The sequence below is a fragment of the Haematobia irritans genome, chromosome 5, assembly GCF_050003625.1.
Source record: "Haematobia irritans isolate KBUSLIRL chromosome 5, ASM5000362v1, whole genome shotgun sequence".
Taxonomy (NCBI): domain Eukaryota; kingdom Metazoa; phylum Arthropoda; class Insecta; order Diptera; family Muscidae; genus Haematobia; species Haematobia irritans.
In genome coordinates, this window is record NC_134401.1 from 102,211,720 (window position 1) to 102,342,581 (window position 130,862).

The 130,862-nt window shown below is 30.3% G+C and overlaps 1 protein-coding gene and 1 long non-coding RNA gene across 2 annotated transcripts; one reads left to right on the plus strand and one right to left on the minus strand.

Annotated features, from left to right (window-relative positions):
- The first annotated feature begins 12,578 nt into the window (after positions 1-12,578).
- Positions 12,579-120,722, plus strand: RYa (RYamide). Its single transcript, XM_075311686.1, has 7 exons — positions 12,579-12,685; positions 12,792-13,047; positions 13,189-13,245; positions 13,324-13,467; positions 103,464-103,605; positions 114,373-114,802; positions 119,717-120,722. Exons 1-7 carry the CDS (start codon positions 12,579-12,581, stop codon positions 119,970-119,972), a joined length of 1,392 nt encoding a protein of 463 aa, XP_075167801.1. The 3' UTR covers positions 119,973-120,722.
- On the minus strand, positions 44,478-45,299 carry LOC142241375 (uncharacterized). The gene is made up of 2 exons (XR_012723604.1): positions 44,815-45,299; positions 44,478-44,751 (listed from the first exon to the last, which is right to left on the minus strand). It is a non-coding gene; the product is annotated as an uncharacterized LOC142241375 (long non-coding RNA).
- Positions 120,723-130,862: the final 10,140 nt, after the last annotated feature.

The window sequence follows — 130,862 nt, forward strand, 5'->3', positions numbered from 1 at the left end:
TAAATAAATAAATAAAAACAAGTATATACGGCCGTAAGTTCGGCCAAGCCGAATCTTATGTACCCTCCACCATGGATTGCGTAGAAACGAAAGACTGTCATCGACAATCGAATTACTTGGGTTGTGGTATCTTAAATCTTCTTAACATCGTTTTCTAAATTGTGAGTTAGTCCATGCGTGGTATGTATTAGACAATACGTAGAGAGCCAGAATTGAAATATGGGGGTCGCTTATTTGGGGGCTATATACAATTATGAACCAATTTTTGTGTGATTGGGGATCGATTTATCTGATGGCTATATATAACTATAGACCGATATAGAACTAGTTAGGCATGGTTGTTAACGGCCATATACTAGCACAATGTACAAAATTTCAACTGACTCGTATGAAATTTGCTCCTCCAAGAGGCTCCAAAACCAAATCTCGGGATCGGTTTATATGGGGGCTATATATGATTATGGACTGATATGGACCACTTTTGGCATAGTTGTTAAATATCACACTCTTAGAAAAATATGTTTTTCATATGTTCCGATATAAACAAAGTGTGTTTCGGGCACAATTTTAAAACACAATATATTTAAGTGCAAACATGTAATGTTCCTAAACTAACACTAAATGTTTGGGACATCTATTTTAATATGTTAGAATATATTATGTTTGGGGCATAAATGTTTCATAAAAATTATATGTGTGAATGCAAACATATAAATTTACAAATTTCGACTAAGCATACATATGTTGTGATATTTTATCCAAAGCGACAGAGAGTATAGAGAAAGAAATAGATATGGAAACCGGGAGAGTTGACGAAAGATATCAACATAACACAGCGAAAGAATCCAAAGAGAGAAATTTTTGTGAAACTGCTTGTATGTTGTTTCGGAAAACTGTTTTATGATAAGGCCAAAAATGTGATATGCTTATGTCTAAATATTATTTAATTTGAATAAAGAGAATGGACATTCGGAATTAAGAGAATAGACATTTGAAAAAAAGCATGTGTTTTCGCCTTGAGAGCAGCATTTTATGTATGTGTGGACATGTGTTTTGTTTATCATTTTGGCATTATGGGAACAATTTTTTTCTTGGTGCGTTAAAAGAAATCAGGGGTCTTCATAAAAATAACGAAAGGGCACTATACTCTTTTTAGAGTTGGGACAGTAAAATGAAATAAGGAGGAAATAGTGAAAAATTACACAGTAAAATGTATAAACACAAAGTTTAGTTCCTCTTTATTAATAAGTAGTCCCAGAGGAGTTGACGGACACCTTCAAATATAAAAGCGGGCATTAAGTTCGAGTTTTGCAGCTAAAACAATTTAAAAAGTTTATTTTCTTTAAAATGAATTATTAAAGAAAAATAAAAGGCATTTTAGACCGATGGTGTTAAGTGCTAGTACAAAACTGTTCACGCCTAAATAAGTTTATGTTTATATTATAAAATTATTTATGTATGTTACTACTCGACTCCATGTTCTTCTTTTGTTAGAGTTTTTGAATTCCTTCCAAATATTAAAGTTTTGTACCAAAAACAGTTTTTTGTTACAAAATTGTTATTTTTGCAATAAAAAATAATATTTTATCCAAAAATCAGTCAATTTCGTTTATATCAAGCACTGTTAATGACTATACATCTTTAATAACCCACATTTCGAAGTTTCATTATAAAAATTTTATATAGTATAAGTATAAATGTGTAAATTAAAAAAAAAAAAAAAAAAAAAAACAGTGTTCGGTCGGAGCAGGGATTGAACCCACGACCCTTTGCATTCAAGGCAGACATGCTAACCACTGCTCCACGTGGCAAACAAATGTATGTTTCTGTTCAATAATGTTATGTTTGCATGGGCTCGTGGGCGCTGCAAACTATGCTATATAAATGTAACTTATAACGATAATTATCTGCTGGTGACCATAACAGCTACGTAGCCCAGTGGATAGTGTGTTGGCTTACAAACTGTATGGTCCTCGGTTCGATTCTCCGTGCAGGCGAAAGGTAAAATTTAAAAAATTTATAAAAGTGAATAATTTCTTCAACATTATTTGTATTACAGAAAAAGGTGCCAAGAATTAAAATATTTCGTGGAAGTGAAAATAACGAGTATGTTAGGGAATGAGCACAATCGTCTTTGGGAAAAATTCTTCCAAGCATATAATTTTTTTGGGCTCAAAATGCTTCCAAACATATAATATGTTCACATAAAACAAACATATTAATGTTTCGGCAGTATCCAATAATATATGTGCTTCCTGCAAAATATGTTTGGAACATATGTTAAAGAAGCGATTTTTTTGAGGGTGCATATACTACCACCACGTACCAAATTTCAACCAGATCGGATGAATTTTGCTTCTCCAAAAGGCATCGGAGGTCAAATCTGGGGATCGGTTTATATGGGCGCTATATATAATTATGGACGGATATGAACCAACTCCTGCGTTGTTGTTGGATACCATATACTAACTTCAGGTACCAAATTTCAACCGAATCGGATGAATTTTTCTCTTCCAAGAAGCTCCGGAGGTCAAATCTGGGGATTTGTATAGGGCCTATATATAATTATGGGGGGCGGTTTATATAGGGCCTATATATATATAATTATGGACCGATTTCGACCAATTTTTGCATGGGTGTTTGAGGCCATATATTAACACCACGTACCAAATTTCAACCGAATCGGATGAATTTTTCTCTTCCAAGAAGCTCCGGAGGTCAAATCTGGGGATTTGTATAGGGCCTATATATAATTATGGGGGGGCGGTTTATATAGGGCCTATATATAATTATGGACCGATGTGGACCAATTTTTGCATGGTCATTAGAGACCATATACTAACACCATGTACCAAATTTCAGTCGGATCGGATGAAATTTGCTTCTCTTAGAGGCTCCTCAAGCCAAATCGGGGGATCGGTTTATATGGGGGCTATATATAATTATGGACCGATGTGGACCAATTTTTGCATGGTTTTTAGAGACCATATACTAACACCATGTACCAAATTTAAGCCGGATCGGATGAAATTTGCTTCTGTTAGAGGATTCGCAAGCCAAATCTGGTGATCGGTTTATATGGGGGCTATATATAATTGTGGACTGATGTCGACCAATTTTTGCATGGTTGTTAGATACCACATACTAACATCATGTACCAAATTTCAGCTGGATCGGATGAAATTTGCTTCTCTTAGAGCAATCGCAAGCCGAATCTGGGGGTCCGTTTATATGGGGGCTATACGTAAAAGTGGACCGATATGGTCCATTTGCAATACCATCCGACCTACATCAATAACAACTACTTGGCCAAGTTTCAAGTCGATAGCTTGTTTCGTTCGGAAGACAGTGTGATTTCAACAGACGGACGGACGGACGGACGGACATACTTAGATCGACTCAGAATTTCACCACGACCCAGAATATATATACATTATAGGGTCTTAGCAATATTTCGATGTGTTACAAATGGAATGACAAAGTTAATATACCCCCCCATCCTATGGTGGAGGGTATAAAAGTTAATATACCCCCATCCTATGGTGGAGGGTATAAAAATGCAATCATTGACTTAGTGGACTTAACGAAATCATCCGAGTAATTTTTTTAAAAAGCAAAATGAATTTTGTAGAATCTGTGTTGTTATAATGTTATTGAAAATTTATACTCGCGTTCATCCCTGACGTTTTTGCTATCCGAGGAGTCCTGCTTGTTTACTCTGGGATGATTATGATTTCCTTAATTGTCGTATTTACTAATTTGTACTTATTTTCATTTCAAATAATGATGCCATTACACTTTAGGCCATATGTTTAGGAGTTTGTGGACAATCAAATAGAAGATACCAAAGGCTAAATGCATCACAAACGAATGCAACTAAGTCTAAGTTCAATACAAAAAAGATATTAAAATCATCAACGAAGAAGAAATGTATGTTTGTTTTATCTTACTTTCATATCCTTATTTGAACGTCATTGCATTATTATTATTATTTTTTTGTTTTAACAGGAAATAATTAAAAACTCATAAAAAATCGTATCGAATAACCATAATAGAGTCAACAATGCAATTGTTACGACTGAAGAATTCTCAAGGAAGATACACGCAAAACACCCACACATACATATACTCGTATACTACTCACTTTGTGATGTAATGGAATAAGATGTTCTGATTGGTTCTAGTTGTTTTCTCTGATGTCAGTGAGTGGTGCTAAGTAGGCACCGGGACAAAAGTTTGTCTTTTTTGTTTCTCTTCTCATCTATGTGGCAGAGTGTGAGGGTTATATGGTTAGGTTTGTTGTGATAATTATGTGGGCTTTCATCATTGTCCTTATTTATATTTTGCAAATATTCTCACACAAACCCATACACACATACACTAAATAGGTGTATTCTTATGTACACACACGCACACACAATTATATGATATGTATGAGAGTATGAGGGTAATGTGAATTTAATTAGATGAACAAAATGAAATGTTTGAAAACAATTATTATTACTTGGCCTGTCCTTAATATAAGAGGGGAAAAGAGTAAAACTTTTATATAAAATTAGCATTTACAAGATAGTAGAGAGAAATAGATACAACATTCTATAAAATTCCTCATATATGATAGTTGTTATAACATTTATGAATGAATTTCAAGATCCATGTACATAGAAAAAAATATCGACCTACACTGAAACCAGTGAACCCACCAGGAAAGAAAATTTCAGGTTATTTAAAAAATAAAATAGATTAATTTTAGAAAATCTTAACTAAACTGTTGTAGAAACGCAGATGTCACGCCGATTTCACAAAAATAAGTAAATAATTTTCGACAAATTTAAGTTAATGTATTAAACAAAATTATTATTTTTCACTTATTAGAGAAAATTTCATAGTTTGAAGCAGGGCATTTTTCATCAGTCTCGACTCCGACTCCGGGTAATATAACTAAATCTCATTTTAATAGCACTAATTTGTAGTTATGTTATATTGTGGGGGGGTACCGTAAATGGAACGATATAAATGATCGTATTTATTTCATTTATTCATTTAATAATCGATGAGCCATACAAGCCAAATTGATTACATTGTTTTACTAATGACACTATATAATTTAATTATATAATTAAAACTAAAGTGTATTACATCATGGATATGGAAGCCCCCCCCCTTTTCCAGGATGTAAAAACAATTTCATAAAGACTAACTCAAAAAAAAATTTTTTCTGGCTAATTGCATTTTCCCTCACATCTTTCTCACTTCCACGAAGATTTTTAGTTCTTAGCACCTTTTTCTGTAATACAAACAATGTAGAAGAAATTATACGATTTTATAAATTTTTAAAATTTTTTTACCTTTCGCCTGGACGGAGAATCGAACCGCGGACCATGCACTTTGTAAGCCAACACACTAACCACTGAGCTATGTACCTGTTATGGTCATCAAGAGATAAATATCCATATAAGTTATATTTATATAGCATAGCTTGCGGCGCCCACGAACCGAATAAACAAAGTTTATTTAACAGACACAAACATTTAGTTTGGCACCGTGGAGCAGTGGTTGCTACGTCTGACTCTCATGCCAAGGGTCGTGGGTTCGATCCCTGCTTCGACCAAAGTTTTTTTTTTTTTTTTTTACATACATTCTACATATGTTCGGAAGATTCCGAAAAAAATGTTCAACATTACATTGTACTATATTAAATTTTGAACTGTAAAATGTGTTTTATTAAAGACCAAAAGTCAGAAAAGAAGAGTGTTTGATATAAACGAAATGGACTCTGTTGTTGTTTCAAAAATAACTTTTTTTATTGAAAAAATAAAAACTTTGTAACAAACGAATTTTTTTTGGTGATAAAAGTTTAAAATTTTCGAAGCAATTCAAAAAACTCTAACAAAAGAAAAACGTTTTCGGTACACGTTTTCCAAACGTTTTTTTTTTTTTCGTGTATATAGTTACGTGATCATGAGTAACCATACACATATAAATAAATAAACCATACACATATCGTACAATCCTGTTAAAAGAACGTTCCAATCTCATTATATTTGTGGCACTTGTACCAGAATATACCTCCAAACCGTAAGAAATTTGAGGCAAGAGAAAAGCACTAGCTAAGATTTTACGCACTTTAAGTGGTAAAAATACATTAATACCGTAGAGTTTCCGAAGTCCAAAAATAATTCCTCTCGACACATGGTTGATATGAACATCGAAACTCAGTTTATTATCTAAATAAAAACCAAGGGTCTTAATGCAGTCAACATATTCTATGATTCCACCTCCAATCGCTATATTCGGGATATTCACACCAATACCATTAAATATCATTGCTTTCGATTTCGAAATATTCAGAGTAATAAAGTTACTATAGCACCATTCTTCAATACGAAATAATGTACTATTGATATTCTGTACAAGTCTAAGGGAGTCGTGTTTTTCAGACATAACAAGTAACTGCAGATCATCAGCATACAAGTGACAGGTCATCCCAGTTAGAATATCGAAAATGTCATTAACATAAAGACTAAATAAAACCGGACCCAACACCGAACCCTGAGGTACCCCTCTGACAACAGTTCTAGTTGTTGAAAACGAATTACCAACCTGCACAAATTGTCTTCTACAGGAAAGGAACGAAAAAATTAAATTGCAGGCTAATCTTGAAAATGAGAACTTTATGTGTGCAAAAAAGATCTTAATTTCACATTTGATGCCAATTGATCTATATATTTCAAATGTAAGTCAATGTCGGTCCTATGTTTAATAATTAAAATAATGATATAAATATCCATCACAATATGAGCAGATACTAACAGTCTTCAGTATATGTATTTATAGACAAATAAAGAAAGTTCAAAGTCGGACGGGGCTCATTGTAGTATACCATTCAACACATTGTGAACCAAAATTATTGATGCCATCCCAAATTCTTTAAATTTGTTGCGAGCTATATAAAGGTTTATATCCCCATATGCGTCCAACCGACCATCTTGCAGTCTATAGGGCTTTGCCCAAATAAATTTGACAAACATTCTTTTCCTCTATTGGTTAAGCTACACTTGTAGTTTAGTCAATGCATGGTTTTAAGCTGAAATGAAAACAAACAAAACAAAACGAAAGAAATAACATTTTGACAAAATTTTCTATAGAAATAAAATTTTAACAAAATTTTCTATAGAAATAACATTTTGACAAAATTTTCTATAGAAATAAATTTTTGAAAAAAATTGTCTGCCAATATTCGAAATGTGTATATACTCAGCAAAAAAATTTGGAAGTTCTTCTAAAGGCACTTTTAAAGGCACACTTCCAAAAATGTTTTCTCCAATACACGCAGAGAAGAAACATGATTGTCACAATCATATTCGAAGAGCAAAATAATATGATAGGAGCTATTTTTGCGGCAACCATGTAACATTTTCACCTGCAACCATGTTGGCTCAGTGAACATGGTTCCAAGAAAAATAAAATTGTCCTCATCTAAAATGTTATTATATTGATAAAAAGAATTTTGTTTCCATTAAAGGACAATGGTCACAATCTAAAATATTATGGTATTCGTCAAACATGTTTTTCTTTCAGTTAAGAGAACATGGTCACAACCTAAAATGTTTTGATCTTTATGAAAAAAAACTTTTTCATCGTCGAAAAAAGGACGCCACTTGAGAAAAGAAAACACAAAATTAACCTTATTTATTTGTTTTTATAAGTAATCATTCCAAATTTACTTCGTGCCCATCAAATGTACCAATGCAGACATCATGTACACAGAAAAAAATAACACCAAAATATTTCCAATTAAAAAGTTAATTGAAGTTGAAATTTTTTTCAATTAATAAATTAATTGGTACAATTAACTTTTTAATAAAGATAGAAACATTAAGTTAATTAATTCAATGATTGAAAATTTTAAAATTTTTAATTAAAAAGTTAATTGATACAATAAACTTTTGATCAAATTCGGAAGTCAGTTTATGATGATGATGAACATTTTTTTTTAAATTTTTAATTACAATTTTTTTCAAACAATCAATTGTTAATCCAAATAAAAATTCTAAGCCAATTCAGAATGTAATTGAAAATAGTTACCTTTTTTTAATTAATAAATTAATTGAGTTTTGCAATCAACATCAATTAAATTTTTAATTGAATCAATAAAAAAATTAATTGAAATTGGGCAATGAAATCAATTAATTTTTTAATCAAGAATTTTTTCTATGCCCAATTAAAACTGTGATTGATACTATCATTTTCGTGATTGAAGACATTTCAATTAAAAAATTAATTGGATCAATTAATTTCGTGATTGAATCAAAAAATTTTTTTTTGTGTGTAACTGCAAATAAAAATAAATTATACCATATATAAAAAGGCAGAACAAAAAACAGCTACATTTTTTCAATTACACTTGTCTTTTTTGTGTTCACATAAAACCACGTGCCACTTCTGAATAAATAGAAACAATCAACACACGACTGATGCGCAAATTGAAAATCGCGTGTACCTGCTCAATGTTTTTATAAAATTATTTTCGCTGCAAAAAAAAAATTAAAAAATTAAATGGTTACGAAAACAATGTTCATGGTCTTTATGGCCATGTAATGGCAAAAAAGTAAAAAAATTGAATGGACAGGTACATGATTTTCCCGATCATATAATGGTATCAAATTCTATCATTTAAATAATAGAACATGTTTGCGGTATTTGAGAACCATTCAAATGCTTATACATTTTTCTCCGCTCGAAAACTATTTTTAAAAAAGACAAAATACATGGTTTTCGCGGCAATTACATGCTCTAGATAAGCATTAAATGAATGCGACAACCATGTCCAAACATGGTTTTTGTGTGCGTGGAGGAAACTCCCATTGAAAATGGGTGTAAAATATGAAACATTCTACCTTATTTCCCCTACTCTGGCGTACATATATATGGGAACTATATCTAAATATGAACCGATTTTTACCAAATTTGACATACATAGTTAGAATAATAATCCTGCTATCTCAGCAAAAAACGTAAATGGGAGAATAATTTTGGCCTCCGGGATCATATAGGTGTAAATCGGGCGAAAGATATATATATGGGAGCTATATCTAAATCTGAATCGATTTCAACCAAATTTGGCACACTTAACGATAACATTAAATGTACTCCTTATGCAAAATTTGAAGCAACTCAGGGTAAAACTCTGGCTTTTGCAGCCATATAAGTGCAAATCGGACAAAAGATATATATGGGAGCTATATCTAAATCTGAACCGATTTCAACCAAATTCAGCACAATTAACAATACTATTAAACGTACTCCTTGAAGCAAATCAGGATAAAACTCTGGCTTTTTTTGCCATATAGGTAAAAATCAGACAAAAAATATATATGGGAGCTATATCTAAATCTGAACCGATTTCAACGAAATTTGGTAAACTTAATGACGCTATTAAACGTACTCCTTGTTCAAAATTTGAAGCAAATCAGGGCAAAACTCTGGCTTTTGAGGCCATATAAGTTCAAATCGGACGAAAGATATATGTTATATGGGAGCTATATCTAAATCTGAACCGATTTGGCTGATATTTTGCATATCTTACGAAAGCCCCAAAATATTTGGCTGCCCGAAATACGTTTATAAATACGTAAATTATGACCAGATCGGTGATAAATATATATGGCAGCTATATCTAAATCTGAACCGATTTTTTTCAAAATCAATAGCGATTGTCTTTAAGCCAATGTAAACCTCTGAGCCAAATTTGAGGACGATCAGATTTAAACTGCGAGCTGTACTTTGCACACAAAGTTACATATACAGACAGACGGACGGACAGACGAACATCGCTAAATCGACTCAGAATTTAATTCTAAAACGATCGGTATACTAAACGATGGGTCTCAGACTTTTCCTTCTTGGCGTTACATACAAACTTATTATACCCTGTACCACAGTAGTGGTGAAGGGTATAAAAATATGTATAAAAACAATATTAATATCTAATTTAGTATCATATTATATGTAATCCCTATTCATTATTATTGTTATTATCTTTATTAAATTATCTTTCTACTTATTATATTTTGTTATAACATAACTGCTTCTAATACTCATAATAAGATATATGTCTTTTGTATTAGGAAACCAAAATAAATAAATGAAATGATCAGTGTATCTTCTGTACCCTAGGTTAGGTTAGGTGGCAGCCCGATGTATCAGGCTCACTTAGACTATTCAATCCATTGTGATACCACATTGGTGAACTTCTCTCTTATCACTGAGTGCTGCCCGATTCCATGTTAAGCTCAATGTCAAGGGACCTCCTTTTTATAGCCGAGTCCGAACGGCGATCCACATTGCAGTGAAACCACTTAGAGAAGCTGTGAAACCCTCAGAAATGTCACCAGCATTACTGAGGTGGGATAATCCATCGCTGAAAAACTTTTTGGTGTTCGGTCGAAGCAGGAATCGAACCCACGACCTTGTATATGCAAGGCGGGCATGCTAACCATTGCACCACGGTGGCTCCCTTCTGTACCCTAAAGAAGTGAAATCGGTCTATATGGAGGCCTTACCAAATAGATCGATAAAATCTAAACCCTATACATGTTTTTGTGGGTCTAAAATATCAGTATATTTACAATTTCGGTCAAAATGTAATTGTAGTTCTAGGATCTAGACCTCAAATCGGAGGGCCGATTTATAAAGGGGGTATATCAAACACTGTACCGACACACAATATATTTGCCACACCTATTTGTGGTCCTAAAATACCTCTAGATTTCCAATTTCAGGCAAATTTGATAAAAAACTACGGATCCTAGTAGCTCAACAAGTAAAATTGGGAAATCGGTCCATATGGGGGCTTTATCACAACATGGACCGATACTCACCATTTTCGCCAAACATCTTTATGGTCCTAAAATACTTCTAGATTTCCAATTTCAAGAAAATTGGATAAAAACTACGGTTTCTATAACGCCAAGACCCCAAATCGGGAGGTCGGTTTATATGGGGGCTTTATCAAAACGTGCACCGATACTCACCACTTTCAGCACACCTCTTTATGGTCCTAAAATCCCTCTAGATTTCCAATTTCAGACAAATTGGATAAAAACTACGGTTTCTATGAGGCCAAGTCCCCAAATCGGGAGGTCGGTTTATATGGGAACTATATCAAAACCTGGACGGATATAGCCCATCTTCGACCTTGACCTGCCTGCAGACAAAAGACAATATTTTATGTGCAATATTTTAGCACGATTGATTCATTATTGAAGACTGTAACGTGACTACAATAGACAGACAGACGGACATGGTTATATCGTCTTAAAATGTCTCCGTGATCAGTAATATATATACTTTATATAGTCGGAAATCGATATTTCGATGGGTTACAAATGGAATGACAAACTTATTATATGGTGGTGGGTATAATAAAATAGTTCATATTTTCCTAAAATGGGAGAATGAGTAAATTTTACTAAAATTGTACCTGTCTTGAACTTCGTGTGGCGCTAAATACATTTCAACAATTTTTAAATCCAATTTTTTCCTTCAACATATGAAATTTGTTTAAACAATTGAAAAAAAAAATATTTTCTTCAATATGACAAAAAGTATAAACTTATTTGTAACATGTTCCAGCTAGAAAACTATTTTGCTTAAAATTAAAATAAACCTAAATTTTCTTTCATGGTGGGTTCACTTTTTTTCGGTGTAAGATTTGTTTTGAGGTTTTTGCCTCGTTGTTTAATTTTTTTTTAATTAAGAGATCGTTTTTTTTTTTCTTTGAAGTATTTGTTATAATTTGGTTAATCCTGTATACAGCGGTTATTTTCATCCTTAAAGCTGGAACTTTCTCTATCTCGCCTTAACATGGTATCTGTTCAATGAGCTTATCCTAATTGTCATTATTTCCGATTCTAGAGTGGTCTATAGATAAATATTATGGAACTCTTTCTTATACAAGGCAACTCTCGGCAGAATATCCCTACTCAATGGTCAAGTGGACTGAGACTGTATTGCTTATTTAAAGCTTACAATTGTTGCTTTTGTATACACCGAAAGAGCATCAACTATGTAATGTAAATCCAATTCCAATAATACAGTAGTGGTCAAATTCAAATATTGATAATGGGACACAGAGACAAATAGACATGATAATATTTAAAGGTATGTAACCAGTGTCACTGGCCAAGTAGGGAAAAGAACCATTTTTAAATCATGTATAGGAGGGATTGTAAAGTTACTACAAAGTGGATTTTTCAACCATTTCTAAAATTTGAAGAGTTGAATTTTTGATTTTTTAAACAGTTTAAAAAGTTGACTTTCGACTATTTTACCTTTGTACGCTTTTGACTTGCCGATATTTTCAAAAATTAGTCGACTTCGAAGTTTTGAAAAGTCGGCATTCTATTTTTGGAATAATTAAAAAGTCGACTTTTTACGTCACGATTATCCACTCCAATTCTAATTATTGCAATTTTAATTATGTTTTTATATGAAGAAAAATTTTGTGATATTCTTTGTGAGATACATCATCATTGTTATACCTTGTTCTCATAGTGGTGTAGGGTCTAAAAATTATGATCAACATTCATTCTGTGACATCGAAGCGTATGAGCAACATGTACGTTTGCATTATTATACCACATACTCCTCCACAGCATTGCACACAAAAGGTAAAGAAAACGTAATACGACCACACACACACAAACCACCATAAACTTGTGGTAACTAAATACCATGAAACTATTAACAAGAAACGGAAATCACAAATCAAACTAAAAATATAATAGAGAAGAAGAGGACAGAAGCGCAAACAAGACTAAACTGTTCATCATAGCACTAGCAACATGTTGCTGCAGCAATAATCATTGGAAAGAAAACATTTGTAGCAATACAAATTTCACATACGCACAATTTATGATGTTTCACTTTACAAGCACACACATGCTTACATTGAGATTAAGTTTCTCAACAAACCTGTTGTGGATATTTGGTTTCAGATGTTTTATTGAGTATATTCAAGTGCGAGATGGCGAGTGTGTGTGTGTATGTGTCATTCGTTCAACACTCAACATTTGTAACAGTCAACACACAATCATTGCTGTTGCATTTTTTTTATATACGGCTATTTGTGTGTGTGCGTGTTAAGAACCAACAGCAACACCTTTCAATTTGACGATATAAAAGGCAAGACCACAAACAGGATGTTCTTCATTCAAGTCTGTTCATTTGAAACGTGCGAAAGTGAGTGAGTAGTAGTGCTATCAGTCTATCTTGTCCTCGTCAGTTAGTCAGTTTCAAATCCTTATATTTCCGTTATAGAAAAATACCACATATATTCGCACTCACCCGGAAAAACAGACATTCGAATACAAGACAAGTGGATCCATTTGCAATACTGTCAAAAGCTACAGGTGTAACGAAATAATTATTGTGGTGATTGCTTCATATTACTGTGCTCTCAAAGTGAGTGTTGTTATTTATTATTTTTTTTTTTTAATTTTGAATAAGAGGAAAAAACTGAAATATAAGGTACAAACAACAAGGACACAAATTATAGAGCAATTTTTGGTTTGGATGGTGTGTAATTATGGTGTCAAATATTTGAGTGGACTTTGAAGTTTAAAAAGAAACCAGAAAAAAATTCTCGACCAGAACAATTTGAGAGAAGTGAAAGAAATAAAAATGAATGGTCTTAAAATTACACACCGCTTCAAAAGATTTAAAGTGAAAGTACATTATAAAAAAAACTTTAGATGATAACGGGGTTTTCCAAAAAGCAAAATTTTGTGAACTGTGTCTAATTTTTTTTTAACGAAAGACAGAAATGTATATTTGTTTTGGTGTTCAAAGGTATAGAAATGTGAAATCTATTGTTTTGCTCACCCGTTTAAAATTACAAAGTTCCAATTTGCTATTTTAGATTTGAGCATATCCAAAATTGGTAAGATCTGCACTTAAAAGAAATATTGTTACGAGGTCAACGATTTTGTGACCTTAAAATACGAATGTGAATAGCATAGAAGTCGCATTTCTCTGGTTTTTTCTTTGTTCAAAAGCATAGAAGACGCATTTCCTGATTTTTTTCTTTGTTCAAAAGTCGATCGTTTTTTCTTTGTTCAAAAGTCGATAAACCGTAAGTGATTCCACTTGAAAATGGGTATCTTAACATGAAAGAAATTTTTGTTTTACTAAGGTCAACGTGGCTTTAATAAATCTGAAAATTTCTTTAAAATTAATGAAATAGTCTTTAAATTTTTTGAAGGGTTCAAAAATAGGAGATGTTTTTCAATACGTTAAATACGGGTTTTACTTGAAATATTGCATAATTTCTACTCGAAGGCGAGACATGAAGAAAAAAATCATAAAAAAACGAATAAATTAAAATTTTTTTCCTAGTATAAATTACGCAAAACTCAAATATAAAGGAGAATTGTGTCTTAAATGTATGTTTACTTCAATTCTCCGCTTTTTTGGCTCGGAATTAATACCAAAATCATTAGTTTAAAGACTAAATATTTGGAACCGGTAAGCGTTTTTTCAGTGTGAGAACATCTAATTACTGTGGAATTATATCTGGTCATATCACGCTATTGGCATAGATCTAATGTCGCAGATATCATTATATATACGCGTGTAAAAATTGGAGAAACTTATTAGATATCAAATTTAGATCTGAACCGATATACAGAGATATGATGTGATATAATTACACACTGAAAAACATTTTGTCGTGAGGTCAAAGATTTCATGTCTTTAAAATACGAATGCAAATTTTGCTTAGCATAGAAGACGCATTTCTCTAAAATAAAGTTATTTTCCTTGTCCAAAAGTCGATAAACTTTTCAATGAAGTCATATTGTCCTTATAATTAAGTGATTTGACTTAAAAATGGGTATCTTAACATGAAAGAAAAAATTTATAGGCTAAGGTCAAGTTGACTTTAATAATTCAGAAAAATTATTTAAATTTAATGAAATTGTCTTTAAATTTGTTGTCTTTTTGCATCTTGACTACAAAGCAAAAAATCGTTCAAATATAGGACATGTTTTTCAACACTTTATTTTAAAGGCATTTTTTACTTAAAACATAGCGTAATTTCTACTGGAAGTCGAGTCTTAATTTGGAAAATAAAGTTGTCGTTAACTCGTTTTTAAAGGACTTTGATAGCGTATGAAGAAAAAAAGCTGAAAAAGTGAAAAATTAAAATTTGCTTCCTAGAAGCAAGTACACAAAACCCAAATTTAAAAGTGAATTGTGTCTTAAAAGTATCCTTACTTGTATTCTCCGCTTCTTTGGCTCGGAATCAATACCAAAATGTTTAAAGTAAAGACAATCTTTGGAACCGGGCATGGTTTTTTTCAGTGCATATACACAGAAAAGAATTTCACGAAAATTTTTCCAATTAAGATTTTAGTTGAGTTTTAAAAAATATTCAATTAAAAATTTAATTGATTCAACAAATTTTTTAATTGAAACAAAAATCAATCACAACAATTAATAGTATCAATTAATTTTTTAATTGGATCAATTAATTTTTTAAGTGACCTTCAATTAATTTTTTAATTGATACTATCATTTCTGTGATTGAAGACATTTCAATTAAAAAATTAATTGGATCAATTAATTTCGTGATTGAATCAGAAAAAAAAAATTTTGTGTGTAATCAAAATTATCTATGTGCCACACTCGAAAAATATTTTCGTACAAAGTGCGATTACGAGATTTGATACATAGATTTGAAACATATTCAGGAATATGACCTATCACATGATTGCTGCTAGAGTCATAAATAATCTACCAACATTTGGAGAAAATGTTACCAAAAAAACTACCAAACAAAAAAGTATTATTTGCAAAATGTTTGTTTCCATAGAAAATTTGGTCAAAATTGTATTCCTATCGAAAATCTTATGTCTAAAACCATGAGTTGATAAACTACAAAAGTAGTTTAACCAACAGAGGAAACGTACACTCAAAACAAAAGTGAACCCTATATTTCACTAAAGCTGATTTAATTTAATTTAAGTTCATGGGAATTTTACGTTTTACGAAAGTTTCCATGACGTTAATAATTTTTTGCGTACGTTAGTTAAAATAACTAAAATAAAGGAAAAAGTTTTACACAAATGAAGCATAAACATTAACTAAATTCGGGTCTTCACAAAATAGTTCAGAATTTCTTAAAATTTGTACATTTTACCAGTAATGAGCCCATCATGAACTTCGTATGGTACTAAAGACATTTTTGCAATTTTTAACTCCAATTTTTTTCCTTCAAACTTCGAAATGTTCTTTAACAAGTGACAAAAATTAATTATGTCTAATAAATTTTCTTGAATTTATCGAAAATTATTTACTTAGTTTTGTGAAATCGGCGTGACATCTGCGTTTCTAATACAGTTTAGTTAAAATTTTCTAAAATTAATATATTTTTTCTAAAACTAACTAAAATTTTCTTTCCTGGTGGGTTCACTGTTTTTTCAGTGTAGGAAAAATGTTTGTCAAAATTTTATTTCTATAGAAATTATTGTCAAAATTTTATTTCTATAGAAATTATTGTCAAAATTTTATTTCTATAGAAATTGTTGTCAAAATTTTATTTTTATAGAAAATATTGTAAACATTTTTGTTTACATAGAAAATAGCGTAACCCGGCCCGCTTCGCTGCGCCTTCCGAAGCGTATTTGGAGGAACATTTTGCGTTAACTTAGTCAACTATATCCTTCGTGCTGAAAACAAATTCGAAAAGATTTGAATTCTTTTAAACAAATCGGACTACTTGATTTTTCGTTTATAGGTACAATACGGCGGGAGAGGGTGTACCCTTTCCTCCAAATTTTTTTAATAATGTTCTGTATTCAAGTAGTTGGACAATCTTCTATATTTCTTGTGAATTTTAAGTGTGGTTTGTCAAGGAAAGGTATCCTTTTCCTCAACAAATCTGAAAATTAAGCACTATATTATCCAATAAATCGGAAAAAGCAAACGTAGTAAAAAATTGTACCACATTAACATTTGCTAAAACGTTGGCTACCAATTTCATGTAAATTTAAGTTCTTTACTAAACAGAAGTCTGACAGAAGCCTGTGCAAAAATCATAAAATTATGTACCGAGTTCCCATTTATGGACAACCCTCTACTTTCAATTTAAGAAAAAAAAAAAAAAAAAAACCGACAAAAGGGCACCCCACCTTCGCACCACTCCGACCTGATATCACGTACCCTATATTAATTTCGCAACTACTCAATGGTCCCTATAAATTCTATCGAAGTAAATCGACAAAGTTTATTTCAATTTTCCCCTTCCCCAACCAGATATCGAAAAATCATATACCAATTTAAAAATCATGTATAAATTTAATCACCTCCTCCCACGTTCCCTGTAAATTTCAAGTAGATAGTCGATGTTTAAATTTTGCTCTATTTTTTTAAAGGGACGTCACTTTCCCCGATACAATATCGACAAACACCGTACACTGAAAAAACAATGAACCCACCAGGAAGAAAACTTTCGGTTAATTTTAGACAATTTTGAATATTTGTAGAAAATTTTAACTAAACAGTATTACAAACGTTGGCATCACGCCGATGTCATAAAAATAAGTAAATATTTTTCGACAAATTCAAGAAAATTTATTAGACTTAACTAAGTTTTTTCACTTGGTAAAGAAAATTTTGTAGTTTGAAGCAAAAACTTGGAGTTCAAAATTGCAAGAATGTCTTTAGTGACATACGAAGTTCATGATGGACGCATTTTTGGTAAAATTTGCAAATTTACAGAAATTCTGAACTATTTTGTGGAAGACACGAATTTAGTTAATCTTTATGCTTCATTTGAGTATATTTTTTTCCTCGGGTTTAGCTAATTTAACTAACGCTCACAAAAAATTATTAGAGTAAAGAAAACTTTCTCCAAACATAATAATTCTATGAACTAAAATAAAGTTAAACTGGCTTTAGTGAAATAGAGAGTTCACTTTTTTTGAGTGTAGTGAATAGCACACCTAACCTTCCCTGAAAATTCTTGAAACTTTCCTTCAAGGGTGGGGCAAGGAAGGTTGCCTCTTCGTTCATAAGCTTCCCCCACAGCCTTTGTAAATTTCAAGAAAACTTAATTTTTTTTTTGCAGTTTTAGAGGAGGACCTCCTCCCCGACCAAATATCGAAAAGTGATGTAGCGTATCTTTTGTAAACGTCCCAGAAAATGTCAAACAAATTATAAGCCTAAAGGGGCGGCCACTCTTTCGTCCAAATATCACAAAATCAGGTATCAACTATTAATATCGTAACCTCTCCCCAGTCCTCAAGTAACTCGGTAAAGTTTAATTGTTTCTCTGTACGTACTTAAGAGAAGCGGATGTCTCCCTATGCCCTTTTATTTTTATTAAAAAGTCAGGAACCTGATATAAAATTCATAACCCGTTTTTTCCGTAAAATTTCAGTCGGGGGAGTTTAGTTTTGTTTGTACTTTCAAAACAAACAAAAAAAATCGGCAAAGGGGAGGTCCCCCTCCCCGACCAAATACCGAAAAATAATGTAACGGATTTTTGTCTAGATGCCAACCCCAACATTCAATGAAAAGTTCAAGCAAATCGCATAATTTTGTTCCAAATTTCAAAAAGAAGGGCAAGGGGGAGGTCCCCCTCCCCAACCACATATGAAATCATCAGGTACTCCATATTAATTCCATAACCTCACCACATGTTTTCTGTAAATCTCAGATAATTTAGAGAATTTTAGTTTTTTCACTGTACTTTAAAAAAGTCGAACAAAGGGGAGGCCCCCCTCTGCCGCCAAATGTCGAAATAAAAAGTAGCGGATCTTTGTCTAGATGCCAACCCCAATCTTCAATGAAAATTTCAAGCAAATCGGTCAACTTTGGTCTAATTTTCAAAAAGTCGGACAAAGGGGAGGTTCCTCTCCGCGACCATATGTCAAAAAATGAGGTACCCTATTTTCAGCACATGAGTGCCCCCCACGATCTCTGAAAGTTTCAAGTACATCGGTTCAGCCGTTTTCGCGGCCAAACAGTAAAAATCTAAAATTTTTGGTAAAATTCAACCAACTTGAGAAATTTTCATTTGGGTTTGTAAAGGAACTTAGACCAACAGCACTTACAGTGGCGAGGAATAGATGTGGGCGATCCCGGCTCTCTAAAGTGATCGGTCTTTTCAGATCCGTTCCTAAAAAGGAACTAGTTACATCGTTTAGTTCCAAAGCTCCTTTTGGATTGGAATAAGAAAAGTTTTTATAGAATCCCATATTTCGAAATTTTCTTTCAGCTCCTCAAGAAAATAAAAAAAAATACCTTTGAAGTCCCAAAAAACCGTTGCCATAACCTTACCAGCCGATTGAATTGTTTTTGCCTTCTTTGGGGCACTTCCTCCAACTTCAGTCCATTGTTTGGATTGTTCTTTAGTCTCTGGAGTATAGTGGTGGATCCATGTCTCATCAAAATCCATTTTATTTATCTTAAAACGATCCAAACAAGCTTGAGAAATTTTCATTCTTATGTTATGCGTTTTTGATTGACTGTTAACAAATGCGGCACCCATCTTGCAGAAAGCTTTTTCATCTGTAGTTCTTCATGCAAAATTAAATGGACTCGATCATTTGAGATGCCCATGATATTAGCAATTTCGCGCACTTTTATTCGTCGATCATTTAATACCATATCATGCACTTTGGCTACAATTTCTGTTGTTGCTGCTGTTTTTGGACGTCCACTACGTGGGTCATCTTCAATGCTTGTACGACCACGTTTAAATTCAGCAACCCAATTTTTTACTGCTGCATATGAAGGAGCACTTTCACCTAACACATTCACCATATCATTATGAATTTCTTGTCCCGATAAACCTTTTTTATGTAAATATTTAATGACAGCACGCATTTCTAATTTTTCCATTGTAAAAAAAGATTGCGGATGCGTCTTTTTTGAACACCTGAAGGAGTTGCCAGATCGAAACAAAATTTAACATGTGTTCATAATAGAGATGGAAGTTTCCAAAATACTTAACTTTTTTCTGTTTATATCGCGCTTTTTGCGCTAGGCTAAGAAGTTTCCGAACTGCCCTCGTATCACAAAAAGAGATCCAAAACTCGATAAATGAGGTCTGTATCGTAATTTTAATTTTATTTATCCTAGATTTAAAGCTACATAGGTCCCTAAAAATTTCTTTATTTTGGTATTGATTCTTTGGTTCAGCATCAATACCAGAATACTTACGGGAAGCTCAAAATCTTTGGATCCAAGCAAACTTTTTTTGAGTGTACAATCTAAACAGAGAAATTTTAATAAAAAGATATTTCATAATTTTTGTTTCAAAAAATTTTCCCATTCAATTTAAGACACCAATCATTGAAATTTGTTACCCTCCGTTTAAGAATAAAACATTTTTGCTTAAAAGAAATAATATTTAAAATAAGTGAAATATTAAATCTTTGGATTGAAGATAAAAAACTTCAAATATGTGCCAAGAGTTGTTTTCTTGAAATTAAGAAAACATTTTGTTCCTTCGGGGAAAAGAAAAAAATCCATAAATTCTAGATTTAAATCTACGTTTATGTTAAAGAAATACCATTTTTGACTCGGAATCAATACCAAAATCCTTTATGAAAAATCAAAATCTTTGGATCCAAGAAAACTTTTTTAGAGTGTAATATTTGCCAAAATTGGGAGCTATAAAGATATCTGGTCCGAAATCTGTGACAAAAAAACTTCTCAGGGTTGGTTGGAATTAGATAATTTTTTAATAATGTGAGGTATAAGACTAATATTTATATTAAGGATTTTGGTATTGATTCCGAGCCAAAATGCGGGTTCTTTAAAATAAGGAAATTTGCGACCTATCTTTAATTCTAGGATTCTTATTAAATCTAGGATCTATAAAAATAAAATTAGGATACAGATCTCATTTATCAAATATCCATTCTATTTTTCCGGTATATTAATAAAGCTTTTCACGTACAAACAAATGCCAGTTTAAACATCCAAATTATGACAGATACTTCGAAGTTAAAAATATTTTCTAAATTCCAAAAAAACTTTAAACCAAAGATACTAAATCGTCAAAATAAGTCTTAGCCTATATTTGATACGTTTTATCTTAAATCTAAAGATTCAATATTTCAGTTAATTTAGGGACGATTTCTTTAAATCAAAAATATGTTTCTTTACTTAAGGGAAATTTGTTTAAAGACATGCAACTTTAACGAAGGGAGGCAAATTTTAAAAATGTGTGTCCTAAATTTAATGAAAAACAAGTAAGGAAAGTCTAAAGTCAGGCGGGCCGACTATATTATACCCTGCACCACTTTGTAGATCTAAATTTTCGATACCATATCACATCCGTCAAATGTGTTGGATGCTATATATAAAGGTTTGTCCCAAATACATACATTTAAATATCACTCCATTTGGACGGAATTTGATAGAATTCTACAAAATATATATGGCTCGACATATATGTATTAGAAGTTTAGTAAAATTAGAGTCATTTTACAACTTTTCGACTAAGCAGTGGCGATTTAACAAGGAAAATGTTGGCATTTTTGTTTGAGTTTTAGAGGAATCATTAATATTTCTTGTAAGTGTGCAAGAAAATGATTAAATAATAATCTAGAATCTGTAGATTTCCCCCCCCCCTTTATTTAAATGATTACGAGAGGTTAAATCTGGACATTTTACATTCAGTTTCAAGCAATTTTCAAGAAGTGAAATCGGTCTATATGTAGGCCTTACCAAATGGACCGGTAAAAACTAAATCCGATACACGTTTTTGTGAGTCCAAAATTCCAGTATATTTACAATTTCAGGCCAATCGGATAAAAACTATGGGTTCTATGTCTTTATGGGGGCAATGACCGATACTCATCATTTTCGGCGCACCTCTTTATGTTCCTAAAATACCTCTAGATTTCCAATTTCAGGCAAATTGGATAAAAACTATGAATTCTATAAGCTCAAGAAGTAAAATCAGGAGATCGGTCTATATGGGGGATATACCAAACCATGGACCGATACTCACCATTTTCGGCACATCTCTTTGTGGTCCTAAAATACCTCTAGATTTCCAATTTCAGGAAAATTGGATAAAAACTACGGTTTCTATCAGGGCTGTGGAGTCGAGCCAATTTTGCTCGACTCCGACTGCAGCATTTTTCATCAGCTCGACTCCGGGTAATATAACTAAATCTCATTTTAATACCACTAATTTGTAGTTCTATTGTGGGGGTACTGTAAGTGGATCGATATAAAGTATCGTATTTATTTATGTGTGCAAAAAAGGTCTTAATTTCACATTAGATGCCAATTGAACTCTATATTTCAAATTTATTTAGGGCAATGTTTAATAACCCAGCAAAAAAAGAGCTCCCAAAAAAGTAGTTTGGATCCCCAATCAGTGATCCGGAAGTAGTGCAAACTTGGATCATCTCCAATGAATTTTACATGGGCTTGTCATAGGACGGAAGTACTCCCTTTTTGGATCCTTTGCATTGCTGTAGAAGTTGTGCCCTGCAAGTTAATTTGAATGAAGAAATTTAAAATGCGAAAAAAAAAATTTTACCAATTTCACTCTTTTTTTCATCCATATGTTTTATTACACTATTATTTTTCTATTATCTAATTTTTACAATTTGAAAAACTTTTTCGCTGCGACCAGGGATTGAACCTGGGTTTGCTGGCACCATAACAGAACGCCTTAGCACACTCAGCCACAAACGCCATTGAACGTTAAGCGTCAAAAGGTCAATTCAAATGTTTGTGATATGATTGTAATACGACACCAAGGAATAACATTGTAATTGCTTCTCGAGATGTTCTTTATTAGTATGAACGAAAAAATAAGAAACGCAGGTTCAAATCTTACCAGCGGCAATTTTTTTTATCAAATATTTTTCTAAAAAATATTTTTTATGTTATGCATCGCTTTTATTTTTTATTTTCGGCATATATTTTCGTATAAATATATTTTTTCCATTAAAAATCAACAAAAAATTACAAATTCTCGTAATTTGCAAAACCTTCTCAAAAGAACTTCCATGGAAGCGAAAAAGTCAAATGGCACAGGTTCAAATCCCAGCGGCGATGAAATTTATTTTTTTTTTTAATTATTATTTTTTTACTTTTTTATTAATTTTCTGTTTTTTTTTTATTAGTTTTCTATTTTTTTGTAAACTTTAATTGTCCAAAATTTGCACTTAAAATAGCTTGATTGCGTTTTTTCTAACACTTGTCCACAAGGACTGCATTGGAAGTAGAAAAAAATCATTGGGGGATCCCAAGATGCGCTTTAGAAAAAATGTTTGTGCACTTGTCCAAAAGGACTGCATCAGAAGTGGAAAAAAATTATTGGGGCATCCCACGATGCGCTTTAGAAGAAATGTTTGTGGACTTGTCCAAAAGGACTGCATCGGAAGTTGAAAAAACTCGATGGGGGATGGGCTTTAAAAGAAATGTTTGTGGAACAACTTCCAATTTTTTTTGCTGGGAAATAAAATAATGATATAAATACCCATCATAATATGAGAAGATACCAACAGTATATGTATTTGTGGACCAAAATTACTGATACTATCTCAAATCCTTTAAATTTGTTGCGAGCTATATAAAGGTTTATATTCCCATATGCATGAATTTGAATCTGAATCGATTTAGACAAAATTGTATATACTTCTACAAAATCTATGTACTTAAAATTTAAATCTAACGTTATGGGACGTAACACAATTTTAACAAAAAATAAAAATGCAAGGAAAGTCTAAAGTCGGGCGGGCCGATTATAATATACTCTGCACAACTTTGTATTTAGATCAACATTTTGATAAAATCTCAAATCAGACTTCTACAAAATCTCGGGCAATATTTAGGAAATATTTATAATTGTTTAGATAATTTCGCAAAAATGCATTTATGATTCATTCATTGAAAATTTTGAAAATTTGAGTCATTTCTACAAGTTTTCGACTTATCAGTGAGTATCAGTGAGCATACAATTTTGGAAAAATTTTGTTCTAGTAAATACATCAAGTAGTTTCTACAGAAACAAAATTTTGACTAAATTTTCTATAGAAATAAAATTTTGACCAAATATATAGAAATAAAATTTGAATAAAATTTTTATAGAAATAAAATTTGGCAAAATTTTTTATAGAAATAAAAGTTTAAAAAAAATATCAATAGAAATACAATTACAAAAAAAATGTGTAGCAAACAAAATTTTGCAAAATTTTCTATAGAAATAAAATTTTGCAAAATATTCTATAGAAACAAAATTTTGACTAAATTTTCTATAGAAATAAAATTTTGACTAAATTTTATATAGAAAAATATTTCTATAATAAATTTTGAGAAAATTTGCTATAGAAATAAAATTTGACAATTTTTTCTTATAGAAATAAAATTTTGAAAAAATTATCAATAAAAATACAATTTTAGAAGAATTTTTGTGTAGTAAATAAAATTCTGCAAAATATTCTACAGAAAAATTCTGACAAAATTTTCTATAGATATAAAATTTTGACAAAATTTTCTATAGAAATAAAATTTTGACCAAATTTTCTAATAAAAAAATCTATTACTATAAAATTTTGGCAAAATTTTCTATAGAAATAAAATTTTGACTTAAATTTTATAGAAATAAAATTATCAATAGAAATAAAATTTTGTGTAACAAACAATCTATTACTATAAAATTTTGGCAAAATTTTCTATAGAAATAAAATTTTGACTTAAATTTTATAGAAATAAAATTTTGACTTAAATTTTATAGAAATAAAATTATCAATAGAAATAAAATTTTGTGTAACAAACAAAATTTTGCAAAATTTTCTATAGAAATAAAATTTTGCAAACTATTCTATAGAAATAAAATTTTGACAAAATTTTCTATAGAAAAAAATATTTCTATAGTAATTTTGAGTAAATTTTTTATAGAAATAAAATTTTGACAAAATTTGCTATATATTTCACATATGTACACTGTTAAAAAAATATGTTTTTCATATGTTCCGATATAAAGAAAATGTGTTTCGGGCACAATTTTAAAACACAATATATTTAAGTGCAAACATGTAATGTTCCTAAACTAACACTAAATGTTTGGGACACATATTTTAATATGTTAAAATATATTATGTTTGCGGCATGAATGTTTCATAAAAATAATGTGTGTATGTAAACATATATAAATGTACAAATTTAGAGTAAACATATATCTGTGAAACGGTTGTATGTTGTTTCGGAAAACTGCTTTATGATAAGGCCATAAATTTGATATGCTTAAGTCTAAATATTATTTAATTTGAATATTAGAATGAGTATTCGGAGTAAAGAGAATAGACATTCGGAACCAAGAGCATAGAGATTTGAGCATGTGTTTTCGCCTTGAGAGGAGAATTTTATGTATGTGTGGACAAGGGTTTTGTTTATCATTTTGGCATTATGGACACATATTTTTTAACGGCCTTAAAGATAAAAATGTAATTAAGTACAAAACACGATAAGTTTTAAAGGCATTTAAAATGGTATTAAATGCTAGTAAAAAACGGTTCATGCCTAAATAAATTTATGTGTACATTATAAAATTATTTATGTATGTTTATACACTTCTTTTGTAAGAGTTTTTGATTTTCTTCCAAAATTTCAAACTTTTATACCAAGAACAGTTTTTTGTTATAAAATTGTTATTTTTGCAAAAAAATAATAATGTTTTATTCAAAAGCCATTTCGTTTATATCAAGCACTGTTTCTGACTGTACATCTTTAATAACCCACATTTTGAAGTTTCATTATAAAAATTTAATATAGTATAAATGTCTAAATTACAAAAAAAAATGGGTTCGGTCGGAGCAGGAATTGAACCCACGACCCTTTGAATGCAAGGCAGACATGCTGACCACTGCTCCACGTGGCAAACAAATGCATGTTTCTTTTAAATAATGTTATGTTTGCATGGGCTCGTGGGCGCTGCAAACTATGCTATATAAATGTAACTTATAACGATAATTATCTACTGGTGACTATAACTGCAACGTAGCCCAGTGGATAGTGTGTTGGCTTACAAACTGTATGGTCCTCGGTTCGATTCTCCGTCCAGGCGAAAGATAAAATTAAAAAAATTATAAAATTGAATAATTTCTTCAACATTATTTGTATTACAGAAAAAGGTACCAAGAACTAAAAATTTCGTGGAAGTGAAAATTATGTTAGGGAATGAGCACAATCTTCTTTGGGGAAATTCTTCCAAGCATATAATATTTTTGGGCTCAAAATGCTTCCAAACATATAATATGTTCACATAAAACAAACATATTAATGTTTCGGCAGTATCCAATAATATATGCGCTTCCTGCAAAATATGTTTGGAACATATGTTAGAGAAGCGATTTTTTTTGAGGGTGTATATGGCCTTAAAATAAAATTAAAAAAAAAATAATTTCGATTGTTCGATATATTTTAAATAAATTGATATGGCCATTAAAATGGATCGATCCAGCCCATCTGCTAGTCTAACATTCTAGGAAACATAAAAAGATAGTCGTAATTGGAAGTTGATTTCATTTATAATCATGCTGTACATTGATCGAATGAATAACGCAATGAAAACTAACTTGCGTAAAAACTTGCTTAGTTACAAAACTGTGAAGTGTTTTAAACAATTTGGTTTAGTCGGAGTCGGAGTCGAGCAAAATTTTTACGACTCCGACTCCAGCAAAATCTTCAGACTCCGACTCCGGCTCCACAGCCCTGGTTTCTATAAGCCCAAGACCTCAAATCGGGAGGTCGGTTTATATGGGGACTATATCAAAACCTAGACCGATATAGCCCATCTTCGAACTTGACCTGCCTGCAGACAAAAGAAGATTCTGTTCCAAATTTCAGGACGATTGCTTCATTATTGAAGACTGTAGCGTGATTACAACAGGCAGCCAGAAAGACATACAGCCAGACAGAATTTCTCCCTGATCAAGAATATATATACTTTATATAGTCGGAAATCGATATTTCGATGTGTTACAAACGGAATGACAAACTTATTATACCCCCGTCACCGTTCTATGGTGCACAGAAAAAAAATTGACGAAAATTTTTCCAATTAAAGTCTTAATTGAGTTTTAAAAAATATTCAATTAAAAATTTAATTGATTCAATTGATTCAACAAATCAAAAATCAATCACAAAAATTTATAGTGTCAATCAATGTTTTAATTGGATCAATTAATTTTTTCATTGGATCAATTAATTTTTTAAATTGACTTTCTATTAATTTTTTATTTGATACTATAATTTTTGTGATTGAAGACATTTCAATTAAAAAAATAATTGGATCAATCAATTTCGCGATTGAATCAGAAAAAATTTTTTGTGTGTAGTGAGTATAAAAAAATCAAATGAGATTTCGCGTTCTCAATAAAAATCCTTACCCTCAACAATAGAATTCAATATGCAACGACTTTTCAATATATTAGTAACAACTTGTGAAATTGTAATTATTTACTATATTTCAAACTGATTACAGAATGTGTTGACAGCAAGTAATTTGTAAGCCTAAGTGTTGCATTTGATATGCGCAACTTTACCAATAAATACAAGGATGAGAGCTTTCCATATGCAACACCATATTCATTTGATGATGATTAACCCCATCGCCCATCAACATGAATTCAACTGGTCTTGTATTTTGTTTGCTTTCAAGAAATTCTCCAATATGTTTAAATTGTCTTTCAATCTGAGAAGTTGTTGCTAACGTGTTGAATTTTACTGTTGAGGATAATTTCTGCGTTTTGTTGAGAACGCGATTTTCTCAACAATTTCTCAAATTGAAGCAATTCTTTGAAAAACGAGAGCGTTTTGAATATAAGAATTTCTCAAATGTATGTGTTTATTTGGTTAATTTAAAATCAAATCAAATCTACGGATGTTTTATGGGGTTTGTTAGATTTACATTTATTTTCGTGGTAGAAGTTAATGGGTAACAGTAATCCATGAAATTGAATAAGGTATATATCCATTTTTAAAGGTTTTTTTTTGTAGACGTTCTGTATCAAAAGCATTTAAGCTCTCCCTACCCTAAGGGAAATCTTCTTAAATAAAACCTACCTACATGTGCATCAATGAGGTATTTACATCAATTCGCAATTAATGGTGTCCATGTCTCATAAATAATCAATTTGTAGACAAAGGTAATCACCGTTACCCTTTTGTCATGTACTGACTCGCACACACGCAGATATATTACATATATATACATATGCAAATTAAGATTTTCCCAGTTTTGTTTGTATTTTTTTGCCTCGAAGAAGAAAAATTGATTTATTGTTGTATTCTGTATTCGTATGCTATTTAATATTAAAAAGGAAATTATAAAAATCTTGTTGAGAAAGGATTTCCGATATATGTATGTTAACCATACGAACGGATAACGTTTTCAACAATCAGTAAGCCTTTACCACTATTATGAACGACTATTTATTTTGTTGTTGTTGGTGTTGTTGAGTATTAAAATTTACTAAAAAAAATATGAGTCATATAATTGTTGGTAGAAATAGCATTACAAGGAACTAAATATGCTACTCCAATATAGCTACAAAGTATGTAGCGTTGTGAGATTACCACATCAATGAAGGGCCTTTGGAAAATCAAAACATTTGTAGTTTTTACAATCACCATCATAGAATGGTGATGGGGGTATATTAGGTTTGTCATTCCGTTTGTAACACATCGAAATATCGATTTCCGAACATATATAAAATAAAGTAAGTGCAGCAAATATGGTACAGGCTGGTAATGTGGTATAGCAGCTAACAACATACACTCAAAAAAAAGTGAACTCTCTATTTCACTAAAGCCAATTTAACTTTGTTTTAGTTCATGGAATTATTATATATGGAGAAAGTTTCGTTTACACTAATAATTTTTTGCGTACGTTAGCTAAATGAACTAAAAAACGGGGAAAAATATACACAAATGAAGTAAAAAGTTTTTCTAAATTCTAACTTCTCACCAAATAGTTCATTATTTCTTTAAATTTGTAAATTTTACTACAAATTCGTCCATCATGAACTTCGTATGTCACTAAAGACATTCTTGCAATTTTGAACTCCAATTTTTTCTTTCAAACTACAAAATTTTCTTTAACAAGTGGAAAAAAATAATTATGTCTAATAAATTTTCTTGAATTTGTCGAAAATTATTTACTTATTTTTGTGGTAATCGGCGTGATGTCAGCGTAATACTGTTTAGTTAAAATTTTCTAAAAATATTAAAAATTTTCTAAAATTAACTAAATGTTTTCTTCCTGGTGGGTTCACTGTTTTTTCAGTGTACATTCGAATAACTAAACAAAGCTGAATATATTGTGGCTGTCAGTGTTGCCAGTATTTTTCTGGGTCTTGTCCCCAAATTATAATGTTTTCGTCCCCAAAAATCCCCAATTTAAAGTTAAATTTTTTTACAAAAATCCCCAATACATTTTTGATATATTTTTTTTTTTGAAAAAAAACAACAAAAATTTTCTTTATTTTTGGCTCTACTGTTGAAAATCAGTAATAATTTAAAAATTAACATTTTGTCAAATCTTGCAAGCTGCAATAACATCAAGATTTCGAAAAACAACACCAAGAGTCTGGAGATCGTCTTCCAAATGCTGAATGCTGAATATATGAAAATGGGAGTTCGGTCACCTTGTATTTAAGAAAGTTTACTTCTATATATTAATGTAGTAAAATTGGGTGGTAGACACGTTGCTAAAGTTGATAGAATTCTACCAGAAAGTGTAGATTTTTTACTGTTTTGTAGATTGGAATGTTTGATGTTTTGGTAGATTTTGCAAAGAGGTACACCATAAATTTTCTATAGAAATAAACATCCGACAAAATTTTCTATATAGAAATAACATTTTGAATAAAAATTAAATTAAATTAAATTTTGACAAAATTTTCTATAGAAATAAAACTTTGACAATTTTTTAATTTAGAAATAAAATTTTTACAAAATTGTCTATATAAAAATAACATTTTGACAAAATTTTCTACATAGAAATAAAATTTTGACAAAATTTTCTATACTAAAATAAAAGTTTGACAAAAATTTCTATACGAATAAAATTTTGACAAAATTTTCTATAGAAAAAAAATGTTGACAAAATTTTGTATAGATATAAAATTGTGGCAAAATTTCCTATAGAAATAGAATTTTGTCAAAATTTCCTATGGAAATAAAATTTTGACAAAATTTTCTATAGAAATAAAATTTTGACAAACTTTTTCATAGAAATAAAATTTTCACAAAATTGTCTATAGGAATCCCCAAATTTATGGAAATTCTCCACCAAATCCCCAAGTCCCCAACTCAGAGAATGAAACAACAAAAGATCATCAGATTTTTGCAACTCTTATTTTGTGTCAGCTGAAAAAGTCACATTTGCCTGTGCTCGAATGGTTTTTTTTTGGTTTGATTCTTAATCATATCGTTTTGTGTGAAGGTATATTTTCAATTTATTAATTTGCGGATGTAAATAACTGACGAGTACTAAATAAGCATAAAATGTATGCAATTGCGATGTATACATTTCACATTTTATGAATTTTATGCACATTTTATGAATTCGTCCTTAATGATTTTGTTTAATAAATTCGCAAATATATCTGAAATTATGGGTTTCCTATTTTTCGCTCATAGTTGCGTGGATGGCTAAAACTAGTAAAATTAATGTGGTACAATCTTTGCCTCGTCGGACAAAAACAAAAAATTGTGCTATCGAAAAACAAATGGGTATACCACATTTGCTGCACTTACCCTATATATTTCTTAAAATTTTTCTCAATTAAAGTCTTAATTGAGTTATACAAATATTCAATTAAAAATTTAATTGATTCAACAAATTTTTTAATGAAACAAACATCAATCCGAAAAATTAATAGTATCAATTATTTTTTAATTGATACTATCATTTCTGTGATTGAAGACATTTCAATTAAAAATTATTGGGACCATGTCCGTCTGTCTTTCTGCCTGTTGTAATCACGCCACAGTCTTCAATAATGAAGCAATCTTGATGAAATTTTGCACAAACTTTTGTCTGCAGATGGGCTATATCGGTCCATGTTTTGATATAGTCCCCATATAAACCGACCTCCCGATTTGGAGCCTTGGCCTTATAGAAACCGTAGTTTTTATCCAATTTGCCCTGAAATGTGAAATCGGTCTATATAGAGGCCTTACCAAATGAACCGATAAAAACTAAATCCGATACACGTTTTTGTGGCTCTAAGACGTGTATCAGATTTAGTTTTTATACCCTCCACCATAGGATAGGGGGTATATTAACTTTGTCATTCCGTTTGTAACATATCGAGATATTGCTCTAACACCCCATAAAGTATATATATTCTGCGTCGTGGTGAAATTCTGAGTCGATCTGAGCATGTCCGTCCGTCCGTCCATCCGTCTGTTGAAATCACGCTAACTTCCGAACGAAACAAGCTATCGACTTGAAACTTGGCACAAATAGTTGTTATTGATGTAGGTCGGATGGTATTGCAAATGGGCCATATCGGTCCACTTTTACGTATAGCCCCCATATAAACGGACCCCCAAATTTGGCTTGCAGACCCTCTAAGAGAAGCAAATTTCATCCGATCCGGCTGAAATTTGGTACATGGTGTTAGTATATGGCCTCTAATAACCATGCAAAAATTGGTCCACATCGGTTCATAATTATATATAGCCCCCATATAAACCGATCCCCCGATTTGGCTTGCAGACCCTCTAAGAGAAGCAAACTTCATCCGATCCGGTTGAATTTTGGTACATGGTGTTAGTATATGGTCTCTAACATTCGCAAAAATTGGTCCACATCGGTCAATAATTATATATAGCCCCCATATAAACCGATCCCCCGATTTGGCTTGCGGAGCCTCTAAGAGAAGCAAATTTCATCCGATCCGGCTGATATTTGGTATATGGTGTTAGTATATGGACTCTAATGACCATGCAAAAATTAGTCCACATCGCTCCATAATTATATATAGCCCCCATATAAACCGATCACCAGATTTGATCTCCGGAGCCTCTTGGAAGACCAAAATTCATCTGATTCAGTTGATATTTGGTACGTGGTGTTAATATATGGCCACAAACACCCGTGAAAAAATTTGTCAAAATCGGTCAATAATTATATAGGTCCCATATAAACCGATCCCCAGATTTGACCTTCGGAGCCCCTTGGAGGAGCAAATTTAAATCCGATACGGTTGACATTTGGTATGCGGTGTTAGTCTATGGTCTCTAACATTCATACTAAAATTGGTCTGTATAGGTCCATAATTATATATAGCCCCCATGTAAACCGATCCCCAGATTTGACTTCCGGAGTCCCATGAAGGAGCAAAATTCATCCGATGCGGTTGAAATTGGGTACGTGGTGTTAGTATATGGTCTCTTACAACCATATCGGTTTATAATAGGCCCCATAATAGGCCCCGATCTCCAAAATTGTCCTCGGGAAGCTCTTGGAGATTAAATTACTTGGAGGCGCAAAATTTCATCAGATTCGGCTGAAATTTGGTTAGTATATGGTCATGTCAACAACCATGCCAAAAGTGGTTCATGTGGGACCATAGTTATATAAAACCCACAGATAAACCGATCTCCAGATTTTACTTCTTCCTGAATAAGCAATTTTTACACAAAAATTGGACCAGATAGGTTCATAATTGTATATAGTCCCGTATAAACCGACCCACATATTGCACTTCTGCCTCTTTTTTACCGCCCAAAATTATATACCGGTCAAGGACTGAATTATATAGCATTTTAATCTGTTTTTTTTTTTTTTGGCCAAATATATACCCCTTATGGACTAAATTCCAATTTAGAAGACGATGTTAAGGAGTTTTAACATTCCTTGCCATCGGCAACTATTACAGTCTTTCGTAGAAGTTTCTAGGCAATCCATGGTGGAGGGTACATAAGATTCGGCTTGGCCGAACTTAGGTCGTATACACTTGTTTTTTTTTTAATAAATTCGCAAATATATCTGAAATTATTTTATATTTTTCGCTCATAGTTGCGTGGATGGCTAAAACTAGTAAAATGAATGTGGTAAAATATTAGCCTCGTCAGACAAATAAAAATTTTGGCTATCGAAAAACAAATGGGATACCACATTTGCTACACTTACCCTATATATATTTTTGATCAGGGAGAAATTCTAAGACGATTAAAAAAAATATTTCATAAAAATTTTCCCAATTAAAGTCTTAATTGAGTTATAACAAGTATATACAACAGTAAATTCGGCCGGGCCGAATTTTAAATACCCACCACCATGAATCAAATATGATAGTTTTCTTTGAAAACTCTTCGTCGTAGTGGGTACCATTTGCTACTCACGTATTTGTTATCTTAAAATACCTCCAGAATTTCCAACAAATCGGCTAGAAAACATAGTCTCTAGACGCCCAAGAAGTAAAAATCGAGAGATCAGTTTATATGAGGGTTATACCAAAAAATGGACCGATATACCTAAATTTCGGCACACTTATTTGTGGTCTAAAAATACCTCTAGATTTCGAATTTCAGGCAAATCGGGTAATAAATACAGTTTATAGAAGCTCAAGAAATTCAGGCAAAGCGGATGGTAAATATAGTTTCTAGAAGCCCGAGAAGCAAAATCGGGAGATCGGTCTATATGGGGGCTATACCAAAAAATTGTCCAATGGGCACCATTTTCGGCACACCTTTTTATGGTCCCAAAAGAACTGTAGATTTTCAATTTCAGGAAAATAGGATAGAAAATATAGTTTCTAGAAGCCCAAGAAGCAAAATCGGGAGATCAGTCTCTATGGGGGCTATATCAAAACATGGACCGATGAGCACCATTTTCGGCACACCTTTTTATGGTCCTCAAATACCTCTAGATTTCCAATTTCAGGCAAATCGGATGGTAAATATAGTTTCTAGAAGCCCTAGAAGCAAAATCGGGATATCGGTCTATATGGGGGCTATACCAAAACATGGACCGATGGGCACCATTTTCGGCACACCTTTTTATGGTCCTCAAATACCTCTATATTTCCAATTTCAGGCAAATTGGATAAAAACTACGGTTTTTATAGGCCCAAGACTCCAAATCGGAAGGTTGGTTTATATGGGGGTTATATCAAAACATGGACCGATACGGACCATTTTCGACTCACCTCTTTATGGTCCCAAAATACCTCTAGATTTTCAATTTCATACAAATCGGATAGAAAATACTGTTTCTAGACGCGCAAGAAGCAAAATCGGGAGATCGGTCTATATGGGGGCTATACCAAAACATGGACCGATACGGACCATCTTCAACACACCTCCTTATGGTCCTAAAATACCTCTAGATTTTCAATTTCAGACAAATCGGCTAGAAAATACTGTTTCTAGACCCCTAAGAAGCAAAATCGGGAGATCGGTCTATATTGGGGCTATACCAAAACATGGACCGATACGGACCATTTTCGACACACCTCTTCATGGTCCCAAAATACCTCTAGATTTCCAATTTGAGGTAAATGGGATGGTAAATATAGTTTCTAGACGCCCAAGAAGCAAAATCGGGAGATCGGTCTATATGGGGGCTATATCAAAACATGGACCGATACGGACCATTTTCGACACACCTTCTTATGGTCCTAAAATACCTCTAGATTTTCAATTTCAGACAAATCGGATAGAAAATACTGTTTCTAAACGCCTAAGAAGCAAAATCGGGAGATCGGTCTATATGGGGGCTATACCAAAACATGGACCGATACGGACCATTTTCGACACACCTCTTCATGGTCCAAAAATACCTCTGGATTTCCAATTTCAGGCAAATCTGATAAAAACTACGGTTTTTATAGGCCCAAGACCCCAAATCGGGTGGTCGTTTTATATTGGGACTATATCAAAACTTGGACCGATATAGCCCATCTTCGAACTTGACCTGCCTGCAAACAAAAAACTAATCTGTGCCAAATTTGGGGACGATAGCGCCATTATTGAAGGCTGTAGCGTGATTACAACAGACAGACAGACAGACAGACAGACAGACAGACGGACATGCTTATATCGTCTTAGAATTTCTCCCTGATCAAGAATATATATACTTTATATAGTCGGAAATCGATATTTCGATGTGTTACAAACGGAATGACAAACTTATTATACCCCCGTCACCATTTTATGGTGGTGGGTATAAAAATATTCAATTAAAAATTTAATTGATTCAACAAAATTTTTAATTGAAACAAAAATCAATCACAAAAATGAATAGTATCAACTATTTTTTAATTGGGTCAATTAATTTTTTAATTGAAATTCAAACCATTTTTTAATTGATACTATCATTTCTGTGATTGAAGCCATTTCAATTACAAATTAATTGGATCAAATAATATAGTGATTAAAGACAAAAATATTTTTTTTTGTATGGGTATAACCATGTCCGTCTGTCTCTCTGCCTGTTGTAATCACGCCACAGTCTTCAATAATGAAGCAATCTTGCTGAAATTTTGCACAAACTTTTGTCTGCAGGCAGATCAAGTTCGAAGATGGGCTATATCGGTCCGACCTCCCGATTTGGGATTTTGGCCTTATAGAAACCGTAGTTTTTATCCAATTTGCCCTGAAGATGTGAAATCGGTCTATATAGAGGCCTTACCAAATGAATCGATAAAAACTAAATCCCATACACGTTTTTGTGGGCCTAAGACGTGTATCGGATTTAGTTTTTATCGATTCATTTGGTAAGGCCTCTATATAGACCGATCGGCGCATTTGTAGTAAAATTTACAATTAAAAAAAAAAATAATGAACCATTTTCTGAGAAGTGCGAATTTAGTAGATCTTTATGCTTCATTTGTGTATAATTTTTTCCCCCTTTTTTAGTTCATTTAACTAATACTCAAAAAATTATTAAAGTAAAGGAAACTTTCTGCAAACTTAAGAATTATTTTGCCAAATAAATAATTTTTATAATTTTTTTTAATGATTTTTTAAGCATTCTAACGTTTGACCTAAAATATTTTCAAAAAATCGCAATTTAACTAGATTGGATTTAGTATTTTTTTCGACAACATTTTTAAACCATTTCAAACTAAACAAGTTAGAATTGACCATTAAAAATATGAAAACAGTGAGTTATGAAAAATTCAACTACACGCAGAGAAGGAATATGATCACCTCAAACATGTTTCAAGAACAAAATGTTATTTTTGTATGGTGACCATGTAACATGTTTGTCACTAAAATGTTATTTTCTTGCCGAAATGTTATGCTTGCCGAAATCAGATACATGATTTCCGAGAAAATAACATGGTTGCGAAAACCATGTTACATGGTCACCACCCAAAAATAACATTTTGCTCTTAAAACATGTTTGAGGTGATCATATTCCTTCTCTGGGTGTAAAATAAGTTTCTGTGTAGTAACATTTTCGGAAGTGCTTTTAAAATTGTCCCTTTGGAGCATCTTCCAAATTTTTTGCTGGGAAGCTATGCAACTACTTTTCTAATCTTTTTTATTTGCTATAAAATATTTTTGTTTTTATTTTTCTTTTTCTGTAGTCAAAAAATAAGGTCAATTAAAAAAAATTATAGAAAATATTTATGATTTTAATTAAAATATTAATAGTCCCAATTAGTATTTTAATGAGATAATAAATTTGTCCGATTAAAAATATAATTGAAAAGTTTATTCGGAAATAATTAGTTTCTCATAAAAATAATTACATTTTTAATTTGAATTAATTATAAAAAATTAATTGAAAGTACCGAAGAAGTCAGTTAAATTTTGTATCTCTAATTAATTCTGTGATTGATACCATAATTTTCGTGATTGAAGTAATTTCAATTTACAAATTCATCTGAATAATTATTTCGTGTTTGAATCGAAACATTTATTTCGGTGTTAGGTTAGGGCGAAAAAAAGTGACGAATCTGGTTCGCCTCACTTCGACACATACACGCTTATCATGACCGCATTTGGTTTGTTGAGAAATCTCATAGTATACTGAAAAAAGGCTTTACCAGTATCAATGATTTTTTCTTTGTCCTACTACACTGGAAAAAATATTTACGTGATATTAAAGATTACGCAACCTCAATTTTAGGATGCGCAATTTACACATTATTAAGGACAAATTTCTTTAAAATAATAAAATTTTAATTAAAAGAAAGTTTATAATCTTTGCTCCAAAAATTTTTTTCATGAAATTTAGGACACACATTTTGAAAATTTGCGTCCCTTCGTTAAAGTTGCATGACTTTAAACTAAGGCAATTTTTTTTTATAGTAAAGAAACGCATTTTTGATTTAAAGAAATCGTCCTTAAATTAACTGAAATATTGAATCTTCGGATTTAAGATAAATACGCTTCAAATATAGGCTAAGACTTATTTTGAGGATTTAAGAAAATATTTTTTACTTCGAAGTATCCGTCATAATTTGGATTTTTAAACTGGCATTTGTTTGTACGTGAAAAGCTTTATTAATATACCTCAATTTTAGGATGCGCAATTTACACATTATTAAGGACAAATTTCTTTAAAATAATAAAATTTTAATTAAAAGAAAGTTTATAATCTTTGCTCCAAAAATTTTTTTCATGAAATTTAGGACACACATTTTGAAAATTTGCGTCCCTTCGTTAAAGTTGCATGACGTTAAACTAAGGCAAATTTTTTTTATAGTAAAGAAACACATTTTTGATTTAAAGAAATCGTCCTTTAATTAACTGAAATATTGAATCTTCGGATTTAAGATAAATACGCTTCAAATATAGGCTAAGACTTATTTTGAGGATTTAAGAAAATATTTTTTACTTCGAAGTATCCGTCATAATTTGGATTTTTAAACTGGCATTTGTTTGTACGTGAAAAGCTTTATTAATATACCTCAATTTTAGGATGCGCAATTTACACACTATTAAGGACAAATTTCTTTAAAATAATAAAATTTTAATTACAAGAAAGTTTATAATCTTTGCTTCAAAAATTTTTTTCATGAAATTTAGGACATACATTTTGAAAATTTGCGTCCCTTCGTTAAAGTTGCATGACTTTAAACTAAGGCAAATTTTTTTTATAGTAAAGAAACACATTTTTGATTTAAAGAAATCGTCCTTAAATTAACTGAAATATTGAATCTTCGGATTTAAGATAAATACGCTTCAAATATAGGCTAAGACTTATTTTGAGGATTTAAGAAAATATTTTTTACTTCGAAGTATCCGTCATAATTTGGATTTTTAAACTGGCATTTGTTTGTACGTGAAAAGCTTTATTAATATACCGGAAAAATAGAATGAAAATTCGATAAATGAGATCAGTATCCTAATTTTAATTTTATAGATCCTAGATTTAAAGCCAGATAGGTCGCAAAAAAATTTCCTTATTTTAAAGAACGCACATCTTTGGCTCGGAATCAATACCAAAATCCTTAAAGGAAGGTCAAAATCTTTGAATCCAAGTAAACTTTTTTTTGAGTGTAAGAAAATTTCAAATGCATCATTATTACAATTCCACGGAATCAGTACCAAAATTATTGCCGCATTTTTTTTTTTTTGAACCGAACACTCCTTTTTGTCGATGCAGTCAAATTACCATACAGTTTTAGCTCATATTGAATATATAACATCATGGATGGGGACTTTTTCGGAAATGGTGTCAAGTTATTTTGAAAATGTTCTTGGAAAAAATTTGAACCTCATTTTGGCCAAAAAATTTCTCCAGTATAACCAAACCCTTAGTCTTATCCTTTACAAAGGCCTGCTCTAAAGGTTGTGTATCTTTGTTGTCCCTCTTACACGCATTATTTGTACACATAAACATTCAATTCACTTACATACATTTTTAATGCATTTTCTGAGCCTTTGATAAGATTCCAAGTTATGGGTTTTTGCAAGAAGATTTTTGAGAGTAAATGATTTTTAAAGGCTTACATAGAAATTCTGCAAAATGTTAGGCTAAATGTAAATAGAGCATATAATGATGAAAGATGTGAAGCAAAGGCAGCTTCTTGTAAACGATGCTAATGATGGTTAAAAAAGGCAAAAAGGCTATGGTAAAATTTATGCTACTTAGAAATATAATAACGGAGTTTTAAACTGATACTAAAATTAAATTATTTTTCTTGCAAAGAAATAAATAATTTGTTTTAGTTTAGTTTTAAACGTTTTTAAGATTTTTTTCCCAGCTCAAGTGTGTCTTAAACATTTTTATAAACTAAATTCAAATTTCAATGACCGTACAAATAAATTCAATGTAAAATTCCTCCAATATGAAACATTTTCCTACACTTTAATAATTGTTTGTGAACATTTGTTAAAAGAACTAAAAACGGTGGAAAAATTATACACAAATGAATTATAAAGATATTTTAGCATTTTTGAACACACATTTTTTCTTTCAAACTATGAAATTCTCTCTATGAAATATTAAAAAAAAAATAATTAAAAACTTTTCTTGAATTTGTCAAATTTCAATGACCGTACAAATAAATTCAATGTAAAATTCCTCCAATATGAAACATTTTCCTACACTTTAATAATTGTTTGTGAACATTTGTTAAAAGAACTAAAAAAGGTGGAAAAATTATACACAAATGAATTATAAAGATATTTTAGCATTTTTGAACACACATTTTTTCTTTCAAACTATGAAATTCCCTCTAATTTTTGTGATAATTTTTGTAATAATACATATAAGTTAAAATTTTCCATAATTGAGTGTAAATTTGCCCTTTCAAATTTTACGAATTTCGAATATACGTAAAATTACTTTATTGCCAATTTTGCTGTATTAGGTGCATATATCGTTGCTACAAAATTTGTTTATTTGCTTTTAGATTGTTTAAATGTGCTTGTGTGTGTTTTACGCATTGGTCTAAAAATAGACATGCTTGAATGTATGCGTTACGTATGTGCTAATGACTATAGGGATATTTGTGTGTTGATGAGTACAAAGAAAAAAATTCAAATTTCATTGATCTCATTAATTATACCCTTCACTACTACTGTGGTACAGGGTATAATAAGTTTGTGCATTTGTATGTAACGCCAAGAAGGAGTAATCATAGACCAACCTTTTAGTATACGGATCGGCTTAGAATTAAATTCTGAGTCGATTTAGCGATGTCCGTCTGTCTGTCTGTCTGTCTGTCTGTCTGTCTGTCCGTCCGTCCGTCTGTCTGTCTGTTGATGTATTTTTGTGTGCAAAGTACAGCTCGCAGTTTTAGTCCGATTGTCCTAAAATTTGGTATAGGGTCCTGTTTCGGCTCAAAGACGATCCCTATTGATTTTGGAAAAAATCGGTTCAGATTTAGATATAGCTGCCATATATATTTTTCACCGATCTGGTCATAATTGGCGTGTATATCAACCGATCTTCCTAAAATTCCGTACATCCAAATATTTTATGAGTCTCGCAAAACTTGAAAAATATCAGCCAAATCGGTTCAGATTTAGATATAGCTCCCATATATAGCTTTCGCCCGATTTACACTCATATGACCACAGAGGCCAATTTTTAACTCCGATTTAGTTGAAATTTTGCACAGCGAGTAGAATTAGCATTGTAACTATGCGTGCCAAATTTGGTTGAAATCGGTTCAGATTGGGATATATCTCCCATATATAGCTTTCGCCCGATTTACACTCATATGACCACAGAGGCCAATGTTTAACTCCGATTTAGTTGAAATTTTGCACAGAGAGTAGAATTAGCATTTTTGCTATGCGTGCCAAATTTGGTTGAAATCGGTTCAGATTTAGATATAGCTCCCATTATATGTTTTTCTGATTTCGACAAAAATGGTCAAAATACCAACATTTTCCTTGTAAAATCGCCACAGCTTAGTCCAAAAGTTGTAAAAATTACTCTAATTTTCCTAAACTCCTAATGCATATATGTCGAGCGATAAATCATAAATAAACTTTTGCGAAGTTTCCTTAAAATTGCTTCAGATTTAAATGTTTCACATATTTTTTTACTAATATTGTGTTCCACCCTAGTGCATTAGCCGACTTAAATTTTGAGTCTATAGATTTGTAGAAGTCTATCAAATTCTGTCCAGATCGAGTGATATTTAAATGCATGTATTTGGGACAAACCTTTATATATAGCCCCCAACACATTTGACGCATGTGATATGGTATCGAAAATTTAGATCTACAAAGTGGTGCAGGGTATAATATAGTCGGCCCCGCCCGACTTTAGACTTTCCTTACTTGTTTTTTAATTAAAATATCCTTAATCACTACACACAATTAATTGATTTCATTAGCAATTTTCATTTAATATTTTGGATTGATTCAATTGAACATTTAATTGATGTTAATTGCAATACTTAATTAATTTTTATACCCTCTACCAAAGGATGGGGGTATATTAACTTTGTCATTCCGTTTGTAACACATCAAATTCTGGATCGTCATGAAATTCTGAGTCGATCGAGCGATGTCTATCCGTTCGTCCGAACGAAACAAGCTATCGAGCTGAAATTTAGCACAAGTAGTTGTTATTGATGTAGGTCGGATGGTATTGCAAATTGGCCGTATCGTTCCATAATTATATATATATAGCCGCCATATATACCGATCCCCAGATTGGGCATGCGGATCCTCTAAGAGGAGCAAATTTTGAAATTGAAATTTGGTACGTGATGTTAGTATATGGCCTGTAACAACCATGCAAAAATTGGGCTTGCGGATCCTCTGGGAGGAACAAATTTCATCCGATTCGGTTGAAATTTGGTACGTGGAGTTAATATATGGCCTCTAACAACCATGTAAATACAAAGTGGCCCATATTGGTTCATCTATCAATATATATATATAATATTATCTGTTTGTTTGATTGTTTGTATGTTCCGAGTTGGCTCCGAAACGGCTAAACCGGTTTACTTGAAACTTTCAGAGATCGTAGGGGGCGTTCATGTGGTAAAAAAATAGGGTACCTCATTTTTTGACACCTGGTCGCGGAGGGGGACCTCTCCTTTGTCGGACTTTTTGAAAATTAGACCAAAGTTGACCGATTTGATTGAAATTTTCATTGAAGGTTGGGGTTAGCATCTAGACAAAGATCCGCTACTTTATATTTCGATATTTGTCGGCGGAGGGGGACCTCCCCTTTGTTCGACTTTTTTTTTAAAGTACAGTGAAAAAACTAAAATTCTCTAAATTATCTGAGATTTACAGAGAACATGCGGTGAGGTTATGGAATTAATATCAGGTACCGGATGATTTTATATGTGGACGTGGAGGGGGACCTCCCCCTTGCCCTACTTTTTGAAACTTGGAACAAAATTATGCGATTTGCTTGAAATTTTCATTGAATGTTGGGGTTGGCATCTAGACAAAAATCCGCTACATTATTTTTCGATATTTGGTCGGGGAGGGGGACCACCCCTTTGCCCGACTTTTTTTAAAGTACAGTGAAAACAAAACTAAAATCCCCCGACTGAAATTTTACGGAAAAAATGGGTGAGGTTATGAAATTTATATCAGGTTCCTGATTTTTTAATAAAAATAAAAGGGCATAGGGAGACATCCGCTTCTCTTATGTACATACAGAGAAACAATTAAACTTTACCGAGTTACTTGAAATTTACAGAGGACTACGGAGAGGTTACGATATTAATAGCTGATATCTGATTTTGTGATACTTGGACGGAAGAGAGGCCGCCCCTTTAGGCTTATAATTTGCATGACATTTTCTGGGACGTTTACAAAAGATACACTACATCACTTTTCAATATTTGGTCGGGGAGGAGGTCCTCCTCTAAAACTGCAAAAAAAAATCTTAAGGTTTCTTGAATTTTACAAAGGCAGTTGGGGGAAGGTTATGAACGAAGAGGCAACCTTCCTTGCCCCATCCTAGAAGGAAAGTTTCAAGAATTTTCAGGGAAGATTAGGGGTGCTATTCACTACACCCAGAAAAAAGGGGCTCTAATGCCAACTGAACTTTATTTTAGTTCATGATGATTACTTGATTTTAGTTAAATTTTGATTTTAGTTAAATATGAGTAAATGTTACTCATATTTAATGACGTGAACTAAAAATAACAAAAAAAAAGTTGTATACAAATATAGTGCACAATTTTCCTAAAATGGCAGAAGTTTGCTTAAACTGAGTTCAGATTTAATTTCCCCAGATTTAATTTCAGCAGCTTCCTGGAGGTGCAATTTTAATCTGATACGGTTGTAATTTGGCCCATGCAAACATTGATCCAAATCGGTGCATAGTTATATATAGCCCCTATATAAACCGATCCCCAGATTTGATTTCATGCAGTTGAAAACTTCATTAAACTCTAAAATCATGGAAAAATTGGTTCATATCGGTCCATAATTGTATATAGGCCCCATATAAACCAATTTGACCTCAGATTTGATTTCCCGAGCTTCCTGCAGGTGCAAGTTTCATTCGATCCCGTTGAAATTTGGCTCTCTAATTACCGTGCAAAAATTTGGACAATTGGGAGTATATTCTAAAATGGACAATTGGGAGTATATTCTAAAGATCTGGAACTTCGAATAGCGAAAAGATTACCTAATCACTGCAGTGTTTTTCAGTCTGAAATATTAGCAATAAGAGAGGTGGCGAACTGGCTGAGAAGTAATGTTCCAAAAAATGTGGGCATTAATATATACTCAGACAGTCAACCTGCAATAAAGTCCTTGGACTCTGTGTTCCTCAACTCGAAAACGGCCAACGACTGCTGCAAATCTCTCAATGAGATGGCTGAGCAGTACAATATTCACCTAATATGGGTGCCTGGCCATAGGAACATACCGGGGAACTGCGAAGCGGATGAGTTGGCAAGGCTAGGGACTACCTTACATATTCCAGGGGAACTAGAATCTGTTGGTATACCTGGAAGCTCACACACAGAAAACAAATTTGTTGTGCCAACCAATTCTTTTGCCAACCAAATTATTCGGTCCCATCTACTACCAGAATATAACTGACAAAATTTGTCAAAGCAACCAACTGTTGTCTTGCACAACAGTATATCAAATTGGTTGGATAACTAAAATTTGGGCACATTATAAGTCTAATTGGTAATCCCAACCAATAAGATTTTATTCGTTTGTTGAAACAACTATTTATTATTTTCGGACAACCAATACTTGAGAAATTAAAGAAACCATTTGGTGAATTAATTTTAGTCTGTATTTAATTTTAATACATATTAATATTTTTATTGACTATTGACCTAATAAAACATCGTCATCTTTAGAACCTTTTATGAACTGCCAAAGAAACTTCATGAAATAGCAAGAGTTGCGAAATCTACACAATTTTCAGGTCCAAGGAGGTCAAAACATATTTTTTTAAATTTCTGGAAGAAAAGCAGACATAATATAAAAAAAAAATGCGTTAACGTTAAAAAAGTACCTTTGATCGTGTTCTGTTGGCAAAGTTTGTCTAATAGTACACGCCTTACATGGTTATATATGTCATTCGATTTGAGTGGCAGTACCCCAATGTACCCAAAACCCCAACAGAGATTAAAAACTGAATGGAAATGATGCAGATGCTGCTGATGCTCCACTCACAATTACTCGATCGTGACTCACGCATGGACCTTGAAATGTTCTTATGTCTTTGCACCAGAATCTTTCTTCAGTTCTGATCGATTTTAAGTTCGATGGCGAGGTAGCCAATCTATATATTTACCATTCACATCCTCGGAAATCGTCACATTTGTTAAAATATCTCTAGTAGGGAAGAACGTAAGTGAGTGAGTGGTATTAATGTTATTTGATGATTATGTTACTCACCACTTAAGAATGCAGCTACCGAATTAAAAAGAATATATACCTAATTCACAGCAAGTCTTTATGGCCAGAATTTTCTCTAATATTGGGTACTCGACATGAAAAATTTGAATTGTATTGAAATTTTGAGAATTTAGAGTTTATAATTAATGAAATCAAACAACAACTTATTTGTTGTCATACTTATGTAGTCCATAGCAACAAATTCCTTTATAACTATAAAATTTGTTAACACAACCAACTTATTGGCTAGGCGGACTTTCAGTTGGGTTTAGTGACACATTGGTAAAACAAATCAGTTATCACAACAGGGTGGAATAAATTGAAATAGTTAGTTACTTCAATGTATAAATAACGACCAATGTTTGGTCGTGTGTACCAACTTTTGGTCACACCACCGTTATATTGATTATATAAACTATCAAACAAGAGAAATAAGTAACAATTATTCCACACAATTAAAAATTGTGGGTCTCCACTATCAAACTGTTGTCCTAATCGAATTCCAACCAATCATTTCTCTGGGTGCATGCTGCGTGAGAAGGCTGTTATGATGGCAAATGTTCGATGGGAGAATTGCAAGGGCTGTACCGACACCAAGCAAATATGGCCCCATTTAAACTTAAACCGCACACTAGATATGCTAGGGTTCTCGAGACGTCAGATATCACTCCTGATATCTGCTATAACGGGTCGCTGCCTGATAGGCGATTTTGCAAAAACTATAGGCGCGAAGTATAATGACTATTGTATGAGCTGTCATGATGCGGATGAAAAGGAATCAATCAAACACCTCTTGTGTGAGTGTCTTGCATTTTGTGTAAAGCGCAAGCAACTTTTAGGAGCATATACCTTCAGATTACTGGCGGATCTGGAAAACGTTAACTTAAGCAGTCTGCTAATGATTTTGGAACAATCTGGTTGTTGGTTCAACAAAGAAAAATAATAAAGAAGGTTCAGCGGTTAAAGAAGTGCCCATATGTAATAGGTACTTTTAGTTAATGTGGTATCACAATGGACTGAATAGTCTAAGTGAGCCTGAATCTCAATCGAGCTGCCATTTTAACCTAACCTAACCTAACCTAGTCTAAAATTTCGTTTGGGAGGAATGAAATAATTTTTGTTTTGCTCGTAGCTAAAACAAATACCAGGTCATTAAATTTTCCTTGCTTTGACAACACTGAAAAATATATCATCAATATTTTTCCAAGTACAATTTTTATAGAATTAAAAAAAGATAACAATTAAAAACTTAATTTTTCAATAATAAAAGAAAAAAAAAACAATCACAAAAATTAAAATTGGATCAATCAATTTTTTGATTAAAATTGGAAATTGGTACAATTATTGCTAAGATTGAACAAATTTCAATGAAAACTTAGTGGGATCAATTAATTTGGTGATTGAAGACAATTGTTTTCTTTGAACATATTGTGGAAATAAAATATGGAAATATTAAATTTTTTCTCATGAAACAGTCCACTGTTTTTTTTTTCCTGTGTAAGCATTGCGTGTATATGGATGGAACTGATGTTACAACAAACCGTTAACATGATTATGAACTTTTTAATATGATTAAATGTTCAAACATCATTGTTTGTTAATGTATTCTCATGTGGTTTTTGCTTGCAATTATAGAGTATGCTGCACTTTAAGAACTCAATGATTGACTGACTACACTGGTAATAAAATTATGACAACAATACCCAAGAGAAGTTCAGGTAAACTAGTGCAAGGGTTGTACTAGGACAGTGGGTTCAAATTAAAATGTATAGCTCGAAAGATCAAAGTTTCGTAGAATTTTGAAAATTCGATGAGAATTGTCGTAACACATCGAAATATAATGTATAGTCTGGGTCGTGGTGAAATTCTAAGTCGTTTTAGCAATGTCCATTCACCCGCCCGTCTGTTGAAATCATGTTAACTTCCGGAAAAGTTACCGACTAACAATTTGGCTTAAATGGTTGATTTAGGTCGGTATTGCAAATGGGGCATATCGGATCACTTTTAGTTATAATTCTCCACATAAATCGATCTCAAGATTTGTCTTCCGGAGACTAGTGGAAGAGAGAATTTCATCCGATACGATTAAAATTTGATTCGTAATCACGGTTGCTACTTGTGCCAAAAATAATCTACCACAATTTGAATAAAATATTAACACAAATATAACAAATTTAAAATAAAAATCTTTTTTTTTAAGTTTGTGTTTGTGTATGTATATATTATTAGGGAGAATTTTGTGGGTGTATAAATATCCCCTGAATTGTAAATGTGTCGAATTTTAAACGTTTTAACGATTTAGCTTGCGTCATTTTCTTTCTATAACAATTTCTTTCTTCTTTCTATAACAAGTTTTGTCAAAATTTTATTTTTACAGAATAATTTGGCAATAGTTTATTTCTAAAGAACAAAAAATAAGAAAATTTAGTCAAAATTTTATTTCTATTGAAAATTTTGGCAAAATAGTATTTCTATTGAAAATTTTGGCAAAATTGTATTTCTATAGAAAATTTAGTAAAAATTTTATTTCTATAAAAGATTTTGGCAACATTTTATTGCTATAGAAAATTTTGTAAAAATTTTAATTTTATAGAAAATTTTGGCAAAATTTTATTTCTATAGAAGATTTTGGCAAAATTTTATTGCTATGGAAAATTTTTGCAAAATTTTATTTCTATAGAAATTTATTGCAAAATTTTAGTCTATAGACAATTGTTGCAAAATTTTGATTTCTATACAAAATTTTGTAAAAATTTTATTCTGTAGAAAATTTTGTCAAATTTTTATTCCTGTAGAAATTTTTTTCTATAGAAAATTCTGCCAGAATTTTATTTCTATGTCAAATTTTATCAAAATTTTATTTCTATGGAAAATTTTGTCAACATTTTGATTTTTGTAGAAAATTTTGTCAACATTTTATTTTATAGAAAATTTTGTCAAAATTTTATTTCTATAGAAAATTTTAGCAAAATTTTATTTCTATAGAAAATTTTGTCAAAATTTTATTTATATAGAAAATTTTGTCAAAATTTTATTTCTATAGAAAATTTGTCAAAATTTTATTTCTATAAAAAACTTTGTCAAAATTTTACTTCTATAGAAAATTCTGTCTAAATTTTTGTTTCTATTGTCTATAGAAAATTTGTTAAAATTTTGATTTCTGTAGAAAATTTTGTCAAAATTTTGATATCTACAGAAAAATTTGTCAACATTTTATTCTGTAGAAAATGTTGTCAAATTTTTATTCCTATAGAAAAGTCTGCCCAAGATTTATTTCTATGGAAATTTTTATCAAATTTTTTTTTCTATAGAAAATTTTGTCAAAATTTTATTACTATAGAAAATTTTGTCAAAATTTTATTTCTATAGAAAATTTTGTCAAAATTTTAGTTGTACAGAAAATTTTGTTAAAATTTATTTTTAACATTTTAATTCTATAGAAAATTCTGCCAACATTTTATTTCTATGGAAAATTTTTTTCAAAAATGTATTTCTATAGAAAAATTGTTGCCAAAATTTTATTTCTATAGACAATTTTGTCAAAATTTTATTTCTACAGAAAAATTTGTCAAAATTTATTTCTATAGAAAATTTTTGCAAAATTTTATTTCTATAGAAAATGTTGTCAACATTTTATTTCTATAGAAAATTTTGTCAAAATTTTTATTTCTATAGAAAAAATTGTCAAAATTTTATTTCTATAGAAAATTTTAGCAAAATTTAATTTCTATAGAAAATTTTGTTAAAATTGTATTTCTATAGAAAATTTTAGCAAAATTTATTTCTATAGAAAATTTTGTCAAAATTTTATTTCTATAGAAAATTTTAGAAAAAATTTTTTCTATAGAAAATTCTGCCAAAATTTTATTTCTATAGAAAATTTTTCAAAATTTTATTTCTATAGAAAATTTTTGCAAAATTTTATTTCTATAGAAAATGTTGTCAACATTTTATTTCTATAGAAAATTTTGTGAAAATTTTATTTCTATAGAAAATTTTAGCAAAATTTTATTTCTATAGAAAATTTTGTCAAAATTTTATTTCTACAAAAAAATTTGTCAAAATTTATTTCTATAGAAAATTTTTGCAAAATTTTATTTCTATAGAAAATGTTGTCAACATTTTATTTCTATAGAAAATTTTGTCAAAATTTTTATTTCTATAGAAAAATTTGTCAAAATTTTATTTCTATAGAAAATTTTAGCAAAATTTAATTTTTATAGAAAATTTTGTTAAAATTTTATTTCTATAGAAAATTTTAGCAAAATTTATTTCTATAGAAAATTTTGTCAAAATTTTATTTCTATAGAAAATTTTAGAAAAAATTTTTCTATAGAAAATTCTGCCAAAATTTTATTTCTATAGAAAATTTTTCAAAATTTTATTTCTATAGAAAATTTTTGCAAAATTTTATTTCTATAGAAAATGTTGTCAACATTTTATTTCTATAGAAAATTTTGTGAAAATTTTATTTCTATAGAAAATTTTAGCAAAATTTTATTTCTATAGAAAATTTTGTCAAAATTTTATTTCTACAGAAAAATTTGTCAAAATTTATTTCTATAGAAAATTTTTGCAAAATTTTATTTCTATAGAAAATGTTGTCAACATTTTATTTCTATAGAAAATTTTGTCAAAATTTTTATTTCTATAGAAAAATTTGTCAAAATTTTATTTCTATAGAAAATTTTAGCAAAATTTAATTTCTATAGAAAATTTTGTTAAAATTTTATTTCTATAGAAAATTTTAGCAAAATTTAATTTCTATAGAAAATTTTGTCAAAAATTTATTTCTATAGAAAATTTTAGAAAAATTTTTTTCTATAGAAAATTTTTCAAAATTTTATTTCTACAGAAAATTTTGTCAAAATTTATTTCTATAGAAAATTTTTGCAAAATTTTATTTCTATATAAAATGTTGTCAACATTTTATTTCTATAGAAAATTTTGTGAAAATTTTATTTCTATAGAAAATTTTAGCAAAATTTTATTTCTATAGAAAATTTTGTCAAAATTTTATTTCTATAGAAAATTTTGTCAAAATTTTATTTCTATAGAAAAGTTTGTCAAAATTTTATTTCTATAGAAAATTTTGTCAAAATTTTATTTCTATAGACAATTTTAGCAAATTTTTTTTTTCTATAGAAAATTTTGTCAAAATTTTATTTCTACAGAAAAGTTTGTCAAAATTTTATTTCTATAGACAATTTTAGCAAAATTTTATTTCTATAGACAATTTTAGCAAAATTTTATTTCTATAGACAATTTTGTCAAAACTTTATTTCTATAGAAAATTTTGTCAAAATTTTGATTTCTATAGAAAATTTTGTCAAAATTTTATTTCTATAGAAAATTTTAGCAAAATTTTATTTCTATAGAAAATTCTGTCAAAATTTTATTTCTATAGAAAATTTTGTCAAAATTTTGATTTCTATAGAAAATTTTGTCAACATTTTATTCTGTAGAAACTGTTGTAAAATTTTTATTCCTAAAGAAAAGTCTGTCAAAATTTTATTTCTCTAGAAAATTCTGTCCAAATTTTATTTCTATGGAAAATTTTGTCAAAAACTTATTTCTATGGAAAATGTTGCCAACATTTTATTTCTATAGACAATTTTGCCAAAATTTTTTTTCATATTTCATGTTAGCCTGATACCGAAAATAGGCAATTGACGTCCAAATGCATTATATCGAATCATACAATTATTTTTCGAGCTTTATGGACAGATATAGATTAAGGAACATGGTTAATAGAGCCATTTTTTTCTATAGAAAATTTTGTCAAAATTTTATTTCTACAGAAAATTTTGTTAAAATTTATTTCTAAAATTTAATTTCTAAAAAAAATCTGCCAAAATTTTATTTCTATGGATAATTTAATCAAAATTGTATTTCTTTAGAAAATTTTATTAAAAACTTATTTCGATAGAAAATGTTTCCAAATTTTATTTCTATAGAAAATTTTGTCAAAATTTTATTTCTATAGAAAATTTAGGTAAAGTTTATTTCTAAAATTTTATTTCTATAGAAAATTTAATCAAAATTTTATTTCTATGGAAAATTTTGTCAAAAATTTATTTCTATAGAAAATGTTGCCAACATTTTATTTCTATATACAATTTCGTCAAAATTTTATTTCTACAGAAAATTTTGTCAAAATTTTATTTCTATAGAAAATTTTGTCAAAGTTTTATTTCTATAGAAAATTTTGTCAAAATTTTAATTTTAAAAATATTGTTGATATATATTATCATAATTGCATAAGTAATTTTGTCTTATATTTGACAATTATTGTTCTGGGTTACATTCTTTCAATACAAAGAGTCCAAGTATGTGCTTTTTGTCTAGCCGGACTCTTTCTAATTCAGCTCATTCCTACTCCCAAAAAAAGTAAACTCACCATGAAAGAAAATTTAGTTTTAACTTAGAAAATGTTAACTAAAATATTGTAGTAATAGCAGTATAATACAAATAAATAGTTAGAAGAAAATTTATTACAAATAATATTTTTTTCTGTTGTTTAATAAAATTCCATATGTCGGAAGAAAAAATCGGAATTAAAAATTGTTAAAATGTCTGTAGCGCTATACGAAGTTCCAGAAAGACACAATTAAATAAAAAGTATTAATTTGAGAAACTTATAAACTCATTTCCAACAAACTTCACCCATTTTAGGAAAATATGAACAATTTTCATATTTAGTAAAATTTTGTATTTCATTTCATTTGTATCATTTCTAGTTCACGTCATTAAAGTAAGAATAAAATAATTAAAATAAGAAAAATTTCCAACATTTGGCAAAATTTAACTAAAATAAACTAATTTCATGAACAAAAAGAGTTTTATTTTAGTTCATGTCGTTCTCTTTTTGCTGGAGGTAAAATACTGCTTTCTTTATACTTCAATTAACATTGAGAGTTTGGGTTCTTAATTTTCTACCGGTTGCTTTTTTTCTGAGTCACTTTGTTTCACTATGACTTTTGAAATGGAAATTCAATATCTTTGATTCAATTTGCCGGTACAAAAAGAAGCGTATCTGTTCCATTTGATGAAAACTATATTTCAATTGAATAGTTCATCCAACCACTCGATTCGAGAGGAACATTTGAATGACATCTGATTTTTTGGCTAAAAATTGAATTAATTTCATTTTCCTAAATAGTTTTCCACAGCTATATTTTCATATAAAGACATCTAATTGAAATATGTGTTTCAGAGGGGTTTTAATACTCCGCACGTCATCGCAATTAATTGGCCTATGGGTTTATCAAATTTTTGATCCCAGTTTTTTTTTATGAAAACCAATTTCTGTGGTGTGAAGCAAATATTGACTATTCGCTAACGCTTTTACCAAGTTTTGCCAATAATTCTAGTGTTGCAGTTTTTGAATCCGTTGATGGGGTTAACACGAGGTTAAGTAACTAGTATAGAATGGTTTATTAGTACAGAATGGTTTACTAAGTTCATACTGGTACACCCTCAAAAAAAAAAATATTTCTGTAATATATACTCGCAAACACATTCTGCTTCAAGCATATATATTTTCAGGATTGGTCCAACAAAATAATGTTACAAAAATATAACACAATAATGTTATAAATAAACAAACTTAATAAAATATGTGTGTATTGTTTATGAACATTATGCTTGCACTTAAAATAAAATTTTGTCAAAATTTCTACAGACATAAAATTTTGAGAAAATTTTCTATAGACAATTTTGATAAAATTTCCTATAGACATAAAATTTTGAGAAAATTTTCTATAGACATAAAATTTTGATAAAATTTTCTATAGAAATAAAATGTTGACAACATTTTTTATTTATTTGAGAATTGAGGATTTTTTTTTCTATATGAAGAAGTTGCCAGATCGAAACAAAATTTAACATGTGTTCATAACAGAGATGGAAGTTTCCAAAACACTTAACTTTTTTCTGTTTATACCGCGCTTTTTGTGCTAGGCTAAGAAGTTTCGGAACTGCCATCGTAGGGTAGCTCACAGAATGGTTTACTAAGTTCATAAAAAATTACTTCTGTAATGTATACTCACAAACACATTCTGCTTCAAACATATATATTTTCGGGATTGGTCCAACAAAATAAAATTTTGACAAAATTTTCTATAGAAGTAAAATTTTAACAAAATTTTCTATAGAAATAAAATTTTGAGAAAATTTTCTATAGAAATAAAATTTTGGAGAAAATTTTCTATAGACAAAAAAGTGTGGTTTATTGTTGGGTTTAATGAACTGTCTGAATTTATTCTGATAATTGGTTGATAGTTTTGCTGCAAGTAGAGGATGCTGATGAGGAATGTGGTAATTCCGAATGTGCGTCCATCCAACCATCTTGCAGTCTATAGGGCTTTGCCCAAATAAATTTGACAAACATTCTTTTCCTCTGTTGGTTAAGCTACACTTGTAGTTTAGTCAATGTATGGTTTTAAGCTGAAATCAAAAAAACAACAACAATGATTAAAGAACAAAAACCAACAATAACAAAACAAAACGAATGAAAGAAATAAAATTTTGACAAAATTTTTTTAGTTTTTTGAGAAAATTTTCTATAGATATAAAATTTTGAAAAAATTCTATAGAAATAAAATTTTCAATAGAAATAAAAATTTGAGAAAATTTTTTAAAGAAATAATATTTTGAGAAAAATTTCTATAGACTAAAAATTTTAATAAAATTTCCTATAGACATAAAATTTTAATAAAATTTCCTATAGACATAAAATTTTGAAAAAAATTCTATAGAAATAAAATTTTGACAAAATTTTCTATAGAAATAAAATTTTGACAAAATTTTCTATAGAAATAAAATTTTGACAAAATTTTCTATAGAAATAAAATTTTGACAAAATTTTCTATAGAAATAAAATTTTAACAAAATTTTCTATAGAAATAAAATTTTGGAGAAAATTTTCTATAGACAAAAATTTTTGAGTAAGTTTCCTATAGACATAAAATTTTAATAAAATTTCCTATAGACATAAAATTTTGAAAAAAAATCTATAGAAATAAAATTTTTACAAAATTTTCTATAGAAATAAAATTTTAAAAATTTCTATAGAAAATAATTTTGGCAACATTTTTCATAGAAATAAGTTTTTGACAAAATTTTCCATAGAAATAAAATTTGGACAGAATTTTCTATAGAAATAAAATTTTGGCAGACTTTTCTTTAGGAATAAAAATTTGACAACATTTTCTGCAGAATAAAATGTTGACAAAATTTTCTATGGAAATCAAAAATTTGACAAAATTTTCTATAGAAAGAAAATTTTGACAAATTTTTCTATTGAAATAAAATTATGGAGAAAATTTTCTATAGACAAAAAATTTTGAGAAAATTTCCTATAGGCATAAAATTTTAATAAAATTTCCTATAGACATACAATTTTGAAAAAAAAAAAAAATCCATAGAAATAAAATTTTGACAAAATTTTCAATAGAAATAAAAATGTGACAAACTTTTCTATAGAAATAACTTTTTGACAAAATCTTTTATAGAAATAGGATTTTGACAAAATTGTGTATAGAAATAAAATTGTGACATCATTTTCTATAGAAATACAAATTTGACAAAATTTTCGATAGAAATAAAATTTTAAGAAAATTTTCTATAGAAATAAAACTTTTAAAAAAATTTCTATAGAAAAAAAAATTGTAAGAAATTTTTCTATAGCAATAAAAAAATGTAAAAAGAGATAAAAGTTTGAGAAAATTGTTTATAGAAATAAAATTTTGACAAAATTTTCTATAGAAATAAAATTTTGGAGAAAATTTTCTATAGACAAAAATTTTTGAGTAAGTATCCTATAGACATAAAATTTTAATAAAATTTCCTATAGACATAAAATTTTGAAAAAAAATCTATGGAAATAAAATTTTTACAAAATTTTCTATAGAAATAAAATTTTAAAAATTTCTATAGAAAATAATTTTGGCAACATATTTCATAGAAATAAGTTTTTGACAAAATTTTCCATAGAAATAAAATTTGGACAGAATTTTCTATAGAAATAAAATTTTGGCAGATTTTCTTTAGGAATAAAAATTTGACAACATTTTCTGCAGAATAAAATGTTGACAAAATTTTCTTTGGAAATCAAAAATTTGACAAAATTTTCTATAGAAAGAAAATTTTGACAAATTTTTCTATTGAAATAAAATTTTGGAGAAAATTTTCTATAGACAAAAAATTTTGAGAAAATTTCCTATAGAAAAAAAATTTTGACAAAAATTCTATAGACATAAAATTTTGAGAAATTTGTCTATAGAAATAAAATTTTGACAAATTTTTCTATAGAAATAAAATTTTGACAAATTTTTTTATAGAAATAAAATTTTGAGAAAATTTTCTATAGAAATAAAATTTTGCCAAAATTTTCTATAGAAATAATTTCTATAGGCATAAAATTTTGAGAAAATTTTCTATAGACATAAAAGTTTTGAAACATTTTCTATAGACCTAAAAATTTTGAAACATTTTTCTGTAGAAATAAAATTTGGACAGATTTTTTATAGATAAGTAATTTTGACAAATTTTTCTATAGAAATAACATTTTGACAAATTTAGAAATAAAATTTTGAGAACAGTTTCAATAGAAATAAAATTTTGACAAAGTTTTCTATAGAAATAAAATAGTGACAAACTTTTTTATAGAAATAAAATTTTGAGAAAATTTTCTATAGAAATAAAATTTTGAAAAAAACTTTCCATAGAAATAAAATTATGAAAAAAAAATTCTATAGAAATAACGTTTTGACAAAATTTTCTATAGAAATAAAATTATGAAAAAAAATTTCTATAGAAATAAAGTTTTGACAAAATTTTCTTTAGAAATAAGTTGATGAAATTTTCTATGGATATAGGAATTTTGAGTTTTGTTGGTGTAGTCCCGTTGTTGATGGAAGCTATAAATACATTTAAAAATCGACACATTCACAATACAGTATTTATAAACCCAAATCAAAAACATATTTTTTTTTTTTTCAATTTGGTAGATTTGTTGTAAAATTTTCTTCAAATTTTGATAGATTATTTCTGACACCAGTGGAAACCGTAGATCCAACGCTAGCAATTTTTTTTGACTGTCAAATATTTATGATGTCTCAATCTCACGATAGGTCACATCAGGTTGAAATTTGTAAGACAATTTTCACAATTTAATTTCATGTTTTGGGCGAGATGAATATTTAAAAAAAAAAAAAAAACATAAATAACGCTCCTCAAAAAGTTCTGAGTACGTATAACCTAAATATATAAGAGAACCCTCGTAGTAGTAGAGCGTTTCGAAACCATGGTATTCTCCTGATTCATGCCCATGTTCCCTAATCCAATTCCGGGTGAATGTGATTTTCGTGTCCTACAATCTACTTTCACCGGAATTTTAGTGAAATCAATTCACTTGCAAAATTCTTAGTGAAAGATGAATTATGTCCAAGATGGGAATATTTCCGGTTAAAAAAAAAGTACTCGCGTAAAAAATTTGAAATATTTTATATTTTATACATGAGTTTTATTAAAACTGCGTCATTTTTAATTAAAAAATAATAAATTATAATAAGTCTATTGATTCCACTTATTTTGATTTCCGCCTTGGTGAATTTTTGGATGATTTGTGCAACCCAGCTGGTTACAGAAAAGTTCAAAAAAGAACGTGGAATTAATAACACCAAATTTTCACGTTCGTGGATTTGATGTGAATAGTGGAAGTGGAATTGAAGTGGATATCGGAACATGGGTGTTAATTCCGTTTTACTTCAGGATACTCTCAAAACTTAAGAGACCATTGCGGGAACACGTTTCGATTCGATTGAAGCTATGTTGGAAAGGCATGTTTCTACTATTGGAGAAATCGTTGGAATTAGTGTATTTTATAGGGAGGTAATTACTTTAAGGGGGATAAAATAAATTACTAACTTTCCATTCCATTAGAAAAAAATCGGCTTCTTACTTTATGTCCACAGAAGTACTACTTCACTTGATCGAAAATAAAAGTCAACCATTCATTCTTCAAAAAATGCCCAACACAATTTGAAAATATCCGGTTATGGTCGTTTATCCGCTATCATAGGAACTCCAACACAAATGCAAATAGTGCATTTTAGTTATGGCTAGGATGCAAATCGGCCATCGAACGTTAAAGAAGAAACTTCGATTGGTTGATAATGGAAAACCTTTTGAATAACCTGTGGCTTTAAACAAATCTCCATTTTGAGCAAAAGTTGAATGACAACAATGACAAAAAAAAATCAACAGGAAAAACAACACCACCACCAATAACAACAAACTGTAGAATATGTAGATATAAAATCCCTTACCAGCTAAAAGTATAACAAAAGAAAAGGAAAAAAAACCGCTAAACCTAAAACGAGAAGAGTTTCAATAGAAATTCAGTCCTTTGGGCGGTAGGCGAAAAGCTATGGCAAAAGGTAAAGTTGAGCCAGGACAAGTCTTTGTAATTCGAAGCATATTTTATTACTAGATACTGGATTTTATTTATATCTGACAATATTATATGCAGTTATCGGCTTAAGATAGAATTTGTATAAACATACATTTTTTTGTCGTATTGAATAATTTAAATTGTGCATTTGTGAGATTTGATTATGTTGCAGTTGATAAGGATAATTTTAAGATTATAGCTTGACATTGATATTGAATCCATTATGCACATAAAATTTAAACGATGAAGTGAAAAGGCTCCTTAGTTGATGTTGTCAGGAGAAAATGAAACAAGTCAATGGAATTATTTTATATCCAAAACCACTAAGTGTTCAGGGTATGATAATTTTGAACCTAGATTAAATATAATATTCTAATCGAAATCATCCAGAACAACCCAGCAAAAAAAGCATCCCCAAAAATGGAGTGAAAATGTTCTTTTTGGATCCGGAAGTGGTGAAAAATTGGCGCAGAAGCGATGAATTTAACATAGGCTTGTCATAGGACGGATGTCCACCATTTCAACAGCCGTTAGGTTAGGTGGCAGCCCGATATGTCAGGCTCATTTAGATACCACATTGGTGTGGCCGTTGCACTGAATTTGCATCACTTTTTAAGATGTGGTCCGAATTCAATGTTTTGGATGTGAATTATAAAATTGTGTGATATGTTGCCAAATAAATAATTTTTTTATGATTTTTAATGCATTATAACGCTTGTCTAAAACGTTTGACCTCAAATATTTTCAAAAATGTCCAATTTTTTTAGAATGGATTAGATTTTTTTCGATAAAATTTAAATAATTTGTACCATTTTATTAATTTTTACTCTCTTTTTAACCTATTTGAAACAAAATAATTTAAAATTTCTTATTAACAAGTAAGGAAAGTCTAAAGTCGGAGGGGGCCGACTATATTATAACCTGCACCACTTTGTAGATCTAAATTTTCGATACCATATCACATCCGTCAAATGTGTTGGTGTTGGTGTTGTATATAAAGGTTTGTCCCAAATACATACATTTAAATATCACTCGATTTGGACAGAATTTGATAGACTTTTACAAAATCTATAGACACGAAATTTACGTCGGCTAATGCACTAGGGTGGAACACAATGTTAGTAAACAAATATGGGAAACATTTAAATCTGAAGCAATTTTATGGAAACTTCGCAAAAGTTTATTTATGATTTATCGCTCGATATATATGTATTAGAAGTTTAGGAAAATTAGAGTCATTTTTACAATTTTTTGACTAAGCAGTGGCGATTTTACAAGGAAAATGTTGATATTTTGGCCATTTTTGTCGAAATAAGAAAAACATATATATGGGAGCTATATCTAAATCTGAACCGATTTCAACCAAATTTGGCACGCATAGCTACAATGCTAATTCTACTCCCTGTGCAAAATTTCAACTAAATCGGAGTTAAAAATTGGCCTCTGTGGTCATATGAGTGTAAATCGGGCAAAAGCTATATATGGGAGATATATCTAAATCTGAACCGATTTCAACCAAATTTGGCACACATAGCTACAATGCTAATTCTACTCCCTGTGCAAAATTTCAACTAAATTAGATCAAAAAATTAGGCTCTGTGGTCATATGAGTGTAAATCGGGCGAAAGCTATATATGGGAGATATATCTAAATCTGAACCGATTTCAATAAAATTTGGAACACTTGACTACACTACTAATTGTACTCCTAGTGCAAATTTTATTTATATAGAAATTTTTGTCAACATTTTATTTCTATAGAAAATTTTGTCAAAAGTTTATTTCTATGGAAAATTTTGTCAAAAGTTTATTTCTATAGAAAATTTTGTCAAAATTTTATTTCTATAGAACATTTTGTCAAAATTTTTTTCTATAAACAATTTTGTAAAATTTTATTTCTATAGAAAATTTTGTCAATATTTTATTTCTTTAGAAAATTTTGTTAAAATGTTACTTCCATAGAAAATTTTGTCAAAATTTTATTTCTATGGTAAATTTTTTCAAAATTTTATTTCTATAGAAAATTTTGTCAAAATTTTATTTCTATATAAAATTTTGTAAAAATTTTATTTCTATAGAAAATTTTGTCAAAATTTTATTTCTATAGAACATTTTGTAAAAAATTTTATTTCTATAGAAAATTTTGTTAAAATTTAATTGGTATAGAAAATTTTGTCAAAACTTTATTTCTATAGAACAACAAAAGTTTTTATTCTATAGAAAATTTTGTCAACTTTTTATCTATAGAAAATTTTGTCAACATTTTATTTATATAGAAAATTTTGTCAAAATTTTATTTTTATGAAAAATTTTGTCAAATATTTATTTCTATAGAAAATTTAGTCAAAATTTTATTTCTATAGAAAATTTTCTCAAAATTTTATTCCTATAGAAGATTTTGTCAAAATTTTATTTCTATAGACAATTTTGTCAAAATTTAATTTCTATAGAAAATTTTGTTAAAATTTAATTTGTATAGAAAATTTTGGCAAACTATTATTTCTATAGACAATTTTTTCAAAATTTTATTTCTATAGAATATTTTGTCGAAATTTTATTTCTATAGAAAATTAAAGTACTTCTTAGTTGTAAAGGAAAGTTTTGGAAAGACCATGGAATAACCATGGTCTATGGCCGAAATGTCCCATTCATGACAAATCTCCGTCTTGAGATGATCGACATTTTGTTTTTATTGTAGTACCAACCTTGCTCTCCAAATGACCCAGACGCAAAAGTCCAACGTATTAAAATCCGAAGACTTTGGTGTTTATTTTTGTGCACTTTTAGGGAATAAATAATCGAAAGGAACAGATCTTTTGCTCTTGATGTATTTAATGAAAAATATTTTCACACAAAAATATTTGGTAGTACTTCATGGCATCTATCCTTATTATATCAAATAAATTTGTGTTAAAACATAAACATACAAATATTAACAGAGTGCATTTATTTCAAATTTATTCTAAAAAGATTTAGAATTTTAAGCTTTCGTACCTTGTAAATGGGAATTTCAAGGTTTCTTTTTTCCCTTACATCTGAAAACACTAGCATCTAATCTCAATCTTTTGCAATTTTTTTTTCCTGATAAGCAGGTGCTATTTTACTTTTCCCCATTTACAACTCATAAAGAAACAGATATTCTACGTGACTGCAAAACTTTTCATGTAAGGCAAATTAAGCTCTTCGTTCGATAATAAATTTATTTCCGAAAACATTTTTGCATAAAAACCACTAGCAAGAGTTAAGAAATTGCTCCATTTCCACCCCACCCTTGATCTAATACTCAGAGAACTACGTGTTATCCAAAACATAACAATTCTGAAAATGTTAGTTATTACCAAAGAAGTGGTACTTAACGTAACATATATACAGGGAAATGGTTGAGAGTGCGGGTGTGTGTATATATCAAATAAGGATATAACAATTACATATACAACATAGCAACTGAAACAATGAACAATCTTCAATATTGAATTCCATTTTATTATTATATGTGTGAGGGGACAAAGTTTCTTGGATATTATTTTTTTTGCATTGGTCAGGTGAAAGTTATCTTTGAAAACATCATGAAAATACACTTTATGACTTTTATTGTTATGAAGATAATTAGAGACAAATGAAGATTTCACTTCAAAGGTAAGGAGAAAATGAGCGAATCTAATTCAATTTTGATTTACTTGTTGATTTATTAATTAATTTGAGGTGTACTATTGTTACAAAGAATTAATTTTGGTGTTTTTAAAAGGTACGAGGGTTGCCTTTTACATTTCAGAATCGCTTTATTGTTTTCCAAAAATATTTACCATTAAGATCTATACGCATTTGCATGCGTTTGAATCAAGTGTCGAAGCACTTTTGTCACTCTGATTGAGGTATTTAAAAAAAAACATAGATTCTTATCCCTGGATTTTCGGGACTGAATTAATCCCGAATGCGGGGATTTTTATTTTATTTTATTTTTCTTTAACAAGTGAAAGAGAAATTAATTATGTCGCATAAATTTTATTTAATTTGTCGAAAAATGTTTCCTTATTTTTGTGACATCGGCGTGATGTCAGAGTTTGAAATACTGTTTAGTTAAAATTTTCTAAAAATAATCTAAATTTTCTAAAATTAAACAAAATTTTTCTTCTTGATGTGTTCATTGTTTTTCAGTGTATAGCCTTATCTTCGTGACTATCTGAGTATAAATTTAAATACGTCTTCTAGTCATCATTTATATTTATTTCATATTTGTACTTATTAGTAACAAATATAAAAAAGATAAAGCTATGACATTGCAAGTTTTAACTCTCCCATCCCACATATTAATAAGTAGCATCGTTTAATTATTTTTATGCTATCCATTCAATGTAGAATGCCATAAATTTATCACTGCTGTTAATAAATTTCGATTAACTACCGATAAGATGTGACTTCATAAAATACTGATTAGCTATTACATTGTGACCGATTAGGCGAACAAAGTGCGTAAAAGTAATAATTCATTAAATTATCCAAAAGTGATAATTTCACGTATGCTCCGACACACAACTACATCCACATAATCATCGCACGCACATTTGGTGTCACTAAGGTATTTGAGGAAAACCCATGGAGGTGGCCTAATAGAAAAACGTGACTTTATTTATCACGACTGACATACCTACAACTTCTATGATTGCAAAAACAAAAAAAAAAACAAACAATATTAGACAAAAATCGCCATCTATTATTTATTGTATATTATATTTTGTTACGGTAAGCATAAATAAAAAAAAAACAAAAGTGGAAATCGTAAACATATATTGCCTTTATATTTGTAGTTAACTTGATTTTGATTCGAAAGCAAGCATAAAATGTTTACGGACAGTAGCAATAAGAGTATCCATTTAGAAAATACAAACATACACTCTTATGAGAGTGAGTGTGGGCAAGAGAGCATTTATAAATGACCTAATATGTAAAGGATTGTCAACACATTATTGGTTCTCCCTGGCTTTGAATGTCAAACATGTAGCTACCCCACACATTTCCACGTGTATTTATACATGAGAATGTCTCAAATGACCATTTTAACTGAAATATTTGTCAATATGACATTTTACTTGATCTCTTCTAATGTTTACGTGTTGTGTCAACATGTCATGTTATGTCAACACCTTTTGTATACCAACAAATCGTTTTTGACAAATATTCTACAGAGAGTATGTGGGACTGATTTCATGTAAATTCGAAGTTATGAATCTTTGTGTGTGAGTGTGTGTGTCTGAAATAGATCCATACACCCTCAGTCATATACTCGTAGGTTCTACCAAAGCGTACAAATTACAGTACAAACAGTTAGCAGTTTAAATTTCGAATAACAGGCGTAGTGCTGATGTGAGTGCTTCACAGTCTTGTTTGATATTAGATTGCAGACTTTTTCCTAAATACGGATTTGTTTTTGTGGTTGTTTTAAATACCTGTATATTCAGCAAAGTAATGCGAATTTTAACATAAAACTTAAATCGAATTATCATAAGAAACAATAGGTCATAAGGTAAAATGGACTAATTGCAATAGTTGGGTCTATAATAGTACACAAGGTGGCTGATATGTAATACAACAAAGTAAAGTGCTATATACATTCGAAACTCTGTTTAACGAATACCCCTTTTAGCGAAAAATCCAATTTAACGATATTCTAAATAACAAAATTTACGCTTGATTTAACGAAAAATCGTAATCGTAAGAAAATAAACAACAAAAAATAAATATTTGGCGATTGTAAGAATTGTTTAAGGCTTTCGAAAACGTCTATAAAGTACTGCATTCCTCAAATACTTAGATTCCATGAAATGTTTGGAAACACCCTACGGGTAATGGATATACCCCAACATCGGTACAGGACTAGTTTCTGGTGTGAATCGAACGGACCAGTGCTGCCGCTAGTGAAAAATTGAGTGAAGTAGATTTTGGAAAAAAGTGGAGTAGATTGAATAAAATTGAAGTAGCATACATTTTTGAAAACAAAACAATAGCGTCGGTGAGCGTATTCCTTTGCTAAAGATATTAAAGAATTTATAATTACTAATATAATAATTAATATAATTATAATATAATTAAATAATAATATAATATAATTAATATAATTATAATATAGTCGGCCCCGCCCGACCTTAGGCTTTCCTTACTTGTTTTTCATCATTTAATACTAGCGACGCCATCTATGTGTCAGACCGGGGACTTATCAGTCAACCTGTTAAAATATTGCATGACTATAAGTGATGTAATACCTATAGCCAAGGCAAAAGAAAATTTGAGATATTTTTCATTTCAAAAGAGCTCCATTTACAACCAAAAGAATAAGAATGACAACCAATTTAAAATAACAAGTGAAATGTTAAAGAAAGATTTCCGCTTTAGCTCGTATCTAAAATAGAAAATCAAAAGGTAATGTTTGAATATCCCACAATAGTCCAAAAAAAAAAACCTTACAAAAAACTGTTTACCTACACAAATTTTAGAGGGGTTGTTATCCTTGGGTGTTTGTGGCAATTTAATTTAAATCGTCACAATTTGTTACTTATTTGGCCTAAATAATCTCAACAATTTGTTAAAAAGTGTTAACAAGACTTACAAAATCTTTTACATGGAATCATCATAGAAAAACAAACAACAAAAAATGTCAAAAGTCCTTTACAAATACAGAGGGTAGTAATTGAACTTTAGATTTGTCTCCAAGCTTGATTTACTTAATCAGACTTTCAGATGGCCATATTTGTAGTCTTTATTCTTGGGACATCAACTTCACTAGAATGCCTTGTGCCACTCCTACTCCTACATACAACAGCAGTTAATTACTATGTTAATATCCTTTTTGCTTGAAAAGTTTTTAAACATTTTTAATTGTTTTTTGTTTCCCTCTTTTTGCCCAAACATTCCAAAACAATTGATTTAGATATTGACATTTTCTTTAGGGACAAAGTAGCGGATGTTCGAAGCCTTTGTTCTTTGTTCTTTTTTTGTTTTATATGAATTGATTAAAAAATTCATTATTTGTATAGCACTTGTCATTTTTGGTTGCTTTTTTAATTTTTCTTAAGGTTGATTGGTCCAATGTCAATTGTCAATCATAATCGATGGGCTTTAAAATTGACATTATGTCAGAGTTTTTTGTTTATTGGAGTTAAAGGAAAATTCCAATTTTTATAACCTAAACCACTATGTAGTAGAGGTATACACGTGAGTAATATTTTGCTCACGCTCATGCACACTCACGACGGAGAAATCTTATTCACGCACACTCACGCACGATGTTTTTTGGTAGGACTCAGGCTCACGCACGCTCACGAAAAGAATATTTGTACTCACGCACACTCATGCACGAAAATCTCTTCAATGTCGTGACTCACGAAAAATCTCGTGACTCACGAATAATTTTATGGGTAATTTACCTATAGAAAATGACTGGAAACATGAGTATGCAAATCGAGAGCGTTATAAAACTCTTAACACCTAGGATGTCACTAAAATTATATGTTAAATGAATTCAACTCCTAAGCATTTTATGTTCGTAAGCGGGATTATTTTCGTGAGCGTGTTTTTCCGAAATTCGTTACTCACGCACGCTCACCAAGATATTATTTTCGTGAATCACGGTCACGCACGACATTGGGTTGGTTAATCACGCTCACGCGCACTAACGCCGTTGTCCTGAGCGTAACTCACGCGTGAGTCACGAAAATTTTCGTGTGTCACGACAATTTCGTGGCACGTGCACACCTCTACTACGTAGTCAAAGTATAGGAATGGGAAAATAATCCTAGAGGAAATATGGGTCCTTGATTGCGCTTAGCTTTGGTTACCCATCCATCAGTTTCTCCACCCATTTCTTAGAAATATTAACCACTCAATTCTTATGGCAAATATTATAAAGGGACCATTTTGTCTTCAAAGATGAAAGCAATTAAAAATGTCTTCATTTTAAAAAAGCCTCGTTTTTACCTCGTAATCAATACCAAAATCCTTAAGGGAAGATCAAAATCTTTGTATCCAAGTAAACTTATTTTTTGAGTGTATAAGTTTACAATACATTTTTTGTAAACTTATTTTACAAAAAATGTATAAGAAGTGGTCTTGAGCATATCTGCCGAACACATATTTAGCTATCTCGTCTTCTTCTGATTATTGCAAACATAAGACCTAACACTGAAAAATATATTGTCGTGTGGCCAAAGATAATATAATTATATAAAGTATTTTTGATCAGTGAGAGATTTTCTATAGAAATAAAATTTTGACAAATTTTTCTATAAAAATAAAAAGTTGACAAAATTTTCTATACAAAAAAAAAAATTGACAAAATATTCTATTGAAATAAAATTTTGACAAAACTTTCTATAGAAATAATATTTTGACAAAATTTTCTAGAGAAATAAAATTTTGACAAAATTTCCTATAGAAATAACATTTTGACAACATTTTCTATAGAAATAAAATTTTGACAAATTTTTTTCTAGAAAAAAATTGACAAAATTTTCTATAGAAATAAATATTTGAAAAAATATCTATTGAAATATCATATTGACAAAATTTTCTATAGAAATAAAATTTTTAGAAAATATTCTATAGAAATAAAATTTTGACAAATTCTTTATAGAAATAAATTTTGAAGAAAAAAAATTCTACAGAAATACAATTATGACAACATTTTCTATAGAAATTAAATTTTGACTAAATTTTCTATAGAAATTAAACTTTGACAAAATTTTTTATAGAAATAAAATTTTGAAAAAAATTTTTCTATAAAAATAAAAAGTTGACAAAATTTTCTATACAAAAAAAGAAATTGACAAAATATTCTATTGAAATAAAATTTTGACAAAATTTTCTATAGAAATAAAATTTTGACAAAATTTTCTAGAGAAATAACATTTTGACAACATTTTCTATAGAAATAAAAGTTTGACAAATATTTTTTCTAGAAAAAAATTGACAAAATTTTCTATAGAAATAAATATTTGAAAAAATATCTATTGAAATATCATGTTGACAAAATTTTCTATAGAAATAAAATTTTTACAAAATATTCTATAGAAATAAAATTGTGACAAATCTTTTATAGAAATAAATTTAAAAATAAAAAAAAAATTCTATAGAAATTAAATGTTGACTAAATTTTCTATAGAAATACAATTTTGGCAAAATATTCTCTAGAAAAAAAAAATGAACAAAATTTTCTATAGAAATAAAATTTTCCCAATCCTACACTGAAAAAAAAATTGCCGTGTGTCCAAAGATTTTATGTCCTTAAAATACGAATACGAATTTTGCTTGCCATCAAAGACGCATTTCTCTGAAATAAAGTTTTTTTGATCGTCCAAAAGTCCATAAACTTTCCGATGAATTCGTTTTGGAGCCCATATACTTGGATAGGGTGGCTGATACATAATGCAACAAAGTAAAGCGCTATAACATCCAATTTTAGTATCGATTTGCCACGAATTATGGCCTTCAAATGGCCGACAAAGCCATCACACGCTGCTCGAAAGTGGCTCTGCGTATTGTGTACTGAAAAAAATATTGTCGTGTGGCCAAAGATTTTATGTCCTTAAAATACGAATGCGAATGTTGCTTTGCACAGAAGACGCATTGCTTTGAAATAAAGATTGTTGTCTTGTCCAAAAGTCGATCAACTTTTCAATGAAGTCCTTTTGTCCTTATAGTAAAGTAGTTCGACTTAAAATTAGGTATCTTTGGATGAAAGAAAATTGTGTGTGACTAAGGTCGACTTGACTTTAATAAGTAATAAGTAATAATTAATAAAATCTTAAATCCTTAAAATGGTAGACTTTTTGGGGTTTTAAAATTATAAATTTTTATTTTAAAGATGTTTTTACTTGAGACGTATGTTAGTATAATTTCTATTTGAGCTGGAGAGTTGCTCACCACTGTGGTATCACAATGGACTGAATAGTCTAAATGAGTCTGATGTGACGGGCTAGAGCTAGCTCGAAATATCGAGTTCCGATTATATAAAGCATTCTTGCTCAGTGAGAGATTGTAAGACGTATCCGTTTGCCTGTCTGTCTGTGGTAATCAAGTTGCTGCCTTCACTAATGACGTTATAGTCCTGAAATTTGGCAGAGATTCTTTTTTTGTTTGTTCATAGGTCAAGTCGGAAGATGGTCCAGGTTTTGATATAGCCCTTATATAAACGGATATATTAAGTCCACAAATAGAAGTTCTGAATATGATGTGTATAAGTCCAGGTTTTGTTAAAGCCCCCATAAGACCTATCTAACACACCGCAATTTTTATCCCATTTGCTTGAAATTGGAAACATAGAGGTATTTTAAGGCCAAATATGGCACACCTATCCCGCTTGTATTCCATACTATCCCGCTTGTATTCCATTCACGGTTGCCTCAGTTAGAATTCTACCAAAAATGGTAGATTTTTGCAAATTAAGAGGTAATTTGCTATAGAAATACAATTTTCAAAATATTTTCTATAGAAATAAAGTTTTTACAAAATTTTTTATAAAAATAAAATGTTGACAAAATTTTCTATAGAAATAAAATTTATAACAAAATTTTCTATAGAAATAAAAATTTGACAACATTTTCCATAGAAATAAATATTAGAAAAAATTTTCTATAGAAATAAAATGTTGACAAAACTTTTTATAGAAATAAAATTTGGCAAAATTTTCTGTAGAAATAAAATTTTGATAAGATTTTCTCTAGAAAAAATTGACAAAGTTGTCTATAGAAATAAATATTTAAGAAAAAAATCTATAGAAATAAAATTTTGATAAAATTCCCCATAGAAATAAAATTTTGACAAAACTTTTTATAGAAATAAATATTAAAAATTTTTTTCTATAGAAATTAAAATTGTTGACAACATTTTTTATAGAAATAAAATTTTGACAAAATTTTTTATAGAAATAAAATGTAGACAAAATTTTCTATAGAAATAAAATTTTGACTAAATTTTCTATAGAAATAAAATTTTGACTAAATTTTCTATAGAAATAAAATTTTGACACATTTTTTTATAGAAATAAAATTTTGACTAAATTTTCTATAGAAATAACATTTTTTTCTTTTGCAAAATTTTCTATAGACATAAAGTTTTGACAAAATTTTCTATAGAAATAAAATTTTGACAAAATTTCCTCTAGAAAAAAATTGACAAAGTTTTCTATTTCTATATTATATATATTTGAGAAAAAATCTATAGAAATAAAATGTTCACAAAATTTTCTATAGAAATAAAATTTTAACAAAATTTTCTATAGAAATAAATTTTTGACAAAATTTTCTCTAGAAACAAATTGACAAAATTTTCTATAGGAATACAATTTTGACAAAATTTTCTATAGTAATAAAATGTTGCAAACTTTTTTATAGAAATAAAATGTTCCCAGCAAAAACTGGGTAAGCACTAGTGATTCTTCCAGTAATACCCGTAATCAAAAACTTACTACTTTTATTATTACCTGGGATTTAAAAATAATAACTTACCTGTGTAGACCAAAAGTGATTCCTGTTACTAATACCAGTAATTAAAGTCATATCTTGAGGTCTGGGATCGAATCCTGCTGATACTCTATTTTTAATTTTTTTGGGTTTTTAAATATTAATTAATAAAATTTTTGTTGAAATTTTGCCTTTTTCTTGACATTTTTTAAAATAGAATAACCTCTACATAGATTGTGGGCACCGTTAATAGTAGCGAAAATTACATTCCACAAAAAAATTGCAACATATTAATTTATAATCCCAATAAAATATACCCTTGTTTTTTAAGTTGTATAGTACATCATTTTTATTGCAAAATTACATTATTGAATAAATCCATGCCATGGGGTAGGGTATAGTGTGTTGTATTACAAAACAACAGGTCTGATTTCGATTCCTCCTGGCGTCATAGAGAGTTTCAAAGTACAAATTGTAGGATAAATATAAACACAGGGAGAGAAAGGAGTAGAAAAAGACAGAGAATAAGAGAGAATAAAATCTATAAATAGATATGAGAGCGGCAACTCACTCACACTTTTTGATTCTATTTTTAGTAAATCTATTATTTTTGGAGATCTGGTATGCTTGTGATGAAGTAAAAAAAAATACTGCTGATATATGTACGAAGAAGTTGTTACCTATTTGGCGCAGGCATTCTTGTATTCATACCTGGTAATAAGAGTTTTTGCTGGGTTGACAACATTTTTTATAAAAATAAAATATTGAAACATTTTTTTATAGAAATAAAATTTTGACATAATTTTCTATAGAAATAAATTTTTGATCAAATTTTCTCTAGAAAAAATTGACAAAATTTTCTATAAAAATACATATTTGAGAAAAAATCTATAGAAATAAAATATTGACAAAATTTTCTATTACAAAATTGTCTCTAGAAAAAAAAAATTGACAAAGCTTTCTATAGAAATAAAATTTTGACAAAATATTCTATAGAAATAAAATTGTGACAAAATTTTCTATAGAAAAAATTGACAAAATTTTCTATAGAAATAAATATTTGGGAAAAAATCTATAGTAATAAAATTTTGACAAAATTTTCTATAGAAATAAAATTTTGACAAAATTTTCTATAGAAATAAAATTTTGACAAAATTTTATATAGAAATAAAATTTTGACAAAATTTTCTATAGAAAAAAATGACAAAATTGTCTCTAGAGAAAAAAATTGACAAAGCTTTTTATAGAAATAAAATTTTGACAAAATTTTCTCTAGAAAAAAAATTGAGGAAATTTTCTATAGAAATAAATATTTGAAAAAAATTTTATAGAAATAAAATGTTGACAAAATTTTCTGTAGAAATAAAATTTTGACAACATTTTCTTTAGAAATAAAATGTTGACAAAATCTTCTATAAAATAAAATTTTGAAAAAAAAAATCGATAGAAATAAAAATTTGACAACATTTTCTATAGAAACTAAATTTTGACAAAATCGTCTAAAGAAATAAAATTTTGTCAAAATTTTCTCCAGAAAAAAAAATTGACAAATTTTTCTATAGAAATAAAATTTTGACAAAATTTTATATACAAATAAAATTTTGACAAAATTTTCTATAGAAAAAAATGACAAAATTGTCTCTAGAGAAAAAAATTGACAAAGCTTTTTATAGAAATAAAATTTTGACAAAATTTTCTCTAGAAAAAAATTGAGGAAATTTTCAATAGAAATAAATATTTAAAAAAAATTTATAGAAATAAAATGTTGACAAAATTTCCTGTAGAAATAAAATTTTGACAACATTTTCTTTAGAAATAAAATGTTGACAAAATCTTCTATAAAATAAAATTTTGAAAAAAAAAATCGATATAAATAAAAATTTGACAACAATTTCTATAGAAACTAAATTTTGACAAAATCGTCTAAAGAAATAAAAAAAAAATTGACAAAATTTTCTCCAGAAAAAAAATTGACAAAATTTTCTATAGAAATAAAAATTTTTTATAGAAATAAACTGTTGACAAAATTTTTCGTGGAAATAAAATATTGATAAAATTTTCTATAGAAATAAAATTTTGATAAAATTTTCTCTAGAAAAAATTGACAAAATTTTCTATAGAAATAAATATTTGAGAAAAAAATCTATAGAAATCTATAGAAAATTTGACAAAATTTTCTCTAGAAAAGAATTGACAAAATTTTCTATAGAAATAAATATTTGAAAAAAAAATTCTATAGAAATAAAATGTTGACAAAATGTACTGTAGAAATAAAATTTTGACAAAATTTTCTATAGATATAAAATGCTGGCAAAATTTTCTTTAAAAATAAAATCTTGAAAAAAAAAATCTATAAAAAACAAAATATAGAAATAAGATTTTGACAAAATAAGATCTTTTTGTTTGGTAGGTTTTCGGTAAAATTTTTTCGAAATTTTGGGTAGATTATTTTTGGCTTGAGTGGTAATCGTGATTCCATTACGAATACATTTATTTCTAAATGGAATAGAGTAGAATGCTTTTATAAGCTTATATACAATAAAATGAATCGTCTCTGGAGTAGATCTTTCTCCTGTCGGATGAACTGTTTAGTAATGAAACACATATCAACCAAAATATTAGTCGTCCCATTTGAAAATGTAAGGAATTTTTAAAATTTAGAAAAGTCGTTCACTTTAATCCATGTCAACCTAGTCAAAAATTCACTTTTACTAAAATTCAAATTTTCAAAATGTCTCTCATTCGATTTCAAGAGGTCGATAAATAGACCTTGGCAAAAGCTATAGAATTTAAAATCAATTTTTAAAACTTTTAAAAAGTTGAATGATAGAACAGTCGTATTTTTCTAATATTTACAAAATAGAAAAATCCTCTGCGGGATGCTCTCACTAATAAAAGTAGATATTTCGCAATACTACACCACGGCAATAATTAACCAAATTAATCACTCAATAAAATCGACAAACCTAAAGTCAACCTTATTTTATTGGCAATGACCATGATTTTAATTTCCTTTCAATAGCAGACAATCAAATAAAGCCAAACCATTAAAATTGGTTTCCAAAAGAACAATACATGGACATTAACACCTTGGGCTAATTGAAATTTATCTTTTACAACTAAGAGTAGATAAGATCTAGAGTAAACCCTAAAACACCTTCAAACCACAAACTAAAATACACATCTGGAAAACCAACGACTTTGTTTAATTTTGATGGTCCGGATGATGACGATACAGGCATAAATTTAAATTTATTTCGTAATTAAGATTAGCCGAAAAAAATAAACTAACCTACCTACACGCTTTTGGATCATGACCAAAGTTGTATGAAATAGGCCAACGAAAATCCTTAATTGGTTTCATTTTTTCCGCTAGGCCATTTAGCCTGTGTAGGACTTTAATCTGTTTTTCTGTTTTTTCATTTCATGCCAAAACATTTAACCGATTGTTAAGCTTCACTTCTAAGGGACACACCTTCACACAATGGGATATGAGCAACATGTATAAATGTCTATATGATTGCAATTAACTGGAACTATTATTCGTTAAAGGTGAAGGAACAAGCTGTTCCCCCATTGTTTTCAAAATATTCCCACGACAAATATTTTATCACAAGAACCAGTGAAAAAATTGTGTGAAACAGTGGTCGAAACAATAACAGCATTAGGATAATGTGGCCAATTAATTTTGGAATAAATGTAAGGAAGAATAGAACGTAATTTATAACAGAAAGCACATAAGATATCATCCATGTGATTCTTCTGATGATGAAGTCTCTACCAGAGAAAGTAAACATTTCAAGCTAACCTATTTTTGTATCATGCAGAAGGATCTAATTTATCTTCTACTAACACTATATAAAAATAACACGTGTTTTCCTTCCTGACGCAATAACTCCAGAACGCAAGAACCGATATCCACGGTTTTGCATTCGCAGTTGTTTTTGTGATAAAATAATTTAATTTTTTCACATGAAAAATGTTCGGAGAACGTAGAGGGTAATCATGTGGTGAAAATAGAGTACCTCATTTTTTGATATCTGGTGGGGGAGGGTGACATCCCCCTTGCCCGACTTTTTCAAAATTGGTGATTTGGGTGAAATTTCCAAGGAAGGTTATGGGTAATGTCTAGACAAAGACCCGCTACTTTATTTTTTCGATATTCGGTCGCGGAGGTGAACCACCCCTTTATACGGGCTTTGTTTAAAGTACAGTAAAAAAACAAAAATTCTCTGATTTGCTTGAGATTTACAGAGAACACGCCGTGAGGTTATAAATTTGCTATGGGGAACCTGATTTTTTAATATTTGAACGGGAAGGGAGACCTCCCCCCTTGACCGACTTTTTGAAAATTTGAACAAAATTATCCGATTTGTTGAAATTTTCAGGGAAGGTTGAAGGGGGCGTCTATGCAAAGAACAGCTACTTTATTTTTCGACATTTGGTCGAAACCCTTTGTCCGATTTGTTTAAAGTACAGTGAAACAAGTAAGGAAAGTCTAAAGTCGGCCGGTGCCGACTATATTATACCCTGCACCACTTTGTAGATCTAAATGTTCGATTCCATATCACATCCGTCAAATGTGTTGGGGGCTATATATAAAGGTTTGTCCCAAATACATACATTTAAATATCACTCGATCTGGACAGAATTTGATAGACTTCTACAAAATCTATAGACTCAAAATTTAAGTCGGCTAATACACTAGGGTGGAACACAATGTTAATAAAAAATATGGGAAACATTTAAATCTGAAGCAATTTTAAGGAAACTTCGCAAAAGTTTATTGATGATTTATCGCTCGATATATATGTATTAGAAGTTTAGGAAAATTAGAGTCATTTTTACAAGTTTTAGACTAAGCAGTGGCGATTTTACAAGGAAAATGTTGGTATTTTGACCATTTTTGTGGAAATCAGAAAAACATATACAGTTTGTCAAGAAAGTGTTTTGACAATGGGATAAAAATTATGTTTTGTTCCAAAATTAAATATAATGAAATTTTAAAAAAATATTTTATTATGTATTTTGCAAAGTATACATACGTACACAGAATTAAAAATTTAATAAAATATTTAATATTTCAATTATTTCTAGAATTTGAAATATTTGGCAATGTCAAAAGACTTTCTTGACATACTGTATATGGGAGCTATATCTAAATCTGAACCGATTTCAACCAAATTTGGCACGCATAGCTACAATGCTAATTCTCCCTGTGCAAAATTTCAACTAAATCTGAGTTAAAAATTGGCCTCTGTGGTCATATGAGTGTAAATCGGGCGAAAGCTATATATGGGAGATATATCTAAATCTGAACCGATTTCAACCAAATTTGGCACGCATAGCTACAATGCTAATTCTACTCCCTGTGCAAAATTTCAATTAAATCGGAGTTAAAAATTGGCCTCTGTGGTCATATGAGTGTAAATCGGGCGAAAGCTATATATGGGAGATATATCTAAATCTGAACCGATTTCAACCAAATTGGGCACGCATAGCTACAATGCTAATTCTACTCCCTGTGCAAAATTTCAATTAAATCGGAGTAAAAGATTGGCCACTGTGGTCGTATGAGTGTAAATCGGGCGAACGATATATATGCGAGCTATATCTAAAACTGAACCGATTTCAACCAAATTTGCCACGCATAGCTACAATGCTTATTTTACTCCCTGTGCAAAATTTCAATTAAATCGGAGTAAAAGATTGGCCACTGTGGTCATATGAGTGTAAATCGGGCGAACGATATATATGCGAGCTATATATAAATCTGAACCGATTTCAATAAAATTTGGCACACTTGACTACAGTACTAATTGTTCTTCTTGTGCAAAATGTTAAGCAAATTAGGGTAAAACTCTGGCTTCTGGGGCCATATAAGTCCATATCGGGCGAAATCTGAACCGATTTCTTCCAAAATCAATAGGGTTCTATTCTGAGCCACAACACATACTTGTGCCAAATTTGAAGTCCATTGGACTAAAACTACGGCCTAGACATGGCTATATCGACTCAGGAGCGCACCCTGAACAAAGACACCATGTGGAAATCAGAAAAACATATATATGGGAGCTATATCTAAATCTGAACCGATTTTAACCAAATTTGCCACGCATAGCTACAATGCTTATTTTACTCCCTGTGCAAAATTTCAATTAAATCGGAGTAAAAGATTGGCCACTGTGGTCATATGAGTGTAAATCGGGCGAACGATATATATGCGAGCTATATCTAAATCTGAACCGATTTCAATAAAATTTGGCACACTTGACTACACTACTAATTGTACTCCTAGTGCAAAATTTCAACCAAATTGGTGTAAAACTCTGGCTTCAGGGACCGTATTAGTCCATATCGGGCGAAAGATATATATGGGAGCTATATCTAAATCTAAACCGATTTTAATAAAATTGGGCACACTTGACTACAGTACTAATTGTTCTTCTTGTGCAAAATTTTAAGCAAATTAGGGTAAAACTCTGGCTTCTGGGACCATATAAGTCCATATCGGGCGAAATATATATGGAAGCTATATCTAAATATGAACCGATTTCTTCCAAAATCAATAGAGTTCTATTCTGAGCCAAAACATATACTTTGATTAAAAAATGTGTTCACGGACAGACGGACATGGCTATATCGACACAGGAGCGCACCCTGAACATTTTTGCCAAAGACACCATGTGTCTATCTCGTCTCCTTCTGGGTGTTGCAAACATATGCACTAACTTATAATACCATGTTCCACAGTGTGGCGCGGGGTATAAAAACTAAAATTTCGACTTACTGAAATTTTACGGAGAACTTGGGAGAGATTATGAAATTTATATGAGGTATATGATTTTTTTTAATATTTGCTCTGGAAAAAATAAAAGGACACAGGGAGACCTAATTTCTCCTCAAATACATATCGTGAAACAATTAAACTTTTCCAATTTACTTGAAATTTACAGAGGATGTGGTTTAGGTTATATTATTATAATGGATATCTGCGTTTGTGATACTCGGAAGGGAAGAGGGCCTCCCCTCGACTTGCTGTTTAAAATTTGGGCTTATAGTTAGCTTCAGATTTTCTGGGACGTCTATACAAAATACGCTATATCATTTTTCGATATTGGGACGGATAGGAAGACCTCCTCTGAAACTGAAAAAACCCTAAAATTCTCAAGTTTACTTGAACTTTACAAAGGCCGTAGGGGAAGGTTATGAAATCAATATGTACTTGATTTTTGGATATTTGGAGGGGAACCTTCTCCTTGGCCCACACTATGAAACTTGAAGGAAAGTTTACAGATTTTCTTGGAATTTGCAGGGAAAGTGACGTCCGTTTACAAAAAAATAGAGCAAAATCTAACGTTCTCCGATTTACTTGAAATTGAGATAAGATGAATAAATTTATACAGGGAACATGATTTTTCGATGTCTGGTTGGGCAAGGAGAATAGCGATGTTGGGTAGTTTGTGAAATGAATATAGGATACGTGAATTTACGATATCTGGTCGAGAAGGAGCGAAGGACGGGGGTTCCCTTTGGCCCGATTTTTTGAAAATAGAATATAGAGGATTTTCTATAAATGGGAACTCGGTACATACACTGAAAAAACAGTGAACCCACCAGGAAAGATAACTTTCGATTAATTTTAGAAAATTTGGAACTTTGTTAGAAAATTTTAACTAAACGGTATTACAAGCGCTGGCATCACTCCGATATGGCAAAAATAAGTAAATATTTTTCGACAAATTCAAGAAAATTTATTAGACATAACTAAATTTTTTCAGTAGTTAAAGAAAATTTTGTAGTTTTAAGACAAATCTTGGAGTTCAAAATTGCAAGAATGTCTTTAGTGACATACGAAGTTCATGATGGACACATTTTTGGTAAAATTTACAAATTTAAAGAAATAATGAACTATTTTGTAAGAAATACGAAATTAGGAAATCTTTATGCTTTATTTGTGTATAACTTTTTCCCGTTTTTTAGTTCATTTAACTAACATACGCAAAAAATTATTTGACTAAAATAAATTTTTTCCAAACATAATGATTCTATGAACTAATATAAAGTTAATATGGCTTTAGTGAAATAGAGAGTTCACTTTTTTTTGAGTGTATTTTATGATTTTTCCACAGGCTTCTGACAGACTTTTTTACTTAAAAATTTTAAATTTACATGAATTTGACAGGTAACGTAGAGGATGCTTCATTTTCCGGTATATGTTTGGAAAACACATTTTCTCCGTGTCCAACACTTTAACAAATGTTAATATGATAAATTTTTTAGTACTTTTACTTTTTCCTATTTATTGGACGGTATGTTGAGGAGAACTATACCTCCTCTTTACAAATCACGCTTGAAATTCACAGGAAATGTAGAAGATTGTCCAACGATTTGAATACGAATAATTAAAAAACAAAAAAAAACTGGATGACAGGGAACACCCCCACCCGATGTTTTTTAGGACGGTCCGTTTTACATCTGCATAACCGCCTTATTTCTGTATATAAACGAAAAACCAAGTAGTCCGATTTTTTTGAAATGTACGGGACAGATGTGTGGACACCATGGAGTGATTAATCAGTATTTCAGTTTTTGTGCCAGACTTTCCCTGACCCTACTCTTTAAAAGAGTTCAAATCTTTTCGAATTTTCTTTCAGATCGAAGGATATTGTTGACTAAGTTAACGCAAATATGCTTTGGGAGGCGCAGCGAAGCGAGCCGGGTTACGCTAGTTCCTGATATAAAATTTCGAAAAAAAATCGAAAATTTTGCCAAAATCTTACTTTTATAAAAAATTTTCCCAAAATTTTATTTCTATAAAAAATTTTCATAATTTTATTTCTATCGAACAATTTGTCAAAATTTTATTTCCATCGAAAATTTTGTAAAAATTTTATTTCTATAGAAAATTTTGTAAAAATTTTATTTCTATAGAAAATTTTGTCAAATTTTTATTTCAATAGAATATTTTTTCAAATCTTTTCTATAGAAAATTTTGTCAAAACTTTTCTATAGAAAATTTTGTCAAAATATTATTTCTATAGAATATTTTGTCAAAATTTTATTTCTAAAGAATTTGTCAAAATTTTATTTCTATAGAAAATTTTGTCAAAATTTTTCTATAGAAAATTTTGTCAAAATATTATTTCTATAGAATATTTTTTCAAAATTTTATTTCTAAAGATAATTTTGTCCAAATTTTATTTCTATAGAAAATTTTGTCCAAATTTAATTTGTTTAGAACATTTTTTATTTCTATAGAAAAATGTTGTCAAAAATAGAAAATTTTGTCAAAATTTTATTTCTATAGAAAATTTTGTCAAAATTTTATTTCTATAAATTTTTATTTCTATAGAATATTTTGTCAAAAATTTTCTATAGAAAATTTTGTCAATATTTTATTTCTATAGAATATTTAGTCAAAATTTTATTTCTAAAGGTAATTTTGTCCAAATTTTATTTCAATAGAAAATTTTGTCGTAATTTAATTTGTTTACAAATTTTTTTAAAATTTTATTTCTATAGAAAAATTTTGTCGACATTTTATTTCTATAAAAAATTTTGTCAAAATTTTATTTCTATGGAAAGTTGTGTAAAAAATTTATTTCTATAGAAAATTTTGTCAACATTTTATTTCTATAGAAAAAATTTGTCAAAATTTTATTTCTATAAAAAATTTTGTTAAAATTTTATTTCTATAGAAAGTTGTGTACAAAATGTATTTCTATAGAAAATTTTGTTAAAATTTTATTTCTATAGAACATTTTGTCAAAACTTTATTTCCATAAAAAATTTTGTCAAAATTTTATCTCTATAGAAAGTTGTGTAAAAAATGTATTTCTATATAAAATGTTGTCAAAATTTTATTTCTATAGAACATTTTATTCCTACACTCTTAGAAAAATATGTTTTTCATATGTTCCGATATAAACAAAATGTGTTTCGGGCACAGTTTTAAAACACAATATATTTAAGTGCAAACATGTAATGTTCCTAAACTAACACTAAATGTTTGGGACATCTATGTTAATATGTTAGAATATATTATGTTTGGGGCATGAATGTTTCATAAAAATCATATGTGTGAATGCAAACATGTATAAATTTACAAATTTCGACTAAACATACATATGTTGTGATATTTTATTCAAAGCAACAGAGAGAGTATAGAGAAAGAAATAGAGATGGAAACCGGGAGAGTTGATATCAACATAACACAGCGAAAGAATCGAAAGAGAACAATTTCTGTGAAATCGCTTGTATGTTGTTTCGGAAAACTGTTTTATGATAAGGCCAAAAATTTGATATGATTAAGTCTAAATATTATTTAATTTGAATAAAGAGAATGGACATTCGGAACCAAGAGAATAGACATTTGAAAAACCAACAGCATATGTTTTCGCCTTGAGAGCAGCATTTTATGTTATGTATGTGTGGACATGTGTTCTGTTTATTATTTTGGCATTATGGGCACAATTTTTTTCTTGGTTCGTTAAAAGAAATCAGGGGACTTCATCAAAATAACGAAAGGGCACTATACTCTTTTTAGAGTTGGGACAGTAAAATGAAATAAGGAGGAAATAGTGAAAAATTACACAGTAAAATGTATAAAAACAAAGTTTAGTTCCTCTTTATTAATAAGTAGTCCACGAGGAGTTGACGGACACCTTCAAATATAAAAGCGGGTTCGAGTTTTGCAGCTAAAACAATTTAAAAAGATTATTTTCTTTAAAATGAATTATTAAAGAAAAATAAAAGGCATTTTAGAGCGATGGTGTTAAATGCTAGTAAAAAACTGTTCACGCCTAAATAAATTTATGTTTATATTATAATTTTTTTTTTTTTTGATGTTGATTCTTTATTTTTCCATATCAGTACAGCAAGTTTAACCTTATAGTAAGTACTGTATAAAAAGTTATTACATAAAGAAATGTGTCAAATATTAATTAATATAGTGATTTTATACTTAAACTTAAAAATGTAGTTATTGTATTGTAAAATTCTCTATATATAAAATTATTACAAAAATGTATTAAAAAAAATTTGAATTGAATTTTAAATTGTAATTATTACATCAAAGTAAAGTGCTTTTTCAGTCTATTCTTAAATTGTTGATGATTAGTGATATTTCTCAAATGAGTAGGTAGATTATTCCATAGTCGAGTTGCGTACACAAAGAACTGTCTATCAGATATCATATACCGTGTCCTTGGGGGAACAATAGTTTTTGATCGAGATGATCGAGAAAAATTTAGTCTTTGAAATAGATAGTTAGGTTCGGCAGAATTGATTACTGTATGTAGCAAAAGGATAGATCGATAACCAAGCAGATTTTTAAAGGTCATACCAAATAATTGAGAAGAAACATTAGATATACTATCATAACGTCCCACACCATAAACAAATCTGGATATATCATTAAATAAAATTTGCAATTTTCTCCTATGTACATAGTCACAATTTGCATAGTGCTCACAATAATACATTATTCTAGAAACTAAATATGACTTGGCAATCACCTCACGGATATCAGTCGGTATGAAGTGCTGGACAGACCATAGAGCCCGAAGCATACTATAAACAGTTCCTATTGTAATCTCTATATGTCTGTTCCAAGATAAATTGTTGTCAAAGATAACACCTAAATTTTTAGCATATATGGCATATTCCACGTCGTATCCATTTATAGTGACAGGTTGCAATGTAGTAAAATCGACTGTATTTCGTGATATTACCAAACATTTTGTCTTTGTTGGGTTAAGCATTAGACCATTATTCACTGCCCAATCATTGATTTCGATAAGTTTTGCATTTATACCGTTTACACAGTCCATAATATCCGCAGTTTCACAAGAAAAGCATAACTGTACGTCATCAGCGTAAATATGAACATCGCAACCGTCACAGACCTCCACTATATCATTAATATAGAGCGAGAAGAGCAAGGGGCCTAGAACAGAACCCTGCGGCACTCCTCTACTTAGACTCATGGGTTGCGAGTATTTTTCATTAGCCAGAACTACTTGACATCTTTCTGTTAGATAGGAAGATAAAAGTGCACAGGCTGAAAAATCAAACCCGAAAGATCGCCTCAGTTTTGCTATTAATATATGGTGACACACAGTATCGAATGCTTTGGAATGATCCAGAAGCAACAAAAAACACAATTTATTACGGTCAATGATCGTCCTTATACCTTCAACCATATCGGCCAGTACCGTAGTACAACTACGACCAGTGCGAAATCCCGATTGCCTATCAGTTAACAGATTATTGCGCAAGATAAAATCATTCATCTGTCTGAACATAATATTCTCCAAAGCCTTAGACAAGAATGGCAAAAGGGATATGGGTCTATATTCACCCCTGCTTTTCAGAATAGGAATTATCTTCGCAATCTTCCATCTTTTGGGGAATGTAGAAGTCGTTAAGACATGATTAAATGTGTGCGTAATATACGGTAAAATCAATGGAAGAATGATTTTCACAAACCGGGGATCCATGTTATCCAAACCCTTAGCGTCTGATTTTATGCTAAGTATTGATTGTAGTGTGTCATTATCAGAGACACAGTAAAAGGAAAAATTATTTTCAAAAGTAGTGAATTCATTACTATCCTGTAAGTCTGATCGCACACAAGGAATATTAATATCCAGAAATCTCATATTCAGTTCATCGGGGTCCTCAACGCATTTCTCGGCTTTTACTCTTCCAATACCTATATCTCTTATTTGACGCCATTTCTGTTGACTGGTTATAGCGCATCTAAACCTCTCGCCAAAGTAACGACACTTCGCATCCTTTACAAGTCTTACGACATCTCTTCTAAGTTTCTTAAATACCTCATGTAATCTAACCGTTTTAAAACGTCTCCATCTCCTGTAAGCCTCTTCTCTTTTGTCGATGGCACTTCGTATTGTATTATCAAACCAAGGTTGTTGACTTGGGCGTAAGATCCTAGTTTTAAGTGGCACATTTTCTTCATACAACATATTCAAATGACGCTCCAAGAAATCAGTCTTGTCATCTATACCTTGTAAATAGAAAATGTCACGCCATGGTATCTCGTCAACACGTCTTAGGAGTTCGTAATAATCCATGCCTTTAATATCTCTATATGTGACTGTCTCACTCATTTGCTCCACAAAGTAATCGTATGCCAGAAAAATAATGTCATGTCTGGAAAAAAGCGATGATGATAACTGGTCATAACAAATGCAGTTATCTGGATGGGTCAAAAGAAATAAATCTAGTAAAGTATTGGTGGTATTTCCATAGTGAGTAGGTACTGTCTCGTTTATTGAGAACAGACCTAAAGTATTGAATTCCTCAATCAGATTTCTCTCCACTAAAAGGTTGGAGTTAAAGTCACCCGTAATGATTATTTCCTGGAAGCGTAAGGAGATTGGTCTAAGAATATCTAATAGTGGGATAACATCAACTCGTTTGTTGGGGCGATAAACAGTGCCGAGCAAAATTTGTCGATTGTTGTTAGTAAGACTCAAGAATAAATATTCCATTGTACTATCAGGTGGTGACGAACAAATAAACTTTACATGTATGCCTTTCCGAACAAATATTGCTACACCACCAGCATGTCTCAACCTATCCGCGCGATACAAGTTATATCCATTAAGTTCGACAAAACTATTTGGTATATCCGTTCGAAACCACGTTTCGGATATGCATATGATATCAACATTTGATTTAACAAACATAAATCTGAATTCATCCATTTTCCTCAAAAGACTTTGGGCATTCAGAAGGACTAACTTCATTCCTCGGTGTGAATTAGACAAAATCTTTAGAACTGCAGTTGCACTCAACATGGAACTACTACATCCTTCATTTGGGTCAACCATTTATGCGGAAATATATATAATACAGAGCAACTTTACTTTGAATACTAAAACATATTATAAATTTTTGATATTTAAAAAAAGACATTAAATGATTCATTAATAAACAAGGGCAAAGTATAAAAATTAAATAACGAAAAAATATAAAAAATAATTTTGTATTTAGCCAGGTGATTATAACAATTTTATCGAAAAAGACTATTCAGTTTATCTATAGTTTCAATAGCAATCAGGTCATCACAACCAAGTTTTTTTATTTGAACAATTCCTCTCAAACAAAAGGCCGTTTGAATTTTATTGTCTTTTTTCAATTTTAAGGCGGAGATCAAAATTCTGTGGTTGTACGGAGTTAAATTTTCATTAATGTATTGTTGCTGTCATAACCAATTTGATTCAGCAAGAGTTGTGATCTATTCGTACGTTTTTAATTTATAATATCGAGCGAAGTATAAAACTCTTCTCGTTATGTATGTTTTTACTCGACTCCACGTTCTTCTTTTGTTTGAGTTTTTGAATTCCTTCCAAATTTTAAAGTTTTGTACCAAAAACTGTTTTTTGTTACAAAATTGTTATTTTTGCAATAAAAAAATAATATTTTATCAAAAAATCAGTCAATTTCGTTTACTGACTTTAATAACCCACATTTCGAAGTTTCATTATAAAAATTTAATATAGTATAAATATAAATGTGTAAATTAAAAAAAAAAGTGTTCGGTCGGAGCGGGGATTGAACCCACGACCCTTTGCATGCAAGGCAGACATGCTAACCACTGCTCCACGTGGCAAACAAATGTATGTTTCTGTTAAATAATGTTATGTTTGCATGGGCTCGTGGGCGCTGCAAACTATGCTGTATAAATGTATCGTATAAAGATAATTATCTGCTGGTGACTATAACTGCTACGTAGCCCAGTGGATAGTGTGTTGGCTTACAAACTGTATGGTCCTCGGTTCGATTCTCCGAAAGGTAAAATTTAAAAAAATTTATAAAAGTGAATAATTTCTTCAATATTATTTGTATTACAGAAAAAGGTGCCAAGAACTAAAATATTTCGTGGAAGTGAAAATTACGAGTATGTTAGGGAATGAGCACAATCGTCTTTGGGAAAAATTCTTCCAAGCATATAATATTTTTGGGCTCAAAATGCTTCCAAACATATAATATGTTCACATAAACCAAACATATTAATGTTTCGGCAGTATCCAATATTATATGTGCTTCCTGCAAAATATGTTTGGGTGTATAGAAAATTTTGTCAAAATTTTATTTCTATAGAAATTTTTTTCAAAATGTTATTTCTATAGAAAATTTTGTCAATAGTTTATTTCTATAGAAAATTTTTGTCTATAAAAAATTTTGTCGAAATTTTATTTCTATAAAAAGTTGTGTAAAAAATGTATTTCTATAGAAAATTTTGTTAAAATTGTATTTCTATAGAAAATTTTTTCAAAATTTTATTTTTATAGAAAATTTTGTCAAGATTTTATTTCTATAGAAAATTTTGTCAAAAGTTTATTTCTATAGAAAATTTTGTCGAAATTTTATTTCTATAGAAAATTTTCTCAACATTTTATTTCTATAGAAAATGTTGTCAAAACTGTATTTATATAGAAAATCTTCTTAAAATTGTATTTCTATAGAAAATTTTGTCAAATTTTAATTTCTATAGATTTTTTTTTTTCAAAACATATAGAAAATTTTTTAAAAATTTTATTTCTATAGAAAATTTTGTCAAAATTTTATTTCTATAGAAAGTTTTGTCAAAATTTTATTTCTATAGAAAATTTTGTCAAAATTTTATTTCTATAGAAAATTTTGTGAAGATTTTATTTCTATAGAATATTTTGTCGAGTTTGTTTTCTATAGAAGTTTTTCTACAATTTTATTTCGATAGAAAATTTTGTCAAAATTTTATTCCTATAGATAAAAATTTTAATCCAAATTCCCATATCTTCTGGTGAATGATATTATGTGAATTTTCATTTGATACAAGTGCGTTATACTTGAATTTTTTAGTGCCGGATACAGCCCCTTTTGGATGTCCAGTACGTTCACCGTTTCCAGTACTCATTTCACCAAGCCTAAGCTTAGCATATCAATTCTTAATGGTTGATTTGTCTGAAGCAGTGTACTGAAATTCATCCTCAAGCCCAGTTAATGCTGCATTTGTATTTTTTCTTTCAATTGATCTGTAACTATTAAATTAGTTCAAAATTGCGATTTTTGCAATGGACTTTTATCTACACATTAAATGGCAATGCAACAGGTGCTTCTATTTCAAATTCTTCTACTGTGAATGAATGATAGTCGAAATATTGTGCTTTGAAACCATGAGAGTTGTTGGCTGTTTGTGTGATCCATTTCCCATGTTTTTGTGTGTGTGTGTGTTTGTAATTAGCTCCTATGCATATATTTACATTCATATGCAGGTATTTCGTTATTGTTATCTCTGTATGGGGGTTTCCTCGAAAACACAAAGGTGTGGGTGGGCGTTTGTGTGTCAGAGAATTTGCTTATGTTGCAACAATTCCTTTGCCATTAAGATAGTCATGTCAGTTGTCGGCAATGTCAAATTCTCTCTCGTGTATTGTCTATATGGACTTTGGGGCTAAAATTTGTTTCATGCTTCTCTCAGTACTATTTGTACAAGGTTTCTCTTGTGTGGGTGAGTATACATATGTGCACTGTGTATCCACATGTGAGTAATTAATTAAATATGAAATGCGCGCCAAAAACCTACTACACTCCCATACTAATGTTCCATTTAAACTTTAACACCCAAAGTTAATAAAATTATCAAGAATTAGCAAAAGTTTATACTGAAATTATAAATTACTGCATGGGAAATTTTAAATTTTCTAAAACCCACGTGCCACGTACTTTGATAAGGTAATGAATTAAGGTAGATGAACATGATTATTTGTTTGTATGGTTGAGGGAATGAGTGTATCTAAATAAGTTTCCCGAAATAGTTTCATGCATGCAAGCACACACACACACCCAAACACTCTCGTTCATTGATTCAATTATCCTTTATTCTGTTGGCTTGCATAAAAGTTGAAGCTTAAGGTAACCTCAAGATTAAGGGAAAAAACTTTTAAAATTAACATATACTAATGCAGTAGCTAAAAATAAATGGCATACTAATTGCATTAACCCTACGGTCCATAACCGGGTACCCGGGTAACAATTTAAAATTTAAAGTGCTGCTGTTCCTACAATATTGAAGATATCAACATGAAACTCCGAATCGTCAGCCATTTCGGCTAAACTTAGAGACTACAAAAAAGATTATCACATTTGGTTAAATATTTTAGCCAAAAACTGAGTGTAATGTTTTTGCATACAGGGATCCATAACCAGGGTACCCGGGAACCTTAGTGCAAATTATAAATCATTTTTCATTTCTATTGGTATATACACACAAAAAAATTTCACGAAAAATTTTCCAATTAAAATTTTAATTGAGTTTTAAAAAATATTCAATTAAAAATTTAATTGATTCAACAAATTTTTTAATTGAAACAAAAATCAATCACAAAAATAATAGTATCAATTAATTTTTTAATTGGATCAATTAACTTTTTAATTGACCTTCAATTAATTTTTTAATTGATACTATCATTTCCGTGATTGAAGACATTTCAATTAAAAATTAATTGGATCAATTAATTTCGTGATTGAATCAGAAAAAAATTTTTTTGTGTGTAGGCTTTGTTTCGACGCAGTGTTCCGACAATGTTTAGTTTGAAGGACATCAGCTGTTTTGCCAGTGGCAGCGTCGTAAAAAAAATTGTCCATGGTGATATTACGACCGCTACCATGGTATGGTCCCACCAAATCTCTGACTACTCGTTCGCCTACACCAATTTCGCGAACATTGTCTTGATTGCCAGTACAGATTTGGCCATGAAGAGGATATGCATTTTTAGCATCGCATATCCACCATACCTTGATACCGTATTTCGCAGGCTTTGATGGAATATACTGTGCCGCGGAAAGAATACAATTGTACGTCGATTGTTAAATTTTCTGTAGGCGCATAATATTTTACGAGATTGGCGTTCAACATTATCCAAATATCTCGTATTGGAGCAGCTTTGTGCCTTCCATTATCAGAATTCCAATGAATGCGTATATATCTTCCACTGTCGTATCCTTCCACTTCAATTGGCGCTTTGTTGGATTCGCTGCATTGTAGGCATCATAGGTCGAATTGGCTTTTTTGTTGGTATGACGCACGATTATATCTACCATTTCTATTGTAAAATAACTCTTGAAGCATTGCTTGCCAGTCATACTTCCCGTCATTCGTAATGGACCACTGCGTGTTCTAATGATGTTGCGACTCCTTATTTGTTGAAAAACAACTGGTGTTGTTTGCCACTGAGTACCATCACGTGCAATCATACATCCTGTTGTGCTTGATGTTGGTGCATTTTCTTCAACAATATCACTTTCATTGTCACTCTCATCTTCAAATACATCTTGCTCAATTTGCATTGGCGTATCAATATAGCGTTTGAAGTTTCGTTGTAATTTTCCCAGTCTTCAATCTCTGAGTCTTGCACTTCTCCAGCAAATAACTCTTGTTCTTCCTCAATTGGCCCGGAAGCGTCGTCATCCAAAGTCATATCATCAAGTAAAGACTCAATATATATTCCTCTGGCTTCTTCACTCAAACGCAGATATTGTCTTTCAGTTAAAAATTCTTTGTTGCGGTTCATTTTTCTTCAACTTGATTGTATAACTGTTTAGCTTATCATGACGAAATGTGTAACTGTACACTTGCTACCAAAAAACACAAACAAATCACAAACATGAAATTTGTACAGTTGAGACGTAAAAACTAAGCGTTTCTAATAATCTGCGACGATATATACTATTTTATTTGAAAATGAACAAAAAACTGCACTACACCCTCATAAAAAATCGCTTCTGTAACATATACTCCCAAACATATTTTGCTTCAAGCATATACATTTTTGGGTATTGCCCAAACATTTATATGTTTGATCTCTTCCAATATATAATATGTTTGAAAGCATATTGGTCTAAACAATATATGTTTGGGTAGTCTAAGTTCCAAACATTTTGTATTTTTGCATCCAAATTCAATAATGTTGTCTTCCAAAAAACAATATGTTATTTTGTGAACATATAATATGTTTGGAAGCATTTTGCACCCAAAAATATTATATGCTTAAAAAAATTCTCCCAAACAAATTTTATTTATTTACATATTTATATATTTACAATCATAATGAATTATGAAAATAAACAGGTAATATAGGTGCTAACAACATAGGTTTTCGACCTGAATGCTCAAAATTTTGTTTCTGCCTAATTGTATATTCCTCCACATCTTTCTCACTTCCACGACATTTTTTAGTTCTTAGCGCCTTTTTCTGTAATACAAACATTGTAGAAGAAATTATTCAATTTTTTTTATTTTAATTTTACCTTTTGCCGGACGGGGATTCGAACAGCGGACCACACAGTTTGTAAGGATCAAAGAAGTAGCTGATCAATTGCCCAAGGAAAAATAAAATGTTAATTTTGTAATAACAAGCAACAACCACCAACTTAATTCAATATCGCTCCCTGTTAAATAGCGCTCCAAGCTACTAAACACATATATGTTTATAAACTATTTCTAAATTAATATATGTTTGCATCCAAGCATATTATATTTACAAACATTTTATGTCCCAAACATAATATGTTCTAACATATTAACATATATGTCCCAAACATGTTATGCTAGTTTATGAACATTATATGCTTGCACTCAAAAATATTGTGTTTAAAAATTTGTGTTCCAAACATATAATGTTTATAGCCAAACATATGAAAAACAGTCTTTTTCATCCGTGTAGGTACCCGGGTACCCTGGTTATGGACTCCCGTTCATCCAGCTGGTTATGGACCGTAGGGTTAATAAATATTCTTCAAATTGGTGTTTATTTAAAATTAGATACGTCTTGTCTCCCACACCAAATCATTTGTATAGATAAAATAAATATTGATTTTGATTGATTGATATCTTGATAATTAATAAAGCCTTAAAGGCTTTATGAGAGCTAATTTTACCGATATTTTAAAGAAGTGTAATAAACTTATATAAATTTTATTTATACTAATTTCTTCTTACGGTAGTTGCGTTTACGTTCTTCTCTGTCTTCTTGCAATCTCTACCGCACTTGTGGCAGAATTTTTTTGTTGACTGTGAAAACATTTCGTCTTTCATCCCTCTGACTTAATCGTTTTGGTCGGCCTGACTGCTTGAAAATTGATGGTAGTTTTCCAATTTATCTAAAATATTCTTTATAGTTGTGTGGTGTCTTCCAACAATTTTGGAAATTTCGCGGAACTATTTGCCATTTTCCCTTCAATCGGTGATTATTTTCTTGGTTTCTAAGGAAATTTCAGCTCTCATGGTTCTGACCAGGGCTGTGGAGTCGAGCCAATTTTCCTCGACTCCGACTCCGGAGTCGACTCCGGGTAATATAACTAAATCTCATTTTAATACCACTAATTTGTAGTTCTATTGTGGGGGTACCGTAAGTGGATCGATATAAAGTATCGTATATATTTATGTGTAAAAAAGGTCTTAATTTCACATTAGATGCCAATTGAACTCTATATTTCAAATCTAGGGCAATGTTTAATAAATAAAATAATGATATAAATACCCATCATCATAATATGAGAAGATACCAACAGTATATGTTTTGTGGACCAAAATTATTGTTACTATCTCAAATCCTTTAAATTTGTTGCGAGCTATATAAAGGTTTATATTCCCATATGCATGAATTTGAATTTGAATCGATTTAGACAAAATTGTATGTACTTCTACGAAATCTATGTACTTAAAATTTAAATTTAACGTTATGGAACGTAACACAATTTTAACAAAATATAAAAATGCAAGGAAAGTCTAAAGTCGGGCGGGCCGATTATAATATACTCTGCACAACTTTATATTTAGATCTACATTTGGATAAAATCTCAAATCAGACTTCTACAAAATCTCGGGCAATATTTGGGAAATATTTATAATTGTTTAGACAATTTCGTAAAAATGCATTTATGATTCATTCATTGAAAATTTTGAAAATTTTAGTCATTTCTACAAGTTTTCGACTTAGCAGTGAGTATCTGTGAGCATACAATTTTGGAAAAATTTTTGTCTAGTAAATAAAATTTTTTTATAGAAATAATAGTTTGAAAAAATTATCAATAGAAATACAATTAAAAAAAATTGTGTAGCAAACAAAATTTTGCAAAATTTTCTATAGAAATAAAATTTTGCAAACTATTCTATAGAAACAAATTTTTGACTAAATATTCTATAGAAATAAAATTTTGACTAAATTTTATATAGAAAAAAATATTTTTATAGTAATAAAATTTTGAATACATTTTTTGTAGCAGTGAGTATCAGTGAGCATCAGTAAGAAAAAAAAAATTGAGAAAATTTGCTATAGAAATAAAATTTGACAATTTTTTCTTATAGAAATAAAATTTTGAAAAAATTATCAATAAAAATACAATTTTAGAAAAATTTTTGTGTAGTAAATAAAATTCTGCAAAATATTCTACAGAAACAAAATTTTGACAAAATTTTCTATAGAAATAAAATTTTGACAAAATTTTCTATAGAAATAAAATTTTGACCAAATTTTCTAATAAAAAATCTAATACTATAAAATTTTGGCAAAATTTTCTATAGAAATAAAATTTTGACCAAATTTTCTAATAAAAAATTCAATTACTATAAAATCTTGGCAAAATTTTCTATCGAAATAAAATTTTGACTTAAATTTTTATAGAAATAAAATTATCAATAGAAATAAAATTTTGAAAAAAATTTTGTGTTTGTTTTGCAAAATTTTCTATAGAAATAAAATTTTGCAAAATATTCTATAGAAACAAAATTTTGACTCAATTTTCTACAGAAATAAAATTTTGACTAAATTTTCTATAGAAAACAATATTTCTATAGTAATAAAATTTAGAATAAATTTTTATAGAAATAAAAATTTGACAAAATTTGCTATAGAAATAAAATTTTGACAAAACTTTTTATAGAAATAACATTTTGACAAAATTTTCTATAAAAAACAACTTTGAAAAAATGTTCTGTCAATATTCCACATATGTGGCCTTAAAATAAAATTAAAATAAAATAATTTCGATTGTTCGAAATATTTCAAATAAATTGATATGGGCATTAAAATGGATCGATCCAGCCCATCTGCTAGTCTAACATTCTAGGAAACATAAAAAGATAGACGTACTTGGAAGTTGATTTTCATTTACAATCATGCTGTACATTGATCGAATGAATAACGCAATGGAAACGAATTTGTGTAAAAACTTGCTTAGTTACAAAAATGTGAAGTGTTTTAAAAAAATTGGTTTAGCCGGAATCGGAGTCGAGCAAAATTTTTACGACTCCGACTCCAGCAAAATTTTCAGACTCCGACTCCAAGACTCCGACTCCGACTCCGGCTCCACAGCCCTGATTCTGACTACGATTTCTCTATTAAATCGATCTTTTCACTTAAAATAACTATTAGGAATGACTAAAGACAATATAAATAATCTTTTTCTGGCATTACTTCGTGCAAAAATAACGGTGAATATAATGGTACGCCAAGTGAGTCAATAATAAATGAGTTGTGATCCAAGTGTTGACTCACTTTTGACTCGTAAAATGTTGAGTTTTTTATACAAATGTTGTTAAGAAAGAATTTTGCAAAGTTATTGTTGTTTTTTCACTTTTATTTTCATAAGGTTGAATAAAACTTTATATTTGGTTAAAAAACCTATATATGTTTTATGGTTTTTTAATAATCTTACGAAAAGCAAAATGTTTTTGGATGTTGACACACTTTTGACGCCCATAGAAAGAAGAGTTTTCTTTTCTGAAGAACAAAATTTTAGACAAGCAAAGTTTCCTTTTGACACAAATTTTAGAGACAATCGTTGAATCGCACTAAACGGAAATACTTTATACGAAAGGGGCATTTCGTTTGTCTAAAATTTAATTCCGGAGCAAAGTAGTTTTTCTTTGGGTGTACCCTCAAGAAGTTAAATCGGTCTATATCGACCAAATGGACCGTTAAAAATAAATGCTATACAAATTTTTGAAGGTCTAAAATACCAGTATATTTACATTTTCGGGCGAATCGGATAAAAACTACGGTTTATAGAAGCCCAAGGAGTTAAATCTGGAGATCGGTCTATGTGGGGGCTATACCAAAACATGGGTCGACACACATCATATTCGGCTGACCTAGTTGAGGTCAGACGGATTCTGGAAGTCCTAAATATAAATTCGGGAGGTAGATCTATATGGGGGATATACCAACACATGGACCAATATTCACCATTTTCGACACACGTTTTAATGATCCCCAAATACCTCTAGAATTCCAATTTCAGATAAATTGGTTAAAAACTACGAATTCTAGAAGTTTAAGAAGTAAAATCGTGAGATAAGTCTATATGGGGGCTATACCAAAACATGGACCGATATGGACCATTTTCGACACACCTCTTTATGGTTCTAAGATACCTCTAGATTTCTAATTTCGAGCAAATTGGATAAAAACTACGGATTCTGGAAGTCCAAGAAGTAAAGTCGGGAGATCGGTCTATATGGGTCTATACCTAGAATTCCACTTTCAGATAAATTGGTTAAAAACTACGAATTCTAGAAGTTTAAGAAGTAAAATCGTGAGATAAGTCTATATGGGGGCTATACCAAAACATGGACCGATATGGACCATTTTCGACACACCTCTTTATGGTTCTAAGATACCTCTAGATTTCTAATTTCGAGCAAATTGGATAAAAACTACGGATTCTGGAAGTCAAGAAGTAAAGTCGGACTTCCAAAACATGGACCGATACGGACATACATTTATGGACCGCTATGGACCAATTTTTGCATGGTTATTAGAGACCATATTATAACAACACGTACCAAATTTCAACCGGATCGGATGAAGTTTGCTCCTCCAACAGGCTCCGGAAGTCAAATCTGGAGATCGGTTTATTTGAGGGCTATACGTTAATGTCGTCCGATATGACCCATTTGCAATACCATCCGACCTACATCAATAGGAACTACTTGTGCCAAGTTTCAAGTTGATAAGTTGTTTCGTGTGGAGGTTAACGTGATTTCAACAGACAGACGGACGGACATGCTTAGATCGACTCCGAATTTCACCATGACCCAGCATATATACTTTATGGGGTCTTAGAGTAATATTTCGATGTGTTACAAACGGAATGACAAAGTTAATATGACAAAGTTAGTATATGCACATCAGAGAACGCAAACCGGTATGCATTTATATCTACCCAAAATACGCATGTCGTAACGAGTATGTGTACTGATGTGCATGCTACTCATATAAAGCATAGATTATAAGCTCCAAAGATTATTTTTTTTGATATTTCGTGTTGATTTCTTTCCCAAAGTGCCAGTTCCTGACAGTAATTTAGTTTTGTGTTGTTCGTAAAGAGAAAATCCGCACAAAATTGAAATTTGTATTTTCGAGGTTTAGATCGCAAGTTTTGAACCATCTATGTAATTTATAATCTATGATTGCATTCAAAATACGTATATCCGAATATGAGTAAGTATTGGGATATACTGCAAAACTAATAGACTATAGAAGATGATCCGTCGGTGTCAAACGTTGTTTGACAGTTCCAAAAATTAAGTATAAACGAGGAAAAAAGAGTACGTTTTCTTTCGTTTCCCTTTCTACAGTTTTCCAATTTAACACAAAATTAGAACATACATATATGACGCACCAGACGATTAATAAATAAATTGAAATATTAAAAGTTCAAATTGCACAAAAAATTGTAACCAAAACCGCGAAATACGAAATTTAATGTTGAGCAGCTTTCCTCAACACAAAAGCAAATGCCCGAAAATTAATGTTTTGAACTGACTCTTTACGAAAAAATTTTAACGAAATGTCAGAAAATTAATTTTTGGAACTGACACATTTTTTCGCAGAGAGAACAGGATCATCTTCTATAGTTTATTATTTTTGACATACTCTAACCGCCTGGCTAATGGGACGTATGATCGATTTAAATTGATTTGATAGTAATCATACGGCACAATGGCCAAATTAAATTTAATAAAATTTCTGATTTATTTAATTTTTTTTTTCAAAACTTCAACGATATCTCTAAAACTACTTGGAAAATTGAAAGACAATGTAAGCACGGCTTATTGTTTGGGAGTTTTTGATTTTGTTTTTAATTTAATATGCTGAACCGTTTTCAAGTTATTCCAAAATATGTAGCGGAAGTGCCTTAATTGTGAACATAACGGTATATGTCGAAAAGTCGAGCTGATATAAAAAAACGAGTGCAGATTTGGATTCAGCGACCTCAAATTATTAAAAATTTGCTATAAATTTCAAATCAACTCAAAAAAGTTCAATTTTGTTCCCTTGTGTTATTGATATTTTAAATTAATTTTATTATTTATCTACCAAATTACAATTATGATAATTTACACTAATTAATAACAATTTATTAAATGAGGGATTTTATCAAATGTATATGGGCATTAGATAGGGTCACGAAAAAAAATTGATGCGGTAACCCCCAGTTTTGTAGCATATTCGAAGACAATTTCAGAACACCAAAACTATTTTTTTCGTGCTCCCTACGACCACTCGAAATAAAATTTATTGTGCTGTGTCGTCATTTGAAGTCCGATCGAAAAGAAATGCATATCGTTGTTCGTGGTTGATCAGGGGCTATATTTCGTGCATTGGTCATTTTTGACTCCGACGTCAAATTTGATTTTTAATTTTTTTATTTCGCTTCGTATACCCCTATGATGCCCATTTCTGATAACCATTATAAAGATCTTAACAAAATATGAAACTTTTCTTTTGAAGTATTTACTTATATTCATAAACAAAAAAGTTACAGAGATTTTAAAAAGTCAATAGGTCACCCTACACACCACCAAATAGTTTTTGCTGTGTTGTCATGATGTCCGATCCAAACCACATGCACATCGTTATTCACATCTACGAAATTAATTTATTTAGAACACAAAACCTGTTTATCTGTAAATTTCTAACGGTACCTTTGTATACATACTCGTTGTTTGCACTACGGCATTTTCTGCGTTATGCAAAGTGCATGTGTTTTTGCTAGAACAATTTGAGAGCCTACTGTTTTAAAATTCTAACAATCACTTTCGCTTTCGGGGGGTCGTAGGGTGCACGGAAAAAAAGTTTTGGTGTTCTGAAATTGTCTTCGAATATGTTACAAAACTGGGGGGTGACCGCATCAACTTTTTTCCTTTAGGCCAAAAAGATTTTCACAGTAGACTTACGTATAAATAATATTAAAGCGGAAACCAACAACAACACACGCTCGTCTGTTACTGATATTCCACTGATTACCCTCGTGTTTTCTCTTATGTTGGATACTTGAATATCTAATTGTCTTATTAATGATGTGTCTGTATATGTGAGCAATGTTATCTGTATATGATTTGTAATTGATTCTCTTCTCTGTTGGTACATTGTTGATATTCAACATTTCTAATGTTAGTCGCTTACTGCTGCTGATCTCTCTTTTTCACTCTCTCCAACACTCTCACATTGTCAAAGTTCGGGAGATGTTTAGTCGTCACACAGTGTGTTGCCAGAGCTGTTTATTGGAGTTTGTTACTGCTAAGGAGTTTTATGTCTGATTTGTTGCCTAACAACATTGTTTTTAATTTATTGTTAATAGTTCCAATATCAACATGTTGTCAACATTGAAAGTTATTTGATAAATAACATTAGAGTCTTCATAATTGGTTTAAAGATTCTTTTATATTAAACGAATTTCTCCTTAATATTGTGTAAGTTGGGTGTCCTAAAATTTTGGTTGCATAATCCTTCATATTAGGTTAATATTTTTTTTAGTATATGCAGACAAATTTTAATAAAATACATTAGTTCCATCGATGCTCCGACTGTTTTAAACTGTCAATAAAAAAAATTTACTCAGGAGAATAAGGTGCATTGTCAATGTAGTTATATACTTTTTATCAAAAAAAAAAAAAAAAGTATTGGATACGAGCAAAAACATCCACAAACATCTAAGGATTCTTTATAAATTGTTTCCACTTCAGATGAAGTTTTTCTGATAAGTCTTAGAAAATATGTTTCTGGCCGTTTTAATTGAATATGTAAATTTTGGATAATTAAAATAAAAAGGCAAAGAAAATACTTATATAAATGTTTACTCAAAACAGCAAAATATCATCATTCGATTGAGGATCCCGAAATGTGCTTAAAATGATTTTTTAGTGGAACAACGACTAATTTTTTTTGCTGGGATGTGTTGCATATACATACATACATTCTGTAATACCACCTGGCTAATGGGACGTATGATCGATTTAACTTGATTTGATAATAATCATACGGCACAATGGCCAAATGAAATTTAATAAAATTTCTGATTCAATCATGAAATTATGACCCAATTAATTTTTTAATTGAAATTGCTTCAATCTTTCACAGAAAATAAATTTCACTATTTTTTTTATACCCTCCACCATAGGATGGGGATATATTAACTTTGTCATTCCGTTTGTAACATATCGAAATATTGCTCTAAGACCCCATAAAGTATATATATTCTGGGTCGTGGTGAAATTCTGAGTCGATCTGAGCATGTCCGTCCGTCCGTCTGTTGAAATCACGCTAACTTCCGAACGAAACAAGCTATCGACTTGAAACTTGGCACAAGTAGTTGTTATTGATGTAGGTCGGATGGTATTGCAAATGGGTCATATCGGTCCACTTTTACGTATAGCCCCCATATAAACGGACCCCCAAATTTGGCTTGCGATTGCTCTAAGAGAAGCAAATTTCATCCGATCCGGCTGAAATTAGGTACAAGGTGTTAGTATATGGTCTCTAACATCCATGCAGAAATTGGTCCACATCGGCCCATAATTATATATAGCACCCATATAAACCGATCCCCAGATTTGACCTCCGGAGCCTCTTAGAGGAGCAAAAGTCATCCGATCCGATTGAAATTTGGTACGTGGTTTTAGTATATTGTCTCTAACAACCATGCCAAAATTGGTCCATATCGGTCCATAATTATATATAGCCCCCATATAAGCCGATCCCCAGATTTGAACTCCGGAGCCTCTTAGAGGAGCAAAATTCATCCGATCCGGTTGAAATTTGCAACGTGGTGTTAGTATAAGGCCGCTAATAACCATGGCAAAATTGGTCCATATCGGTCTATAGTTATATATAGCCGATCCCCAATCACACAAAAATTGGTCCATATCGGTTCATAATCATGGTTGCCACTCGAGCTAAAAATAATCTACCAAAATTTTATTTTTATAGAAAACTTTGTCAAAATGTTATTTCTATAGAAGATTTTGTAAAAATTTTATTTCTATATAAAATTTTGTCAAAATTTTATTTCTATAGAAAATTTTGTCAAAATTTTATTTCTATAGAAAATTTTGTCAAAATTTTATTTCTATAGAAAATGTTGTCACAATTTTATTTCTATAGAAATTTTTTTCCAAATTTTATTTCTATAGAAAATTTTTTCCAAATTTTATTTCTATAGGAAATTTTTGCAAATTTTACTTCTATAGAAAATGTTGTCAAAATTTTATTTTGTCAAAATTTTATTTCTACAGAAACTTTAAACTTAATTATATACGTATTTAATCGGCCTTTTTTAGTTTAATATATACCACGTATGGACTATGTGGTATATATTACGGTGTTAGGAAATTTTAAGATACCTTGCTATCGGCAAGTGTTACCGCAACCCAAGTAATTCGATTGTGGATGACAGTCTTCAGTAGAAGTTTCTACGCAATCCATGGTGGAGGGTACATAAGCTTCGGCCTGGCCGAACTTACGGCCGTATATACTTGTTTTCAATTAAAGTCTTAATTGAGATTTAAAAAATATTCTATTAAAAATTTAATTGATTCAAAAAATTTTTTAATTGAAACAATAATCAATCACTAGAATTAATAGTATCAATTAATTTTTTAATTGGATCAACTAATTTTTAATCGACTTTCAATAATTTTTTTAATTGATTCTATCATTTCTGTGATTGAAGACATGTCAATTAAAAAATTAATTGGATTAATTAATTTCGTGATTGAAGACAAAAAATATATTTTTGTGTGTTAAAATGATACTATCAATCACAAAATTAATTAAAAATAATAAAAAGTATACTTCATTAAAAATTAATTTATTTCTTCCGGTACTTTCAATTAATTTTTTAATTGAAGTAATCAAGTATTTATTGTGTTAGTGTTTCTGTATTTATAATTATCTTTCCTCTAGTCATCCAAATTTCAAAATTTTCTTCTAATTTTACTAGAGCTTTTGCGTTCTTGTGTGTCTTCCGTTTATATTTATAGTTAGATTTGTCTTTAGATTTTAGTCAAAATTTAATGAACCAATGAATAGAATGAAACTGATTATTTCCGAAAAAATTTTTCAATTATTTTTGTTTTATTTGGAAATATTTTTGTAATTACAAATGTAAAAAAATTCTATAATTTTCTTTTTTTATTTTGGTTAAATTTTTTTACTGTATCAGTTAATTTTTGAATTGATTACGCATTCAACTTTTTTATTGGTCCTATTTTGTTGAAATGTTTTCTCTGTAATAAATCATATTTTCAAGATTTTTACTTTATCCTTTACTTTAATAATACTCACATATTGCATTTCATTCGCCAGCACCTCATATTGGAGAGATCCCTTTTAAATGGACATTGCCATTCAAAACAAGAACCAAGCAAATTAAGTCAACATTGTGGCAATTCAATGAATCTAGGCAAAACATTTAATATTCATTGTAGTCTTAATGTATCATACAAATGAACTTTGAAACATAATTACTGAAGGTAATTGCATTATCATTCAATATCTGTTTTGCTCTTCCTTCTTTATTCCTGTTACCACAATTGGCCGATGGTAGAAATTTTACAATTTGTGGTCTTACATGGCTTTTCAACGTAGTCTACGTTCTTTTTCACAATTTCCATGTCTCTTCATCCTCATCATGACAATTAAATTCTGTAGAGAAAAAATATCAACTTTAAAGCATAATTTCACATCATTTGCTTGGTGGCAAGTAAACGCAATAGCTTATGTCCTTCCTGGATATATTACTACCACAGAATTGCGGTGACTATGGCCTACCAGGAGTTTAATGAATTTTCATTCTTCACTTATCATTGCTCGTTTTCGTTTTGACACAGTTGATAAAAACATTAATTATTTAAGTGTTTTGGGGGGGCCGAATATAGTGGGTCCAAGTGTGTATTTTTGGACTGTCTTTTCACACATTTGGAGCAAAAGAAAATAGGCATTGAAATATGAATATGGAAATCCCATTGACACTTCAAGTTTTGGCACGGGAAATTCTTTGGGTATCAGTTTTTGATCGAAATTCTCTTGAACCATTTTTTTTTGTTATTTTTTTTATTTCATACAGAGAATTCACACAAAAGAATAAAAAGTTGGCAAATAAAAATCCATCATTGGGCGAATACATATTGACCTTAAGAGTCGATATGCTGTTCTTACTCATTTAACAGTTTCTTTTAAAATAAAAATTATTTTGGCAATGTGAAGAAGAATAATTATGGGTTAATCACAAAAATAACTTGTACAGATTGATTTTGTAAAGGGGTGCATTGCAATAAATTTTGAATCTCGATCCTAGAGCATAGTTACCAAAATTGATAGATTTATTACTAAAATGTTGACAACATTTTCTATAGAAATAACATTTTGAAAAAATTTTCTATACAAATAAAACTTTGACAACATTTTCTATAGAAATTAAAGTTTTGGCAACATTTTCTATAGAAGTAAAATTTTGACAAAATTTTCTATTGAAATAAAATTTTCCATAGAAATAAAATTTTGACAAAATTTTTTATAGAAATGAAATTTTGACAAATTTTCTATAGAAATAAAACTTTGACAAAATTTTTTATACACCCACAAAACAAATTCGTTGCCTCAACCGAATCATTTGCCAACCGAAAGCAGGTGGTTCCATCAACTATCAATGATATCTGTCAGCACAACTAACATTTGGCAATTGTAACTACATGGTAGTATGTTGGATCAACTTTGCATTGGTTGTCGCAATTTCATATTAATAGTTTTGTTTGTTGGTGCAACCGCCCTCGATTTTCTTTACTATTATCCTAACCAAATTCCAATATCAAATGAAAGGGCAGATTATATTGAGATTTTATTGATTTATTACAAGATTTACAATCATAATAAACTACGAAAATAAATACAAAAGGTGCTAACAACAAAGGCTTTTGGTCTACATATATGTGAGATCAATTTACATTACAATTTACAATTTTTTATAGGTAATGTTTGTATACCAATGACAGATGGTTATTAGGTTGCAATTATGTGGTCAAACTACAGAACCAGAAATTTCTTCCTTAAGCCTCTAGATATAAATACAGATCGACTTAGACTCTTCCTGTATTCTTAATACAATAAAAAAAGCTCGCTTGCCGTAAAAAGTATTTGTGTTTGTTGGTGTATGAAGCCTGCAATTTTTATGGAAACTTTTGTAATATTCCTTTTTTATAAATCGGTGCGATACTTACCTGAAGGCAACTTCTTTTTCTATGGGATAAACTTTATTCAATGTATTGCGGACTATTATCAAGTAAATGTTGTTCCCCGTTTTGCAAATTTTGTAGCGTCATACCATTTACCATGTCGATGTTGATATAAATATTTATTTGTTGCAACAACTACCTTACGCCCGTCCTATAATTGAACTAAGATTCTATTAGTATACTCAACTTTTGGTTGTACCAACCATTTGTTGATTCCCATGATGTAGGTCTCACTATGCTGGTGGTTAGCTCAACAATTTTATGCAGCATAAAACCAAATCTATCGGCATTGGTTATTGTAACCAATTGAGTTGTTATGGGAATTTCGTTTTGATCCTGTGAACTTTTTTATGGTCGTGTTGAATATATAATGGGGAAAATAATCAAAACAAAAAATAACCAAAACGTTACTGACATCATTTCCTCATTGAAATTATCGAATTACAACCAACCATTTCTCTGGGAGTAGAAATAAAATTTTGACAAAATTGTCTATAGAAATAAAATGTTGACATAATTTTATATAGGAATAAAATTTGGACAACATTTTCTATAGAAATAAAATTTGGATAACATTTTCTATAGAAATAAAATTTTGACATAATTTTTTATAGAAATAAAATGTTGACAAAATTTTCTATAGAAATAGAATTTGGACAAAATTTTCTATAGAAATATAATTTGGACAACATTTTCGATAGAAATAAAATTTGGACAAAATTTTCTATACAAATAAAATTTGGACAAAATTTTCTATACAAATTAAATTAGGACAAACTTTTCTATACAAATAAAATTTGGACAAAATTTTATATAGAAATAAAATGTTGACAAAATTTTCTATAGAAAAAGAATTTGGACAAAATTTTCTATAGAAATAGAATTTGGACAACATTTTCGATAGAAATACAATTTGGACAAAATTTTCTATACAAATAAAATTTGGACAAAATTTTCTATACAAATAAAATTAGGACAAAATTTTCTATACAAATAAAATTTGGGCAAAATTTTATATAGAAATAAAATTTTGAGAAAATTTTCTATAGAAATAAAATTTTGAGAAAATTTTCTATAGAAATAAAATTTTGAGAAAATTTTCTATAGAAATAAAATTTGGACAAAATTTTCTATAGAAATAAAATTTTGACATAATTTGCTATAGAAATAAAATGTTGACTTAATTTTCTATAGAAATAGAATTTGGACAAAATTTTCTATAGAAACAGAATTTGGACAACATTTTCGATAGAAATAATCTTTGGACAAAATTTGTTATACAAATAAAATTTGGACAAAATTTTCTATACAAATAAAATTAGGACAAAATTTTCTATACAAATAAAATTAGGACAACATTTTCTATACAAATAAAATTTGGACAAAATTTTCTATAGAAATAAAATGTTGACATAATTTTCTATAGAAATAGAATTTTGACAAATTTTCTATAGAAATAGAATTTTGACAAATTTTCTATAGAAATAAAATTTTGACAAAATTTTCTATAGAAATAAAATTTGGACAAAATTTTCTATGGAAATAAAATTTTGACATAATTTTCTATAGAAATAAAATGTTGACATAATTTTCTATAGAAATAAAATTTTGACAAAATTTTCTATAGAAATAAAATTTTGACAAAATTTTCTATAGAAATAAAATTTTGACAAAATTTTCTATAGAAATAAAATGTAAACATAATTTCCTTTGGAAATAAAATGTTGACAAAATTTTCTATAGAAATAGAATTTGGACAAAATTTTCTATAGAAATAGAATCTGGACAACATTTTCGATAGAAATAATATTTGGACACAATTTTTTATACAAATAAAATTTGGACAAAATTTTCTATACAAATAAAATTAGGACAAAATTTTCTATACAAATAAAAGTTGGACAAAATTTTATATAAAAATAAAATTTTGACAAAATTTTATATAAAAATAAAATTTTGACAAAATTTTCTATAGAAATAAAATGTTGACAAAATTTTCTATAGAAATAAAATTTTGACAAAATTTTCTATAGAAATAAAATTTTGACAAAATTTTCTATAGAAATAAAATTTTGACAAAATTTTGTATAGAAATAAAATTTTGACAAAATTTTCTATAGAAATAAAATTTTGACAAATTTTCTATAGAAATAAAATTTGGACAAAATTTTCTATGGATATAAAATTTTGACATAATTTTCTATAGAAATAAAATGTTGACATAATTTTCTATCGAAATGAAATTGTGATAAAATTTTATATAGAAATAAAATTTTGACAAAATTTTCTATCGAAATAAAATTGTGACAAAATTTTCTATAGAAATAAAATTTCGAGAAAATTTTCTATAGAAATTAAAGTTTTGACAAAATTTTCTATAGAAATAAAATGTTGACAAAATTTTCTATAGAAATAAAATTTTGACAAAATTTTCTATAAAAATAAAATTTTGACAAAATTTTCTATTGAAATAAAATTTTCCATAGAAATACAATTTTGACAAAATTTTCTATAGAAATGAAATTTTGACAAATTTTCTATAGAAATAAAACTTTGACAAAATTTTCTATATAAATAAAACTTTGACAAAATTTTCTATATAAATAAAATTTTGACAAAATTGTCTATAGAAATAAAATGTTGACATAATTTTCTATAGAAATAAAATTTTGACAACATTTTATATAGGAATAAAATTTGGACAAAATTTTGTATAGAAATAAAATTTTGATAAAATTTTCTATAGAAATAAAATTTTGACATAATTTTCTATAGAGATAAAATTTTGACAATATTTGAAAAAGAAATAACATTTTAACAAAATTTTGTATAGAAATAAAATTTTGACAAAATTTTCTATAGAAATAGAATTTTGACAAAATTTTCTATAGAAATATAATTTGGACAAATATATATTGTGTATAAAAATATCTCTCATTTAACATGTCAGACAAATCATAAAACATATTACAATAAATTGTGCAATCTATTTTAGCGCTCTGTCATTTAATATCAAAAAAAAAAAATCACCCTGAATCAGTGTTCCTTTATGACATTGGAAACAAATGTTGTTTCACTTCTAAAATAATTTGACAATTTTCTTCTATTAAAGATTTCTTTTGCATTTTTTCTCTTTTCACCGTTCTTTGCAGCATCAACAACCCAAAATGTTTGACAACAAATCCTTTTGGCCCTTAACAATTTTATTGCTGGCATTTTATTTTATGTTGGTACAATGTACTCCACTTGAGCCTTCAGATCAATTTCTAGATAATCCCTCGGATGGAAAAACGGGTAAGTAGAGAAATAAATATGAGAATATAACAAGGTAAATATTTATTTTATGGGCTATCTGAAAAGTCATTGAACGCGTGATTGTTGACATATTTTGTTTTGTATTCCACATACGCATTGATGTACTGGATAGCTTTGATTTTTGTGATAGACTATAAAAAAATACACCAAAGAGTTCTCTGAATTGTTTGGTAATTTGCACAGCTCTCTGAGATAATCATTCGTCGTTTTTAAAAACACCATCATTTTGTTTTATAGCCGATTAGTAATTTGTAAAATAATCTTTAATAAACATAAACTAAACAAGCATATACGGCCATAAGTTCGGCCAGGCCGAATCTTATGTACCCTCCACCATGGATTGCATAGAAACTTGTACTAAAGACTGTCATCCACAATCGAATTACTTGGGTTGCGGTAACACTTGTCGATGGCCGTCCATACGGGGTATATATTAAACAAAAAAAAGGCCTATTAAATACGCATACGTATATAATTCAGTTTGACAAAATTTTCTATAGAAATAAAATTTTTACAAAATTTTCTATAGAAATAAAATTTTGACAAAATTTTCTGTAGAAATAAAGTTTTGACAAAATTTTCTATAGCAATAAAATTTTGACAAAATTTTCTATAGCAATAAAATTTTGACAAAATTTTCTATAGAAATAAAATTTTGACAACATTTTGTATAGTAATAAAATTTTGACAAAATATTCTATAACACCTCATTCACATTACACTTCTAAAATCCACTTTAACTAGATTTCAACTGTCATTTGCTTTATAAAAAATTGATTTCAAATCCACTTTTAGTAGATTTCGAGCCTGATGTGAATGGGGTATAAAAATACAATTTTGGTAGATTATTTTTGGGGATCGGCTATATATATATATAACTATAGATCGATATGGACCAATTTTGGCATGGTTTTTAGCGGCCATGTACTAGCGCAATGTACCAAATTTCAACAGGATCGGATAAATTTTGCTCCTCCAAGAGCTCCGGAGGTCAAATCTGGGGATCGGTTTAAATGGGGGTTATTCATAATTAAGACCGGTATGGACCAATTTTTGCATGGTTGTTAGAGACCATGTACTAACACCACGTAACAAATTTCAACCGGATCAGGTGAATTTTGCTTTTCCATGGGGCTCCGGAGGTCAAATCTGGGGATTGGCTTATATGGGGGCTATATATAATTATGGGCCGATGTGGACCAATTCCTGCCTGGTTGTTAGAGACCATATACTAACGCCACTTACGAAATTTCAACAGAATCGGGTGAATTTTGCTCATCCATGAGGCTCCGGAGGTCAAATCGGGGGATCGGTTTATATAGGGGCTATATATAATTATGGACCGATGTGAACCAATTTTTGCATAGTTGGTAGAGACCATATACTTACACCATGTACCAAATTTCATTGGATGAAATTTGCTTCTCTTAGAGGCTCCGCATGCCAAATCTAGGGACCGGTTTACATGGGGGCTATATATAATTATGGACCGATGTGGACCAATTTTTGCATGGTTGTAGAGACCATATACTAACTAACCATGTACTAAATTTCAACCGGATCGGATGAATTTTCCTCCCCCAAGAGGCTCCGCAAGCCAAATCTGAGCGTCGGTTTATATGGGGTCTATACGTAAAAGTGGTCCGATATGGCCCATAAACCTTTCAAACAAGTTGAAGATTTTTGACTTCGCTGCTAAATCGATCATGTTTTATGGTGCCCTAGTTTGGGGGTTCCACTGTTTTGAACAGGTTGAAAGGTTACAACGATGTTTTCTCAAGAAGATGTTATTTCTTCCTGCTAACACGCCTAATTATATGCTCCATTTGGAAACTGGCTTGCCCTCGCTATATACTCCAGTACCAGTGCGCTGCGACTACATTTGACATAGCTAGACCGACTCAGGGGTCGGTCCTGAGCATTATTGACACCATGTGTCATCTTCTGTGTAAAAATTGATACATTTAAGGGTCCATAAAGTCAAATCGGATCATTTATATATATAAGGGAGTTATATCGAAACATCGGTACAACTTCTATTGGATCTAAAATACTTCCGGATTTTAAATTCCAAGCAAATCGGATAACAATTGTGATTTCCATTTTATGATTTCAAATCGGTGTATACACTCAAAAAAATTTTTACATGGATTCAAAGATTTTGACCTTCCCTTAAGGATTTTCGTATTGATTCGGAGCCAAAGATGCGCCTTCTTTAAAATAAACAAGTATATACAGCAGTAAGTTCGGCCGGGCCGTATCTTAAATACCCACCACCATGAACCAAATATTAGGGTTTCCTTTGAAATTTCAGGAGGGCTTGAGGACTTGAGGACACTACCCGAAGATAAATTTAAAGATTTCACCTATGAGGACTATATCAGATTCTGGATTTATAAGAACCATTTTTGTTTGAGGTTTAGAGGAATCATTAACATCTCTTGTAAGTGTGCAAGAAAATTATAAAATAACGTCTGGATTTGAAATCTTAAATCTGTAGAAGTAAAATCTGGAAATTTTACATTGAGTTTCAAGCAATTTTCATGATCAGTGCGCCTTCTACACCCTCAAGAAGTGAAGTCGGTCTATATGGAGGCATTACCAAATGGACCGATAAAAACTTAATCCACGTTTTTGTGAGCCTAAAATACCAGAATATTTACAATTTCAGGCATATCAGATAAAAAATACGGTTTCTAGAAACCCAAGGAGTTAAATCGGTAGATCGTTCTTATGGGGGCTATACTAAAATATGGACCGATACTCACCATTTTCGGCACACCTCTTTGTGACCCGAAAATACCTCTAGATTTCCAATTTCAGGCAAATAGGATGAAAACTTCGGATTCTAGAAGCCCAAGAAATAAAATTGGGAAATCGGTCTATATGGGGGCTATACCAAAATATGGACCGATACTCACCATTTTCGGCACACCTCTTTATGATCCTAAAATACCTCTAGATTTCCAATTTCAGACAAATTGGATAAAAACTACGGTTTCTATAAGCCCAAGACCCCAAATCGGGAGATCGGTCTATATGGGGGCTATACCAAAATATGGACCGATACTCACAATTTTTGGCACACCTCTTTATGGTCATAAAATACCTCCAGATTTCAAATTTCAGGCAAATTGGATAAAAACTACGATTTCTATAAGCCCAAGAGCCAAAATCGGGAGGTCGGTTTATATGGGGACTATATCAAAACCTGGACCGATATAGCCCATCTTCGAACTTGACCTGCCTGCAGACAAAAGACGAGCTTGTGCAAAATTTCAGCACGATTGCTTCATTATTGAAGACTGTAGCGTGATTACAACAGACAGACAGACGGACAGACGGACATCGTTATATCGTCTTAGAATTTCTCCCTGATCAAGAATATATATACTTTATATAGTCGGAAATCGATATTTCGATGTGTTACAAACAGAATGACAAACTTATTATACCCCCGTCACCATTCTATGGTGGTGGGTATAAAGATAAATAAAGCGACCTGTCTGGCTTTAAAATTAAAATTAGGATACAGATCTCATTTATCAAGTTTCATTCTCTTTTCGTGGTTTATTAATAAAGGTGCTCATGTACAAACAAATGCCAGTTCAAAAAATCCAAATTATAGTAGTACGAGTCAGGGATGGAAAATGCAGTACTATAGTACTTTTTTCAATACTTTTTCACCCCGGTCAGTACCGTAGTACCCCCGCGAAGGATTTAGTACCTTTTTTTGTAGGCATTTTTGAGTCGATATCAGATTTATGGTACAATAGCTTTGACAAAATATTTTAATATTTTGAGAAAGTCTTTATCAACCTTATTTGCTAATAGTCTTTTACAAATATGGCAAAACAGACATGTTCATGTGGGAAGAAAATCTCGATTTTGTAAAAGACATAGTCAACAAGTAAGGAAAGTCTAAAGTCGGGCGGGGCCGACTATATTATACCCTGCACCACTTTGTAGATCTAAATTTTTGATACCATATCACATCCGTCAAATGTGTTGGGTGCTATATATAAAGGTTTGTCCCAAATACATACATTTAAATATCACTCGATTTGGACAGAATTTGATAGACTTTTACAAAATCTATAGACTCAAAATTTAAGTTGGCTAATGCACTAGGGTGGAACACAAATTTAGTAACAAACCAGTAATGAAAGTCTAAAGTCGGGCGGGGCCGACTATATTATACCCTGCACCACTTTGTAGATCTAAATTTTCGATACCATATCACATCCGTCAAATGTGTTGGGGGCTATATATAAATTCTGTCCCAAATACATACATTTAAATATCACTCGATCTGGAAGAATTTGATAGACTTCTACAAAATCTATAGACTCAAAATTTAAGTCGGCTAATGTACTAGGGTGGAACACAATGTTAGTAAAAAAAAATATGGGAAACGTTTAAATCTGAAGCAATTTTAAGGAAACTTCGAAAAAGTTTATTTATGATTTATCGCTCGATATATATGTATTAGAAGTTTAGGAAAATTAGATTCATTTTTACAACTTTTCGACTAAGCAGTGGCGATTTTACATGGAAAATGTTGGTATTTTGACCATTTTTGTCGAAATCAGAAAAACATATATATGGGAGCTATATCTAAATCTGAACCGATTTCAACCAAATTTGGCACGCATAGTTACAATGCTAATTCTACTCCCTGTGCAAAATTTCAACTAAATCGGAGTTAAAAATTTGCCTCTGTGGTCATATGAGTGTAAATCGGGCGAAAGCTTTATATGGGAGATATATCCAAATCTGAACCGATTTCAAGCAAATTTGGCACGCATAGTTACAACGCTAATTCTACTCCCTGTGCAAAATTTCAACTAAATCGGAGCAAAAAATTGACCTCTGTGGGCAAATGAGTGTAAATCGGGCGAAAGCTATATATGGGAGCTATATCTAAATCTGAACCGATTTGGCTGATATTTTGCAAGTTTTTCGAGACTCATAAAATATTCGGATGTACGGAATTTGAGGAAGATCGGTTGATATACACGCCAATTATGACCAGATCGGTGAAAAATATATATGGCAGCTATATCTAAATCTGAACCGATTTTTTCCAAAATCAATAGGGATCGTCTTTGAGCCGAAACAGGACCCTATACCAAATTTTAGGACAATCAGACTAAAACTGCGAGCTGTACTTTGCACACAAAAATACATCAACAGACAGACAGACAGACGGACAGACAGACGGACAGACAGACGGACAGACAGACGGACAGACAGACGGACAGACAGACGGACAGACAGACAGACGGACATCGCTAAATCGACTCAGAATTTAATTCTAAGCCGATCCGTATACTAAAAGGTTGGTCTATGATTACTCCTTCTTGGCGTTACATACAAATGCACAAACTTATTATACCCTGTACCACAGTAGTGGTGAAGGGTATAAATATGGGAAACATTTAAATCTGAAGCAATTTTAAGGAAACTTCGCAAAAGTTTATTTATGATTTATCTCTCGATATATATGTATTAGAAGTTTAAGAAAATTAGAGTCATTTTTACAACTTTTCGATTAAGCAGTGGCGATTTAACAAGGAAAATGTTGGTATTTTGACCATTTTTGTCGAAATCAGAAAAACGTATATATGGGAGCTATATCTAAATCTGAACCGATTTCAATCAAATTTGGCATACATGGCTATATTACTAATTGTACTCCTAGTGCAAAATTTCAACCAAATTGGGCCAAAACTATGGCTTCTGGGGCCATATAACTCCATATCGGGAGAAAAATATATATGGAAGCTATATCTAAATCTGAACGGATTTCAGTCAAATTTGGCACATATGACTATATTACTAATTGTACTCCAAGTGCAAAATTTCAACCAAATTGGGCCAAAACTCTGGCTTCTAGGGCCATATAAGTCAATATCGGGCGAAAAATATATATGGAAGCTATATCTAAATCTGAACCGATTTCAATCAAATTTGGCACACATGACTATACTACCAATTGTACTACTTGTGCAAAATTTCAAGATAATCGAGATAAAACTCTGGCTTCTGGGTCCATATAAGTGCATATCGGGCGAAAGATATATATGGGAGCTATATTTAAATCTGGGAGCCACCGTGGTGCAATGGTTAGCATGCCCGCCTTGCATGCACAAGGTCGTGGGTTCGATTCCTGCTACGACCGAACACCAAAAAGTTTTTCAGCGGTGGATTATCCCACCTCAGTAATGCTGGTGACATTTCTGAGGGTTTCAAAGCTTCTCTAAGTGGTTTCACTGGAATGTGGAACGCCGTTCGGACTCGGCTATAAAAAGGAGGTCCCTTGTCATTGAGCTTAACATGGAATCGGGCAGCACTCAGTGATAAGAGAGAAGTTCACCACTGTGGTATCACAATGGACTGAATAGTCTAAGTGAGCCTGATACATCGGGCTGCCACATAACCTAACCTAACCTATATTTAAATCTGAATCGATTCCAAATTTGGCACGCATAGCTACAATGCTAAATCTACTCCCTGTGCAAAATTTCAACCAAATTGGGCCAAAACTCTGGCTTTTAGGACCATATTAGTCCATATCGGGCGAAAGATATATATGGGATCTATATCTAAATCTGAACCGATTTCAATCAAATTTTGCACACTTGACTATACTACTAATTGTACTCCTAGTGCAAAATTTCAACCCAATTCGGCCAAAAATCTGGCTTCTGGGGCCATATAAGTCCATATCGGGCGAAAGATATATATGGGAGCTATATCTAAATCTCAACCGATTTCAATCAAATTTTGCGAACTTGACTATACGACTAAGTGTTATGTTTGTACAAAATTTCAAGCAAATCGGTATAAAACTCTGGCTGCTGGGTCCATATTAGTGCATATCGGGCGAAAGATATATATATGGGAGCTATATCTAAATCTGAACCGATTTCTTCAAAAATCAATAGGGTTCTATTCTGACCCAAATTAGGAACATGTGCCAAATTTGAAGGCGATTGGACTTAAATTGCGACCTAGACTTTGATCACAAAAATGTGTTCACAGACAGACGGACGGACGGACAGACGGACATGGTTATATCGACTCTGGGACCCACCCTGAGCATTATTGCCAAAGACACCATGTGTCTATCTCGTCTCCTTCTGGGTGTTACAAACATATGCACTAACTTATAATACCCTGTTCCACAGTGTGGCGCAGGGTATAAAACCAGGATTTTATTGAACTTCAAGAATGTTTTAGTCGAAAAAATAATGCGATTCTGTATTATCGATTTTTTATTTCGGTAGAAAATGTTGTCAAAATTTTATTTCTATATAGAATTTTTGCAAAATTTTATTTTTATAGAAAATTTTGTCAAAATTTTATTTCAATTGAAAATTTTGTAAAAATTTTATTTCTATAGGAAATTTTTGCAAAATTTTATTTCTATAGAAAAAATTTTGCAAATTTTTTTTCTGTAGATTTTTTTTGCAAAATTTTGTTTCTATAGAAAATGTTTGCAAAATTTTATTTATATAGAAAATTTTATCAAAATTTTATTTTCTTTAAAATTCAGTCTCTTGACAATAATCTTCCAGTGAAATTTTTGTTGAAATTTAGTAAAAAGTACCTTTCCGCTCAAAAAATACCTTTTTTGTACTTTCTTAAAAATTGTATTTTCCATCCCTGGTACGAGTATACACCCAGAACTTCGTATAGCGCCAAAGACATTTTTATTTGTTTGAACGCTGTGATTTTCATAGAAATTAGGTATAATGCATTCCATATATTAGTTAACATTTTCCTATATTTATGTACCACTATACTACTGAATGAAAAAGATTAACTGAATTGAATTCATATATAGATTGATTTTATTGAACTTTTTTCATTCATTTGGACAAATCTTACATATTTGTGGTATCAAATTTTACATTATTATTCGAGCTTAATGGATAATTTTAGATTAAGGAACTTTTTTTATTAATGAGTCATAATAAAAAAGTTCCTTAATCTAAAATTGTCCATTAAGCTCGAATAATAATTGTAAAATTAAAGATATCATGCATTTGGACGTTAATTGCCTGTTCCGGTATCAGGCTAACATGAAAAATAATTTTACTTCAAAATTAGAACGACTTACCTTCGTTTTTAAATACAATTTATTTATTTAAACAAGCAATTTTTCTTCTATAAAATACATGTTTTAATAATATATTAAATATACTTATTTAAAATCAACAGCATCGACTGGTCTTGAAATATTAGTTCATTATTCCACTATTTAAATTTCCATGTAATGTTATCAACTGTAAACAGCATTTTTCTTATTCTTGTACCTTTAACTTTTAATAAGTTGCTGCCTAACAATTTTGTCCTCCTTTTACAATTTCAATACCTACAAATAAAAAAAATCATAAACCAATTTTTTCACAAAAGGATAGCGTTACTGTATGAATGTTACCTGATAATTGAAGACGAATTAAGGGGTTGTTATTCCTCTGGTATTTTCTCACTAATTTACAATAACAAATATTTTATATATTTTATTTGTTATTTATTATATTATTTTACTAAATTATTTTTTAACTATCTCTCCGTATATCATAACGACACGATTCCAACTAAAAACACAACCCACGCGCAAACATATCGGTTACATCGATGACAGGTATCGATTACAGGCAGATAAAAGAAATATAGGAAAATTTCCTATATTCTAACAAGTGTGTTTCCTTAAGTTTTGAAAGGATTGAATACTTTTTAGTACGAATGAACTAACTGCTTTCAGTTTAGGATTTTTTTTACTGAAACAAGTAAATTTATTATTTCACACAAAATTTTAAACTAAATTGATGAACATTTTTCCTTTAGTTTAGAAGGCACTTTTTTCTGGGTGTTTTCTTAATTCCCAAAAAAACTTTAAACCAAAGACGCTACATCCTCAAAATAAGTCTTAGCCTATATTTGAAGGGTTTTTTATCTTAAATCTAAAGTTTCAATATTTCAGTTAATTTAAGGACAATTTCTTTAAATCAACAATGTGTTTCTTTACTTTAAGGAAAATTAGCCTTAGTTCAAAAATATCCGACTTTAACGAAGGGACGCAAATTTACCAAACATGTATCATAAATTTAATGAAAAAAAATTTTGAAGCAAAGCTTATATATTTTATTTTAATTAAAATTTCATTATTTTAAAGAAATTTGTCCTTAATATTTTGTAAATTTTGCATCTTAAAATGTAGGTTGCGTAATCTTTAATATCACGTAAATATTTTTTTAGTGTATGAAGACTATTTCAAAATATGACTCTTGATTTCAAATTTCGAAGAAATCAGTAAAAATTCTGAACTTAAAAAACTTCTATATTTCCAATTTAAAGCAAATGTCCTTAAGAAGTTATATCGTGAGATCAGTCTATATGGGGACTATAGCGTAACATGGACCGATATATACCAAATTAAGCACAGCTCTTAACATATTTCAAGCAAATCGGGTAAAAAAAATTACGGCTTCCATATCCTCAAATCGTGAGAATGGGCTATGTGGAGGCCATATGAAAACCTGGCCCGATTGATATCAATTTTGGCACAGCTAGTAACTGACTTAAAATATCTCTAGATTTCAAATTTCCAGCAGATTGGATAAAAGTTGCCCTTAAGAAATTAAATCGGTAGATCGGTATATGTGGTGGCTATACCGATATATAAAAAACTTTGGCACATACTTTTATGGAAAATGTTATAATATCCTCGCCAAAATCAAGAGATCAGTTTATATGGGCCCTATACCGAAACATGGGCCGAAGTTGACTTGCCTGCATGAAAAAAGGTCAGTTTGTGGAAAATTTCAGCACTACAATTTATTTATTGAAGACTGTAGCGTAGTTATAACGGACAGAGAGACGGATATCGATAGATTGTCTTAGAAGTACGCTCTGATCAAGAATATACATATAATCGGAATGGCAAACTTTTTATACCTCCATCATCATCCTATGATTTTGGTATTGATTTCGAGCTTAAGAAGCGGAGAATTTAAGTACGGATATATTTAAGACAGAATTCTCTTTAAAATTTCAGTTTTGCATTTGAGTTCTGCATACTTGATTCTAGGAAACAAATTTTAATATATTCATTTTATTACCTTTTTTCATCATAAGCTATCACAGTCCTTTGAAAACGTGTCAACGAAATCTTCAATTTCCAAAACCAGACTCGACTTCAAGTAGAAATCATGTTATGTTTTAAGTAAAAAACGCCTTTAAAAAAACGTTCAAAATTATCTCAAAAATTTTTGAACGTTTTTTTTTACAAAAACTCAACAAATTTGAAGACAATTTCAAGAATTTTTCATAATTATGAAGGCAAGTTGACCTTCAAATCAAATTTCTTTCATATTAAGATACCCATTTTTAAGTCGAACCACTTAATTATAAGGACAAAATGACTTTATTGAAAAGCTGATCGTCTCTTGGACAAGGAAACAACTTTATATCAAAGAAATGCGTATTTTAAGGACTCGGAATTTTTGGCCTCACGACAATATTTTTTTCAGTGTGGCTATACAAAGTAATTTTTATTAGAAATTTTAAAACACTTTTTCAAAGTCTTTTTATACAATATTTTATAACATTTCCATACAAAAACAAAAAACTATACAATTGTAATTTATAACCTAAACTAACATTTCTATATTTCTTTCTTTTCTCTGTGAATCTATGTTCCATTTATGTTCATATGACCGGTAACTTGAGAAGATCTTCTTACAATGCAAAAACGTCCTTCATTCTTTGTGGGCAGTCGTTATGGTAGATCATCAGGAGGTTCCTCATCTTCCAGCAGCGGCGGTGGTGGTGCATATGCTCCATCCAAAACAAGACGCCTCAATGTTGTACCACGCAATGATAGATTCTTTTTAGGTTCACGCTATGGCAAACGAGCGGGTACGCAAAATGCTAAGCAACAGCACTTCTTGGATTCCATGTTAGCAACACCCTATGAACAAGCTTTGTTTTCAGAAATCTCCACAGGTACACAATTGAGCAATAAACCCGAACCCCTGATGTTCAACAGTGACAACTTCCATGGCGACAATAATGCATTGGACAGTGATAATGGACCATCATCACCCTTCTATATGTCTTGTGTTTATACTGGTTTGCAGAACTTCTATCGCTGTGATAGTATGTAAGTTAAAAGGTAGATACATAGAATTATGGAATGGAAATTAAAAAAATAAACAAAATCATAATGTGTAAACATAATCATAGCGATAAGCAATGGGCGATTGATGTAACGCGACAAGGAAATACAATAACTTTTTTATGTTTTTTATTGCAATAACGGTTCATTTTTTAATCAACTAATTTTTAAGATAAAATATTAATCAATCAATGCTCTAAAACTTTCGCACAATTAGTCAAAATTTGATACAAATATAATTTTCTTCATATATACTTTTGCACTGCTAATAGAGTGTTTTAGTGGAAAAATAGAATATATACCCACCTTTACAATTTAATAAAAGCCTGTAATTTTCAATATTCAAAGATAAAATAATTGAAACGCGGTCAAACAACAAAAATGACTCTGGCAATCAATGGCAAAACTATGTGATTTGCCGCCAATGAATTATAATAGATTTTAATACGGAGAGACGACGCTAGCCATTATGGTATTCCGTCCCCTAAGAAATAAAGGGTGATTTGTTAAGAGCTTGATAACTTTTAAAAAAAAAAAAACGCATAAAATTTGCAAAATCTCATCGGTTCTTTATTTGAAACGTTAGATTGGTCCATGACATTTACTTTTTGAAGATAATTTCATTTAAATGTTGACCGCGGCTGCGTCTTAGGTGGTCCATTCGGAAAGTCCAATTTTGGGCAACTTTTTCGAGCATTTCGGCCGGAATAGCCCGAATTTCTTCGGAAATGTTGTCTTCCAAAGCTGGAATAGTTGCTGGCTTATTTCTGTAGACTTTAGACTTGACGTAGCCCCACAAAAAATAGTCTAAAGGCGTCAAATCGCATGATCTTGGTGGCCAACTTACCGGTCCATTTCTTGAGATGAATTGTTCTCCGAAGTTTTCCCTCAAAATGGCCATAGAATCGCGAGCTGTGTGGCATGTAGCGCCATCTTGTTGAAACCACATGTCAACCAAGTTCAGTTCTTCCATTTTTGGCAACAAAAAGTTTGTTAGCATCGAACGATAGCGATCGCCATTCACCGTAACGTTGCGTCCAACAGCATCTTTGAAAAAATACGGTCCAATGATTCCACCAGCGTACAAACCACACCAAACAGTGCATTTTTCGGGATGCATGGGCAGTTCTTGAACGGCTTCTGGTTGCTCTTCACTCCAAATGCGGCAATTTTGCTTATTTACGTAGCCATTCAACCAGAAATGAGCCTCATCGCTGAACAAAATTTGTCGATAAAAAAGCGGATTTTCTGCCAACTTTTCTAGGGCCCATTCACTGAAAATTCGACGTTGTGGCAGATCGTAAGTCTATTCATGATGAAATGTCAAAGCATACTGAGCATCTTTCTCTTTGACACCATGTCTGAAATCCCACGTGATCTTTCAAATACTAATGCATGAAAATCCTAACCTCAAAAGAATCACCCTTTAGAAGTAAATAAGTGCTCTCCTACCGTCTATCGCCCTGATTGTGTTTACGCATACTCTTATTTTCAAATGTATATTCGGATGTAATGAAAAACATTTATGCTTGAACTTAATTATTTAACGAATATATCTATTTTTTTTAATTTAAAAGGCTTCAGAATAAATTACAAAAAAATGATACGTTCTAGTTTGCAAGTCTAAATAAGGGGAAGCATTCTATTCAAACACAAGGATTTAGTTTTCTGCATATTTCAATAAAATTTAATTTTACTGAATTTTGTAGAATAATAATTACAATAATGTTGTTCTATCGAAATAAACTTTTGAGAAAATTTTCTATAGAAATAAAATTTTAACAAAATTTTCTATAGAAATAAAATTTTGACAAAATTTTCCAAATTGTTTATAGAAATAAAATTTTGACAACATTTTTCTATAGAAATAAAATTTTGAGAAAATTTTCTGTAGAAATAAAATTTTGAGGAAATTTTCAATAGAAATAAAATTTCGACAGAACTTTCTATACAAATAAGATTTTGAGAAAATTTTCAATAGAAATAAAATTTCGACAGAACTTTCTATACAAATAAAATTTTGACAAAATTTTCTATAGAAATAAAATTTTGACAGCATTTTCTATAGAAATAAAATTTTGAGAAAATTTTCTATAGACATAAAATTTTGACAAAATTTTCAATAGAAATAAAATTTTGAGAAAATTTTCAATAGAAATAAAATTTTGAAAAAACTTTCTATCGAAATAAAATTTTGAGTAAATATTCTATCGAAATAACATTTTGAGAAAATTTTCTATAGATATAAAATTTTGACAAAATTTTTTATTGAAATAACATTTTAAGAAAATTTTCTACAGGAATAAAATTTTGACAAATTTTCTATAGAAATAAAATTTTGAGAAAATTTTCAATAGGATTAAATTTTTAACAAAATTTTCTATAGAAATAAAATTTTGAAAACATTTTTAACAAAATTTTCTATCGAAATAAAATTTTGGCAAAATTTTCTATAGAAATAAAATCTTGACAAAATTTTTTATAGAAATAAAATTTTGTTGTTTTTTTATTTCAGCTTAAAACCATACATTGACTAAACTACAATTGTAGCTTAACCAACAGAGGAAAAGAATGTTTGTCAAATTTATTTGGGCAAAGCCCTATAGACTGCAAGATGGTTGGATGGACGCACGTTTCGGAATTACCACATTCCTCATCAGCATCCTCTACTTGCAGCAAAACTATCAACCAATTATCAGAATAAATTCAGGCAGTTTATTAAACCCAACAAAAACCACACTTGAACCCTCCGAAAAAAAGTTTTACATTGATAGCCGGCTTATGCCGAAATAAATTCGAAACAAACATATCTCTTTTCCTTTGCCACTGTCAAATCATCGATTTGAATTCACATGGCTGGGTTTATTTTGAGCGTGCCTCCTCTTCTTTTTCCATCTGTTTTGTTTTGTTATTGTTGGTTTTGTTCTTTAAGCATTGTTGCAGTCTATAGGGCTTTGCCCAAATAAATTTGACAAACATTCTTTTCCTCTGTTGGTTAAGCTACAATTGTAGTTTAGTCAATGTATGGTTTTAAGCTGAAATAAAAAAACAACAACAATGCTTAAAGAACAAAACCAACAATAACAAAACAAAACAGAAATAAAATTTTGACAAAATTTTCTATAGAAATAAAATTTTGACAAAATTTTCTATGGAAATAAAATTTTGACAAAATTTTCTATAGAAATAAAATGTTGACAAAATTTTCTATAGAAATAAAATTTTGAGAAAATTTTCTATAGAAATAAAATTTTGAGAAACATTTCAATAGAAATAAAATTTTGAGAAAATTTTCAATAGAAATAAAACTTTGAGAAAATTTTCAATAGATATAAAATTTTAACAAAATTTTCTATATAAATAAAATTCTGACAAAATTTTCTATAGAAATAAAATTTTGAGACAATTTTCTATAGAAATAAAATATTGACAAAATTTTCTACAGAAATAAAATTTTGACCAAATGTCCTATAGAAATAAAATTTTGAGAATAATTTCTATAGAATTAAAGTTTTGACAAAATTTTCTATTGAAATAAAATTTTAAGAAAATTTTCTACAGGAATAAAATTTTGGAAAAATTTTCGATAGAAATAAATGTTTAACAAAATTTTCTATAGAAATAAAATTTTGACAAAATTTTTTATAGAAATAAAATGTTGACAAAATTTTCTATAGAAATAAAATTCTGACAAAATTTTCTATAGAAATAAAATGTTGACAATATTTTTTATAGAATTAAAATTTTGACAAAATTTTCTGTTGAAATAAAATTTTAAGAAAATTTTCTACAGGAATAAAATTTTGACAAATTTTCTATAGAAATACAATTTTGAGAAAATTTTCAATTGAAATAAAATTTTAACAAAATTTTCTATAGAAATAAAATTTTGACAAAATTTTCTATAGAAATAAAATTTTGACAACATTTTCTATGGAAATAAAATTTTGACAAAATTTTCTATAGAAATGAAATTTTGACAAAATTTTCTTTAGAAATAAAATGTTGACAAAATGTTCTATAGAAATAAAATGTGGACAAAATTTTCTATAAAAATAAAATTTCAACAAAATTTTTCTATAAAAATAAAAATTATGACAAAATTTTCTATAGAAATAAAATTATGACAAAATTTTCTATAGAAATTAAACTATGAGAAAATTTTCTATAGAAATAAAATTTTGAAAAAATTTTCGATAGAAATAATTTTTTGACAACATTTTCTATAGAAATAAAATTTTGAGAAAATTTTTTATAGAAATAAAATTTTAACAAAGATTTGTATATAAATAAAATTTGGACAACATTTTCTATAGAAATAAAATTTTCACAAAATTGTGTACAGATATAAAATTTTGACAAAATTTCCTATAGAAATAAAATTTCAATAAAATTTTTCTATAAAAATAAAAATTTGACAAAATTTTCTATAGAAATAAGATTATGACAAAATTTTCTATAGAAATAAAATTTTGAGAAATTTTTTTATAGAAATAAAATTTTAACAAAAATTTCTATATAAATAAAATTTTGACAACATTTTCTATAGAAATAAAATTTTGACAAAATTTTCTACAGAAATAAAATTTTGACAAAATTGCATATAGAAATAAAATTTTGAGAAAATTTTCTATAGAAATAAAACTGACAGAATTTTCTATAGAAATAAATTTTTAAAAAAATTTTCTACAGAAAAAAATTTTTGACAAAATTTTCTATAGTAATCAACGGCTGCAATATAGGATTTTTTATTTGGTAGTTTTTTGGTGAAATTTTCTTAATTTAAGAAAAGTAAAATAATTTTTCATTGCAATCTATTATACTTATATGACGAAACAAACGGATAGATAGATGTCCATTTAAAATTTAATTACAACATTTTCTATGACAATTTTCTAGTGATGATAACAACATATTTTATGTTAAAAATACAGTTAAAAATTCTAACGGCTATACCACCACTAATGATGACGACTCTGATGCTGACTCTGGCAATGATGGCGATAAGGAAAATGGAAACGTTAAAGGCAATGAAGATAAAGTACTCTTAACTGGTTCCACAAATGCAGATTTTGATGTTGGTACAGGGGTTGATGATTTGAATATTCTTGTTAATGAGACTGCTGAACATAATGAGGATAAGGAAAAAAATTAAAATATTTCTTTTAAAACTATAAAGAAAGTAAATCAATTTATTCAAATAAATTAAATACATACATGCGAAAAATTATCAACCCTGAACTGTCCTCATCTGCCGATCTATATCTACAAACAAAATTATATATGTATGTATATCCAATATTATTTATAATTTAATATAATTTTTAAAATTTTATTTAATTGCTTTGATTAAAAACACAAAGAACAAATTATGGAAAAGCTAACACTTATAATATGTCATATATAAATGCTTATAAATATTGACTAGAATTAATAATTTATAAAAGGGCTGGATAAAGTTTAATTCTAGTACAAATAAAAACTTAAAGAAAATATTTTTGATTTTTAATGAAATAAAACAAACTACATAAAATGTGTAAATAATTACTTCCTCAGAATTGTTACACTCCATTAAAACGATTTATATGTAAAAAAAAATCTAAAACACTTCGCTTGTTAGAGAAACTCAATCCCCGAATCGTAAGAATTTATAGTGTCTTTGTTGAAAACTAAATGTCAAATGAGATAGACAAAAAAAATATTTATTATAATTCCTATTTTTGCTCTATTATATTGATCTCTATATATGATTGTTAATTATTTGTATATGAATACTACTTACAACAACAAAAAAACTAAGATTACATAAATGTATTATAAATAAGTGGAATGATGATATATAAACTATTTAAAGCCTAAATAAAATTATAATAATTAATCAATGTTATATTAATAATAATTTAACGAAAAAAAAACAATTATATATACATACGAAATATACAGAAATAAATGCACAAATATGCCATTACGAGCAAAAGAACAAAATCAAATTAAATTACAATGTTTTTGTTTTATTATAAGAAAAAGGTAAAAAAACGCCGCCACAAAACTTTGATAGGAGATGGTTCACGTATCCAACTACCATGTCTTGGAAAGTTCCTCTAATAATGGAAGGTAATATGACCATAGTTATGGCAATAGATTGATTTATATAATAGGCCAATTGAACCTGTTTTTATACCATCCACCATAGGATGGGGGTATATTAACTTTGTCATTCCGTTTGTAACACATCGAAATATTGCTCTAAGACCACATAAAATATATATATATATATATATATATATATATATATATATATATATATATATATATATATATATATATATATATATATATATATATATATATATATATATATATATATATATATATATATATATATATATATATATATATATATATATATATATATATATATATATATATATATATATATATATATATATATATATATATATATATTCTAGGTCGTGGTGAAATTCTGAGTCGATCGAAATCACGCTAACTTCCGAACGAAATAAGCTATCGACTTGAAATTTGGCACATTGATGTAGGTCGGATGATATTGCCAATGGGCCATATCGGTCGATAATTATATATAGCCCCCATATAAACCGATCCCCAGATTTGGCTTGCGGAGCCTCTAAGAGAAGCAAATTTCATCCGATCCCGCTGAAATTTGGTACATGGGGTTAATATATGATCTCTAACAACCATGCAAAATTGGTCCACATCGGTCCATAATTATATATAGCCCCCATATAAACCGATCCCCATATTTGACCTCCGGAGCCTCTAAGAGAAGCAAATTTCATCCTATCCGGTTGAAATTTGGTACATGGTGTAAGTATATGGTCTCTAACAACTATACAAAAATTGGTCCACATCGGTCCATAGTTATATATAGCCCCCATATAAACCAGATTTGACCTCCGGTGCCTTTTAGATAAGCAAAATTCATCCGATCTGGTTGAAATTTGGTACGTCGTGTTAGTATATGATATTTAAGAATCATGCCAAAAGTGGTCCATTTGGAGGAGCAAATTTCATCCGAGTCAGTTGAAATTTGGTACATTGTGCTAGTATTAGGGTTGCCACATGATGGTTACCGAAATCCGGGACATTGCGCCGTACATTCCGGGATTTGTCGAGACAAGCAAAAACAGTCATATTTTTCGATATTAGTTCGCCATATTTATTACTTGGTAAATTTGCATAAACGCCATGGCGTAGTCGTAATTGTCAGCAAGCTTTGAAATTCCTAAATATATTGGAGCCTCTGAAACTTTCTCCCAAGATGGCTGCGACGATTTTATATAAAACGTAAATAATTTTGGGAATATTTTTTTTAACGGAAACCTAAACTCATATTTACTGGCATATTACTTTCGGGTTTGGCAAACAAACTTAAGCTCTGAGGTGACAATCGCTGCTTCTTTTGTAGTGGCTTTCGACTGGACTGGGAATTTGGATATCGCCATGGACATGGTTTTAGGTATATTTCGTATCCGAATTGGGGATTGTTATAGTGTCACTAAATTGTCTATGGTAATCATAGGATAAAATCGAACTTTGAAATGATGGCAGGGAGCACAAACTTGACTTATAATTTGTTAAAATGCATTTTGCAGAAAAACGTGAATTGGATATTGGCGTATATTTTTTTTACATTTACTACTCAAGTGACAGCTGATGATTCGCAAGACAGTGATTTGATTTTTTTCTCAAAGTGGTGAGATTAAATGAAATGGTCAAAATCGGACAAACAAATGTACCTTTAAAATGTATGAAAATCCAGAACCAAAAATATTTTTGAAAGCGATTTAATTTTTTGAAAGCGATTTAAATCGTTTTCATTTTTAAGAAATGTAAAAAAAAAATAAAACATATGCCTTGAGTAAATGAAATTCCGGGATATTTGGTAAATTTTGTGAAAGATCCGGGACACTTCCTAGAGACGAAATTCCGGGACAATCCAGGCGAATCCCGGCCATCTGGCAAGCCTAGCTAGTATATGGCCATGAACAACCGTGCCTAACTAGGTTCATAACGGAACCTTCCGAAAAAAGGTTTTGTACGATAGCCGGCTTATGCCGAAATAAATTCGAAACAAACATATCTCTTTTCCTATGCCACTGTCGAATCATTGATTTGAGTGTAGTTGGCTGGGTTTATTTTGAGCGTGCTTCCTCTTCTTTTTCCATTCGTTTTGTCGATGATTTGACAGTGGCATAGGAAAAGAGATATGTTTGTTTCGAATTTATTTCGGCATAAGCCGGCTATCATACAAACCCTTTTTTAATGAACTGCCTGAATTTATTCTGATAATTGATTGATAGTTTTGCTGCAAGTAGAGGATGCTGATGAGGAATGTGGTAATTCCGAAACGTGCGTCCATCCAACCATCTTGCAGTCTATAGGGCTTTGTCCAAATAAATTTGACAAACATTCTTTTCCTCTGTGGGTTAAACTACACTTGTAGTTTAGTCAATGTATGGTTTTAAGCTGAAATAAAAACAAGTATATACGGCTGTAAGTTCGGCCAGGCCGAAGCTTATGTACCCCCCACCATGGATTGCGAAGAAACTTCTACTGCAGACTGTCATCCATAATTGAATTACTTGGGTTGTAACACTTGCCGATGGCAAGGTATCTTAAAACTTCCTAACACCGTAATATACCACATAGTCCATACGTGGTATATATTAAAATAAAAAGGCCGATTAAATACGTATATAATTTGACAAAATAAAATTTTGACAACATTTTCTATAGAAGTAAAATTTGGAAAAAATTTTCTATAGAAATAAAATTTGGAAAAAATTTTCTATAGAAATAAAATTTTGACAAAATTTTTTATAGAAATAAAATTTTGACAAAATTTTCTATAGAAATAAAATTTGGAAAAAATTTTCTATAGAAATAAAATGTTGACAAAATTTTCTATAGAAATAAAATTTTGACAAAATTTTCTATAGAAATAAAATTTTGACAAAATTTTCTATAGAAATAAAATTTTGACAAAATTTCTATAGAAATAAAATGTTCACAATGTTTTCTATAAAAATAAAATTTTGGTAGATTATTTTTGGCTCGAGTGGCAACCATGATTATGAACCGATATGGACCAATTTTTGTGTGATTGAGGATCGGCTATATATAACTATAGACCGATACGGACCAATTTTGGCATGGTTATAAGCGGCCTTATACCAACACCACGTTGCAAATTTCAACCGGATCGGATGAATTTTGCTCCTCCAAGAGGCTCCGGAGATCAAATCTGGGGAACGGTTTATATGGGGGCTATATATAGTTATGGACCGATATGGACCAATTCTTGCGTGTTTCTTAGAGACCACATTCTAACACCATGTTCCAAATTTCAACCGGATCGGATGAATTTTGCTTCACCAAGAGGCTCCGGGGGACAAATCTGGGGATCGATTTATATGGGGGCTATATATAATTATGGGCGGATGTGGACCAATTTTTGCATGGTCATTAGATAAAATATACCAACACCATGTACCAAATTTCAGCCGGATCGGATGAAATTTGCTTCTCTTAGAGGCTCCGCGAGCCAAATTGGGGGATCGGTTTATATGGGGGCTATATATAATTATGACCGATATGGACCAATTTCTGCATGGTTGTTAGAGACAATATACTAACACCACGTACAAAATTTCAATCGGATGGGATGACTTTTGCTCCTCTAAGAGGATCCGGAGGTCAAATCTGGGGATCGGTTTATATGGGGGCTATATATAACTATGGGCCGATGTGGACCAATTTTGGCATGGTTGTTAGAGACAATATATTAACACCACGTACCAAATTTCAATCGAATCGGATGACTTTTGCTCCTTTAAGAGGCTCGGGAGGTCAAATCTGGGGATCGGTTTATATGGGGGCTATATATAATTATGGGCGGATGTGGACCAATTTTTGCATGGTCATTAAATAAAATATACCAACACCATGTACCAAATTTCAGCCGGATCGGATGAAATTTGCTTCTCTTAGAGGCTCCGCAACCCAAATCGGGGGAATGGGGGTATATTAACTTTGTCATTCCGTTTGTAACACATTGAAATATTGCTCTAAGACCCCATAAAGTATATATATTCTGGGTCGTGGTGAAATTCTGAGTCGATTTGCGGCAGTCTATGGCCGTTTTTGAGTTAAGGAACACAGAGTCCAAGGATTTTATTGCAGGTTGACTGTCTGAGTATATATTAATGCCAATATTTGTTGGAACATTACTTCTCAGCCAATTCACCACCTCTCTTATTGCCTATCTATATATCTTTTATTCCCCGGGGTCTGTGTACACCACGCCTCACTGTTGGGAATTAGAGTTTCAAACTTTTTGTCGAAAAGTGGTTTTGCCAGGGTGTAATCCACTACGTTAGGCACATCTGGCATTACTTTGAGGACCGAACTATGACCGTACATTTTTCCGACCACAGCGATAGCTCGCGCAACCGCACAGCCGTTGTTGCAGCTGACTGTTTGGCCAAAATGTCTAAAGGCAATAGATGTAGCATGACATTAAGGGAGTCTGTTCCTGTCTTACTAAATGCGCCTGAGATACATAAGCTCGCTATACGCTGAACTTTATCTAAACAAGTCGGTTTCTGAAGTGCCGGCCACCAGACTACAACACCATATAACATTATAGGTCTAACTACTGCCGTGTATAGCCAATGCACAATTTTTGGTCTTAGTCCCCACTTTTTCCCTATTGCCTTTTTGCACGAGTACAAAGCTACCGTGGCTTTTCTCGCCCTCTCTTCAATATTAAGCCTAAAATTCAGCTTCCTGTCCAAAATAACGCCAAGGTATTTTGCACACTCACCAAAGGGAATTTCAGTACCCCCTAAGGAAATTGGCCTAACCGTGGGAGTTTTGCGATCTTTGCAGTACATGACTATTTCTGTCTTTGCTGGATTTACACCAAGACCATTATCTTTCGCCCATTTCTCAGTCATCCGGAGAGCTCTCTGTATAATATCTCTGATTGTGGATGGGAATTTTCCCCTGACTGCTAGCGCCACATCATCTGCGTATGCCACCACTTTTATCCTTTCTTTTTCTAGAGAAACCAGAAGGTTGTTTATAGCAACATTCCAAAGAAGAGGTGATAGAACTCCTCCTTGGGGAGTGCCTCTGTTCACATACCTTTGTATGTTTGCTTGCCCTAGTGTGGCTGAAATACGTCTCTTTATTAGAAGTTCGTCTAACAGCCTAAGTATAGCTGGATCAACATTCAGAGTTGTCAGTCCATTTAATATCGAGCTCGGATGGACATTATTGAACGCCCCTTCGATGTCTAGAAACGCCACGATTGTGTATTCTTTGACAGATAGTGAGCTTTCAATAAAGCTGACCAGTTCATGCAATGCGGTCTCAGTAGACCTGCCCTTCGAGTATGCATGTTGTCGTTTCGAGAGGAAACTTGAATCCATGCTAGTTCTAAGATACATGTCTATCATCCTCTCCAGGGTCTTGAGTAGGAATGAGGATAAGCTGATTGGTCGGAAATCCTTCGCACTCGAGTGAGAGGCTTTTCCTGCTTTAGGTATGAAGACGACTTTTGTTTCCCTCCACTTTTCTGGAATATATGCTAAGTTTACACATCGTTTATATATCACCGTCAACCAGGGGATAATTCTTTCAGCCACTGCCTGTAACTCCGCCGGAGTAATTCCATCAGGTCCGGGGGATTTGAATGATCCAAAGCTATTTAAAGCCCATTTTATTCTAGATTCCGACACAATTTCCTCGATAGGAAATGATCGCTGAGCCTCTGTTTCACCGCAGGAACATGGTTCAACCGTCTGATTTCCAGGGAAGTGTGTGTCCAAAAGTACCTCCAACGTCTCCTCACTGGACGTTGTCCAATTTCCCTCCGATGTTTTAATGAAACCTGGAGCGGTGTTAGTGGATGCTAGTACCTTCCGTAGTCTGGAAGCCTCTGACGTATTCTCAATACTGCTACAGTAATGGGCAATGTCAGTCCACTTTTACGTATAGCCCCCATACAAGCTATCGACTTGAAACTTGACACAAGTAGTTGTTCTTGATGTAGGTCGGATGGTATTGCGAATGGGCAATGTCGGTCCACTTTTACGTATAGCCCCCATACAAACGGACCCCCAAATTTGGCTTGCCGATCCTCTAATAGAAGCTAATTTCATCCGATCCGGCTGAAATTAGGTACATGGTGTCAGCACATGACCTCTAACAACCATGCCAAAATTGGTCCATATCGGTTCATAATTATATATAGCCCCCATATAAACCGATCCCCAGATTTGGCTTGCGGAGTCTCAAAGAGAAACAAATTTCATACGATCCGGCTGAAATTTGGTACATGATGTTGGTTTATGGTCTCTAACAACCATGCAAAAATTGGTCCACATCGGTTCATAATTATATATAACCCCCATATAAACCGATCGCCAGATTTGGCTTGCGGAGCCTCTAAGAGAAGCAAATTTCATCCGATCCAGTTGAAATTTCAAACATGGTGTTAGTATAGGGTCTCTAACAACCGTGCCAGAATTGGTCCATATCGGTCCATAATTATGTATAGCCCCCATATAAACCGTTCTCCAGATTTGACCTCCGGAGCCTCTTGGAGGAGCAAAATTCATCCGATCTGGTTCAAATGTGGAACGTGGTGTTAGTATATGGTCCCTAACATCCATGCAAAAATTGGTCCTCATTGGTTCACAATTATATATAGCCCCCATATAAACCGATCCCTAGATTTGACCTCCGGAGCCTCTTGGAAGGGCAAAATTCATCCGATCCTGTTCAAATTTGGAACGTGGTGTTAGTATATGGCCGCTCACAACCATACCAACATTGGTCCATATCGGTCAATAGTTATACGAGTATATAGCCGATCTCCAATCACACAAAAATTGGTCCATATCGATACATAATCATTGTTGCCACTCGAGCCAAAAATAATCTACCAAAATTTTATTTCCATAGAAACTTTGTCAAAATTTTATTTCCATAGAAAATTTTGTTAAAATTGTATTTCTGTAGAAAATGTTGTCAAAACTTGATTTCTATAGAAAATTTTGTCAAAACTTTATTTCTATAGAAAATTTTGTCAACATTTTATTTCTGTGGAAAATTTTGTTAAAATTTCATTTCTATAGAAAATTTTGTCAAAATTTTATTTCTATAGAAAATTATGTTTAAATTTTATTTCTATAGAAAATTTTGTTAATATTTTATTTCTATAGAAAATTTTGTTAAAATTTTATTTCTATAGCAAAATTTGTCAAAATTTTATTTTTAAACAAGTATATAAAATATTGAAAAAATTGTCTATAGAAATAAAATTTTGAAAAAATTTTGATGTAAAACAGCAGCCAGTGTTTGCTCTTATTAAATGTATTTGAATGTGTTACAAAAGCTTTTCAACATTACTTACCATAGTTGCGACTAGTGCACTAGTCTAAATACAAAAAATTCCTTTGTTTATTTGTCTTAAAAAACTTTATTTATAAAACAGGCATTTTTGATTTTTTTTATTCTTGTACACATTTGCATCTAAATATTCCTTGGCAATTGCTATTATTGTTGTTATTTTATTAGTTTATATAAAATATATAAAAATTCTTAATATATTCTTATATATTTGGCATTTTTGATTTATTACTTTATATATGATATTATTAAATATTTGCTTAACTTTAACAATTTCTTTCGAAAATCTGGTTTCGAGGACGTATATATTAAATAATAGGAAACCAAATATTATGGGCGGATTTACTAGATATGTTGCAATAGCAAGCATTTAAGCAATTTCAAAAATATAAATTTTAGTTTAATTGATTTATTATTTATCATAAGTGCATTTATAAAAAAAAGTGCATTAAGATTTTATGATGATCATCAAATTTAAAAAAATTGATTTAATGGTCTAGTTTCTTTTAATATTGGATGTAACATTTGTGTTTGGCCTATCTAGAATATTGGTATAAAAGTGCGAATATCAGGTTGATATTCGCACATTTTCCTTCATTCACAATAGGCATCTATTTTGATTCCAAACTTGTTATGCCATTTTTGTCGGCGGCGGCTGACACTAAATTTTTGCCTCTGGCCGCGAGGCTTGACGGCTAAGCCGATATAAATTCATCCATTCGGCGGCGGACAATTTGAAGTTATTCGAATGTTAACAAGATTAGTTGTACAACAAATCTTACAATCAAATTTACATTTCGATGACATTTTCTGAACTAAATTTTTGCAAAACTATTATAGCAGCTTGAAATTGATTAATTGTAGGTGCAAGGTTCTAAATTTTGGCAAAAAATACAATTATTAACCCTCTAATGCCCCAATTTTTTGCCAACTGATTCAATTTTCAATGTTAACGACACAAAAGCAAGAGAAATAAGCAAATTTATACGGTAAAATTCAGCATATGCTGCAAAGTCTCTTGAATAGTTTCAAATAAGTTTTCTTTTTATTTTGCTCATTTTTGTTGTCTTAAGGTGTGTTTTACCAAAAGCTTCCTTATTAGATCAAGACCGCCTAAAGGCGGGCTTGGGCATTAAGAGGGTTAATACATTTTTCTGATTTAAATTGAAATTTTTTATTAATTGACGGCTAAATTTGAGTCGACGTATTCGGCTGCTGCGCCGACTGGCAAAAAATGGTTGGCGGCGACTGAAATCAGCAAATATCTTCCAAAAACAAATTTTGTTATGTAAAACATCGGTTTTATACCCACCACCATAGAATGGTAATGGGGGTATAATAAGTTTGTCATTCCGTTTGTAACACATCCAAATATCGATTTCCGACTATATAAAGGGATATAATAAGTTTGTCATTCCGTTTGTAACACATCGAAATATCGATTTCCGACTATATAAAGTATATATATTCTTGATCAGGGAGAAATTCTAAGACGATATACCGATGTCCGTCTGGATGTCTGTTGTAATCACGCTACAGCCTTCAATAATAAAGCTATCTTGCTTAATTTTTGCACAAACTAGTTTTTTGGCTCCAAGCAAGTCAAGTCCGAAGATGGGCTATACGGTCCATGTTTTGGTATAGCCCCCATATAAACCCCGATTTGGGGTCTTGGGCTTCTAGAAACCGTATTTTCGATCCGATTTGCTTGAAATTGGAAATCTAGAGGTATTTTAGGACCATAAATAAGTGTGCCGAAAATGGTGCCTATCGGCCCATGTTTTGGTATAGCCCCCATATAGACCGATTTCTCATTTTTACTTTTTCGGCTTCTAGAAACCGTATTTTCAATCCGATTTTCCTGAAATTGGAAATCTATAAGTATTTTAGGACCAAAAATATGTGTGTCGAAAATGAGGCGTATCGGTCCATAGTTCGGTATAGCCCCCATATAAACCGACCCTCGGATTTGGGGTCTTGGGCTTCTAGAAATCTTATTTTCTATCCGATTTGCCTGAAATTCGAAATCTCGAGGTATTTTAGAACTACAAATAGGTGTGTTGAAAATGGGTTGTATCGGTCTATGGTTTGCTATAGCCCCTATATAGCCCGATCTACCAATTTTACTTCTTGAGCTTCTAGAAACCGTATTTTCAATCCGATTTTCCTGAAATTGGAAATCTATAGGTATTTTAGGACCAAACATAGGTGTGTCGAAAATGAGGCGTATGTTTTGGTATAACACCTATATAAACCGACCCCCCTATTTGGGGTCTCGGGCTTCTAGAAACCTTATTTTCTATCCGATTTGCCTGAAATTCGAAATCTAGAGGTATTTTAGAACTACAAACATTTCTGCCGATTATAGTGTGTATCGGTCTATGGTTTGCTATAGCCCCCATTTAGCTCGATCTCCCGATTTTACTTCTTGAGCTCCTAGAAACCGTAGTTTTAATTCAATTTCCTTGAAATTTTAAATCTAGAGGTTTTTGAGGGCCATACATAGGTGTTCCGAATAAATTGTGTATCGGTATAGATTTTGACGTATCCCCCGTATAAACCTGCCCTCCGATTTGGGGTCTAA

Excerpts from the sequence above, each read along its gene's own strand:
- RYa (XM_075311686.1), top strand. The coding sequence starts at position 12,579 with ATGATCAACATTCATTCTGTGACATCGAAGCGTATGAGCAACATGTAC. Across the intron at positions 103,606-114,372 it reads TCCCTCGGATGGAAAAACGG|ATCTTCTTACAATGCAAAAA; the intron begins GTAAGTAGAGAA and ends TAACTTGAGAAG. Across the intron at positions 114,803-119,716 it reads TTCTATCGCTGTGATAGTAT|TGATGATAACAACATATTTT; the intron begins GTAAGTTAAAAG and ends ACAATTTTCTAG.